Raw genomic sequence first — 144179 nt, 5'->3', positions numbered from 1 at the left:
ATGCCCTGTCCTATCAGAACCTGCCACCTCACGGACACACCCAGTGAAGTTTTCACTGGACTTAGCATCCGATGCACTTAGTGCCTGAGCATGCTCAGTAGCCTGAACAACCGACGTAGTCTCAGAAATAAGACTATCAGCCTGAGCATGCTCAGTAGGCACAACACAGGACTTGGAAACAGAACAAAGTCCAAACACATGGGAAAAGAGACTTTTTGCACTAAGTGTGGGAGCATGCTCAGTAGCCTGAACTAAGGAATGGCACTATCAGGCTGAGCATGCTCACTAGGCGAAATACTGTACATAGGCTCTGGCTGGGGAAAATTGACATGCGCATGCACCCTAGCATGCTCCTCAACATACTTAGACATGGAGGAAGAAGCAGCCAGCTGGACGACCCGAGGCATGGCCAAAAATGGCTGCCGGCGCCTGGGCATAGCAGGAACTGCAGCAGGCTGCTTGCAGCTAACCCAATGCCGATTTGTAACAGCTGGCATGTTTTATTCATTTGCTGAGAGATTTGATTTTGTTTTTTTTCCTGTTCTTTGGATACAGTGTGCCCGATGTTTGTAAATCTATTTTTTATTAAAAGAAAAACCCTCTGAAGCCTAATCCTTAGGATTAAGCTTCAGATGATTAGACGTGCATATTGTGTAAAATAATCCTGAGTAGAGATGAGCGGACCTGTTGAAATTCAGGTTCTCTGGGTTCATCCGGACTTTAGTTCAAAGTTTAGTTCGGGACTCGGACCTGACCTCAACTTGATCCTGGAGCCCAAACCCCATAAAAGTCAAGAACTAACGGGCTCAAGTCAAGGAATGAGTTTAATGGAAGTCAATGATTGAGCTGTTCGGCTCTCGGCCCACATACAGCTAGCCATAAATAGAGCATTTACAGTGGAGGAAGTGAGGGGTTTTGTTTGGTTTTTTTTTTGCATACAGCAGCCGAAAATGTTGTTTCTACCCCAGTGAGAGATATTCAGAGACTATAAGCGGATCTCAGTAGGCTGACCACCAAGCATACCTGAGCAACCTGATGCTTGATTAAGTGGTTAGCAAACGAACAACATCCAAAGCTTTTTAAATGTCCGTGTTTGAGTTTGAGACCCGGAGACCCTCTGTTTGGTATGAGTCCCTAATTTTACAGTTAGGGTTCCCTCATTTCTATACCTGATTATTAGAGACAAGAGGACTCATTAAAGTTCAGGATCGACAGGTTCAGCTGGACTTTAGGTAAAGCTCTGTTCAGAACCCAGACTTGACCTTAACCCCATTGGAAGTCACTGATTGGACAGTTTGGCTCTCCGCCCACATGCAGCCAGCCATAGATAGAAAATTTCCAAGGGAGGGGTCTTTGAATTTTTTTGTGCACAATACATTTGATATCGCTGATTTTGCCCCCAGGGTGAGCCATTCAGAGACTTCAAACAGCTCGCACTGGGCCAAGCATTGAATGTACCCAAGCACAGCAATGTTTGGTCAAGTGGATTGCATATATAAAGCGCTGGAACTCCAAACTCGAACACTTGTTTTTGTAAAGTCCATGTTCAGAATGAACATCAAACTTTACTGTTCGGGTTCACTAATTTTTTACTGAGGATTTGGCTTCTCATTTCATATACCGTGTACATTGTTTTACTGTCTCTACCCCAGAAGCAAAAACATAACTTAACGTTTCTTGTCAACCAATCATTCCCTTCTTTCCTATAATCAGCAAGGGTCCCAGATGGTCAGACCCCTCGATTGTAAACTGATGACATATCCCAGCAATATGCCATTCCTAAATGATATGAGCAAACCCCTTTACTATCCAAAAAGGTAGATTATGTTCCCATTTTGGCAAAAGATCCTCCTAATACTTGTGCAGAGATTCATCAATAGGTTTTAAATGATCTGAAGAATTCTAAAGGCCGCTTTACACGCTGTGATCTTGCTAGCGAGATCGCTAGCGTGCGTACCCGCCTCTATCGTTTGTGCGTCACGGGCATATCGGTGCCCGTAGCGCACAAAATCACGCGGACCCGTCACACTAATTACCTGCCTAGCAACGTCGCTGTGACCGGCGAACCGCCTCGGTTCGTTTGGCGTCACAGCGACGTCACTAAGCGGCCTCCCAATCAAAGCGGAGGGGCGGAGATGAGCGGGACGAACATCCCGCCCAACTCCTTCCTTTCTCATTGCTGGCGGGACGCAGGTAAGGTGTGGTTCCTCGTTCCTGCGGTGTCACGCGTAGCGATGTGTGCTGCCGCAGGAACAGCAAACAACATCGTAACTGCAGCAGCAACGATAATTGAGATAAGGGGGGGATGTCACCGATTAGCGATTTTGAACGTTTTTGCAACGATTCAAAATTGGTAATAGGTGTCACACGCAACGACATCGCTAACGCGGCCGGATGTCCGTCACAAAATCCGTGACCCCAATGACATTGCTTTAGCAATGTCGTAGCGTGTAAAGCGGCCTTAAGAGTGTATATATGGTACATGTTTGGGTTATGTTAGAGATGAGCTAATTGCTTTATAGGATCCGGATCCAATGGCAGCACTAGTGGTCCCTACTGTCAGACGGGAGTCCTAGACACCAAATCCTTCTGGATGGAATTCCAGAAGCCCAGCTTTATGTTATGTGTGGTTGATACCCAACAATGTCATCACCTCCCCAACAAATCAAAAACAGCATTTGGGAATCCAGCCGGTAGGAGGTGGTTTGCAAGGCTAAAGATGAGCACAATGATTTACACGACACTGGTTCAAAGACAACCTCAGCCACCTCAACGGCCAGGACCGCTGGTTCAGAGCTCTGCAAATAAATTCGTCCATTTCAAGGTGTTATACAGTATATGCATATTTGCAAAATGAAACCTTCACTCCAAAAACAAACCCATGTAGCACAATTTTTTAACTCACAAGAGTTGATTTTATTGCACTATTTTGCGTATTTGTTACATTAAAGATTTTGTCTTATCCATCTGATGTTCATTTTTATTTTCCTTCTGTTTTGACAATGTGATATAGATTTCTAACAAATCAATGTTAATTATTTATTAAAGCTAAAGCAGTGCTATAGAGTCATACAATATAGCAGGTCTCTGTACAAAGTGTAGGTGATAAACAACCCCTTTAAGTTAACTTTAGAATCCAAAATAAAGTAATTTATTCTCTCTTACTATGATACAAAGCCATTTTTGCCCTTTTTTTTTGAGAAAAAACTTTTTGCAAAAATGTAGCCACAAGGACTTCACCATTCCATGGTCATTTAGAGCGAATACGAAAGGTCAGAATCTCCGGGGCATAGAGATAAATGTTTATTTATAAAAAATCTATATCAAATTCTTCTTCAGCTACTCTGTGCCATAATGTGATTTATCAATACAATTTTAAGGGATTGAATTCATTCATGTACTGTGCCGCAAAGCTCAGCATGACTCTTCCAGAATGTAGAACACATTACAATATTTTTCACACTAATGATGGGACCAAACTGTTGCTGGTGTATAATGAGACATGCGTCTCGGAAAATGTTAATTCGTTGTATGCAACTAACAAATATACAAATATAAAAAGAAGGCAGCATCATTCAAGGCTACAGAACAAGATACAAAAATATATAAAATTCATTTAGCAGTTCCACAATTTGGTAGAGAAGCCTTTTGAGCCAAACTTGTGATGATCTTCTGTTAAAGAATCCCTACCGAGAGAGGAATTAATAAACCAGCAACTGAACATACCTGCATCTTTACACCAGGGTACGTACGTGTTGAAGTGGCTCATGAGCCTGCTCTACACTCAGCAGATGCTGGCTGTGTTACACAGCCAGTATGTTCCTCTAAGAGCAGCACCTGAATGCTGCTTTTTAACCATTTAATACACTTAGAAAAATGAAAGTTCGTAATGTAATTGGCCAATTCTTGTGTGCCCGTCAACCGCGGCAAGGTGACCTTTTTTGTTTGGACTCTTTGCTAGTGTCATGCCTCTCCTAAACTAAATCTCTACAAATATATGAGAAGATAGAATTTGTCACTAATTAAAACCATGAGTAAGTAGCCTATGAGTAAGGGGTTTTTTTCCACCGAAACGCTTAAGGCGTTGTAGAAAGGGGATTTTTTTTCCTCCATTACGTTTTTAATTGTGTGTTAGCACACAAAAAATTTTAACCCCAAATTTATAAAAATGACCTTTATTATATCAAAGCTAAAATTGACTCACAGACATAAATACATTCAATGTCTCAACTGGGTTCAATCAATTAGGGGATAAATATATAGCAATGCACAAAATTTGCTTTTCCTTTTGACAATCCAACAAATACAACAAAGATTTTTTTCCTCCTTCCTCCAATAATTATGAAGTAAGTGTCTCAAAAGGATAAAAAGGAAAAAAGAAAAGCAGATATTATATCCATTAAGGGGTTTATGTATAACTCATACTGATACTCATAGTATTAACCCTCCAAACCCCTACTACATTCACTGCCAATCTTTGGTAGAGGAGCCGACCATGGAAACAAAAAAATTATTTCGTCTTCATGTCCAGTTCCAAACCCCCACCCAGGTATTGACCAATAGTTATGACCCCTAATAGCCAGATATCACCCCCAATACCATGGAGTGTACGAAAGGGGTCACTCACTACAGAACAGTGATTTAGTATCAGCAAAAACACATTATCTGAACTGTTATTTTTAGAAAAATTTCCATAGCAAAACAATCCAACACATATATGTCATAAATAATGTAAATTATATAAGATAAGGAATCCAATAACTATAACTTATTAATTAATAGGAATTCTTGATAGATGAATTAGTTATCACATATCCACTGGAGATTATCCTGAAGGGAAGTGCTTTATAAATGTCCTTCTTCCCAGAGGCAGTTGCTTTCAAAAGTGTGATATGTCCAAGGTTCCTTTTGGTAATGGTTAGACACACTGTGCTTGATTGATAGCTTCACAATCCCAAGATACAGTTTACACCTTATACCTCAACGCGTTTCCCCCCTCGTATGATAAAACCAAGAGGTTCATCAGGAGGTTTTATTGATCCATGAGTTTAATATCAACATTCAATATGGATCTAGAAAAAAAATTGTGTGTTTTAACCCCTTCAGCCCCCAGCCTGTTTTCACCTTAAAGACCCGGCCATTTTTTGCAATTTTGACCAGTGTCACTTTGACAGGTTATAACTCTAGAACACTTCAACGGATCCTGGCGATTCTGAGATTGTTTTTTCGTGACATATTGTACTTCATGTCAGTGGTAAATTTAGGTCGATATGTTTTGCGTTTATTTGTGAAAATTTCGGAAATTTAGCGAAAATTTTGAAAATTTTGCAATTTTCAAAATTTGAAATTTTATGCCCATAAATCTGAGAGATATGTCACACAAAAAAGTTACTAAATAACATTTCCCACATGTCTACTTTACACCAGCGCAATTTTTGAAAAAAAAAAAATTCCGTTAGGAAGTTAGAAGGGTTCAAAGTTCATCACCAATTTCTCATTTTTCCAACAAAATTTACAAAAAAAAATTGTTTAGGTACCACATCACATTTGGAGTGATTTGAGAAACCTAGGCGACAGAAAATACCCAAAAGTGACCCAATTCTAAAATCTGCACCCCTCACTCTGCTCAAAACCACATCCAAGAAGTTTATTAACCCTTTAGGAGCTTCACAGCAACCAAAGCAATGTAGACGAAAAAATGAAAATTTTACTTTTTTAACACAAAAATGTTACTTTAGCCATAAAAATTAGTATTTTCACAAGGGTATCAGGAAAAATGCATCATAAAATGTATCGTGCATTTTCTCCTGAGTACGCAGATAGCCCATATGTGGTGGTAATCAAATGTTTGGGCACACAGCAGGACTCGGAAGGCAAGGAGCGCCATTTGAATTTTTGAGTGCAAAATTAGCTGCACTCATTAGCGGACGCCATGTCGGGTTTGAAGACCCCCTGAGGTGCCTAAACAATGGAGCTCCCCCACAAATGACCCCATTTTGGAAACTAGAGCCCTCAAATATTTTTTCTAGATGTTTGATGTGCACTTTGAACCCCTGGGGGCTTCACAGAAGTTTATAACGTTGAGCCGTGAAAAGAAAAAAAAATTTTTTTAACACAAAACTGTTGCTTCAACCAGGTAGCTTTTTTTATCACAAGGGTATCAGGAAAAAATGCACCATAAAATTTATGGTGCATTTTCTCCTGAGTACGCAGATACCCCATATGTGGTGGAAATCAAATGTTTGGGCGCACGGCAGGACTCGGAAGGCAAGGAGCGCCATTTCACAGCAAAATTGGTTGGAATTATTAGCGGACGCCATGTTTCATTTGAAGACCCCCCTGAAGTGCCTAAACAATGGAGCTCCCCCACAATTGACCCCATTTTGGAAACTAGACCCCTCATGGAATTTATCTAGCTGTTTAGTGAGCACTTTGAACCCCTGGAGGCTTCACAAACGTTTGTAATGTTCAGCCGTGAAAATATTTTATTCTTTTTTTTACCACAAAATTGTTTTTTTAAACAGGTAGCTTTTTTTTCCACAAGGGTATCAGGAAAAAATGCACCATAAAATGTATTGTGCAATTTCTCCTGAGTACGACGATACCTCATATGTGGTGGAAATCAATTGTTTGGGCGTACGGCGGGGCTCAGAAGAGAAGGAGCGCCATTTCACAGTAAAATTGATTGGAATTATTAGCAGACGCCATGTTTCATTTGGAGACCCCCCTGAGGTGCCTAAACAATGGAGCTCCCCCACATGTGATCCCATTTTGGAAACTAGACCCCCCCCAACATACAAAAAAAATTAGTTTGGCGAAATAAAAAATACAGACATCAGTAAAAAAAAAAAAAAAAAAGGGCGCCTGCCACTAAGACCAGTGCCAAACGTGAGAGCAATGCACGAGTCTCGCATCGCATCATCCACTGCAGTCTGGAAGCGAGCAACTGCGCTGGATAATGCGATGCGAGAGGGCGGGGTGGCAGATGAGAAAGGGCGCAGCGGATGGAAGATGGGAAAGGGCGCAGTGGGTGGAGGAGCGGCAGAGGATGGGAAAGGGCGCAGCGGATGGATGATGGGAAATGGCGCAGCGGATGGATGGGAAATGGCGCAGCGGATGGATGGGAAATGGCGCAGCGGATGGAGAAGCGGCAGAGGATGGGGGGGGGAAGGCAAGATGGGGATACCTACCTTACAGGATGGATCTAGGCAGCAGGATCACAGCAGACAGAAGAGGCAGCAGATGAAGGAGGCAACAGATCGAGGAGGGTGAGAGGGGGCAGTAGATGGAAAATGGGAGAGAGCAGGCAGCAGATCGGGGAGGGGGGCAGAGTCTGATGCGAGAGAGAGATGGCACATGTAGGGGAAGGGAGGGGGGCTTGCAGCACATGTAGGGGGAGGGAGGGGGGCTTGCAGCACATGTAGGGGGAGGGAGGGGGGCTTGCAGCACATGTAGGGGGAGGGAGGGGGGCTTGCAGCACATGTAGGGGGAGGGTGGCTGGCTTGCAGCACATGTAGGGGGAGGGTGGCTGGCTTGCAGCACATGTAGGGGGAGGGTGGCTTGCAGCACATGTGCTGCAAGCCAGGCACCCTCCCCCCACATGTGCTGCAAGCCAGCCACCCTCCCCCCACATGTGCTGCAAGCCAGCCACCCTCCCCCCACATGTGCTGCAAGCCAGCCACCCTCCCCCCACATGTGCTGCAAGCCAGCCACCCTCCCCCCACGTGGGGGGAGGGTGGCTTGCAGCACATGGAGGGATAGGTGGTGTGGCGATGGAGAAGGGGCAGCCGATGACGGCGGCGGACGCCGCCGATCGGGGGCAGCAGCGGCTGAAAAAGGTGGGTGCGACGACGGCGGGGACAGTGGCGAGCATGGCGGCGGGGACGGCGGTGGATCGGGAGCGGCGGCGGGGACAGCGGTGGAGCGGGAGCATGGCGGCGGGGACGGCGGTGGATCGGGAGCGGCGGCGGGGACAGCGGTGGAGCGGGAGCATGGCGGCGGAGACAGCGGTGCAGCGGGAGCATGGCGGCGGGGACGGCGGTGGATCGGGAGCGGCGGCGGAGACAGCGGTGCAGCGGGAGCATGGCGGCGGGGACGGCGGTGGATCGGGAGCGGCGGCGGAGACAGCGGTGCAGCGGGAGCATGGCGGCGGGGACGGCGGTGGATCGGGAGCGCCGGCGGGGACAGCGGTGCAGCGGGAGCATGGCGGCGGAGACAGCGGTGCAGCGGGAGCATAGCGGCGGGGACGGCGGTGGATCGGGAGCGGCGGCGGGGACAGCGGTGGAGCGGGAGCATGGCGGCGGAGACAGCGGTGCAGCGGGAGCATGGCGGCGGGGACGGCGGTGGATCGGGAGCGGCGGGGACAGCGGTGCAGCGGGAGCATGGCGGCGGAGACAGCGGTGCAGCGGGAGCATGGCGGCGGGGACGGCGGTGGATCGGGAGCGGCGGCGGGGACAGCGGTGCAGCGGGAGCATGGCGGCGGAGACAGCGGGAGCATGGCGGCGGGGACGGCGGTGGATCGGGAGCGGCGACGGGGACAGCGGTGGAGCGGGAGCATGGCGGCGGAGACAGCGGTGCAGCGGGAGCATGGCGGCGGGGACGGCGGTCGATCGGGAGCGGCGGCGGGGACAGCGGTGCAGCGGGAGCATGGCGGCGGGGACAGCGGTGCATCGGGAGCATGGCGGCGGGGACAGCGGTGAAGCGGCAGCAGCGGCGGGGCGATCGGAGACAGCGGCGGTGAAGCGGGAGCAGCGGCGGGGACAGCGGTGAAGCGGGAGCAGCGGCGGGGCGATCGGGGACAGGGGCGAGCGGCGGGGCGATCGGGGACAGGGGCGGGCGGCGGGGACAACAACTTACCGCTCTCCTCGGCTTCTAGGGACGATCACAGGCCGCAGATCCACATTGATTGGAGAGAGCGGTCACAAGACCGGTCTCTCCAATCAGAGCTGGGGGCGGGTGAAGCATCGATCACCCAGCTCCAGCCAATGGCCAGTGCTACAGCAGCACTGATCAGGGCTGGATTTCAATGTTCCAGCCATTTTCAATGGCTGGAACATTACAGTGGCTGTAATTGGCTGAGCGGCGTTCGTCAGCCAATCACAGCCTCTGTAGGTTCGGGGAGGAGGCACCACCCCTCCTGACGTCAGGCAGAGGTCCCCTCCTTCCCGAATCCACCATTTAAGTAAATAAATTTCACTCCCCGGGGCTCCGGGACCGCGATTTCGCCAGGACGTACTGAGTACGTCATGGGTCGTTTAGCACCATGTCACCATGACGTACTCAGTACGTCCAAGGTCGTTAAGGGGTTAATTGTGTGTTAGCACAATAAAGCATTTTTCACTACTTGGGTGAGAGATTTTTTCCTTTTCCTATTGCATACCGGTGGAGGTCAGCCACCGCATCTCTCCCCTCCCTTTTCTTGGATCCTTGGATTACATTGGAGATAAGGTATTGGCTCTTTTGTTTTTTTACTAATTAAAACTACCTTGTAGTTGATGGGTGGAGAGCAGTCAGAATAGGAAGCTCAAATATATACTGCTAAAAAACAACAAAAAACTGCATCTCCAAATATAGCAAGTGTGAACAGGTGCTAGCTGCTGAAACTATACAACACACAAACACATCAGTCTTGGTGCTTGCTGAGTGCAGCTCTATCCTATTGTTTGTGATTTGTGTAGTTTCAGCAGATAGCACCTGTTCACACTTGCTATATTTGGAGCAGCACTTTTTTGCAGTAAATATTTGAGGTGTAGACAGTTTCTTATTCTGACTGTGCTCTCCGCCCATCAGCCACAGGGTGGTTTTATTTAGTGCCAAATACCATCTGCCCATATATTTGTAGACATTTAGTCCAGGAGAAACATGTCACTGGTATAGAGTCCCATCAAAAAAAGGTCACCCTGCCATGGTTGATAGGCTCACATGAATTGGCAAATTTTTGCGCTAAGAACCTGCATTTATCTAAGCATATTTTATGTAGCATTGATGGAGTTTGAATTTCATGTATTTTATATTTGCTTGTGTCTTGGTACTTATAGAGTGTTACTGTATCCTTCTGCTTGTTTCATGTAGTTTCAGCAGCTCACACCTGTTCACACCTGCTATACAGTGGGGAAAAAAAGTATTTAGTCAGCCACCAATTGTGCAAGTTCTCCCACTTACAAAGATGAGAAAGGCCTGTAATTGACATCACAGGTAGACCACAACTATGAGAGACCTAAAAACATGCAAGATTTCTGTCTTTCACAGACCTGTAACTTCTTCTCTAAGAGGCTCCTCTGTCCTTCACTTATTACCTGCAGTAATGGCACCTGTTTGAACTTATCAGTATAAAAGACACCTGTCCACAATCTCAAATAGTCACACGCCAAACTCTACTATGGTGAAGAACGATGAGCTGTCAAAGGACACCAGAAACAAAATTACAGCCCTGCACCAGGCTGGGAAGACTGAATTTGCAATAGGCAAGCAGCTTGGTGTGAGGAAATCAACTGTGGGAGCAATAATAATAAAATGGAAGACATTCAAAAACACTGATAATCTCCCTTGATCTGAGGCTCCACTCAAATCTCACCCAGTGGGGTCAAAATGATCACAAGAACGGTGAGCAAAAATCCCAGTACCTCATGGGGGAACCTAGTGAATGACCTGTGTAGAGCTGGGACCACTGTAACAAAGGCTACCATCAGTAACACACTACGCCGCCAGGGACTCAGAGTCTGCATTGCCAGCCGTGTTCCCCTGCTTAAGCCAGTACATGCCTGGGCCTGTCAGAAGTTTGCTAGCGAGCATTTGGATTATCCAGAAGAGTATTGAGAGAATGTCATATGGTTTGATGAAACCAAAGTAGAACTGTTTGGTAGAAAGACAACTCGTTGTGTTTGGAGGAGACAGAATTCTGAGTTGCATCCAAAGAACAGCATAACTACTGTGAAGCATGGGGACGACAACATCATGCTTTGGGGCTGTTTCTCTGCAAAGGGACCAGGACGACTGATCCATGTACATGAAAGAATGAATGGGGCCATGTATCGTGAGATTTTAAGTGCAAACCTCCTTCCATCAGCAAGGGCATTGAAGATGAAACGTGGCTGGATCTTTTAGCATGATAATGATCCCAAGCACACCGCCAGGGCAATGAAGAAGTGGCTTCGAAAGAAGCATATGAAGGTCCTGGAGTGGCCTACCAGTCTCCAGATCTCAACCCCATACAAGACCTTTGGAGGGAGTTGAAAGTCTGTGTTGCCCAGCAAAAGGCCCAAACCATCACTGCTCTAGAGGAGATCTGCATGGAGGAATAGGCCAACATACTAACAACAGTGTGTGCCAGTCTTGTGAAGACTTACAGAAAACATTTCACCTCTGTCATTGCCAACAAAGGATTAGAGTTGAGCGCGGTTCGTGGTTCTTGGTTCTCCAGTTCGCGGTTCGAGTGATATTGGGGGCTGTTCTAGATCGAACTAGAACTCGAGCTTTTTGCTAAAGCTCGATAGTTCTAGTTACTTTCGAGAATGGTTCTAGCAGCAAAAAGCCAAGCTAATTAAATACTAGCTGGCTTTCCGCTGTAATAGTGTAAGTCACTCTGTGACTCACACTATTATTAAATTTCGGCGTATAGTGTGCGGGAACAGCGCATTCAGATCACTGCTGCTGGGATAACGGCGATCGACATTTTTTTTTTCCTTGTCTTCCTTCTTTAAGCGCGCGCGTGTAGTGGGGTGGGCCAGCATGTCAGCCAATCCCAGACACACACACAGCTAAGTGGACTTTTAGCCATAGAAGCAACGGCATGTGTGATAGGATGTCCATGTCACATGTCCCTGCATTATAAAAACGGGTATCTGCTCATCAGGACGCCATTATCTGCCTTCTGCGTCTGGGTGTCAGTCACCGCTGGCGTAGCTCCTGTCTCCGATACTGCTGTGTACGCTCTACACACAGCACTATACAGAATAGGGATAGAAGTTTCTTTTAGCCCTTTTAAGGGCTAATAACAGCAGACTCAGAGCCAAAGGTGACAGTCAGGTCCGTGGAAACAGATTTTAACAGCTACAGATAAGAGCGTCTGTGTAGCTAAGGTCAGGGACTTCCTCGCTGCAATTCACCATTAGGAGGGATATAAAGTGAGGCTTCCTTTCCTCTACACAGACCCACAACCCTGCCACTGTACCCTCCTGCCCTTTGCAAACTCAAGCTCATTGTTACTAAGCCATTATACTAACAAACACTGAGGAAACTTAGCGGCATACTAAAAGTGGCTGTTGTACTCCATTTGTGCCCCACTGGTGCCAAGCTATTTGCAGCACCACTGCATTGCACACTCAAACTCATTTTTACTAAGCTATTATACTAGCAAACACTGAGGAAACTTAGTGGCATCCTAAAAGTGGCTGTTGGACTTCCATTAGTGTCCCACTAGTGCAAATCTATTTGCAGCACCTCTGCATTGCACACTCAAGCTCATTGTTACTAAGCCATTATACTAGCAAACACTGAGTAAACTTAGTGGCATCCTAAAAGTGGCTGTTGGACTTCATTATTGTCCCACTGGTGCAAAGATATTTGCGGCACCACTGCATTGCACGCTCAAACTCTTTTTTACTAAGCCATTATACTAGCAAACACTGAGGATACTTAGTGGCATCCTAAGAGTGGCTGTTGGACTTCATTATTGTCCCACTGGTGCAAATAATGCACTGCATTGCACACTGAAACTCATTGTTACTAAGCCATTCTAATAGCAAACTATGCTGCCAGTTTAAGGGCCGTAGTTGCATTGTCAGGGATAGTTATTGTTGTTTATTCTGCTGTTAATAAAGCTAGACCACCGCTGCAATCTACACCACCTCTCAATTTTTACTACCACATTTTAAGTGCACAATCTTCTTGCAATCAAAATGAGTGGCAAAATGACAGATGCTGGTGGAAAGGGGAAGAGGCGTGTTGGAAAAGGAAAAAAAGGGTTTGTCCGTGGGGAACGTGGCAAAGCTCCATTAACATCTGCTGAAGATAGACCATCTTCCAGCAAAAGTAAGATGTCTACTACTTACCGTGGACAATCCCATGTGCTCCCTTTTTTACGAACACGAACAACTGGAACAAAGGTAGATGATGGCCAAAAAAAGAAAATGCTTGAATGGATCTCAAGTGGTCCAACAAGTGCCCTCTCCGCCACCTCAACTACCGCATCCAAAAAACACCAGTCCTCTGAGTTGTCATCCCAATCACACTTGCTTTCTCCCAGCTCTGAAGTCTCCATCCGCCCTGCACAGTATGGTGGAACTGAGATGGCTGAGTCTGCACAGCTGTTCAGTCACACTATAGCCTTGGAATCAGAGGTCTGCTCCCAAGCTACAGTGAGTACAGACCAGGAAATGGTCTGCAGTGATGCCCAGAACCTTTGTGACTCTGATTCAGGCCTTGAGGACCAAGTTTCTGAGCATAATGTTGACCCTTATTCACAAACTGTAACACCTGTTGTTATAGACAATGAGGAACATACTGATGACGATGAGACACAGATACCAAATTGGGATGACAACTTAAATATTCTTTCAGGGCAGGAAGAGGCTCGGTCTGAGGGTGAGGGGAGTGCAAACACAACGCTTGATGAGGAAGTTCTAGATCCCACCTACTGTCAACCCACAGTCAGGCACTCGAGGAGGTCAACAGAGGCGGTGGAGGAGGATGCAACTGACAGCGAAGTTACCTTGCGCCTTCCTGGACAGAGTCGGAGTACTGGTAGCACGTCTACAACTGCATCCTCAGCCACCACTCTGCCTCTCAGCACTAGTCGGGGTGGATCAGCAGGTCGCATGCCCTCTAAGCCTTACCTAGCCTGGTCCCTTTTTGACATAGCAAAAGATCGCCCAAATCATGTGATATGTAAAATTTGTCGTGATTCTGTTAGTAGAGGGCAAAACCTCAGCAGTTTGACAACTTCTTCCATGAATCGTCACATGAATAAATATCATATGTCCCAGTGGGAAGTTCACCGTGCTGCAATGCGGCCTAGCGGAGCGAACCATCCACCGCCTGCCCCTTCCAGTGCATCCGCGCGCTCTTCATCTTCTAGGACTGTGGGGACAGCTGTCACACCTGTTTTTCCACGCACAACTTCCACCACTGTAACCGCAACAGGCAGTTTGCTTGGTAGGTCGTCAGTTGGTTTGGAAGGGGAAACAAGTGCGTGTGTACAGCTCTCTCAGACATTGATAGCACCAACGTTGGATGAAGGCAACATCATGTCTACGCCTGCACTTTCCTCACAAACCTGCATTTTTCCAGGGACACCCTTCTCACCACCGTCTACACACAGCAGCCAGATCTCTGTCCCTCACATGTGGAGAAATAAAAGGCCATTTCCTGCGACCCATGACAAAGCTAAGAGGTTGACTTTATCCCTCTGTAAGCTCTTGGCTACCGAAATGCTGCTTTTCCGCTTGGTGGACACACAGGATTTTAGAGACCTTATGTCTGTCGCTGTGCCCCAGTACCAGATGCCCAGTCGCCACTACTTCTCTAAGAAAGGTGTGCCTGCGCTACACCAGCATGTCGCACACAACATCACCGCTTCGTTGAGAAACTCTGTGTGTCAACGGGTGCATTTCACCACCGATACTTGGACCAGTAAGCATGGACAGGGATGTTACATGTCGCTGACTGGGCACTGGGTAACTAGGGTGATAGATGGTAAAGGGTCTGCTGCACAAGTCTTGCCGTCCCCACGACTTTTGTGTCAATCCTCTGTCTGTCCAAGTTCCGCCACTGCTTCTGCCTCCTGCACCTCATCTGGGTCCTCCACCTCCGCCCCAAGCCTGCCTGGTCAGGCCACCAGCGTTCTCACTGCGCAGAAGGAATCACGCACCCCTCATTACTATGCTGGAAGCAGAGTGCAACGGCATCAGGCGGTCTTTAGCTTGTAGAAGAAAGAAAAATCCAGCTTCCGGAGTAGTAGTAAAACTGATGCAAAATTTTATTAAAGGACGTAAAAATTAATATGATGACAAAAATAGGGATCCCATATGCGGCGTAAGGCTACGCGTTTCGAACGCTGCCTGCGTTCTTTGTCAAGCCTCTTTAGGTCTTTAGCTTGCCATGTCTTGGAAATAGGAGTCACAAAGCGGCTGAGTTGTGGGCAGCTCTGGAGACTGAGTTTAATAAATGGTTGTCTCCACTCAACCTGCAGCCTGGTAAGGCCGTGTGCGACAATGCTGCAAACCTGGGTGCGGCCCTTCACCTGGGCAAGGTGACACACGTGCCTTGTATGGCTCACGTGTTGAACCTTGTTGTCCAGCAATTTTAACACACTATCCCGGCCTAGATGGCCTTCTGAACAGGGCACGAAAAGTGTCTGCTCAATTCCGTCGTTCAACGACCGCTGCTGAGCGACTTGCATCGCTCCAGAAGTCTTTCAACCTGCCGGTTCATCACCTGAAATACGATGTGCTGACACGCTGGAATTCGACTCTCCACATGTTACAGCGACTGTGGCAGCACCGTCGAGCCCTGGTGCAATATGTCATGACGTATAGCCTGGGCCAATGAGATGCAGAGGTGGGGCAGATCACCCTGATGGAGTGGTCTCAGATTAAGGACCTATGCACCCTTCTGCACAGACATCACCAAGGTCCAGACGTTCATCATCACCAACGCGGCAGGCATGGGACCATGGGGGACAGGGATCAACAAGGGTGCATGGTAGCAGGCGAAATGTTGAGGAATGTGGAGGAGAACATGAAGAAATGGAGGACGAACTGTCCATGGACATGGAATACTCAGTGGATGAGGGAGACCTTGGTCAATTTTCAGTTGAAAGAGGTTGGGGGGAGATGTCAGAGGAAGAAAGAACGGTTAGCACCTCTATGCCACAAACACAGCGTGGACTTGGTCCGCATGGCTGCGCAAGACACATGAGCACCTTCTTGCTTTACTACCTCCAACATGACCCTCGTATTGTCAAAATTAGAAGTGATGATGACTACTGGCTTGCCACACTATTAGATCCCCGGTACAAGTCCAAATTTTGTGACATAATTCCAGCCATAGAAAGGGATGCACGTATGTAGGAGTATCAGCAAAAGCTGTTACTCGATCTTAGCTCGGCTTTTCCACCAAACAACCGTGGTGCAGGTAGTAAATCTCCCAGTTGTAACTTGACAAACATGGGACGGTCTCGTCATCTTCAACAGTCTACCCGTACCAGTAGCACCGTATCTGGTGCTGGTAACAGCAATTTTATTGAACCTTTTCATAATTTTTTTAGACCATCCTTTGCAAGGCCACCAGAGACAACAAGTCTGACATATAGTAAACGGCTGGAGAGGATGATACAGGAGTATCTCCAAATGAACATCGATGCCATGACTTTGCAAATGGAACCTTGCTCATTTTGGGCTTCAAATCTTGAAAAATGTCCAGAGCTCTCCACTTATGCCTTGGAGATTTTGTTGTGTCCAGCTGCCAGCGTTGTCTCTGAACGTGTCTTCAGTGCTGCTGGGTGTGTGCTGACAGATAAGCACACGCGTCTGTCCAGTGACAATGTGGACAGACTAACGTTCATCAAAATGAAAAAGTCATGGATCAACAAGGAATTTACTACCCCTGTGTCATCCTGGGGAGAGTAAATGCTTGTGGATTTTGAATGTGCTTGATGCAAATCTACCTGTGAAGTGTACAACTAGGGCAGAAGTGCTGCCACTGAAGGGGTGGGTGTGTGTGTGGCCCAATTTTTGGAAAAAAGGGAGACTCCGCTTGGAGTAATTCTTGCTTGCTGTGTTTTTTAAAAGGAGCCAAAATGAACAAGTCATGGTTCAGCAAAGACTTTGCTACCTACCCCGGTGTCATCCTGGGGACGGTTAAGTATGGCGTATTTTTGAATGTGCTTGATGCAAATCTACCTGTGAAGTGTACAATTGGGGCACAAGTGCTGCCACTGAAGGGGTGGGTGTCTGTGTGGCCCAATTTTTGGAAAAAAGGGAGACTCCGCTTGGAGTAACCTTGCGGTGTTTTACATGATTTTAGAAGGGCATGCCATGCCTATATCTGTGTCTCATCCTCTTTTCCTTGTAACGCTGTTTTGTTTTCGCATGAGAATTTGTTCTTGTCACTTTCCCATGTGTTTGTGTTGTGTTGTGAGTTGTTTGTCACCTTTTGAACACCTTTGAGGGTGTTTTCTAGGTGTTTTTATGTGTTTGTGATTGCCTCCCATTGTTTCCTATGCGGTTCGAGTGGTTCGCCGAACTGGTTTGCCGAACCGAACTCGAACGAGACATCCGTTCGGCGAACCGAACTCGAGCCGAACTACGGCCGGTTCGCTCATCTCTACAAAGGATATATAACAAAATATTGAGATGAACTTTTGTTATTGACCAAATACTTATTTTCCACCATATTTGCAAAAACAAATCTTGCCAAATCAGACGCGGTGATTTTCTGGATTTGTTTTCTCGTTTTGTCTCTCATAGTTGTGGTCACCTACGAGGTCAATTACAGGCCTCTGTCATCTTTTTAAGTGGGAGAAGTTGCATAATTGGTGGCTGACTAAATACTTTTTTTCCTCACTCTATTTGGAGGTGCAGTTTTTTGTAGTAAAAAATATTTCATAGTTTCAGTCTTTTTTAGGTTGAAGGTAGATATACAGTAAATCTATCAAGTTTAACCTATTGTCTAATAGGTTGATCCAGAGGAAGGCAAAAACACCATGGGGCAGATAGTCCCATATTAGGGGAGAAATTCTTTCCCAACTCCACATCCAGCAATCAAAATAGTTCCATGGATCAGAGTCACATCACAGAATGTAGTGCTCATAACATGTAATATTATATTTATCAATAAAGGCATCCAGATCCTGCTTGAACTTTTGTAGTGAATAAACCATTACAAGATCATGATCAGAGAGTTTAATAGTCTCACTTCTTGCATCAGAACATAATCCATAGATTCAATGCTCTCGCAGTAAAGAATCACTGTCTGAGCACTTTCTTCCACATTAGCAGTGTCCTCTTCTTGACATGGGAAAAATGTTCTCTGGTCAGATGAAAACAAAGTAGACCTTTTTACGTTAAATTCAAAATAAGTGTTGCAAACACTGCACATCTCCCTGAAAACACCATCCCCACCATCACACATGGTGGTGGCAGCATCATGCTGTGGAAAGACTTCTCTTCAGCAGAGGCAGGGAACCTGTCAAGACTGATGGGAAGATGGATGGAGTAAAATACAGGGCAATCCTAGAGGAAAGCCTATTAGAGGCTGCAAAAGACTTGAGACTAGCGCGTAGGTTCACCTTCCAGCAGGACAACAAACCTAAACATCTTGCCAGAGCTACAATGGAAGGTTTAGATAACAATATATCTGTGTGTGAATGGCCCAGTCACAGTCCAGACTGAAATCCCATTGAGCATCTCTGACAAGACTTGACAGTTAAGGCCCCGTTACACGCAACGACGTATCTAACGATATATCACCGGGGTCACGTATTCCGTGACGTGACGCACATCCGGCATCGTTAGCGACGTCATTGCGTGTGACACCAACGAACGGCCGTTAACAAAAAATACTCACCTTATCGTTGATCGTTGACACGTCGTTCATTTTCAAAAAATCGTTGATTGTTGCAGGACGGAGGTTGTTCGTCGTTATCGAGGCAGCACACATCGCTACGTGTGACACCTCGGGAATGACGAACTACAGCTTACCTTCGGCCGCCGGCAATGTGGAAGGAAGGAGGTGGGTGGGATTTTACGGCCGCTCATCTCCGCCCCTCAGCTTCTATTGGGAGGCTGCTTAGTGACGCCGCTGTGACGCCGCACGAACCGCCCCTTAGAAAGGAGGTGGTTCACCGGCAACAGCGATGTCACTAGGCAGGTAAGTATCTGTGACGGCTCCTAACGATATTGTGCACCACGGGCAGCGATTTGCCCGTGACGCACAACCGACGGGGCAGTTGCTTTCAGTTGCTGCGTGTAAAGCCCCCTTCAGATCGGGTGTGCAAAGAAGAATGGGCAAAAATTTCAGCCTCTAGATGTGCAAAAGACTTGCAGCTGTAATTGCAGCAAAAGGTGGTCCTACAAAGTATTGAGTGAAGGGGGCTGAATACAAATGCACTTCACAAATTTAAGATTTATATTTTTGAAGTATTTATTACACTTCACAAATATTAGATTCTTTGTGTTGGTATCACATAAAATCCCAAGAAAATACCTTTAACATTGTGGGTATAATGAGAGCAAAATGCGGAAAAGTGTGTGGGGGTATGAATACTTTTTCAATCTACTTTATAGATGATATATTTTATTGTTAATACTCTCCAGCATTACCATACCCTGTAATATAAATGTTCAATAAAGTTTTAAGAGATTTCTCTAATTCATTCATGTCCTGTACCGCAGAGCTCAGCGTGACACTTACAGAATATAGAACACATTACAATATTTTTTACAGTAATTAAGGGACCAAACTGTTGCTGGTGTATAAGAAGGAGGCATATGTCTGTGAAAATGTGAATTCATTATAAATGACATGAGAATGAAAAATTGTTGGAAATCATTAGAAAATGATTGTTCCTGCTTTTATCTATGACACCATTATAATATTTTGAAATGTCGCGATTGATATTATTGCTCTGGACACATGCAAAAAAAGACATTTTTTTTCAATAACAGAGCAGAGTAATACAATGTACATATTAAATGGTGGGAATTGCAAGTTATAAGGGAACTGTCAACTTGTAAATGTTGTGCGAACAATGGACGGCAGGATACACAGCAAGGGAAGCTGAGCAGATTGATTGTTTAAATTGACTTAGATTAATCTGTAATTAATTAGCTGAACTATTTGCTCATTCCTGGCTTTTGTGTCCGGTGGGCGGTTCTAATGAGTGACCAACAGCATTGCTTGTAAACGTGGACAGTTAGCGGTCTATCACTAAAGAGCAAAAACAGGAGGTCAAGGAGTATAGCATGCGAATATTATTAATAGGATAAAACATAATTTAATTTAATTCAAGTGAAAAAGACTATATCCGTAAATCAGACATAAATAGGACAAAAGGACAGTGAACATGTAGAATTCATATAATTCATGATGACTAGAGATGAGCCACCCCCTAGTGTTCGAGTTCGGTTCGGTTTGTCGAACGGCGGGTTTGTTCATCGAACGTTCGACGAACACCTTCGAACCCCATTGAAAACAATGGCAGGCAAACACAAACACATACAAACACATTATACATATACACATACAGTTAATAATAAACATTGCCATTATACTTACAGGTCCCGCGATGCGTCCTGCAAACTCTGTCTCCCACCCGTTCTCCTTCCGATCATCGCTGTGTCCTCCCGGTAACCAGCACTGATGATAGGACCTTTCCGTGATGTCATAGCATGTGACCAGTCACATGTGTATGATCTCATTGGCTACAGACTGGTCACATGGCTATGACGTCATGCTAGGTCCTATCAGTGCTTGTCGCCAGTATGCGGTGCTCGCCCGAGCATCTCCGTACGGGCTCTTGTCCACTTGCGATTTTCATGTGCGAGTGCGATCCGATAAAAAATCGGATCTCACTCGCACCAGTGTTAAGCTATGAGGCATTGTCCACTAGCTTAATTTTATACGATACGACTCGTGCTCTTGGTGAAATCGTAGCATGCTGCGATTTGCACCGAGTCTCAGCTCCCGCACCCCCATGTAAACCAATGGTAGCGGGAAAAAAATCAGAATACAGATGGCATACGCATGTCACACGGATCCTTGACACTTGCATACAGCGTCGGACTTGCTACCGGAAGAATCTTCCGTAATACCAGGCCTAGCCGCGGTTACATGCACTGAACTCCGTAGCTCTCACATGAGCTCCGGAGTGCAGCCTAGACTGAACAGCGAGCGCCGAGTGATTGATTCCCCGGCGATTGCAGTTCAGTTCATGACAACTGCAGACAGACCGGGCTGCACTCTGGAGCTCGGGTGACACCTCCGGAGTTCAGTGCAGGTAATCGTGGCCAGGACTGGTATTATTGGATATTCCTCCGGTAGCCAATCTGACGCTGCTTGCATAGCACTCACATATCACTCACATGACGCTCGCATGTCATACGGATGCTATGTGAGAAAAAAAAAAAACACCGTACAAAGACCATACGCAGATCATACACAGGATGCTCGACTCACTTTTCTGGCTGAGTATCGCAGGGATTTTTTACTCGCAAGTGGACAAGAGCCCTACTCAGTATACTCGGCGAGTACCGGCAAGTTGCTCGGGCACATGCTTGGCTCCCAGTTCCTGCATGTCGGCACTCTGTACAGAGTCAGCCCACATGCTGGGACTGGATGCCACAGCCGGTGAATAGCGGCGCTGGAAATCAGGTGATCAGAGATCACAGTTGCTATAGTAACCCACCTGTCAGGTTACTATTGCAACAGTGGCAGCGGTGACATCACCGCTTACCAACCCGCAGCCTCTGCTCACTCACTAAGTTATTAGACTGCACGGAGAGCAGCGTTCTTACTCCCATGCAGTGCTGTCTGATGTAGCAGAGCTGCATGGATTGAAGGAGAAAGAAGACAGAAGACCAGGATCGTGGAGGGGTGAGAAGGAGTAATAAACATGGAGTCTCTAAGTGTGTCTGTGTATTTATTTCTATTAAAGTATTTTTTCTCTGTGTGGTGTCTTTTTTTAACCCTTTATTGGAGATTCTTAATGGCCGGGTCAAACTTGCCTGACATTAAGACTCTTTGGCTTAATACTAGCTAGTAAAACAAAGCTAGTATTAACCCCTTATTACCCAGCAAGCCACCTGGCATCAGGGCCGCTGGAAGAGTTGGATACAGCGCCAGAAGATGGCGCTTCTATGATAGTGCCATTTTCTGGGGCGCTGCGGACTGCAATTCGCAGCGGAGAGGCCCAAAAAGCTTGGGCCAACCTGTGCTGTGATTCCAATTCCCAGCTGCCTAGTTGTACCTGGCTGGCACAAAAATGGGGCGAAGCCCATGTCATTTTTTTTTAATTATTTCCCTACATTTTTAGTTCCCAGCCGGGTACAAATAGGGAGCTGGGGGTTGGGGGCAGCCCGTACCTGCCTGCTGCACCTGGCTAGCATACAAAAATATGGTGAAGCCCACATCAATTTTTTTTTTTTTTTTTTGGCAAAAAAAAAAAAAATGCTTCCCAGGGATTTTCCATTGCCAATGAAGGTAACACCAAGCAGTGGGGGTTAGCAGCCAGTAGCTGCTTGGATTACCCTTAGCTACCAATACTAAAAATGCAGCGGGAGCCCGCGTATTTTTTTTAAATTCTTTATTTAAATAACTAAAAAAAAAAAAAACTGGGCTTCCCTGTATTTTGATTGCCTGACATCACAGTACTGTAAAAATAAATCATTATAAAAAATGACGTAGCGCTCCACGGTATTTTTGATTCTCAGCGCAGATAAAGCAGATAGCTACGGGTTGCCATCCCCATCTGCCTAGCGTTACTTTGGCTGGCAATCAAAATACATGGAAGCCCATTAATTTTTTTTTATTTAAAAAAAATAGTTACAAAAAAAAATGCGTGGGCTCCCGCCGTATTTTGATCGCCAGTTAGGTAGGCAGCTGGGGCTGGGGTTCTCGGCAGCCCTCAGCCACCCCTGGAAATGGCGCATTGTTTCTTAGCGCCATTTCCAGGAACTTTATCCGGCTCGACCAGCAACCGTGATGGTGGTGGCTCGCTGGGTAATAAAGGGGTTAGTACCAGCTTTGTATTCTCAGATGGTACTAAGCCCGATATTCATGGTGTCATGACAAAATAGACATGGCCACATGAATTTCTAGTAAAGATTGAAAAAAAACAACACACATTAAAATATTTTTATTAGAAACAAAATACAACACAATTAGTGACTCCATCTTTTTTTAACTAAAGAACACCCCCCAGACGGGGGGGGGGGTAATGTTACACCTCGTGGCTCTCCGGTTACAAGGAATGAGGTGGTTTCCTATTCCTTGTCTGCCATGAGTCCTTCTGTTCAGCAGCGCCAAAGGTCAAGGAGACTGCGCAGTCTGCAGGAGATGCCTGCTCACAGACACAGCAGAAGGGTGACACCTAGTGGTTTTCCCCTTGCAAGGAAGGAAGCGGTCTTCCATCCCTTGCCTGCCACATGTCATCCTGCTCAGCACTGCAGAGGGTCTGAGAGCTTGCACAGTGGGCAAGGGATGGATGCTCTGGTAAGCAGCGAGACTTCCCTTTTCTCTGCACATTGTGAACCCGAGAATCCTGCCTTTATGACCCAGAGGCAGGAAGATGAGTATGTGCTCACTCTCTCCTGACCATAGCAGCGGTCCCCTACACCGCACAGTGGACCTTGACCGGCGGAAGCTGTCCATTTACCATCTTGGCACGCTTCCCCAGGTCCCCCTCGTAACAGGCAAGTATGATATTTTTTTTTCTACTGTTCACTTTTGATTTCGCAGCTGTTTCCACCTTCTGCCTGGTCATGGCGCCGGATGGGAGGTGGAAGCGGTACTGGGAGAATCCACTCTTCTGTGTTTACCAACACAAGGAATCCTCTTCTTGTACACGTGATTGTACTATCCACCCCTTGCGTTTATAGCTGCGTTTATAGTCATAGAAACACTTAGGGTAAGTTCACACACTGCGTTTTTTTTGACGCTGCATTTTTGTGCGTTTTTTCCTACAAAAAATGCACAAAAATGCAGCATCTTAAAAAACCCATAAAAAAATGTGTTTTTCTGCGGTTTTGGCTGCATTTTGCTGCGTTTTCGCTCACTGTGTTTTCATGCATTTTTAAAGATTGTTGAGAAAAAAAAAGGTCTGATGTCATTTCCTTCTTCAATATGTTCTTCATTCTCCACTTGTGTATGCAGGAGAGCAGACAGCTGCAGAACTAAAAGGCTCAGCATGCTCCATCCAGGACTGTATGCTGGAGGGAGAGGAAGGGGGAGCAGAACTACAATGCTCAGCATACTTCATCCACTAGTGTATGGAGGAGAGCAGACAGCAGCTGCAGAACTACAAGGCTCAGCATTCTCCATCCAGGACTGTATGCTGGAGGGAGAGGCAAGGGAGCAGAACTGCAAGGCTCAGCATACTTCATCCACTAGTTTATGCAGGAGAGCAGACAGGAGCTGCAGAACTACAAAGCTCAGCATCGTCCATCCAGGACTGTATGCTGGAGGGATAGGCAGGGGGAGCAGAATTACAAGGCTCAGCATACTTCATCCACATAGCACTTTTTATATGATGCATGCCAATTTCAGATCTTGCTGGCTCCTTTTTCTCTGTTATGACTGTAGTTATGCTACAATTTCTGGTGACTGACCATCACCATACCCTTTCCACAGGCAATGCTAATTAAGCACCATACTTGGATCTGGTCTGCCTTTATCAATGGTTGCTGTCTGGCACTGGGAGGATCAGTTCTGATATAGTCCTAGTAGGTGTAGAGCTTGCTCCACATGCTGGGACCTGGGCTGGCCTCTATCCATAATTTCCTCTTTTGCAACATGGAAGCGGCTATATACAGGTTACAGGTATGTGTGTTCCATTATGGTTCTGCTTTTAACTTTATCTAGGAGGCCGCATGGCACATGAAATACATAATATAGGTTAGGACCCCCGTATTGAGATTTGCTTTGACGTTGGCAGGGGTGGCTCAAAGAATTGATCAATTATTTGCTAAAAATCTCATTTTTTTATTATAGTACAGTTGGAATAAATCTGTGAATTTGCACTTTTTATATGATGCATGCCAATTTCAGATCATGCTGGCTCCTTTTTATCCACTAGTTTATGCAGGAGAGCAGACAGCAGCTGCAGAACTACAAGGCTCAGCATACTCCATCCAAGACTATATGCAGGAGTTTTTTGCCCCCCCAAAAAATGACGTGGGCTTCGCCATATTTTTGTTTGTTAGCCAGGTACAGCAGGCAGCTACTGGCTGCCCCCAACCCCTAGCTGCCTATTTGTACCCGGCTGGGATCCAAAAATATAGGGATGCCCTTTTTTTAATTATTTCACGAATTTCATTAAATAATTTTAAAAAAAAAATGATGGGGACTTCGCCCAATTTTTGTGTCCAGCCAGGTACCACCAAGCTTTCTGGGCACCCCCGCTGCGAATTGCAGTCCGCAGCCACCTCAGAAAATGGCGCTTTCATAGAAGCGCCATCTTCTGGCGCTGTATCCAACTCTTCCAGCTGCCCTGGTGATGGGTGGCTCGCTGGGTATTAATGGGGTTAGGGCTAGCTGTATATTATCAACTGGCCCTAAGCCCGAAATTCATGGTGTCACGCAAATATTAGACATGGCCACCTAGAATTTCTAGCACACATAAAAAAAACACAACACAAAAAAATATTTTTATTAGAAATGAAACACAACACAATTAGTGATTCCATCTTTATTGAAATAAAGAACCCCCCTCCACAGTAATCCTGGGTCAAGGGTCCCGCGCCGTCCAATCCGGATCCAATATCATCTGATCGGTTTGCCGGAAGGCAGAATGATCAGATGATGTGTCAGGTTCAAGGATGTGAATCACATCACACATCAGCTGATTGTATAAACGGCTTTTACACAATCAGCTGATGCATCAGTGAAAAAAAAAACAACAAACTACACACTTCTGTGCAGACTCCCGTCTGATCATTGCAGAACCCGGCGGTAATCAGCTGATGAAGTCTCCTGACGGCATCAGCTGATAGTTTAGCCGGCCGGGCAGTAAAAAGCCGGCCTCACCGCTGCACTTATACTGTCAGCTGATGCGTCAGGTGACCGCATCAGCTGATCATCGCCAGGTCCTGCAGCTATCGCACGCGTCCAAGGAGTCTGCACACTGCCGGAGCAGGGGTGGCGGTACCGGGAAGAGGAGTTGGGAGCGGACGTGTACAGACAGGTGAATGTTTTTGTTTTTTTTTCTACTGTTCACTTTTGATTTCAAGAAATCATATAGAAAAAATTGCGCAATTCAACATTCGAAAAAATACAATTTTTATTGTCAAAGAATTAATAATACAAATATGGTGGCATGATAACAACAGGAAAATGGAGACAACGGGCAGCTACTACCTCAGGCATAAATTGTACCATACACAATCAATACATGAAAAAGGGGGCCATGCAGTGAATAAGTCACACAATACACAAAGGGTGCCGAATGTCAATGCATCTATCACATAGTGTATAAGTGGGGCTCCTCCTGAGCAAAAGCATCAAACATAGAGGATACAAAGCTTAACCCCTTTATGACAATCAAGTTAGACATAGGCAACCACTTAATAAATGAAACAATGGAAACATCATAGCATGACCGATAATTAACATCAATAGGTATAAAGTAACATTACCTGGGCAGGTGACCGCCCTGTCTGGAAACCTCCTACGCACGTTTCGACTGGTAGTCTTTTTCCAGGGAGAAAAGTACTCGACGCACCAACGATCCGACCAGCGATCTGACCTTGCAGGGATCGTTGGTGCGTCGCTACATGGTCGCTGGTGAGCTATGAATCAGGCAGATAACCATAGCAACCAGCGACCAGCCATCAGCGACCCGTGTAACGATGCTGTGCTTGGTAACCAGGGTACACATCGAGTTACTAAGCAAAGCGCTTTGCTGGATACCCGATATGTACCCTGGTTACCGCAGGCTGCCAGTGATGGCTCCCTGCACACGTAGCTGTAAAAGCTACAGCTACGGTTTTGGTGATCGAACCGTTATTGAACATAACCTCGAACTCTCGAACGTTAAGTAAATCATTCGAGTTCGTCGAACGACTCGAACATTGCCAAAAATAACTTGAATTCGAAATTGGCGCACAGTTCGATTCGAACAACGCTCATCTCTAATGATGATGGCATATCATAGGCAATATTGATGGTAAAAGGTGGGCAGAAATATCTGGTATATATCAGCAGTAAAGTGCATGTGCAAAATCCCCAAATAGAGCTTTGATGCCCCTGGACTAGTCAGGGTGTCACAGAGGACTGCACTCCTTTCTCTTATGGTGCAGAACTCACTCTCCATGGTTCTGGGATCCTAACGTTTGGTATTGCTCCATCAGTATTCAAATCCTAACCACACCTTACACCACACCCTTTCAGGCACACCAGTGGATGGTCTAGCTGGAAAAGAGCTACCCGCCTAGGAGTCAGATAGGCTGGTGGGAGGGACATAGTAAGTTGAGTGGTAGCCCTCAGAGAGTGAGGAGCTGAGGGAGCTGGAGCTCCCTGGGAGACTTTGGTTAGGTCACAGACGGTGGTCTGGGACCGGAGGAATTGGAGACCCGGTCACAGGGCATTGGAGAAGGGTGTCCAGATTTAGTTTTGGAGAATGGTTGGCACCGGAAAATCTAGTAACCGGACTCGTATCGAGCACGGCGGGGTACTGGACCCTAGATCAGGGAGTAGCTTCAAACAACCTAATAATTAACCTGTGGAGGATAGTCTCTTTATGAACTTTCACCAAGAGCTCAGAGATTGAAGGCACCAACACAACGAGGGGGATAGGGCTTTCCAGCTTATGCGGCCCACTGAGATCCCAAGTGTCAGCCATCGAGAGCACAGCTCCTCTAACTAATTGTAGGGAATGGGACCCCGAAAGCTTCAGGCTGAGGGGTCATTCAGAAACATCTAACTTTAGTGCATGGAGGCAGGTCCAGAACCAACAACAATATCAACAGGGACGGATTCCCGGACGAGCTCCCCCGAGTGGCAGCGGCACCCAGAGACTTGGTTTACTCCTGTGTCAGAGTCTGCTTAATGGCCACACCAACACTCACACGACCTGAGTGAGTACGCTGATTCCCATGAATCTTCCTGCCTGGCCTGCACCACGCTCCCCTACATCTCCACCATCCAGAGTCCCTGGGCCTACCCTACCTGTGGAGGGAACGTCATCTACCTGTCCCGCTCCATCTCCCCTGTGTACTGCCATCGGCAGCGGCGGTACTCCCCTTACCGCGAACCACAGGTGGCGTCACGAATACTAATCCCCCTGTAAATAGCCCTTTTTTATTTTCGAGTGTCCGTAAGCCCCGGGTACGGAGACCCTCGAGCCACAGTAACCACGGATCTGAGCAGTCCGACTGCTGCAGGGGCGGGACATGGCAGTAAAAGTAGTGTGGACTAAATCAGGGTAATATTAGTCCCATATTAGTCATTTGGTGTTAATACACAGACTACATAGGCCCAACTCCACATTGAGGGTAAAAAATCCAGGGCTGCACAATAAGTGGTAATGAAATGGACCTCCCCCCACAATGAATGACCCCAATGTACGTTTTGCTTTCTTACCAAATTGCCATGTGACATAGCCAGCTTCCTCAGGGGGATACCCATTTTGGTGTATTGATGTCTTTAGCCAAAACCAATTAAGAAAATACATAGGACCCATATTAAACCATACTGCCACTCAAAAATATATTTGAACCAAAAAAACCACTGAGTTTTCAATGCAGTTACAATTAGTGTGTACAATACATGCCTATACATGGGATCGGAAAAAATGACTAGTAAAAACGTCTTGTGAAATACAAAAAAACATTTTATTAAAGATACTCATAGAAAAATTTCAGAAAAATGTCCTGCAGAGAGCACACGTAGTAAAAGCGGAAAAGGGTAAAGGAGGGAGTGGAACAAATGAAGCTGCATAAAGATGGACAAGTGAAGTGGGTACGGGCAAAAAAAGTGGAGATTGAATATACCTTAGTGCACAAACATCCAGCATAAGCCTAGCGGTATAAAAAAAACGCTGCTAACCCCACTGCAAAATTGCAGTGCGTTGGTGCAGTATAGGTAAACTCAAAAAGCCAGGATACAGAGTGCACTAAAAATCTATCAATCAACACTTACCCATTGTACCACACCGGAGAAAACTGCACGTCCACCAAATAATGCAGGGCCACCCCAGTATTTCACAAGAAGGTTTTACTAGTCATTTTTTCTGATCTCGTGTGTATGCATACAGTATTGTACACACTAATTGAATTGTAACTGCATTGAAAAATCAGTGTTTTTATTTGGTTCAAGTGTATTGGTGTCTTGTTTTAACTTTTAAAATAAAATTCATAGTTTTAAGGGTAGTTTATGTATTACGTTTATATAACCTATTTTTTCATACCTTTTTTTCCAATATCCAAACAGCTTAGATGAACAAAGTTCATTATACATTACTTTTCAATTTATTGAATAATCCACTAAACCAAATTATTTGTAAAACCAGTAATAGATATTCCTTGCTAAATGAAGATTATGAATTAGAGAAAAAGCTAAACCTAAATAATTTGGAGAAACATTTGCACAAGAAATTCCTTATAAGTACATGGAAACAATCTTTAGAAACAACTTATGCAACTGCAACCTGTGCTTCTCTTCAGGAGACATATTATAAATAGGGATGATCGAATATCACAAATATTCAGCAATATTCGGCTTCGCGAATATTCGACGAATAGGTCGCCGCTATGCGAATATTTGATGTGCAATGTAAGTCTATGGGAAGCCCAAATAGTTGCTATTCGGCAACTATTTGGGTTTTCCATTGACTTACATTATGCATCGAATATTTGCAAGTAGTCGAATAGCGGCAACCTATTCATCGAATATGGGCGTAGCCGAATATTTGAGGTATTCGATCATCCCTAATTATAAATTGTATTCCAGATGGTACTATACCCCTCTAAAGTTGTGCAAATTTTCTGCTAAAAACTCACCACTATGTTGGAGAGGTTGCGGAAAAAATGGATCCTTTATCCACATTTTCTGGGGATGTCATTTACTTAAACCCTTGTGGAAGGAAGTCAGAGACCTCTTAAAGCAATTAACTACAAAAGATATAAATCTTACTCCAGAATTGGTCATTCTTTCTTTCCATAGGGTTAGAAGAATACGAGAAAAAAATAGATACATTGTCTGTCATATTTTCTTAGTTCTTAAGAATTTATTAGCAGCCAACTGGAGAGAAGAAAGAATACCATCTATTTCAGAAGTTAAGGACAGGGTTTCAGCTCATAATTGATAAGAGTATAATATTGCGTTAAAAGAAAAAAATTATCAAAGATATAAAATAAGATGGTCTCTTTGGTCCAAGAAGTATATGCTAAACCTTGTTTTGACTTAAGGCTGCTTTACACGCAGCGACATCGCTAGCGATGTCGCTCATGAAAGCACCCGCCCCCGTCGTTTGTGCGTCTCGGGCAAATCGCTGCCCATGGCGCACAATATTGCTAATCCCCGTCACACATACTTACCTTCCTAGCTACATCGCTGTGGGCGGCGAACATCCTCTTCGTTAAGGGGGAGGTTCGTTCGCCGTCACAGCGACATCACACAGCGGCTGACCAATAGAAGCAGAGGGGTGGAGACCGGCCGCATTTATGACACGCCCAACTCGTTGCCGGCAGGACGCAGGTAAGCTGTTGTTCGTCGTTCCCGGGGTGTCACACGTAGCGATGTGTGCTGCCTCAGGAACGACGAACAACCTACATCCACAATGACCAATGAGATTTTGAAAATGAAGGACGTGTCAACGATCATCGATTAGGTAAGTATTTTTGATCGTTAACACTCGCTCAGAGCTGTTACACGCAACGATGTCGCTAACGACGCCGGATGTGCATCACAAATTCTGTGACCCTGACGACATATCGTTAGATATGTCGTTGCGTGTAAAGCCCCCTTTAGTTCCTTGACATTCTCTAAATAACATAAATGTAATATGTTATTTCCAAATGTGTTTATATACTGTGCTAAATGAATATGAGTTTATTATCTTGCTTGACTTTGAAACATAATGAATTGCCTCAATGTCTTCCTCCTTCCTTTTCTCCTCCCCTTTTATATTCCCTAACCCCTTCCATTCCCACCTCCCCTCCAATACCCCTACCCCATCCACTTTTAGCCTAGCCTTTCTTCCCTTCTTCTTCCCCTTCTTTGTTTTTTCAACAACATTTTTGAGAATGTATTTTAAATACTTCAATTACCCCCTCCCCTGTTATTATAAACCCCTTAAAATTGAATAAAGTATACATTATACATTACTTTTAAAACATCTACACATTTTGTTTTGGGATTCCATCTTTATCAAGATCATCCAGGGCATTTGTAACATTATCTGGAATGTTCTGGTCATTCTGTAGCCTAAAGCTAAAAGTAAAATAATACCCTCCTCCACTTCTCCAAATATGAGCCTGGACTACGTAACTGTCAAAATGCTAAATCCTTCGCTGCTGTCTGAGTCAACCCTGCGCTAACAATGTTATAATATATCTTCTTAGTATTTTGCATTCTGCTCTTCTTCTGTTATTGCTCCTGTAAATTAATGAATGTAAAATATTCAGAACAGCAAAAATTTGGGCATTGTTAATTTCAATAGATATGCTAGACATGTGTTAGATGCAAAGCGCAAAAGATGCAAAGTAAGTGCACCATATGTATAGTTGCAACCAACCTATGTTTTACTATTCACATTTTTTCTGTCTGCAATTATTTAAATAAGAACAATTTAAATAGCTCAATATATAGCTAATATAAAGTGGTTGGACCAAATTTGACACACAATGTTAATTTTATTGTCACAGAACTAGTCACCCTTTTATGACAAACTTCTTCAGCAGTTGATAGAGCCTCCATTGGCTGCTATATATATATATATATATATATATATATATATATATATATATATATATATATATATATATATTGCATAAGCAGAGACCGACTTCTGGCAGCCTTCCTGAGGACCCTTCACCTATTCCTCACAGGCAATGGCCTCCAGTTTACCAAGATTCTTAAGCTTTTCAAATCCCACTAAATATTTAATATGAGGTTCATGTCAGGTAACTGTGACAGCAGCTCCATAATCTTACATGTTTTGGTCTACAACTAAGCTTTGATCAATTTTCTGGACTGAGATTTGCCTGGGATTATTGTCCTGTTGGAAGGTCCACTACTGCCCAAGCTTCAGCTTCTTCATGACATTTTGATCTAGAATTTATTGATTCTTCATTGAATCCATCTTGCCTCCATGAGGCAGGTTTCAGTTCCAGACAATCACCACGCCACGGCTATGCTTCATTTTATGCATCAGCAAGCCACTACTATGCCTAACTGTAAGCAGGGTGTTATTTTCAGTGTATATTTCATTATTCCTCCTCCAGGCATACACAGAACAGAATATCAAAACTCCTGTGACTTCTAATAAGGTTATATAAGTACATTAGAGCTGACTTTTCTTGTCCTTTTGCGTCAATAGAAGTTTACTGTCAGGCTTCTACTAGGTGGCGCTGACACTCAGGCAAGAAAAACTAACCTGAGTATGATACTAAAGAAGCCCAACAGTGGTCGCCAAACTAAACGTTAGAGTAGTCAAACAGAAATGGGTCAATGCCGGGAAGTCACGTCTAGGAACAGGGAGCAAACTAATCACAGTCAAGAACAGATACGAGGTTGAATCCTGGGAAACAAATTATACAGTAGATACCCCAGGGAGGACAGAAGACCGGGTAACAGGGGGAACACAGAGGTAAGACCGGGCAAGACAGATGGAAGACAGTGCAAGCAGGGAAAGGGGAGGTTAAGCAGGGCTAGAGGGACGGAGGTCAGGCAGGAGAGGCAGTCCGGAGGTCAGACAAGGTTGGAAAGATAGAGATCGGGCAGGTCAGGGGACAAAGATATTGGGTAGCAGAGAAATTGAGCAGAGCACTTCTCACAGGAGTAGCTCAATGTCAAGCCAGAAATATCACTGGCCGCAGAGCCTAGCTATAGTGGCGTCACCCTGGAAACAAGGCCACGCCGAACAGGCCCCTCCTTAGATACCCACATCATGGAACAGATACCTGGACCAGTTTTGCTGCGGCAGAGCCATGCAGGATTCATGACATGTACATTTAAGAGTATTATTTGCATGCAGCTGAAAAGTTGGCCCCTAGAGTAAAAGTTATTGTTGGGCTCTTGCCACCCGATTCCGACACTGATTACCCCTGCACAAAAAAGTGTACCTCAACATATATTTATTGCTATTAAAATAATTATTCTTAATCCCACATTACACTATTAAAACATGATCAATAATATGCAACTTTTGAGAAGCTATAAGTTGTTCCTTATACAATTAGTAGTAATGTATGGTTATATTGGATTTGTATAAACTTTTCTGCCCTGATAATGTGGACAGTACATCTGCACCATTTGTTTTTCTACAGAATATTAAGTGAGACACATTACAAGCTGTTACGGTCTTTAGCACAGCGGGTATTACCAGACATAGCTTACATTAACAATATGGTTCCTGGTGACAGCTGGAACTAAGACACATGAGATACTCGTGACTGACTGTAACCAGGCAGGTCGGACATATTTTCTCACCCAAGGCTCTGCCATCTGCATACTACAAGTTTCTGCTGTTATTCTTTATTACATAACATTTACTTATAAAATGTCAACAAGTAAAAGAATTTTTGCTTTTTCTTGTTTTATTTTGTTGTTTTATTGTTTTTTTGTTTTGTTTTAATAATGATTTCATCTTTGTCATGTTATATATCTGAAATAAAAGAAACATGAATATTTTTGGTTGATACATAGTTCACATTTTATTTAAAAAGTCTACGCACCCCTGTTAAAATGCCAGTTTTTTGTCATATACACTGGGTGCAGACTTATTAGGCAAGTTGTATTTTAGCGGATTTTTTTATTATTGATCAACAACTATGTTCTCAATCAACTCAAAAGCTTAACATTTTTGGAAGTTGGAGTGGGGTTTTTTAGATTTGGCTATCTCAGGCCTGTTTCACACGTCAGTGATTCTAGTACGTTTGTGCTTTTTTTAAAACATACCAGAATCACTGACATATGCAGACCCATTATAATCAATGGGTCTGCTCACACATCAGTGATTTTTCACTGAACGTGTCTCCGTGCAGCATGCACCCTTGGCCGTGATTCTGCACGGAGACATGTCAGTTTTTGTCTGGCATCACTGATGACCCACGGACCACACTATGGTGTAATCCATGTGTGATCAGTGAAACACGTACAAGAAAATCATGGACATATTAAATATTAAAAATTTTCAACTTACCTTGCCTGCGATTCGCTCTGCAGCCTCTGCTTTCGGCAGCTCCTGCCTTGCTCATGAATATTCATGAAAGCAGGAACTGCCGACCAGGAAGTAGCTACTGAGAGTGGTGGGCGGACCCTGCAGAGCTGGAGACTTCAGCACCATGGACAGCAGCAGTGAAGGCAGGTGAGTAATGTCCATATGCAATCACGGGATCATGGATCACGGATTGCACATGGACAACCCACGTGTGCCGTGAATCACGGAACATGGAGCGACATGTGCGTGTTTTATACGTCAGTGAAGAACGTCTGTGTTTTTCACTGACATGTGAAACGGGCCTTAGTAGGATATCTGTTTGTGCAGGTAACTATTACTGTGCAGAATTATTAGGCAACTTAATAAAAACCAAATATATTCTCATCTCACTTGTTTATTTTCATCAGGTAAACGAATATAACTGCACAAAATTTAGAAATAAATATTTCTGACATGCAAAAACAAAACCCCAAAAAAATTAGTGACCAATATAGCCACCTTTCTTTATGACACTCAACAGCCTACTATCCATAGATTTTGTCAGTTGCTTGATCTGTTTACGATCAACATTGCGTGCAGCAGCCACCACAGCCTCCAGACACTGTTCCGAGAGGTGTACTGTTTTCCCTCTCTGTAGATCTTATATTTTATGAGGGACCACAGGTTCACTATGGGGTTCAGATCAGGTGAACAAGGGGGTCATGTTATTATTTTTTCATCTTTTAGACCTTTACTGGCCAGCCACGCTGTGGAGTAGTTGGATACATGTGAGAATTATCCTGCATGAAAATCATGTTTTTCTTGAACGATACCGACTTCTTCCTGTACCACTGCTTGAAGAAGTTGTCTTCCAGAAACTGGCAGTAGGTCTGGGAGTTGAGCTTCACTCCATCCTCAACCCGAAAAGGTCCCACAAGTTCATCTTTGATGATACTAGCCCATACCAGTACCCCACCTCCACCTTGCTGGCGTCTGAGTTGGAGTGAAGCTCTCTGTCCTTTACTAATCCAGCCTCTGGCCCATCCATCTGGCCCATCAAGAGTCACTCTCATTTCATCAGTCCATAAAACCTTTGAAAAATCAGTCTTAAGATATTTCTTGCCCCAGTCTTGACGTTTTATCTTATATTTCTTGTTCAAAGGTGATTGTTTTTCAGCCTTCCTTACCTTGGCCATGTCCCTGAGTATGGCACACCTTGTGCTTTTTGATACTCCAGTAACGTTGCAGCTCTGAAATATGGCCAAACTGGTGGCAAATGGCATCTTGGCAGCTTCACGCTTGATTTTCCTCAATTCATGGGCAGTTATTTTGCACCTTTGTTGCCCAACACTCTACTTTTGACCCTGTTGGCTATCTGCCATGAAACACTTGCTTGTTCAGTGATCACGCTTCAAAAGTTTGGCAATTTCAAGACTGCTGCATCCCTCTGCAAGACATCTCACAATTTTGAACTTTTCAGAGCCCGTCAAATCTCTCTTCTAACCCATTTAGCCAAGGAAGTTGCCTAATAAGTATGCACCCCTTATATAGGGTGTTGATGTCATTACACCGCACCCCTCCTCATTACAGAGATGCACATCGCCTGATTTACTTAATTGGTAGTTGGCTCTCAAGACTATACAGCTTGGAGTAGGACAACATGTATAAAAATTATCATGTGATCAAAATACTCATTTGCCTAATAATTCTGCACACAGTGTAGTTTAATTCATGCCAAGAAGAACATTTCAAAATTCTTTCCACCTATAATGTCACCTATAATCTGTACAAATACAAACTGAAATCATTTTTTGGGGGGTGGGGGAATAAAACTAAAATAATGTGATTGTGTAAGTGTGAACATCCTCTTACAAACGGGAATGTGGTTGTGTTCAAAATTAGCCAATCATAATTAAACTCATGTACATAGTAGTCAGTATACAACCGCCATCATTTACAGTGATTCTGATTAACCCCATATAAAGTTTAGCAGTTCTAGTAAGATTTTCCTCTCATTTTCATAATTACATTTTAAAGCAACGTCCATGGTCCAAAAACAGCTTACAAAACAGCAAAGGAATCTCATTGTTGAAAAATATTAGTCAGGAGAAGGATACAAAAAATATTAATTCAAATGCATTTACTATGTGTGACATAAAAGATTTTATTTTATTTTTTAACTGAATTGTACAGATTATGGGAGATATTTAGAGATGAGCAGGCCACTTGATGTTCAGATTTGCTGGGTTTGGCTGAATTGTAGTTAAAGGTTTGGTTTAGCACCAGAACTTAACCCGAACTTGACCCTGGACACCTTAAAAGTCAATTCACTTTTGAGCTGTAAAATGTTCCTATTAAAAGCTAGAGTGCTGCAAAAAAAAACAAAAATTGTGATAAGACCAGGACAGTTGTTCTACAGACAAATGTGGATAAGGAAAATGCTTAAAATTGTTCTGTCTAGGGGTGAGCGAACCCAAACTGTAAAGTGATTGGTTGCAGTAAGTTTGCTGTATAGTACTGTAAAAATAAATAAATAAATAATTACAAAAAAATGACGTAAGCTCTGGCCATATTTTGATAGCCAGAGTCGGTAACCAACAGCAGCAGGCTGCAGTCCACATCTGTGAGTTTTACCATGGCTGGATGTCAAAAGAGAGGGGGAAAAGAAAACATAGGTGTGATATTGTGGGTTATGTACCATTTTGTGTGGGTTCATGTTTGGGCGTGGTGGTCTGTCTATTCGATATATTATTTGTCCTGTTAAGTCAGGTTATATCTCCTTAAAGTGCTTCTGTCCCTTGGTCTGGGGGAGGGGGCCTGGGATCTACCTAAACTATTTGTTTACCTTGGCGATTATTCATTGTGGGTGAGACTTACAAGAGAGAAGAAGCAAGATTGAACCTCTGAGGGAGACACTGAGGCTGCGGCCAGCAACGCAGAGAGACTGTGAGAAACCCCAATTTTCCTGGAGAAGGACTGCTGGAGGATTGTGACTGAACTCCGGGACATTTATGCCATTTCTGGACTATTTTTACCCTCCATGTGGTGGATTTTTTGATGGTCATTCTTTTTTACATGGAATGAATATGCTTTGGATTATTCATTTATCTCTTGCTCTGGTGATTGTGTGATATCGGAGAAGGACCCCATCACAATAGGCTCCCCAACATTTTTGATTTCCAGCTAGGGTAAAGCAGACAGATGGTGGCTGGTATTATCAGGATGGGAGGCGTCATGGAAATTGGCCTCCACCAGCCTAAAAATACCAGTTCGTAGCTGTTCAGAATTGTCGCATCCATTAGATGCAACAATGCCAGTGCATTACTAGGCTCATCCTGATTGCCCTGGTGCAGTGGCAAATGGGGTAATATAAGGTGTTAATTACAACTCACAGCAGCCCCTAAGCCACCAGGGCAATCGGGATAAGCCAGGTAAAGCCGTAATTATCGCATCTAATAGATGCAACAATTCTGGGCAGCTGAGAGCTGGTATTTCTACCCTAGGGGGGCAAATAACCAGGACAGCCTCCATCCCCCACCTGTGTGTTTTACTGTGGTTGGATATGAAAGATTGGGGGGACCCAATGTCTTTTTCCTCCTTTGATATCCAGCCACAGTAAAGCTCACATGTGGGGGCTGCTGCCTGCAGCTGTAGTTTTACTCTTGCTGGCTATCAAAATATGGCGGAAGCCTACGTAATTTTTTTTAAATTATTTATTTCAATTTACACTGCTAAAGCAAAATATTTGCAAGCAATCAAAAATGCAGACACAGGGTGGGGGCGTGGATAACAGTCTGCAACCAATCACAGACACTGGCACAGAGAATAGGTGGGGTAGGCAGTGAATATTCATGAACCTTCATTAGCGGGCCCAGAAGAGAATCTGACTTCAGTGTAATCCTCCAGGAAACACGTGGAAATATGGTATGTGTAACTCTCCTGCTCTTACTACCATTTAACCACGACAGCTCCCTAGTGCTTACTACGGCCATTTCAAAGCCATTTTACAGCCCCAAATGTCTCATTTTCATTGACTTGTATGGGTGACATCAAGTTTACTTGCCAATCCCTTTTTTCCTATGCTGGTTCGGAGAACCCGATTATCCACAGATTCGCTGATCACTAGTTCCATCATCATAGCAATCAAGTAAATGATTAAAATAAAAAATTTTCAGAGTGCCCTCAGAGAGACTATTGTCAGAGTTCCCCCACAGAGCCAACAATTTAAGAGTGCCCCTACAGACTCTGTTTTCAGAGTTCCTCACAGAGCCAACATTTGAAGAGCATAGCTACAGAGCCTGTTTTCAGAGTTACCGACAGAGCCAACATTTTAAGAGTGCAGCAACAGAGCCGGTTTTCAGAACTCTTCGCAAAGCCAACATATTAAGAGTTCCGCCACAGAGCTTGTTTTCAGAGTTCCCCACAGAGCCAACATTTTAAGATTTCAACCACTGAGCTTGTTTTCAAAGTTGATCAAAGGGACAACATTTTAAAAATGCAGCCACAGAGCCTGTGTTCAAAATTCCCCACAGAGCCAACATTTTAAAAGTGTTTCCTTCATGTAATCCAAAGTGTAATTGTATTAATGAATCAATCACAAAGAAAGTGCTCAAGTGCAAAAGCAGCATAGCTGAATGCAGCACAAAGTACAGGGCTACCAGTTACCACTCCTCATAAAGTGCAATTGCATAGTACAAAAACCCAAAAAGCGGCTCACTATGAAGAGGCACTTACCCATAGTACCTCCTAGTCAGTGAGGGAATGCACCTCTGGGACCCCAATGCGCATTTCACATGGCTTCTTCGGGGGCAGACTATGCTGCTTTTGCACTTGAGCACCTTCTTTGTGGGCCAGACACCTCTTATTATGTGAAAACACTGAAGCTGCTATTTTGCATAGGCACTTTAATACCCACCTCCCTAATATTATTTGGTCAGTGTCTGGGTGCTCGCCCTTCTAATGTCTCCTCACCAGCACCTTTGTTCTTACTGTATGTTCTATTGGTGTTTTTATGATTAATTCATTAATAAAATTACACTTTGGTTTGCCAGAGTGGCCAAAGCAGAGGGCACAGCTGGGACAGAAAGGCACAGTCTCTGGTGTAGTATGGACTATGGGGATAGCTGAGGCTGGAGGGATGATTGGGGCGGACAGGCATAGTCTCTGGTGTGGCGAGGGCCACGGAGTAGCTGAGGCTGGAAGTACGGCCGGGACAGACAGGCACAGTGTCTAGTGTGGTGAGGGCCACTGGGATAGCTGAGGCTGGAGGCATGGCTGGGGTTGACAGGATGGGAGCCAACAGGATGGGACAGACGCGGGGACCTGACAACTAGTTAGCTGGAGTACCGGACATTGACTAGCTAAACTGGAACATAAATGAGGCAACTCCCTTAGTGGGACCTTACCCTAAATACCCAGTGCCTCTCAGCAATAAGCTTTGAGGCACTTCTTGGGAGTGGTGTACTGGCCCTTTAAGAGGGGCAGCGGTGCGCAAACACTCCTAAGTAGCACTCCCAGAGATGCCATGACACGCGCACAGACTCCAGGAGGCGGGGGAGGAGAAACCATGTGGAGGAGAGGCCGAGATGCCGGGCAGCATACAGAGTGTCGGCCACAGTGGTGAGTCAGAGCATGTCCCTGCAGGAAGGCAAAGAGTGCTGGCACACAGCGTTACATTATTTTTAATTGAATTACTCCAGTGTAATATCTCAGCTAAAATGATCAACTATTTTGACAACAGTAGAGGTTAAACGTATTGGTCTAAAATTTCCAAGCTCAGTTTTTGCTCATCTTCGAATATTGGTACCACATTTGATATGCACCAGTACTTTGGTACAGGCCCTGTTATTATGGTGTCCTTGAATACACAAAATAATGGTTTGTCTATCACAGTAGTTAAAGGAGTTGTCCAGCCTTAGACTACAAACCTGAGGTCACCATATGACTGCAGACTTGAGAGTCATCACAGGACACGCTCGGGGAGGATTTGTCAGCATCGGGATTAGTGGGTGCATGACCACAAGTGTTTGATTTGCATACATGCAGTCACGTGAAGACTAGACGTGCAAGACAATGCTCAATACAAGTAAGCCAAACTAGATCAGATATGTCTAGTCGTAATATGGCCAGAAGTATGCAAAATGCATACTTGCGGTTACATGACTGCCCTTTCCAGGCACTGGCACCAGAGAATCCTTACAGCGGACAATGCATATGATCTGAGGATTCACAAGTCTGCAGTTACATAAAGAGTGACTACAAATGTCACGGGGTCCTTCTCCGATATCACACAATCAACAGAGCAAGAGATAGGTGAACAATCCAAAAAACATTTATTCCAAGCAAAACAGAATGTCCATCAAATAATCCACCACATGGAGGGTAAAATAGTCCAGAAATGGCATAAATGTCAGTCACAATCCTCCAGCAGTCCTTCTCCAGGGAAATCGGGGTTTCTCACAGTCTCTCTGGGGTGCTGGCCGCAGCCTCAGCGTCTCCCTCAGAGGTTCAATCTTGTTTCCACTCTCTTGTAAGTCTCACCCAGAATGAATAATCCCCCAGGTAATTAGAGAGTTTAGGTGGATCCCAGGCCCCCTTCCCCAGACCAAGGGACAGAAGCACTTCAAGGGGATATAACCTGACTTAACAGGACAAACAATATATCAAAAAGAAAAAACACCAAAAGAAACTGAGCTATAACAAATGTTCAATAAACATGCAACATTACAAGCATGTGAATGGTAGCCTCAAGACTTGAAAAAAAACAAGGAGAAAAATTGTATGAAAAATACCCTGACTATAAATAAATAAATTGCAGTTTTTTTCTAGTCTTGACTCAGGCTGCCATTCACATGCATGTAATGTTGCATGTTTATTGAACATTTGTTGCAGCTCAGTTTCTTTTGGTGGTGTTTTTCGTCTGTTTTCTTGCTTTAGTGCAAGTTGGGGGCGCAGCCCTCCTTATACTGAGACTGGGCAATTATTTTGCTTCCCACTGTTCTGTGTATTTATCTGGGACCCAGCTGACCACTTGTTACCATTCACATTGGAGTCTTGATATGACACAAGTCAGGTATAGAAAATGTTTTTAACTTTAGTTGGTTAGGGACTGTCCCAGATGGGTACACCGTGACGAGGTGAGACAGCTTCTTACCTTTTTTCAAAAATGTATATACTAAGTACCCTGTTATTAAGCACTTGCAATTTATTTATTTATAGTCAGGGTATTTTTCATACAATTTTTCTCCTTGTTTTTTTTCTAATATATCAAATAGACAGACCACCACGCCCAAAACATGAACCCACACAAAATGGTACATAACCCACAATATCACACCATCACAATAAACTTATACCCCAAAGTTGGACAACCTCTTTAAGGTAAATTGCAGTTTGTTTTCACAATCACTTAACAATTTTAACTGATATTGATGTTGAGACTAACCTTTTAAAGGAACTCATGGAAAGTAATGGAAATACATATCTGTATTTAAAACTGTGTGATGGAGATTATGGATACAGTCCTGTACACTAAACTTTTCCATGACAGATATTACTGTATTTTTCGCTTTGTAAGACGCCCTTTTTTCCCCCAAAAACTGGGGGTGCGTCTTGCAAAATGGATATGGCTTACCGGGGCGGCGGTGGTGGAGCAGAATCATAGGAGACAGGGTCACAGGACGCGCTCAGGGGTGTCATGGCGGGCGGCATTGATTGGCAAGTGGGCTGCGAGGGTGTCACAGGATATGGTGCTCGGCAGCGGGTGCATTGAGCTGACTGCCAGCTCTACTGAATCGCCCGCGGATGACGTGATGAACTTCAAGAAAATGGGCGCGGAAGTGGTGCGTTCGCAGATTGATGCAATGGACTTCAAGAAATTGGCCGAGGAGTCCTATCTGCACACGCACCGACTATGCAGCCATTTTCTTGAAGTCCATCTCGTCAACAGTGGCCACGTAAATGGATCTGGCAGTCAGCTCAATGCACCTTCCACCAAAACACTCCATCATGTGACACCTCTGCAGTCTGCCCGCAAATCAATGGCATCCGCCACGACTCCCCCCGAGCGTGTAGAAAAACACTGAGGGAAATTTTTGTGTCTAAATGGGGACTGGAACCACATCAATTCTCAATATATCAAAAACATGTCCACATATATTAAAAAACAATTTTTTATTAAGTAAAAAAGTTTAAAAATCCTTAAAAACATAACACACAAAAAAAGGCAGTCCAGACATCTCAAAGGTCTCCCTAATACAAAGCATAATATGCACACAGGGAACAATCTGTCAAAAATAGCCAGGGTACAAAGGGGGATACTCAGAGTGGCGTAGATCTTATAGCTGAATCAGCGTAAATTATCACAGATAACATATGTACAAGACACCTAGAGCATGCTCAAATAATATTCATTATTATCATTCTGACACGTTACGCCAACCAAAAGCTAGGCTTTCTCAGGGGTGCATTCCAGCGTGTCCTGTGACCCTGCCTCCTATGGCCCCGCTCCACCACCGTCGTAAGTCATATACAGGAGATTCAATGGTGCCCGCTGCTACAACCCAAAAACCGCAGTATTGCCGACCTTCCTGAGCCGCAACATGCCCTCCTCTGAGCCTGCAGCATCCCCTTCCATGCCTCCTGTGACCTTCCTTAGCCGCTCCACCACCGTCGCTCCCCCTGGTGAGAATTATGATTGAGACGCACTAAGATTATAAGACAGACTCTCATTTTAACATTAAAAATTATTTTTCCTAAATTTGGGGTGCGTCTTATAATCTGGCGCGTCTTATAAAACAAAAAATACGGTAATCACAGGGAAAATTAGTATAACAAAGCCTAATTCTATTTTTCAATTTTTTTCAAATTTCTTTGGAATATCTGGTATTTTGTACATGAATACAATTTACATTTTACATATTTTGTACATCATCGGCACACATCTCGTTGCTTTTCAGTGGCTGGTGGTGAGCGCCATCGTACACTTGCATATTTTACTTGCAAGGTCTTGATGAGGAATTGGCATATGAAATTAGTAACATAATAAATAAATAAAGAGATTCATCTAGATGTTATTCTAAATTCTTCTCTGGTACATCCGCACATTCATCTCGCAAAATGCTCAGCAATTGTGATAGGCAGATAGAAGGGACCCTCTCAAGCCCTCATCACTGTGATTGTTTTAATACCTGTTAAGCTGTTTATATGCCTCTGATTGCTAGCATAACGCTTTATTTATTCTTCAAGTCCATTTCCATAATAATAGCATCGCATTCTTCTTCTTGCAGAAGGTATGCTTGTCCTCTGTCCTTTCTCCAGTATAATGAAAGTCATTTTGACTTGTTAAATGTTGCCATTCTTGTGTCATTTTGTATATAAATATGTAAAATTGCTTTACAGCGAATGCAGCCTGTCTTACATTCTGTAGAGCCTTGAAAAATAATCAACAATGCAGATGAGTTTGGAACCCTCATCAAAGACATTGGACCTATATTTACCCAATTTAGCGATGGCCAACACATGGTCGGCCGGATAAGACAGGGTTTAAAAATAAAATTAGAAAATTAAATTAAAATCATGCATTATATACATTTCTAAACTGGTTCCAAAATGCCTTATTATTTTCACATACGGTAAAAGCAATCTTTAAAAATTGTAAATTAGTGTTTTTTAGAGAATTGTCTCAGGCGCCATTTTATAATTGAATTAAATCCCTCTTGTGAAAATTACAATTATGACTAAAGGAATCATATTTACATAGAAGGGGGTTGTCTGGTTTAGAAAACCCATTTTCAGATACAAGTAGAAATTCTCAGTTACAGGGAATCTGAAACCAGGTTTTTGCCACCTATCGTGTTTCTCCGAAAATAAGACCTAGTAACAGTTTTCTGCTAGGCCTAAATATAAGCCCTACCCCGAAAATAAGCCCTAGTCGCAGTTCAATAATAAAGTGTCCATGCAGCTAAAAAAGTTAAAGATAATGCAGGACACCTCATTATAGAAAGCGGACACCCCCAGAAGAGAGAAGAGAGAAGACCCTGCAATCATACTCACCAAACACTGACTGGGAGCAGTGGAACGCATCAAGGAACTGTGTCAGAAGGTAGACTCCCACACATCAGATCACACACACATCAGATCACACACACATCAGCTCACACACACACCAGATCACACACACACACATATAAGTTCGTACACACACACAGTCACAATCACACATCAGATTGCACACACACACTCACCACATCCAGCAATATTGATTGCTTCTCGGCGGCTAAAGCACCTGTGACACTGTACACTGTGCAGTGGAGCTTCCAGGATTTGCGGGCGGAACGTAAGGAGGATCCAGCGGTGGAGTGCATCATAGAGACAAGAGAGCAGAGAATCCCTGCCAGAAGCAAATAGTATCACTGGATGTGGTGAGTGTGTGCACACGCGATTATATGTGAAATAAGTAGTGTGTGTGAGTGTGTGTATATGTGATCTGTAAGTGGGAGTGTGTGTGTGTGATCTGATGTGTGTGTTGGCCAGAAGCAGGGGAGGACGGCATGCAGTACCCGCTGAGGATCGCAGAAGGACCTGAGAGCCACGCAAACACCCGGGATCTGGAAAATATGACAATATTGGGAAGGAGGATCTGCATTTTTTGGGGGTAAATGTACCCCAAACAATGTCACCACGAAAATAAGACCTAGTGCTTTTTTCGGCCCAAAAAAAAATATAAGACAGTGCCTTAATTTTGGGAAACAATGTAATATGAAAGCAGCATAGAGGCAGAAACCTTGATTCTGGTGATTTGTCAGTAATTGATCTTCGAAGTGTAGTTTTTGAAAAAGTCATTATTTTATCAGCAGGACATTATCAATGGAGGATTACTTAGACAGCTAACAGGTAGTGCAACTTCGCCCCACCTATGATTTCTGCCTATGCACAGGTGTGAGTGGGGTTACAGAGAACTTAGAATGCACACAAGTGGTAGAAATGCAGCAGACAAAAGTTTTTAATCAAAACTGTAGCACCCAGTAAAGTAACTGATACATCACTGGAATCAGGGTCTTTGTCCCTACATTATCCTGCTTTTAAATGGAGTAAGCAAAACCTACTGAAAAATCCCTTTAATAGACTGGACTCCCTTTTAGGCTCCTCATTTAGATCTAGGAAAGCAAAGTGCCTTCAAAGGGTATCTCTCTTCAGATTATCTGGCATACCTGTTGTATTATATCCCAATGGCCAGGAGGTGTGTAACACTTCATTTTACATGTGGTAGAGTTTTAGGAAAAATGAACACTTAATGTCAAGCTCCATAAATTATAGGCAAATTATACATGATTACTGGAAACAGATTTGAGCAAATTTCCTGAAACTCAATTTGGGCAAATTCTCTCAACTTGGATGGGGGCATCAATTAGCACAAACACATAAGCATGGGTTTCTGAGGGATCGGTCCTCTAAAAGTAATCTGATCAGCTTCTATGATGAGGTAAGTTCCAGACTGATCAGGTAAATGCAGTGGATGTTGTCTATGAGGGCTATTCAAAGGCCTTTCATTTGGTGCCACAGAAAAAGTTGCTATATAAAATGAGAACAATGGGAATATGGGAAAATATGTGTAACTGGGTTAAGAACTGGCTCAGTGATTTTGTGGAAACACAGAGTGATTATTACACTTGAACTCGGACTAGTTGAAAGTTAACAGTGAGGTACCAAAGGTGTCAGTATTGGGCCCTTTTCTTTTTAACATATTTTAATGACCTTGTAAAGGGAGCATACAGAGCAGTGTTTCAATATTTGCAAATGATATGAAACTCTGCAGAGTAATCAATATAGACGAACATAATTTAACATTACAGAAAAATTTAGTAAGATAGATGCTTGGTCTAAAGCCCGCTACACACGCTTCAATATATCTCACAATCCGTCGTTGGGGTCAAGTTGTAAGTGACGCACATCCGGCATCGTTTGTGAGGTATCTGCGTGTGACAGCTACATGCGATCAGGATTGAACGCAAAACCGTTGATCGCAAACACATCGTATCATTCTCTAGAATTGAGCGTTTTGTTGCACGAACCTAGTCAATTGTAACGTGTGACATCCCTCATACGATTTTGTTGTCTGATACTATGTGCGCAGGTGTGCGCTCTGCACCGCAGCTTAAAAAAGGTCTGCTTCAGAGCGCAGCTGAAAAGCTGCGTTCTGAAGCGCCTCACAATGTCTGTCATGAACTAATCTCTGTCAGTCCGTCACTATCTCTGTCCCTCACTCTCAGTCCATGTCAGTCTATCCCCCTCTCTCATATACTCACCGATCCCCGATCACCGGCGCTGCACGGCATTCACACTGCTCCGGCGGCTTTTACTGTTTTGAAAAAGCCGGCCGCCGATTAAACAATTTCGTATTCCCTGCTTTCCCCGCCCACCAGCGCCTATGATTGGTTACAGTGAGACACGCCCCCACTCTGAGTGACAGGTGTCACACTGCACCCAATCACAGCAGCCGGTGGGCGTGTCTATACTGTGTAGTGAAATAAATAATAAAATAATTAAAAAAAACGGCGTGCGGTTCCCCCCATTTTTAAAACCAGCCAGATAAAGCCATACGGCTGAAGGCTGGTATTCTCAGGATGGGGAGCTCCACGTTATGGGGAACCCCCACCCTAACAATATCAGCCAACAGCCGCCCAGAATTGCCGCATACATTAGATGCGACAGTTCTGGGGCTGTACCCGGCTCTTCCCGATTTACCCTGGTGCGTTGGCAAATCGGCGTAATAAGGAGTTATTGGCAGCCCATAGCTGCCAATAAGTCCTAGATTAATCATGTCAGGCGTCTATGAGACACCCTCCATGATTAATCTGTAAGTTACAGTAAATAAACACACACCCGAAAAAATCCTTTATTAGAAATAAAAACACACACATATACCCTGGTTCACCACTTTAATCAGCCCCAAAAAGCCCTCCTTGTCCGGCGTACTCCAGGATGATCCAGCGTCGCTTCCACCGTAGCTGCATGGAGGTGACCGGAGCCGCAGCAGACACAGCCGCTCCGGTCACCTCCACACAGCAAATGAAGACAGCCGCACAATCAGCTGCTGTCACTGAGGTTACCCGCGGCCACCGGTGGATGCAGCGGTGGCCGCGGGTAACCTCAGTGACAGCAGCTGATCGCGCGGCTGTGTTCATTAGCTGTGTGGAGGTGACCGGAGCGGCTGTGTGTGCTGCAGCTCCGGTCACCTCCATGCAGCAGCGCTGGATGCGACGCTGGATCATCCTGGATTACGCCGGACAAGGAGGGCTTTTTGGGGCTGATTAAAGTGGTGAACCAGGGTATATGTGTGTGTTTTTATTTCTAATAAAGGATTTTTTCGGGTGTGTGTTTATTTACTGTAACTTACAGATTAATCATGGAGGGTGTCTCATAGACGCCTGACATGATTAATCTAGGACTTATTGGCAGCTATGGGCTGCCAATAACTCCTTATTACCCCGATTTGCCAACGCACCAGGGCAAATCGGGAAGAGCCGGGTACAGTCCCAGAACTGTCGCATCTAATGTATGCGGCAATTCTGGGCGGCTGTTGGCTGATATTGTTAGGGTGGGGGGCTCCCCATACCGTGGAGCTCCCCATCCTGAGAATACCAGCCTTCAGCCGTATGGCTTTATCTGGCTGGTTTTAAAAATGGGGGGAACCACACGCCGTTTTTTTTAATTATTTAATTATTTATTTCACTACACAGTATAGACACGCCCACCGGCTGCTGTGATTGGGTGCAGTGTGACACCTGTCACTCAGAGTGGGGGCATGTCTCACTGTAACCAATCATAGGCGCTGGTGGGCGGGGAAAGCAGGGAATACGAAATTGTTTAATGGGCGGCCGGCTTTTTCAAAACAGTAAAAGCCGCCGGAGCAGTGTGAATGCCGTGCAGCGCCGGGGATCGGGGATTGGTGAGTATATGAGAGAGGACTGCTAACTTCAGTTACTCAGGAGATTAGCGGTCACCGGTGAGTCCTTCACTGGTGACCGCTAATCAGGACGCGACACAGACACAGCCGCAGCATGACAATGAAGTCGGGTGAAGTTCACCCGAGTTCATTCTGACAGTGCGGCTCTGTCTGTGTCTGCTGTCATCTGCCATTCAGCTCTGCTACATGGCTGTCTGTGTCTGCTGTTAGCGGCCATGTAGCAGAGCTGAATGGCAGATGACATAGTAAAAATGCATCCCTACACATTACACACGCTTGGCAAGTCAATAAATAAAAAAAAAAAAAAGGTGCTCAATGCATACGTCACAGAACACATGATCTAAAGGATCGCACACAAAATTGATCAATTTAACATAGACTACTAACGCTCGTGTGACAGCAAATGAACGACCAACGTGAAATCTCATAGATCCCGTATGCAACCTGGGCGTGTCACATCGCAAATGCGATTGTACAACTAATTGCAACGTGTAAAGTGGGCTTAAGAAATGTCAATTGAAGTTTAATGCGGAAAAATGTAAGGTCATGCATTTGGATTGAGAAAATAAAAATTATAATTATGTACTTGTAAAACACTGAGTAACTGTCACTGAAAAGACAAAAAAAGGCATAGATGCTCATGAGAAGAACATAGATTTGCCTCTATACAATTTACTAGTGCAATCACACTTAGAATACTGTGTACAAATTTGGTCTCTGGTACATAAGAAGGACAAAGCTGAACTAGAGCGGGTGCAGAGAAGACTTACCAAGGTTATTTAAGCATACAAGATAGGACAGAGAAGGGGTTAATGCTGCGCATCAGCCAAATGAAGACGTATAATGTTGATGAAGATGAGTATTCTTTTATTTGATAGGTCTATGCGTTTCGAGGTGAAACCTCTTCCTCAGGACCAGTGCATCAACAAGTCAAGACTTGTTGTTGATGCACTGGTCCTGAGGAAGAGGTTTCACTTCGAAACGCGTAGACTTCTGAAATAAAAGAATACTCATCTTCATCAACATTATACGTCTTCATTTGGCTGATGCGCAGCATTAACCCCTTCTCTGTTCTATCTTGTATGCTCATTCACGTGGGGCTGCAGCAGACGCCATTATCTCATGCGCACTAGTGGTTGTGACTGTCACAACTGATCCAGGTCAGTGTATATTTTCCAGGTATACCCCACTGATCATTTTGGTGTTACACTATCAGCGCTCCTTATTTTCAGATCTATATCAAGGTTATTTAAGGAATGGGTGGGGTGCATTATCAAGACAAATTATTAAACCTAAGCTTATTCAGTTTGTAAAAACTAAGGTTTAGGGAGTGATCTTATTACAATTTACAAATATAAGAGGGGACAGTACAGAGATCTCTCTAATGATATTGTAACACCTAGGCCTGTGACCTACGTCAAGAGAAAAGAAGCACAGACAGAGATTCTTTACTGTAAGAGCAGTGAAACTATGTAACTCTTTGCCACATGATGTTTTAATGATTAATTCACTATTGATACAAGTAAAATATATCTTTGTACCGTGTTAGCCAGTAGAGATAAAAAAATTGTTTAAAAGAACAGAGAGTCCTCAGTGGTTGATACCTTTTAATGGCTAACTGAAAAGATGGTAATAATTGCAAGCTTTCGAGACTACTCAGGTCTCTTCATCAGGCATGGTATAACACAAAATCTGAAGAGTCACGTTGTGTATAAATACGTGACTCTTCAGATTTTGTGTTATACCATGCCTGATGAAGAGACCTGAGTAGTCTCGAAAGCTTGCAATTATTACCATCTTTTCAGTTAGCCATTAAAAGGTATCAACCACTGAGGACTCTCTGTTCTTTTAAACAATTTTTTTAATTCACTATTAAAATTCAAGAAGGACATGGATGCCTTTTTTGAAAAATAGGAAATTATCGGCATATGTGCACTAGATTCTGTTATTGGGCATGATTCAGAAAACTAATCTGATTGCCATATGTGGAATCAGCAAGGAATATTTCCCCTAATAGCTGTGAATAGCTGTACTTTACTGCTATTCACAGTCACCGGAGTTAGAGTCCTGGATCATGCATTATGTCAGAGGTTCTGGGAACTGTTTTAATAAATTGGTGAAGAAGGGAATCTTTGGGAGAGTCTATTTAAATTAACTATATTTTTCGTGTGTGTGTGTGTGTTTGTGTTTGTTTGTGCTTTTTAACTTTACACTTACTGGGTTAGTAATGGTGTGTCTGATAGACTCCTGTCCATTACTAACCCCTGGGCTTGAAGCCAGTTTACAAATCACAGCTGACTTCACTCTCATTAGCCATTACCTTATTTATTAGGTTAAACACTGTTTATCATGGTTTAACTTAAGAAATAAATTTAAAAAATGGTGTGGGTTCCTACGAATTTTGATAACCAGCCAAGATAAAGCAGACAGCTGAGGGCTTATATTATCAGGCAGGGATATTCCATGCTTATTTGGCCCTTTCCAGCCTAAAAATAGCAGTCCGAAGCCACCCCAAAATTGGAGCATCACACTAGATGCACTATTTCTGGTGCTTCGCCCCGACTCTTCCCGTTGACCCTCCTGCAGTGGCAATTCCCAGTCTGATAATATCAGCCCAAAGCTGTCTGTTTTAGTTTGTCTGATTATCTAAAATAGTGGGACCTCAAGCCGATTTTTTTTTAAATAATTGATTTGTTTATTTATTAAATTAATCCAGCCTAAAAACACCCTTTAGAGCCACATGAAAGGCATTAAAGGTGCAAGTGTACACCTCTGCTCTAATGTAAGCTGTGTCTCTTACATCAACTCTATGTCACAATCTGTCTGCTTAATATCGAGGGACAGGGGGCTCCTATGCTGTCCTTCATGCTAGGGGAAAACCAAAACTCAGACACACTGCAAACTCACAGGAACAAACAGTAAGAGACTAAGGAAAAAAGCAAGAGCAGGAGGGTAGCAACAATGAGACAACAAGGAACAGTAACAAAGAAGAATAACCTTGACACTTCTTATATTCACTTCCATCCCAAAAGAGTCAGCCTGTAAAAATATGAAAAAAGAATTAAAAAAATAAAATAACATATATATATACAGAACAGACCAAAAGTTTTGACACACCTTCTCATTCAAAGAGTTTTCTTGATTTTCATGACTCTGAAAATTGTAGATTCACATTGAAGGCATCAAAACTATGAATTAACACATGTGGAATCAAATACTTAACAAAAATTGTGAAACAACTGAAAATATGCCATATATTCTAGGTTCTTCAAAGTAGCCACCTTTTGCTTTGATTACTGCTTTGCAAACTGTTGGCATTCTCTTAATGAGCTTCAAGAGGTAGTCACCGGAAATGGTTTTCACTTCACAGGTGTGCCCTGTCAGGTTTAATAAGTGGGATTTTTTGCCTTATAAATAGGGTTGGGACCATCAGTTGTGTTGTGCAGAAGTCTGTTGGATACACAGCTGAAAGTCCTACTGAATAGACTGTTAGAATTTGTATTATGGCAAGAAAAAAGCAGTTAAGTAAAGAAAAATGAGTGGCCATCATTACTTTAAGAAATTAAGGTCAGTCAGTCCGAAAAATTGAGAAAACTTTGAAAGTGTCCCCAAGTGCAGTGGCAAAAACCATCAAACACTACAAAGAAACTTGGTCACATAAGGACCGCCCCAGGAAAAGAAGACCAAGAGTCACCTCTGCTGCGGAGGATAAGTTTATCCGAGTCACCAGCCTCAGAAATCGCAGGTTAACAGCAGCTCAGATTAGAGACCAGGTCAATGCCACGCAGAGTTCTACCAGCAGGCACATCTCTAGAACAACTGTTAATAGGAGACTTTGTGCAGTAGGCCTTCATGGTAAAATAGTTGCTAGGAAACCACTGCTAAGGATAGGCAACAAGCAGAAGAGACATTAGACCAGTGGAAATCTGTGCTTCGGTCTGATGAGTCCAAATTTGAGATCTTTGGATCCAACCACCGTGTCTTTGTGCGACGCAGAAAAGGTGAATGGATGGACTCTACATGCCTGGTTCCCACCGTGAAAGCATGGAGGAGGAGGTGTGATGGTGTGGGGGTGCTTTGCTGGTGCCACTGTTGGGTATTTATTCAAAATTGAAGGCATACTGAACCAGCATGGCAACCACAGTATCTTGCAGCGGCATGCTATTCCATCCGGTTTGCGTTTAGTTGGACCCTCATTTATTTTTCAACAGGACAATAACCCCAAACACACCTCCAGGCTGTGTAAGGGCTATTTGACTAAGAAGGAGAGTGATGGGGTGCTACGCCAGATGACCTGGCCTCCACAGTCACCAGACCTGAACCCAATCGAGATGGTTTGGGGTGAGCTGCACCGCAGAGTGAAGGCAAAAGCACCAAGTGCTAAGCATCTCTGGGAACTACTTCAAGACTGTTGGAATACAAATTCTAACAGTCTATTCAGTAGGACTTTCAGCTGTGTATCCAACAGACTTCTGCACAACACAACTGATGGTCCCAACCCTATTTATAAGGCAAAAAATCCCACTTATTAAACCTGACAGGGCACACCTGTGAAGTGAAAACCATTTCCGGTGACTACCTCTTGAAGCTCATTAAGAGAATGCCAACAGTTTGCAAAGCAGTAATCAAAGCAAAAGGTGGCTACTTTGAAGAACCTAGAATATATGGCATATTTTCAGTTGTTTCACAATTTTTGTTAAGTATTTGATTCCACATGTGTTAATTCATAGTTTTGATGCCTTCAATGTGAATCTACAATTTTCAGAGTCATGAAAATAAAGAAAACTCTTTGAATGAGAAGGTGTGTCCAAACTTTTGGTCTGTACGGTATATATATATACATACATATATAATATATATTTTTTTTTTCTTTTTTCATTTTTAATTATTTTTCAATTATTATTTTTTAATGTGTTTATATTTTCATTGACATAATTTGTATTAAAAGTATAAAATGGCTATATGTTTATATGTTTTCATTATATATTTTCTATGATACATTTTTATGATAGTATTCTATGGTATGTGTTTTTTAGCATATCGTTTTACAATTTATATTTTGAGAGAAAAGCATCCTGATTTTAGTTGTTTTTTCAAGAAAAACTGTCATCAATATAATTATAGATTCTTTTGTAGGGAAAAGACAGCCTCACTGAACTCCCACCGTAGGGTGTGGTATCATTTGTGGTTGTCTCCACCTTTTCCTTTAGAGCCAGTAGTGACTAATGTTAGTCTCAATACAAGCAAGGCATTGTGAAGGTTGCCATTGTATATTTTATGTGTAATTTACACCTAATGAAGGGTATATACTGTAGTAGCCGAAATGTGTTGTGTTTTATCAATAAATATACATCTATGTTCCTTCGCTGACGTGGAAATCCATGTGGGAGCGCAACATTGGGGTTTTGAGGGTTTTACCATAAAACTCTTCTTGTGACACTCTCTCTGAGCTGCAGCTGAGCATCAAGCCCCCAGGTCTCATATAAGACCCGATGTTACAATGCGGCCAGACATCACAATAATACCAGTAGGCAAAATGGCTAAAATACATTACTATGATTGACAGGCAATCCCTGCATGTTTATTGGCTGACAACCAGCCAAAAATCATGAGGGGCGGATACCCGAGTATAGCGCTCAATCACCCCCGATACTCAGCTGAATATCGAGATTCGAGAGTGCCGAGCATCTGGATGCTGGATTGAGTAACGAGCACTGCCAAGCACACTCACCTATCATTACTTCTGAGCTCTTCAAAAACCTCTGTCTGAACATAGTCTACAATATGAAGAGTTAATACATATACTACCACTCGTTTATATTTAGTGGTCTGTGTGTTGTTAAGATGCCAAAAATGAAGGAATATATCTACTGACTTTTGCATGAAAATTAAGGCCACGTTCATATGCGAGTATTTGTAAGGCAAAACCGGGAACAGGTCCAAAATACAGAAAAAGCGCATATTTTTTTCATTACGCTTTTTTTCTTTGTCATTTCTATTCCTGGATTTGGCTTAGAAATACTGAAACTAAATAATGACTAAAATATTGACTCATGAATGTGGCATTATTTGGCATTATATAAGTATATTAAATTCCCATCCCTTTTTGAATTCTAATCCAATTGTATAGTAACCAATCACTTATTTAATCAAATCTGTTAACTACAGATTAAAAAAATCTTATGAATTATGAATTTGGTAGACTCGCTCAGATTTGGCAGGAAATTTCAATTGCATCAAATATATTTAATGTGAATCAAATAAGCCAAGATTGCCATTTAAAAGTTATTGCTACCCTGAGGTCTCCCAAATCCAAATCAATATAAATGTAAAGGCCATTAAGGGGTTGAAAAAAACCCATTAAATTCATATTTACATTATTTCGAACCTGTCCCTGTCACATGTCCGCTTATTGGTCCTCCACTGGCTTCCTAAGGCACCCGCTCTGCTCTGGCATCGGTCCCCTCTAAACTTTTCATGGCATGGGGTGATACATACTATGATGTTATGATATCAGAACATGCATTAAGACCTCAGCTGGTGAAGAGTAGAGATGAGTGAACCTGAGGTTCGGGTTCGTAAACTGACTTCCAAAAAAACCCCAGGTTCGGGTTCGAAGTTCGAGTGTGTTACGAGTGCAAGCCACTCAAGAGAGCAGTGCTGTGCTTGGATATAAGTGAGGCTCAGCCATGTGTGAGCCACGTGAAGTGTTTGAACGGCTCACATTTGGGGTACAATCAGCGTAAACAGATACAGTGTGCACACACAAAAAAAAATTTTGAAAAACCCCACCCAATCTTCCCCGGAAGTGTTTTGCTTATGGATGGCTGCATGCGGGTGAAGACACAAACTGTCCAATTACTTCCATTGAGGTTTCGTTCAAGTCAGGGTCATAAACTGAACCTCATCTAAGGTTCGAATGTACCTGGTGAACCGAATCTTCAAAGGTTCACTCATCTCTTGTGAAGAGAAGACCAGTAATGGAAGTAAATGAAGGATAGGTGACAAGATACAGAGACAGGGACATTTTGTCTGGATTACTCCAGATCTTAAGTGCTGAATATTCAGATTCATAAGAATCCACAAATCTAAGGATATTCTAAACTAATTTGATTAGTTTAGAACAGAGTCCCTCATCTCAAATGTTAAGTAAGACTAATTTAATAAAACACATCAAAAGTTGAACATTTTTCCATTTCATTTGAAAAAATGTATTAATTTCAAAATTGATGGTAGCAACACATCTCAAAAACGTTGGGACAGGTATATGTCTACTATTGTGTTGCACCCCCATCTTCTTTTTAGAAACAGATTCTAAAGCGGGCTTTACACGCTACGACATCGCTATCATTTGCTGGCGATGTCGAGCGCGATAGCACCCGCCCCCGTCGTACGGCCTATATGTGGTGATCGCTGCTGTAGCGAACATTATCGCTTTGGCAGCATCACACGCACATACCTGCTCTGTGACGTCACACTGAAAAATAAGGAGCGCTGATAGTGTAATACCAACAGATCAGTGAGGTAGATCAGGAAAAATACACTCACCTGAAAAGGTTGTGATAGTCACAACCACTGATAAAGCATAGGATGATGGCGTCTGCTGCAGCCCCACGTGGATGTGCATACAAATCAGAGTGAAGAGGGGGTTAATGCCGCGCATCAGCCAAAATGAAGATGTAGCACGTTGATGTTATAAACGTATTCTTTTATTCCATCGGTCTACGCGTTTCAAGGATATACCTCTCCTCCTGCAGAGCCGCACCCTAGATATATGGCTCATATATCTAGTGTGCGGCTCTGCAGGAGGAGAGGTATATCCTCGAAACGCGTAGACCGATGGAATAAAAGAATACGTTTATAACATCAACGTGCTACATCTTCATTTTGGCTGATGCGCGGCATTAACCCCCTCTTCACTCTGATCTGTGACGTCACACGGCAGCCGTCCAATAGAAGTGGAGGGGCGGAGATAAGCGGGATGTAACATCCCGCCCACCTCCTTCCTTCCGCATTGCCAATGGAGGCAGGTAAGGAGATGTTCGTCGCTCCTGCAGTGTCACACACAGCGATGTGTGCTGCCGCAGGAACGACGAACAACATTGCTAATAAATAGAAAACGATTTTTTGTTTCAGGACGAGCTCTCCGCGGCAAACGATTTTGCCCTCTTATGCGATCGTTTAAGATCGCTCTTAAGTGTTACACACTGCGATCTCGTTAATGACGCCGGATGTGCGTCACAAGCAACGTAACCCCGACGATAATTCATTAACGATATTGTAGCGTGTAAAGCCCCCTTAAATGTCTGGGAAGTGAGAAGACCAATTGCTTCAGTTTTTGGAGAAAAATATTGGCCCATTCTCATCGGATGTAGGATTAAATTTTTCTTAAAAGGATTTTTCATTTCATAATGCTCCACATTTTTTCTATTGTTAAAACAACTGGAATGCAGGCAGCCGATCATCATCCAAACTCTTCCTGTCATGCGTTGGTGATGGATGCAATGGGGGGTTTAGCATTGTCTTGCTCAAATATGCAAGGTCTTTCCTGAAATAGTCATTGTCTGGATGGGAACAGAGTTTGTTCTAAAACCTCTATATAAAGCTTTGTTAGTATCTTTTAGGATGTGCAAACTGTCCATGCCATAGGTACGAATGTAACCCCATACCATGAAAGAATCAAAACTGTGCACTGATAACAAGCAGGATGGTCCCTCTACTCTTAACCCTCCGTCACATACAATAGGCCTGACAGGCACATCTCTTTTACTTTCATTTCTCCTTCCTCACCAGATTGTGAGGAAATCCCCTCCCTCCAGGTAGTCTCCTGTCTCTAGCAGCTCTGTGAAACCTCATACCACACAGTTGGATTGCAGAGCTTCAGGAGAACAGATATAACTGCGCTAATCTCTCAGGCTCATTGTATGTGAACACGTCACACTCAATAAGGTTGGTATTTTATGTTTTTATTCATCACATGCTCTGCAAGTGTAATTTTTCTGGGGAAACCTCAGGATCTAATTCTGATTGAATATGTGTTTAATAGTACTTAAGTTACCTTAAAATTAAGTTTGTTTCCATAACTTTTCTTTGTAGAGTTTTTTGACAGAGTCGAACTGGGGACTATTTGGTGGGAGTTTTGAAATGTTGGTATTTCAGAGTTATTAGTTTTATGTTAAGTAAATGGGTTTTTTTTGCACCTGATTATGTGTAGTCTCTTTTATTACATCCCTATGAAGGTCACTGATCACTTTTAGAGCACTGAAATTGCAAACATTAGATATTATAGGTATTTTTCTAGCCTGCGCCTGACAGTCACATTGTATGTGAACTCGTTAGAACCGATATTGTATGTGACGGAGGGTTAAGTCCACTTGATGTGGAGTCCATGGCTTCCATAAAAAATTTCAATTTTTTTTTTTTCATTTGACCACAGTTTGTTTTCCATTTTTCTTCAATCAGTTTAAAATGAGCTTGGGCCCATAGGAGATGGCAGCATTTCTGAATTCCTAATATATGGCTTCTTCTTTTCATAATAGAACTTTAATTTGCATTTGGGGATTGCACAACAAACTATTCACAGACAATGATATCTGAAAGTATTCCTGAGCCCATGCCGTGATTTGCCTGACCAAATTATGTCTGTTTTTAACGCAGAGCTTCATGAGGGCCTGTAGAACATGAGCATCCAATATTAAAGGTCGACCTTGTCCCTTGTGCACATGGATTTCTACAGAATCTCTAAATGTTTTCAACATATTATGTACTGTAGGTGGTTAGCTAGTCAAAGTTTTTCCAACTTTATTTTGAGAAAAAATTTCAGAACAATTTTCACACTTTTTAGATGTAATTGTTATCTGATCAATGAACCTGTGACAATCTTTTCTTCCAGGAGATTCTGCCTCTCCAACATGCTCTTTTTGTACAGCCATGTGGCTAAGTTGAAAGTTGACTCTCCAGCTGTTTTTCATAACTATGGTACCACTTACTTTTTAGTCTTTTTGTTAACTATGTCCCATCTTTTTTTAGATGTGTTGCTGTCATCGATTTCTATTAGATCAATCAGTAGCTGGAGGGGAAATGGAATCATAGTCGCGCTACCACCAATGCAGCATAATGTTAATTAATTTTTGTATTTTATTTTAACAAGTCGACACATTTCTGGGAACAAGTCCCCTTCCTCAGGACCACATAAATAAACAATAGACCATGACAATTGACTATTTTTGATTTATGTGGTCCTGAGGAAGGGAACTTGTTCCCAGAAACGCGTTGACCTGTTAAAATAAAATACAAAAATTAATCAACCTTATTCTGCATTGGTGGTAGCGTGGATATAATTCCATTTCCCCTCCAGCTACTGATTGATCTAGTCTGTGGAGCAGCAGCAACCACCCTTTTTTATTATTGCAAGGTATTAATAGGAGATGTGCCTTACACAACCCGACCAGGTAATTTTAATTTATATCCTACTCACCGTCTATCTGGTAAAACCCTATTTTACCCTATTTGTTTCTTTTTAGATTGACTTCTATTAGTACATGGTACATAGTTACATAGGTTGAAAAAATACCTCGGTCCATATAGTTCAACCTTCCTCCACCAATTATATATTTTGTCATTAAGTCATTTATAACTAACAATGTTGTGTACTGAGGAAATCATCCAGCCGTTTTTTAAAAGCTGTTATAGTATCTGACATTACTACTCTTGTGGTAGGGCATTCCACAGTCTGACTGCTCTAACTGTAAAGAACCAAGAACCCTTTCCTATTTAGCTGCCGGAATTGCTTTTCTTCCACTCGCAGTGAGTGCCCCCTGGTCCTTGATTACCGTATTTTTCGCTTTATAAGACGCACCGGATTATAAGACGCACCCGATTATAAGACGCACCCCCAAATTTGGTGAAGGAATAGAGAATTTTTTTTATAAATGGGGTCCGTCTTATAATGCCAGTGTCCGTCTAACAAATCATATAGAGTTTATGTCTCTCATAGCCCCACCATCCTAAAATTAGCCCCCTTAATCTGGATACGGCCACCTTATATTGAATATAGCCCCCTTGTGCTGGCACACGTCCCCCAGTGATGCAACATGTCCCCTATTGCTGGCACATGTCCCTTATGGCTGGCACAGGTCCTCTATGGCTGGCACACGGCCCCCTGTGGCTGGCACACGGCCCCTATGGCTGGCACACGGCCCCTATGGATGGCACACTGCCACCTGTGGCTGGCACTCACTGCCCCCTGTGGCTAGCACACACTGCCCCCTGTGGCTGGCACACACTGCCCCCTATGGCTGGCACACACGGCCCCCTGTGGCTGGAACACGCTGCCACCTGTGGCTGGCACACGCTGCCCCCTGTGGCTGGCACACACGGCCCCCTGTAGCTGGCACACATGGCCCCCTGTGGCTGGCACATGCTGCCCCCTGTGGCTGGCACACACTGCCCCCTGTGGCTGGCACACACGGCCCCCTGTGGCTGGCACACACGGCCCCCTGTGGCTGGCACACATCACCCTGTGTTAGATATCGCCCCCATGCTGCTGCTTTTAGTAAAATAAACTCTTTCCTCACCTTCTCCAGCACTGTGATCCTTCGTGTCCCCCTCCTTGGGGTTGAGCTCCGGCCTCCTGCCTGCATTTCCTGGTTCACAGTCCCGGTCATGTGATTGGCACAGCAGAGTGACATCTCTGCGTGCATGATGACAGCACCAGGAGGGAGACCGGGGAGACATGCTGGAGGGGGTAAGTAAAGAGTTTTTTTTATTTTACTATGGGCAGCAGCATGGGGGCCATAGCTAACACAGGGGGGATCATGTGCGATCAAAGGAGGGCGCAGGCAGATATAATATGCGCCGCTCCCCCAGCCCATCGCAGCGGTGCAGTTTCAGCACCATAGTGATGGACAGCGGCTGTGCATATTATATGAGCGGGAGCAGGAGATCAAAGGCTCCCTCCCGCAGATTCACCAGCCTCCACCAGCCCCCCCAGCAGCCCCCAGCACCGTTCCAGAGCGGCCCCCACCTCCCCTGGACCCTGCAGTATATAATCCATATATTCAGTTTATAAGACGCACCCCCTACTTTCCCCCAAAATTTGGGGGAACAAAAAAGTGTCTTATAAAGCGAAAAATACGGTAATTAATTTTTTTCAAATTTAATGGAATTTCTGTTGGAAATAAAATATGGCTATAAGAGATTTCCGAATTGTTGAATTATTACATTCTTTACAATTTATAAGGCATACCAACATTTTTGAATTATGACCTTAGAATATTTTTATTTGATAATAAGTGGGTGACAATGTTTTTTTTCTGATATGTAAAAATACACTTTGTGAACTGCATTAAATAAATATATATATATATATATATATATATCTATATATATATATATATATATCTATATATATAGATACATATATATATATATATATATATATACATACATATGCTATAACTGTAATCACTATGATTTTACTTTTTTTTACCAGTGTATATAAAGATAAGGACAGGATTGGGACATGGTAAAGTCCATTCACCTTCCCGCTTCCTTTCTAAAAAAGAAGACTCTAAATTGCCAGAGATCAGAATGTATAAATGTTTATATTTGCTTTCCCCTGGAATCATCTAAGATTTTTGGATTCAATTTGGCTAACAATAGTAAGTCATAAAATCTACGTTTTCTCCTTGGGGAATTTAAGTATTTATCAATGAAAAAAATGTACCTCCTCAGTTGGTTAATAAAACTGTCTTGTTTCTTGGGTGGTATTTAAATACTTAATAAAATAACTGAAAAGTAAAATCATAGATTCATAGAACATTAGAGTTGGAATGGACCTCCTGGGTCATCTGGTCCAAGCCCCTGCTCAAGCAGAATTCACTAAATCATCCCAGACAGATGTCCGTCCAACCTCTTTTTAAAGACTTCCATTGAAGGAGAACTCACAACCTCTCGTGTCAGCCTGTTCCACTCATTGATCACTCTCACTGTCAAAAAGTTTTTTCTAATATCTAATCTGTGTCTCCTCCTCATAAATTTCATCCCATTGCTTCTAGTCTTACCTTGTGAAAATGAGAATAAAACTGATCCCTCTATAGTGTGACAGCCAATGTGAGGAGCATGAGTCCGAAGCCATGGGAGACCCAGAAGGACGTCGTCTATACCCTCAGGCAAAACAAGAAAAGAAATCTCCTCTATGTGACCCTGAGACAGGGAAAGGCGCAAGGGAACTGTCCTCAATGTAATGGAGTCAGACAACATAGTTCCATTAACAGCACAGACAGGAATAGGCGCCTCTAACATAATAGAGGGAATATTGTGTCCCTTTACAAATCCTGAGGACACAAAAGTCCCGTCAGCTCCGGAATCCACAAAAGCCATAATAGGCCATGTATTCTCAGATAACAAGAGCTGACCTGGGATACTACACTTAGAGGGTGCAGAAGACGTCTCCTGATGAACCCTGCTATATTGGGGAGAAACGCGTCGGGAGCAATGGGAGTAATAACAGTCCTGGCAAGATAAGTACTAGGACAGTTGGGCCTTTCATACCTTCTGTCAAGACCTTTTTTCATCTCCCCAGAAATTCCTTTGATATCTCCCTCAACAATATGATGTACTAGCTGAATTAATGATTGAGGGCGGATAATGTTTGAAACTATATAACTGGAATACTGGTGATGTACAATATCTGTGTTTGATTTATATAAGGTCTTGACATAGGAGTTTTGACACATGACCACTTAATCACCCCAACACAATGCACTGGTGGTGGTTATAGGCCAGGAATAGTGACAGGGGCATTTAGGGCTAGCCACCGAGGAACGGGGGCACCCAAAAACTTTAAGGTGTATTCACCTCCGTTGCCAGGTAGGGATAAACATTAGGGAATACTAGGTCCCTCCATCCCATATTGCGATACCCCCTAAAAATCACGAACGGGGGGCGCACGCCCTTGGCCTACTGCCCTATTTTTAGGACCTTATACACTATTCACAATCACGACTTTTTGTCTAGTGTTGAACTACTGGGTATGACCCCATAGTTTTTAGATTGGGAGTATTTTAATGAATATTTAATAAAATTGTTTTTTAGAGGTTTTTCATGGTTATATGGTAGTTTATCCTCTTTTCTAGATACAAATTATATGATTTTGACTGACAACATGTACACTGTATGATGTAGGTAGTTGGGTTTCAATTTCTGGAATGTGGATCTTTCTTTTGTTTGTTATTAGGACTGTTAGAGACTATGCTAGCTTTCATGTGATAGTTCACCTTTGCCACTTGTGCACATATTTTATGTTGCCTCACCTTGGGTCCCAGACTATCTCACATGCTTTTCTTATCTAGGTTTATTGTGTGTAGTATCCTTTCCCCTGTGTTTCCTCAGCAGTAGAGATGGAAGAACCTGTAGATGTCTAGGTTTAATGGGTCCCGCTGAACTTTAAAAAAAAAAATCTGGTTTGGTTCCGGACTTGAACCTGAACATCTACTTGGATGCATAAGTCTATTGGGACCTGAACATTGTGCTAGTAACCCCCCTCTAATGGTTACTAGGCCTGGGAGTTTCCCTGATGGCTAGGACACTTGTTGGCATAGTGCCCAGCCTGACGACATACGTAACATATAGGAGGACCAGACTTGCGTAGTCTGGAGGACGTATGACCTAACTCCATAGTAGTGGGAGATGTTTCAGATGCTGAGGAAGATGGTAGTGGACCCTCAACAACTGGAATAGCCCGATGCTTAGGGCGTGAGGAAGAGACCTCGAGTCTACGTTCCCTATGGCGTACGTCGATCCTCGTTGCTACTGTGATCAAGTCTTCCAGAGAAGCAGGGACCTCACGAGTAGCAAGAGCATTCTTAACTTAGCCTGCCAACCCTCTCCAGAAGATAGGAATCAACACCTTCTCTGGCCAATCTAGTTCTGCCACCAGAGTTCTAAAAGCAATGGCATAAGAACTAGTGGATAACGAACCCTGAGATAGATCTAACAGTCTCAGGGCCGCATCATGGGTAACCTGCGGACCCATGAATACCGCCTTAAGAGCATCAAGAAAGTCTTGATGTCTCAGAGTAACCACATCAGAGCGCTCCCATAGGGAAGTCGCCCATTCTAAGGCTTTGTCCTGAAGTAAGGAGATGATAAAGCCTACTCTGGACCTCTCCGTAGAGAAGCGAGAAGAGTTGACCTCTAGGTGTATCTGACACTGACTAATGAAACTACGACATGATCTGGCATCGCCAGAATATCTGATTGGCAGAGCAAGTCGAGGATCATGTGCAGATGTCACCATGGTCTGAGGTTTATCCTCTATACTCTTGAGCCGTGACTCAAGTACTTATATGTAACGGTGTAACTGCTGATATTCTGCCATAACTGCCAGACCCTTGGCTCAGTCCTAATGTTTCGGGGGGCTGTCTGATAATAAAACCTAAAGGAGTAACAGACAGTCAGGGTCCACCATGCAAAGACTCTGCTGCAGACTATGGCAGAGTGCAATACCTCTGTTAAACTCACAGAGGAATATAATTAGTAAATAAGGCAATTCCTCCCTTACTTGGAGGGTGTGTGGAATGGTCTCTGTTAATAATCACAGAGACAAAGGCAGTGAGTGTGAAATGGCACCTACCTAGGTCCGTTACTCTAGTGGTGCCAGGAAACGGACAGCAGCGTAAGCCGCACAAAGCTCCTACCTGCGTTCGCTCCACTAGTGTGCGAGGACATGAACCACTAGATATGGCACCTGCCTAGGTCCGCTCTTCTAGTGGTGCAAAAGAGACAAACAGCAGCGTAAGCCGCACAAAGCTCCTACCTGCGTTCGCTCCACTAGTGTGCGAGGACACGAACCACTAGATATGGCACCTTCCTAGGTCCGCTCTTCTAGTGGTGCAAAAGAGACGGACAGCAGCATAAGCCGCACAAAGCACCTACCTCTGTTCGCTCCCCTAGTGTGCGAGGATACGAACAAGTGCCAGACGCAGTATAAGGAACGTTACCCTAGCGGCAATGTCCACCTACGAGTAGAATCACAAGGCACAGCCAGACCATGTGCCTCAGGCACCTGCCTATGTCCGCTCCCCTAAGAGGTAAGGATACGGACTGCAGCCGAAGCTGTAAGGTATAAGAACGCTACCCTGCCGGTAGCGCTCACCTAGCATAGACAGAGAGATCCCTAGAGGAACATGCACAGAGCGTCTACTCTCATGCATGAACCAAGAGGACTGAGTGGCGTGCGGCGTGCGTCAGGGTCTTATATAGACTCTGTGCCTCATCCAAGATGGAGGACACCAGAGCCAATCCACTGCCAGAACGACAGGAATGACGTCACGCTGGCCTATCACCGAGCAAAGCGTCACAAGCACATGACCAGCGACCAATCGGCATAGAAGGTGTCAGAGACATGTGACCACGTGTCACAAGCACATGACCAGCGACCAATCGGCATAGAAGGTGTCAGAAACATGTGACCTCATGTCAGCGATGATGTCACCCGCACATTTGCAATGGCTCCAAGATAGGACTAAAGCCCACTACACACGCTTCATTATATCTCACAATCTGTCGTTGGGGTCAAGTTGTAAGTGACGCACATCCGGCATCGTTAGTGAGGTATCTGCATGTGACAGCTACGTGCGATCAGGATTGAACGCAAAACCGTTGATCGCAAACACATCGTATCTTTCTCTAGAATTGAGCGTTTTGTTGCACGAACCTAGTGAATTGTAACGTGTGACATCCCTCATACGATTTTGGTGTCTGATGCTATGTGCGCAGGTGTGCGCTCTGCACCGCAGCTTAAAAAAGGTCCGCTTCAGAGCGCAGCTGAAAAGCTGCGTTCTGAAGCGCCTCACAATGTCTGTCATTCACTAATCTCTGTCAGTCGGTCACTATCTCTGTCCCTCACTCTCTGTCCATGTCAGTCTATCCCCCTCTCTCATACTCACCGATCCCCGATCCCCGGCGCTGCACGGCGTTCACACTGCTCCGGCGGCTTTTACTGTTTTGAAAAAGCCGGCCGCCCATTAAACAATCTCGTATTCCCTGCTTTCCCCGCCCACCGGCGCCCATGATTGGTTACAGTGAGACACGCCCCCACGCTGAGTGACAGGTGTCAGACTGCACCCAATCACAGCAGCCGGTGGGCGTGTCTATACTGTGTAGTGAAATAAATAATTAAATAATTAAAAAAAACGGTGTGCGGTCCCCCCAATTTTAATACCAGCCAGATAAAGCCATACGGCTGAAGGCTGGTATTCTTAGGATGGGGAGCTCCACGTTATGAGGAGCCCCCCAGCCTAACAATATCAGCCAATAGCCGCCCAGAATTGCCGCATACATTAGATGCGACAGTTCTGGGACTGTACCCGGCTCTTCCCGATTTGCCCTGGTGCGTTGGCAAATCGGGGTAATAAGGAGTTATTGGCAGCCCATAGCTGCCAATAAATCCTAGATTAATCATGTCAGGCGTCTATAAGACACCTTCCATGATTAATCTGTAAATTACAGTAAATAAACACACACCTGAAAAAATCCTTTATTAGAAATAAAAAACACACACATATACCCTGGTTAACCACTTTAATCAGCCCCAAAAAGCCCTCCATGTCCGGCGTAATCCAGGACAGTAAAACAGTAAAAGCCGCCGGAGCAGTGTGAATGCCGTGCAGTGCCGGGGATCGGGGATCGGGGATTGGTGAGTATATGAGAGAGGGCTGCTAACTTCAGTCACTTAGGAGATTAGCGGTCACCGGTGAGTCCTTCACAGGTGACCGCTAATCAGGACGCGACACAGACAGAGCCGCAGCATGACAATGAAGTCGGGTGAAGTTCACCCGAGTTCATTCTGATCGTGCGGCTCTTTCTGTGTCTGCTGTCATCTGCCATTCAGCTCTGCTGCATGGCTGTCTGTGTCTGCTGTCATCTGCCATTCAGCTCTGCTACATGGCTGTCTGTGTCTGCTGTTAGTGGCCATGTAGCAGAGCTGAATGGCAGATGACATAGTAAAAACGCATCCCTACACATTACACACGCTTGGCAAGTCAATTAAAAAAAAAAAAAAGGTTCCCAATGCATACGTCACAGAACACATGATCTAAAGGATCGCACACAAAATTGATCAATTTAACATAGACTACTAACGCACGTGTGACAGCAAATGAACCACCTACGTGCAATCTCATTCAATCGCATATGCAACCTGGGCGTGTCACATCGCAAATTGCAACGTGTAAAGTGGGCTTTAGTCTCCAGCGCTTGCACATGTGCAGTAGCAAGAAATCTGGACATAGTCTCCAGTGCTTGCACATGTGCAGTAGCAAGAAATCTGGACATAGACTCCAGTGCCACAGCAACCGTAACAACCTGTCTCTTCACCTTCAGAGAAACTTGAAGATACACTTGATTCAGAAGGATCATAACATGAAGAACGGGATTCTGGTGATGACTATCGTGGTTGTTCCAATGAGCTACAACTTTTTTCACAATTTGAATTAAATGATTAAGGACTTAGACCTTCCCAAACATTCTGCAGAACTTTTGATCTCTAGACTAAAGGAAAAGTACCTGCTAGCTCCTTGTCCTGTTTTTCATGGAACAGAAGAAAAGATAAGGAATCCCTTCCATTATTTTCTTAAGACGGTGCTCTAGTGTATTGCAGTGATGTTCCTGGGCTGATGGAAAATGTAACATTTTTTCATAAGTTCAGTAACATCATTGGACTATATTGTGAGTGAGTGGAGACCCTTTATTGATTTATCCAAAAAAGTCTGAAAGTGGCTACTGCACAATGGAAGTAAGTATGCTTCAATGCCTGTAGGGTATTCTGTGTACTTTAAGGAAAGGTATGAGAATTTTAATTTTAATATAAAAAAATGTAATTAAGATTATCAAAAATGGGCAAAATGTGGTGATCTGAAAGTTCTCTCTTTGCTCCTTAGGTAGAAAGGAGGATACCTGAAATACAAATGCTTTTTCAGTGAATGGGACAGCCGGTATTGGACTCATCACTGGAGTCAAAAACGTTGGCCATGCGACTATCTTTGTAACTAGGATTCAAAAACATGGTTGTGGAAATTTTACTTGATCCCTACTAAAGTTCTCCTTCCACCACTCCACATTAAGCTTGGACTGAAGAAGTAGTTTGTGAAAGCTCTACCGAAAAAAGGAGAGACTTTTAAGATTCTGTGTACCAAGTTTCGGGACAGTCCAAAGAAAAATGTAATGAAGGATTTTTGTGGATCGGGATATTAGAAACCTCAAGAAGGATGATGAGCTTGAAAAAAAAATGAAAGCTGTAAAGAAAGGAGGTTGGGATTCTTTTAAAGAATTCGTGAAGACATTTCTAGGTAACAAAAAAAATTCAAAATTTAAGTCCATCGTGGAGAACATGCTGAAATGTTTCAAAGCCTTTGGTTATCTGATAAATTTGAAGTTACATTTTTCCCATTCTCATTTGGCAACTTTCCTGAAAACGTTGGTGCTGTTACCAAAGAGCAAGGAGAAAGACTATCTCAGGATAGAATGACGATACCAAGGGAGATGAAACACGTGAATATGATGGTGGAAGACTGCTGGATGCTGCACAGAGTAGATTCATAAATTTGCAAAAAAGTTGCAGAATTAATGTTCAATAAACGTATGTGTATACATATATATTTACATATATATATATATATATATATATATAGAGACACTTGAGATCAAAATTGGAGAACAACATACAATTTCCTAAATGTTGCGCTCATTCTGTCGTCCTTTGTGATTATATCTTAACATGAGTAAACTCGCAGTGTTTTAAGCTTATGTCAGACATTTAATTTATTCCAAACCATATAATAAAAAAGTAAATGAGACAAATGTAAAAGAACACTGATCAAAATGAATTAACACTTTCAGATACCTGCAAGTTATTGGTATTAATCTGGCACCTGGTGATAATTTCCTAACTTATCTGACAAACCCTATGCAACTGGCAGGCTAAAGGTACCGTCACACATAACGAGATCGCTAGTGAGATCGCAGCTGAGTCACGGTTTCTGTGACGCAGTAGCGATCCCGTTAGCGATCTCGTTATGTGTGACATCTACCAGCGATCAGGCCCCTGCTGTGAGATCTCTAGTCGTTGCAGAATGGTCCTGGCCATTTTCTTCAAAGGCGATGTCCTGCTGAGCAGGACACATCGCTGTGTGTGACACTGTGTGATAGGGTCACAGTGACTGCTGAGATCGTTATACAGGTCGCTACTGCGACCTGTATTGTTTCTGCATCGCTGGTAAGATCTGACTGTGTGACATCTTACCAGCGACATCCTAGCGACTTACCAGCGACCCCTATCAGGTCGCATCGTTTTCGGGATCGCTGGTAAGTCGTGGTGTGTGACTGGGTCTTAACTTTCTAGTTTGCACTGACTTTGCAAAAATGTTGTGCTGTTCCAAAGTGTCTGAAACCCTCCGACAGCAGGTTGTCCACATGAAGGCCAAAGTGGTGACCCTATTAGCCAAAACAAGAGAAGTTGGTCATTCCAAGTCTGTGATTTTGAGAATATTGCATCTTAACAACATCACAAACTCTTTCCAGTCCCCCAAGAAGGCTGCGCACCCTCAAAAGACAAATGCAAGAGAGGACGGGATAATATGGAGAATCTCCATTGGTAATTGTTTCAACACTGTAGCTAAAATTTCTCACCAGTTCAGCACTGAACAAGGTAAGGATCTGTCTCTTCATACAGGGTCACAATGTTTAAGAGCATTTGGACTGAAAGCCCACTCGGCAGTGACCAAATCGTTCATTAGCAGAAAGAATCAAAAGGCTAGACTCACCTTGGTGAGGAGCATGTTGTGTGGACAGAGAAGTGATCCACAGTTCACTTTAGTGATGAAAACAAGTTTAATTTATTTGGGTCTGATGGGAAATATTATGCTAGTTAACAAACTGAGGAACGACTGAACTCAAAGTGTGTTAACAAAACAGTTAAAGGTGGTGGAGGAAGTGTCATGGTTTGGGGAATGTTTTCTGAAGCAGGAGTTGGACCTCTCATGCAGCTACATGGCAGAGTGAATGCAAGTGTGGATCAGAACCTTCTTCATCAACACATGGTTTCTTACTTGTGTTCATCGCTCAATCAGCCAGCAATATTCATGCAGGACAATGCCCCCTGTCACACAGAAAAATGGGTAAAGCAGTTCCTTACTTGTGTTCATCACTCAATCAGTCAGCAATTTTCATGCACGACAATGCCCCCTGTCACACTGCAAAGCGGGTAAAGCAGTTACTGTTGTTACCTTCAGAAAATATAGTTAAAGTCTGTCTCTGTGCTACAGTCATTGCTGTTCTCTAAGTATAATCATCATGTTTTGAGCAAAATAGAGGTTTTATTGTAATAAAACCCTATTCTAGTGGCATGGGCACCTCTTACAAAAAAAACCTTCAAATGTTCATCAATGTAGATTACATTATTTCTGAAAAAAGCAAGTTATCATACATTGTTCTCTAATTTTGATCTGCAAAAAGTACCAATACCTGGTTTAATAACAACAGTATCACTGGTTTTGCTTGGCCAGCAAACTCACCTGACCTAAACCCCATAGAGAATCTATGGGGTATTGTCAAGAGGAAGATGAGAGACACCAGACCCAACAATGCAGATGAGCTTAAGGTTGCTATGAAAGCAACCTGGGCTTCCATAACACCTCAGCAGTGCCACAGGCTGATCGCCTCCATGCCACACCACATTGATGCAGTAATTCATGAAAAATGAGCCCCGACCAAGTATTGAGCGCATTTACTGTACAGACTTTTCAGTAGGCGCCAACATTTCTTAGTTTAACCCCTTCACCCCAGCCAATTTTCTGTTTTTCATTGGGGTTTTTTTGCTCCCCTTCTTCCAAGAGCTGTAACTTTTTTATTTTTTCATCAATCTTGCCATATGAGGGCTTTTTTTTGCAGGACGAGTTGTACTTTTAAAGGAAACCATACATTTTAACAGCAAAAATAAATTCCAAGTGTGGAAAAATTGCAAAAAAAGTGCTATTGCAGGATTGTTTTTAAGATATTTTATTCACCGTGTTCACTATATGGTAAAACTGAGATATTGATGTGATGCTTTGTAGACACCAAACATATATGGGTTTACTTTTATATAAGGGGTTTAACCTACAATTTGACCACCACACAAAGAAAGCCAGTTCAAATATAAATATAGTCGGGCAGTAATACAGTGGTAAACATTAAACCTACAAACACTACCCTAAGAAAACTCAAAAAGGTTGATTGCAAAAATTATCTTTATTATTAAAAAAAATTGATTTTTTTTAAAAAACAGTAGTATGATCCTCTATTTTTGATACATTAATCTTGTGACCCCTCTGTCTGATACTTGATATTCTGTCATAATTCATGTATTTGATATTACGATTTACAGTTTGTTACTATGACTACCAATGTTTGTTACTTGATACCCTAAACTGACGGATTGATGATTATTTGTATCATGGGGCATATTTAATGGGTATATCTTTCAGATTTTTTTCTGCTGTACTACTGTTTTTTAAAAAATCAATTTTTTTAATAATAAAGATAATTTTTGCAATCAACCTTTTTGAGTCTTCTTAGGGTAGTATTTGTAGGTTTAAAACTTTATATAAGGGGTTAAAAAAGAATCAGAAGTTTGCAAAAAAATGCGCACATTTTGCGCCATTTTCCGCAAGCCGTAGCGTTCCCATTTTTTCAGGATCTATGGCTAAATGACGACTTATTGTTTGCACCTGGAGCTGCCAATTTTAATAGTACCACTTTTGCGCAAATGCTACGTTTTGATTGCCTGTTGTTGCATGTGGCGCCCTGGACAAGCCAGGGGCCACAGAGAACAACACCAACACACCCCACACTCCCGGTCAGGCACACCAAAGTCAGACACAAACCCTTATTGCCTCCCTCCAGGGGCTGATGTCCACAGCAGAGGGTGGGCCAGGCAGTAGGCCCCGCCCACTGAGGAGTTCACAGTCCTGGAGGCGGGAGAAAGAGTGAGTTGAGAGTTTGGAGTTAAGTGAGGGAAGTGAAAGTGAGAGGAAGGAAAGTGGCAGTTGAGCAGACTGAAGTTGGTCCGGGTGTGTGGCCCGGATGGATCAGCAAGGTTGGCAGACGGTGGTGACCGTCTGCAGGAGTGGCCTATCGGAGTTTACCGTAAGGACCGTGGATGGGCGGTGGCCCGGCGGTACCGGACCGGTACGCAAAGAGAAGCCAGCACCATCTGGCAGGGGCTTACGGACCCCGGCAAGGCTAGGAGCCGCCGTGAATTTGCCAAATCCATTAGCGAAGGGAACCTCCTGGGTTTCCCAGCAGCCAAGTCCCGACAGAAGGCAACAGTCCAACCGAGAGAGGGAAACACAGTCACCGCCAAGGCTAAAGTTCCCAGGGCCAGAGCCTGCGGGCAAAAGGGGCTCCTCCAGCCCATATCCAAGCTGGGGAGCAGGTTACCGGTGGGAACCCATTGGAACCGTTTACAGTACACAGGTGCAGGGAAAGGCAGTCACCATCAACCTGCCGGGAGAAACAACACCGCAGCCGTCTGTGGGGCCTGTCCATCCAGCCGTGTGTTTTACCGAGAACTGTGTCCTCATCATTGGCTGAGTGATTACCACCGTGGCGAGCGGCACAGCGCTGCCCCCGCGACCCTGCACCTCACCAGGCCCTGTAACCCGCCTGTTATCCATCCCTACCCCATCACCGGGCCCCAGGACAACCAACCCCATACCCACGGAGGGGAGAACTAACATCCAGGCTGCTCCCTGTCATCGCTCCCGGGATCCCCGTCCAGAGCAGCGGTGGTGTCACCAATATCACCACAACCGTGGGTGGCGTCACGGACAATAACCAAATCCCCATAATCAAATCCCCTTTTCACTCACGGGCGAGGAACGCCGCTCGAGTCCCCGGGATCCGGCCCACCGCTCGAGCCACCACCGAGCAGCAGCGGCAGCAGCAGCCGGACCCGAGCAGTGGGAGAGCGCAGCGTCCCCTCCTCCGCCCGCGACATGCATTTTGCGCAAAATTTGCGGCGACCAAAAACGGAAATTTGTCATTTGAAATTTTTTTGCCACTACGCTCTATAGTGATCAGGTTAATTGATTTTATATTTTGATAGATCGAGCATTTCTGAATGCGGCGATACCAAATGTGTGTACAGTGGAACCTTGCTTAACGAGAACAATCCGTTCTGGGACTGTGCTTGTTAACCAAGCTACTCAGGCAAAGCAAGATTTCCCATAGGAAATCATTACAATGCAGACGATTCGTTCCACAACGTGTTAAATTTCCCATCCTGGTCCCCTATTCTGTCATTCCACACATGCACAAACACACACAAACATGTACAAACACACATGCCCGCACACGCACATATTAAATTATATGCTCACCTTACCTTCCATTCCATCGCCGGTCTCCTGGGACTTGCTGTTCTCTGGTACGGGGCCGGGCTATGTATCGCGTCACCATAACGACGAGGGAGGAATTTCCTGGCCAGAACGCTGATGTCAAAGGCAGAGCCGCTTGCCTCTGATTGGCCAGCGCGCTGCCTTTCAGTAGCGGCGACAGGAAGTTCCTCCCTCGTTGCTATGGATGCCGATACACAGCGTGGACTGGAGCGCAGCGGCGAACTACAGGACCCATAAGGCCGGCGATGAAACGAAAGGCACACATATTATGTTATATTATATGCTAACCTTACCTTCCGTTCCATCGCCGGCCTCCTGGGTCTTGTAGTTCGCCACGAGGACATCTCGATGTACCCGGGAACTACAAGAAGCATGAGCCCAGCGGCGGAACGGAAGGTAAGGTGAGCATAATACTGTATGTGTGTGCGTGCGTGTGTGTTTGTGTGTGTTTGTGCGTGCATGTGTGTGTTTGTGTGGACTGCAAGTGCGGGTCAGAGCGCGGTGAATGTATGGAACCGGAAGTGTGTGCGGTGAGTATTTCGCTCGTACAGCAAAGCTTTCTCGTAACGTGGGTTACAAATTTACAGACAGCTTTGCTTGTTAAGCAAAATTCTCGTTAAGTGGGTTACTCATTAAGCGAGGTACCACTGTATATTTTTTCATTTTTTTAAGCCTTTAATATTCAATGGGATGAAAGGGGGGGTGATTTGAACTGTAAAGTTTTTTTATTTTTCTTTAATTGTTTTAAAACTTTTTTTTTTTTTGCTTTACTGGGTCCCCTAAGGAGCTATAAGGATCAGCTGTTTGATCACTTATTCTTTTCTCCCAATCAAAACAGCACTGCTCAGATCGGGTCAAATTCTCATCTCCTGTAACCTGCAGTACTCGGCTGCTTGTTACAGGACCTAAGTCATGTGAGCTACAGGAGTCATCACATGACCCTGTGCTACCATGACCACCATCGGATCAATGTGACCACGTCATGTGATTTCCGGTTGATTCCGGTGAGTACAGAGCTACCGCGATCACCATTAAAATCGTGCACATTGTCACATTTTGACAGCGCCATTTAATGGGTTAACAGGTATGGGTGGATAGCAATTCCACTCGTGCCTGCAAGGCACGTATATTATCTGTACAAATCAGCTGACATGTGCGCGGATTCCCCCAGCTGCCTACAGCAACCGGTGGGGATTAACACTATGACCGCAGGTACGTAATATTACTGCCCATTGTCATTAAGGGGTTAAAATAATTGTTTTAGCTGGTCTTATATAATATTTTTATTTTATAATTTTCTGAGATAATGACTTTTGGGTTTTCAATGAATGCAAGCCATAATCATCAACATTAACAGAAATAAAACACGTGAAATAGATCCCTCTGTGTGTAATGACTCTATATAATATATAGGAATAGATCCCTCTGTGTGTAAGGACTCTATATAATATACTAGCTGTACTACCCGGCTTCGCCCGGGTTAATAACTGCTGTTAACAAAATAGAATATATTAACAAAAATGTATTCTGCACACAAACCACAAAACAAATAGATAGGAATGTAATTATTAAATTGTTGCCTATATTAACCAATCAGAGCTCAGATTAATTAACTGTAGCAAAATAGAAGCTAAGCTGTGATTGGTTGCTATTGGCAGCCTGATAAATCTCCAGGCAACAGAAAGCCCTCCCCCTGACAGTATATATTAGCTCACACATACACATATAGACAGGTCATGTGACTGACAGCTGCCGTGTTTCCTATATGGTACATTTGTTGTTCTTGTAGTTTGGCTGCTTATTAATCAGATTTTTATTTTTGAAGGATAATACCAGACTTGTGTGTGTTTTAGGGCGATTATGTGGCGAGGTTGGTGTATGTGTGGTGAGATCTATGCTGAGGGCGGTATATGTGTTCAAGCACGTGGTAGTGTGTGGCGCATTTTGTGTGTGTGTTCATATCCCCGAGTGTGGTGAGTATCCCATGTCGGGGCCCCACCTTAGCAACTGTACAGTATATACTCTTTGGCACCATCGCTCTCATTCTTTAAGTCCCCCTTGTTCACATCTGGCAGCTGTCAATTTGCCCCCAACACTTATCATTTCACTTTTTCCCCATTATGTAGATAGGGGCAAAATTGATTGGTAAATTGGAACACGCGGGGTTAAAATTTTGCCTCACAACATAGCACCCGGCGCTGCCCGGGATAGTAACTGTCTCTCTGTTTCTCTCCCATTCTCTGTCTGTCTCCCCCTCTGTATATATCTCTCTGTCTCTCTCTATTTCTTTGTCTGTCTGTCTCTTTCCTTGTCTATCTTTTTCTCCGTCTGTCTCAATCTCTTTCCCTGTCTGTCACTTTCCCTGTCTGTCACTTTCCCTGTCTGTCACTTTCTTTCTCTTTCCCTGTCTGTCTCTTTCCCTCTCTTTCCCTGTCTGTCTCTTTCCTTGTCAGTCTGTCTCTTTGTCTGTGTCTGTCTCTTTATGTCTGTCTCTTACCCTGTCTATGTCTGCTTCTTACTCTGTCTGTATCTGCCTCTTTCCCTGTCTGTGTCTCTCTTTCCCTGGCTGCATTGTGACACGCCAACATTCCATATAAGGGCGTGGTTGTGCATTCTTCTGAAGTTCTGGCTGCACTGTGGCTCCCAGCTCCATTCGCTTTAATGGAGGCAGGTTTTTTGGCGAATAACTGTAAAGCGCGGGGTTAAAATTTTCCCTCGAAACATAGCCTATGACGCTCTCGGGGTCCATACGTGTGAGTGTGCAAAATTTTGTGGCTGTAGCTGCGATGGTGCGGATGCCAATCCCGGACATACACACATACACATACACACACACACATACACATACACACACACACTCATTCAGCTTTATATATTAGATAGGAGAAGATCACTCTGTGTGTAATGACTCTATATAAGGCTTGAAACACACATCCGTGAAACACGTGCGTGTTTGGTCCGTTTCCGTGTATACTGGAGACACGGCCAAACGTGCACCAATGTTACTATATCTCTGCGGTTACAATTGCGTTTTTGGTTATGTCCGTGAGTCCGTCTCCGTGATGCGTTTTTTGGTCCGTGTCTCACGCCAGCATGTCCGTTTTATTCACGCAACACGCAGCACGGACCCAATGAAAGTCAATGGGTCTGTGCGCACGTCCGAGTGACACGGACGCATCTCTGTTTGTTCCCTGTATGTTTTGTGCTTTTTTCATGTGATGTCAGTCTTTTTTCTTTTTATGTTTCGTTCTCTCCCTCAGTCCGTCGGTCGGTCTCTATGTCTGTCTGTCCCTCTAGCTGTCTGTCGGTCAGTTCCCCCCTCTCTCATACTTACCATTCCCCGATCTCCGGCGCGGCGCTGCACGGCTGTTATAAAAACTCCGGCGGCTTTTCCTCTTTTGAAAAAGCCGGCCGCCCATTAATCAATCTCGTATTCCCTGCTTTACCCGCCCACTGGCGGCTGTGATTGGTTGCAGTGAGACACGCCGACCACGCTGAGTGACAGGTGTCACACTGCACCCAATCACAGCAGCCGGTGGGCGTGTCTATACTGTGCAGTAAAATAAATAAATAAATAATTAAAAAAACCGGCGTGCGGTCCCCCCCATTTTAATACCAGCCAGATAAAGCCATACGGCTGAAGGCTGGTATTCTCAGGATGGGGAGCTCCACGTTATGGGGGGCCCCCCACCCTAACAATATCAGTCAGCAGCCGCCCAGAATTGCCGCATACATTATATGCGACAGTTCTGGGGCTGTACCCGGCTCTTCCCGATTTACCCTGGTGCGTTGGCAAATTGGGGTAATAAGGATTTATTGGCAGCCCATAGCTGCCAATAAGTCCTAGATTAATCATGTCAGGCATCTAGGAGACACCTTCCATGATTAATCTGTAAGTTACAGTAAAAAAACACACACACGCCCGAAAAATCCTTTATTAGAAATAAAAAACACAAACAAATTCCCTCATTACCAATTTATTAACCCCGACAAACCCTCCATGTCCGGCGTACTCCACGGACCTCCAGCGTCGCGTCCCGCTCTGCTGCATGGAGGTGACAGGAGCAGCAGAAGACACCGCCGCTCCAGTCACCTCCACGCAGCTAATGAGATGAGTAGCGTGTCTCACTGCAACCAATCACAGCCGCCGGTGGGCGGGTAAAGCAGGGAATACGAGATTGATTAATGGGCGGCCGGCTTTTTCAAATTAGAAAAAGCCGTCGGAACAGTGTGAACGCCGTGCAGCGCCGGTGATCGGGGAACGGTGAGTATGAGAGAGGGGGGGAAACTTCAGTCACTCGGGGGATTAGTGGTCACCGGTGAATCCTTCACAGGTGACCGCTAATCAGTACACGGCACAAAGACAGAGCCGCGGCATGACAATGAAGTCGGGTGAAGTTCACCCGAGTTCATTCTCATCCCGCTACTCTGTCTTCCGACATGTAGTAACGACATTTTGCATCACACACGTACATTTCACACGGACAACACATACACATGTCAGTTATTTCACTCACGCACACACGGACATTCCACACGCACATACGGCTAGCATACGGGATACACACGCAGGCCACACATACCATAAAAACGGACCTAAAAAATGGAAAACGGACCTGAAAAACGGCCCGTTTTACACGGACGTGGTTTTCACGGATGTGTGGCGAAGCCCTAATATATAGGAATAGATCACTCTGTGTGTAATGACTCTATATAATACATAGGAATAGATCACTCTGTGTGTAATGGCTCTATATAATATATAGAAATAGATCCCTCTGTGTGTAATGTCTATATAATATATAGCAGTCATGGCGAACCTTTTACAGGCAGAGTGCCCAAACTGTAGCCCTAAACCCAATTTATTTTCCGAAGTGCCAACCAATCCTATTACATATTAAATAATTGATTTTAACCTTCTCTTCAGTAGGGGGCATCACGCTCGTGCATGCTTACCACACATTGAGCCACTGCTCTTTCCAGACACAGCAGTTGGATTGATCTTTCTGTAAAAAATTACAGCATATTAGACAGACAGATTTTAGCATGGAATGCAATCAGATTTCACCCTGTAATCCACATCTACATATCACAGTCTGAACATCTTGAAATCCCATAAAGACGTACGAGTGGCTCCCCTCCCCATCATTGTGTAGTTATGTCCCCCTTCCTGGGCCACTTCCTGGTAAACATGTCCCACATCCTGATATATATTAAATTAGAACAGTTTTTTTTTTGTTTTTTTTTTTTTATTAAATCAGGCTATAAAAAAGCATAAGAATCAGTCACAGGATTTGAAAAAAATAAACCCAAATGTTGCATAAATGTGTTTTTTATGCCATTATAATCCTTCAAAAAATATCCAGAGGGAAAACACTTTTAAAATCAGGTTAAATACAGAATTATTCTCTTTAAAGTGTTATTTCTAACTGATAAAGTGATGGCATATTGCCCAGGTTTTTTTTTATCCCTCCTCTGTTTAATGTAGTCAGCAGTATTGAGCAGAATTGCAAACTTTCAGAAATGCGAACAGACTCTTAAGGCTATGTGTCCACAGTAAAAGGTCCCTGCGGATTTTTTTGCCTGAAAATCCGCAACTTTCGCGGCAAATCCGCACCCGCGGATTTGCCGCGGATTTACCGCGGATTTACCGCGGATTTGCCGCGGATTTTGATGCGGATTTTATTTTTTTTTTTTTCCCCATTCAAAACAGAAAATCCGCACCAAATCCGCACCAAACAATTGACATGCTGCAGTTTGTTCCGCATCAAAATCCGCGGCAAAATCCGCAGCGGAAAAATCCGCAGCATGGGCACAGCATTTCCAAAATGCCATTGAAATGGCTGGGGAGTAGCTGTGCTGCAGATTTTCGGCAAATCCGCGCTAAATCCGCGTCAAAATCCGCGTCAAATCCGCGATAAATCCTGTAGCGTGGGCACATAGCCTTAGGGGGCTTTACACGCTACAATATCGTTAATGTTTTATCGTCGGTGTCACGCCGTTAGTGACGCACATCCGGCGTCATTAACGATATCGCAGCGTGTGACACTTTTGTGCGACCTAAAACGATCGCAAAAGTGGCACAAATCATTTGCCGTGGTCGTCCTAAAACCAAAAATCGGTCAACTCTCATTAGCGATGTTGTTCTTCGTTCCTGCGGCAGCACACATCGCTGTGTGTGACACCACAGGAGCGAGGAACATCTCCTTACCTGCCTCCACCGCCAATGCGGAAGGAAGGAGGTGGGCGGGATGTTTACGTCCCGCTCATCTCCGCCCCTCCGCTTCTATTGGACGCCTGCCGTGTGACGTCGCTGTGACACTGCACGACGCGCCCGCTTAGAAAGGAGGCGGATCACTGGCCATAGCGACGTCGCAGGGCAGGTAAGCCGTGTGACGGGGGAGCGCGATTTTGTGCACGACGGGCAGCGATATGCCCGTGTCGCACAAACGAGGGGACGGGTACGCACGATAGCGATATCGTTACTGATATCGCTACCGTGTAAAGCCCCCTTTATTAAACCTTTCCTGAACAATCATATTTTCTTCCTTGCCCTCTTGTGCTTTTCTCCACTTTTTTCCAAAAGCCATAACTTTTTACTTTGAGTCTACATAGACTGATGAAAGCTTATTTTTTTACAAACATAGTAGTTTTGAATGACACCATTTGTTTCACCAAATAATGTACTGAAAAAAAAAAAAAGATATATATATATTTTTTTGGTAGTAATGACCTTGCAACATCAGGTCATGGTGACCACAGCAATACCAAGCTTGAATAGATTTTTTTTTACAGTAGTTTAGTGAGTTAAAAAAGTTCTGAATTTTATAAATATAACAGATTGGTCCGTCGGCCTTTTCCAGAACCTTTTAGCTTCTATTTTTCCGGCAATAGAGCTTGAAAGTTTTATTTTTGCCAGGTGAACATTTATTGTTAATGGTAAATTTTGGTATATATATATATATATATATATATATATATATATATAGTTCAATAGATTGTTATAGTATATGGTTCAGTGACACAAAAAAAAAATCACAGTTGTAGATTTTCATTTTATTCAATTTATATTGTCTTTTTTATATCTTTAAAAAAATATTGCTTTTTACTCACAGTATTTTTAAGTCACCCGAAATTATTGCAATACATGATAGAGTTTGAGTTTTAGATCAGTAGAAAAATATCAAGGGAAATAATGGGAGTCACCTCAATTTTTATACCAGCAGTGATTGAAGCTAGCTCAGGTTGCTGCTGTTAGTGGCAGGTGTTGACTGTATAACACACCTGGCATCAGCCATACTAATGGCTTTTAAGTGGTTAAACATCAGTGATCGAAGTGTAGCTCAGGTTGCTCCTGTTAGCCGTTGCTGCTTGCTGTATAAAATTGCTGGGACCAGCCTTACCACTAGCATTTAAGTGGTTAAACAGCAGTCATTGACATGTAGCTCAGGTTGCTGCTGTTAGTGGCAGGTGCTGGCTGCATGACACAGGCTTCATTTCACGATGTACCTTTAAGATAGAAAAGGAACAGGTGGCTCCTATACTGGTCTTCACGCTAGGGGACCCTAGGTTATCCCTAACTTCTGGATTACCCCGATAGTGGGGATGTGCCTTATGTTCTCCTGACCAGAACTAAACTGATTTCCCTCCCAGGGAAAGGAGGGGCAGGAGTGTGATGACAACACAGATAAATAATGATAGGTAAAAAACAAAACTCAGACAAACTGCATACTCACAGGCCCAAAGTAAGAAATGTAGAATAAAAGCAAGAGCAGTAGGGCAGCAGCAAAAATGCATCAAGGGTTAATACCACAACCACTTGCAGCAATGAACTACTACAACCATCAGTAAGTCTGGATCACAACACTTCACCAGACCAGTTAAGGAAAGTTTTTATCTGGCATTAAAGGAAGTGTCCAGCCAGCATACAGTCATATGAAAAAGTTTGGGCACCCCTATTAATGTTAACCTTTTTTCTTCATAACAATTTGGGTTTTTGCAACAGCTATTTCAGTTTCATATATCTAATAACTGATGGACTGAGTAATATTTCTGGATTGAAATGAGGTTTATTCTACTAACAGAAAATGTGCAATCCGCATTTAAACAAAATTTGACCGGTACAAAAGTACGGGCACCCTTATCAATTTCTTGATTTGAACACTCCTAACTACTTTTTACTGACTTACTAAAGCACTGAATTGGTTTTGTAACCTCATTGAGCTTTGAACTTCATAGGCAGGTATATCCAATCATGAGAAAAGGTATTTAAGGTGGCCACTTGCAAGTTGTTCTCCTATTTGAATCTCCTATGAAGTGTGGCATCATGAGCTCCTCAAAACAACTCTAAAATGATCTGAAAACAAAGATTATTCAACATAGTTGTTCAGGGGAAGGATACAAAAAGTTGTCTCAGAGATTTAAACTGTCAGTTTCCACTGTGAGGAACATAGTAAGGAAATGGAAGAACACAGGTACAGTTCTTGTTAAGCCCAGAAGTGGCAGGCCAAAAAAATGTCAGAAAGGCAGAGAAGGCGAATGGGGAGAACAGTCAAGGACAATCCACAGACCACCTCCAAAGACCTGCAGCATCATCTTGCTGCAGATGGTGTCAATGTGCATCGGTCAACAAAACAGCGCACTTTGCACAAGAGAAGCTGTATGGGAGAGTGATGCGAAAGAAGCCGTTTCTGCAAGCACGCCACAAACAGAGTCACCTGAGGTATGCAAAAGCACATTTGGACAAGCCAGTTACATTTTAGAAGAAGGTCCTGTGGACTGATGAAACAAAGATTGAGTTGTTTGGTCATACAAAAAGGCATTATGCATGGAGGCAAAAAAACACGGCATTCCAAGAAAAGCACTTGCTACCCACAGTAAAATTTGGTGGAGGTTCCATCATGCTTTGGGGCTGTGTGGCCAATGCCGGCACCGGGAATCTTGTTAATGTTGAGGGTCGCATGGATTCAACTCAGTATCAGCAGGTTCTTGACAATAATGTGCAAGAATCAGTGATGAAGTTGAAGTTACGCAGGGGATGGATATTTCAGCAAGACAATGATCCAAAACACCGCTCCAAATCTACTCAGGCATTCATGCAGAGGAACAATTACAATGTTCTGGAATGGCCATCCCAGTCCCCAGACCTGAATATCATTGAACATCTTTGGGATGATTTGAAGCGTGCTGTCCATGCTCGGCGACCATCAAACTTAACTGAACTGGAATTGTTTTGTAAACAGGAATGGTCAAATATACCTTCATCCAGGATCCAGGAACTCATTAAAAGCTACAGGAAGCGACTAGAGGCTGTAATTTTTGCAAAAGGAGGAGGATCTACAAAATATTAATATCACTTTTATGTTGAGGTGCCCATGCACCAGTCAAATTTTGTTTAAATGCAGATTGCACATTCTCTGTTAGTACAATAAACTTCATTTCAATCCAGAAATATTACTGAGTCCATCAGTTATTAGATATATGAAACTGAAATAGCTGTTGCAAAAACCCAAATTGTTATAAAGAAAAAAGGTTAACATTAATAGGGGTGCCCAAACTTTTTCATATGACTGTATATAGGAGGGGAGTGAATGTGACTGGCTCTCCCACAACATGTGATCAAAGGAGACAAATAAGCAGCCCAGCAGAGATTAAGATTTGCTAGCCTGCCTGTGAACTACAAGTCTGTGGGTCGATACCCGAGTCTGCTTGCGCTGATCACAGGCATCAGAAAAGTTAGTAGGCAGACTGCCAGATCATGTAGTCTCTATAGATCCTGATGCCACCATGACTGTTTGCAAAAACCTCCTTGTGACACTGCACCAGACTTGCTGCAGGCATTTAAATGGATTAACATAAACAGTAATTGAAGCTAGCTCAGATTGCTGCTGTCTGTATGTCACGGTCAGCACATACCTTGCTCCTGGCATTCAAGTTGATAAACAGCAATAATCAACACTAGCTCATATTGCTGCTGCTAGCAGAAGGTGCTGGCTGTATGTCACGGTCTGCACCAGACTTGCTGCTGGCATTTAAGTTGATAAACAGCAATAATCAACGCAAGCTCAGATTGCTGCTGTTAGCAGAAGGTGCTAGCTGTATGTCACGGTCGGCACCAGACTTGCTGCTGGCATTTAAGTTGAAAAACAGCAATAATCAACGCTAGCTCAAATTCCTGCTGTTAGCAGAAGGTGCTCGCTGTATATCATGGTTGCCACCAGACTTGCTGCTGGCATTTAAGCAGTAATTGATGCTAGCTCAGATTGCTGCTGTTAGGCCGGGGCCACATGGAGACTACTGCGATCCTCCCATGACATTCGGCTCACGCTGGCAGCACAGTGGGAGCCAAGTGTCATACGAGTGTCATTGTGACTGAGTTCCGATAGGAACATAGCTGCGGGGGGTGGGTCGGCACTGAGGAGGGGTGGGCCAGTGCTGAGGAGGGGAGGGAGGGATTTATCTCCCTCTCTCCTCTGTTGCCGGCTATTGCTATTCTCGATCTGCACTCGCATTACACCGGTCAAATGCGAGTGCAGTGCGATTTTTCTCTCGCCTCATAGACTTGAGTAGGTGCGAGAGAAAGAGGATCGTATTGCACCCACAGCATGCTGCAACTGTTTTCTCAGTCCGATTAAGGCTGAGAAAATAATCGCTCATGGGTGCTGGCACATAGAGTAATATTGGTCCAAGTGGAATGCGATGTTATATCGCATTCCACTCGCTCCAATTTTCATGCCGTGTGTCTTAGGCCTTAGCAGAAGGTGCTGGCTGTATGTCACGGTCAGCACCAGACTTGCAGCTGGCATTTAAGTTGATAAACAACAATAATCAACACTAGCTCAGATTGCTGCTGTTAGCAGACGGTGCTGGATGTATAACACGACTGAATTAGTCGACTGAACTAGTACGTCCAATATTCAGAAGGGTGTAATAGATGATACACATGCAGTAAGCTAGGTCCTAGGTTCCTTGAGTTTGGATCATAATAGACAGAATTGTACTGTGTGAAGAAGATTTTAAAATCCTGTATTCAAAAAAAAAAAATCTCTAAAATGATATTGAGAAACTTAGTACAGAACTTTGGACGTATTAAAAATAAGCTAAAACTGTTGGCATTCAGTATATAAAATGAATTGTCCCTTGGAGATTACTTTACATTAGCTAATAATTATGTATAACACATCCACAGAAATCTGCTGAATGTGTAATATTAAAATGTTACGAAATATATCTACAACGTAGACACAGATATTTGTGTCCCATTGACCGCCAGCGATCTCCCCTCTATGGGATTTATTTTTGAACCTCCAATCATTTTTCTTTCCATCTAGCGCTATATTTATAGACAACCTCTCCATTGGGTCTTGTTTATTTGTACATTATCTTCATGGTCTTTGTCATCTTTTATTTATTCCGCGCTGTCATGGAGACACATCAGGTTGACTTGAAGTTTGAATTTTTATGTTTTGTACAGATTTGTGCATAAATTATAAATGAGGATTCCTTCAGCAAGTTCACATAAAGGACACAATGAACTTTTGAACTCAATGGAAGGAAAGAAAAGGCTTTTTACTTCCTCTGTCAACTTGTAGTCACCTTCCAGTTACTTTTTTTTTAAATGCATTACACTCCAAATGTTACATCAGATGGGTATTAACATTTAATCGGCTTGTGTGCTTTTGCGAGAAAATGGCTCTCGAATGTGTCTTGCTCAATAAGGCGAAGAAATCTAACTGCTAGGAGGCACTGGGCATTCACAAATGTTCAGTGTGTAAAACCTGCCTGGAGATCAAGGAACCAATGTGACATTTATTAAAACTGCTCTACAGGTACATGTGGAGAAAATGATTTGTGACCCTTAGCAACTGTTCAAAATGTCTTAATATTGTACCGAAGTATCCATTCTTAACTTCCAGCAAATTTCGTAAAGAACTCTAATTTTCTCATGATACAAATTTAATACATTATAGTGACAAGCAAAGAAAATTCTTTACGGGCTGCAACTCACACCACTTACCACTGGGTCGCTACATGGCATAAATATCTTCTAAAAAATATTGTAAAATCTTTTTTATTTTCAGAGTAGATTTTGAGTTATCATGTGCCGAGAAGTAAAGGGTGCTTTACACGCTGCGACATCGCTAACGATATATCGTCGGGGTCACGGTGTTTGTGATGCACATATGGCGTCATTTGCGACATCGCAGCGTGTGACACCTCTGAGCAACCTAAAACGATCGCAAAAGAGGTTTTAAATTGTTGGTATTGGAGAGGTCGCTCCAACACCAAAAATCGTTGACAGGTGAGTAGCGAGGTTGTTTGTCGTTCCTGCGGCAGCACACATCGCTATGTGTGACACCGCAGGAACGAGGAAACTCACCGTACCTGCGTCCTGCCGGCAACGAGGAAGGAAGGAGGTGGGCGGGATGTTTGGCCCGCTCATCTCCGCCCCTCCTCTGCTATTGGGCGGCCACTTAGTGATGTCGCTATGATGCCAAACGAACCGCCTCCTTAGAAAGGAGGCGGTTCGCCAGTCACAGTGACGTCGCTAGGCAGGTAAGTCCGTGTGATGGGTGTAAGCGATGTTGTGCGAAACGGGCAGCGATTTGCCTGTGTGACACAACCGATGGGGGTGGGTTAGCTCGCTAGTGATATCGGTACCGATATTGCAGCGTGTAAAGTACCCTTATGGTAAAAAAGGAAACATCTGGAAATTCACATGCACTGAATATTAAAAACAATACCTAATGACTTTTAAGTAGAGATAGGAGAATTGATTCACAGGATTCTGGTACATTGGCCAAGTCAATAATTTGTGACCGCTCCAGTGACTCAAGAGATGAAAAACAACTCTGTCATACAAACTGTGCTCCTCTGGGAGCCAGTAATCTGTGACAACCATTAATCCTCCACAAATTGATCTGCTCACCAATCATAAATAGGAAACACTAATAGGATTGAAGGGACATTCTTCCATCAAAGCTCGGTACTGACCACCACTAATCCACCACGAATAGATCTCATCACTAATGCTGACCAATCATAAACAGGAAACACTCATAGGATAGAAGAACATTCTTCCACCAAAGCTTAGAGCAGGTTTCTCAGCATGAAATGTATGATAGACAGCTGTTCTCTTGGTTTCACCTCCTGCATGATTAGAAAGCACAGATTACGAACAACTTTCTTATAAGTTTCCTAAGGAGCATCATACCTGAGTTTACCTTTGTTATAGTACAATCCTTTCTATCAGCTCTTCTTTCACAGAAGGTACTGATCCTTACCCGGGTAACTTGTAACCACTCTGCAGTGAGAACAGAGCATGCGGTCATTATATTTCACTAAGTAATGAGGTATGTGTGATGTATTCTATATGTTATCACAGCCGGATATGCTCGCACTGCAGAGTGAATATTAGTTGCTTGAGCACAGCAGACATAAGTGTGATTCCATCTCACACACTAAGAAATCTGCTATGGTGGGGGCGGGTTATTTCTCTTTAGTTTGCTGCCTGCTTCTAATTAGTTACCTTCATAACATCATACAGGGAGAAAAACACAAACCACAGTGACAGTGAAAGCTTTCTGATGACACCAAATTGGGGTTAACAAAACTCACATCACTTACCACAGGGTTGCTATATAGTATAAACATCTGTAAAAGTAGTGTAAAATCTTTTTTTTTCAGAGTATCTTTTGAGTTATGATGATGTGCCTAGAAGTAAGGTAAAAAGGAAAAATCTGGAAATTCACATGCAGTAAAGTGTATCCAGTTCAACATGAAAATGACGGAGGGTTGTTGAGCCAGATACTAATCAGAGTGGCAGCATGTTTTTATTTACTAAATTTTCTAAACCTGACATCTCCCTCTCTTTGTGTGGCACCACGATAACGCCTAAGCCACAGGCTTGCTGTCTGGGTGTTATACTTGACACCGTTTTTCTTTCCTTCACCTCCTATATACAATCTCTTGACCGCTCCTATCATATGCACCTGAAGGACATCTCTAGAATCTGCCCTTTTTTTCCCATGGAAACAATAAATACCATCACTGTAGCCCTGATCCATTCCCGCCTTGATTACTGTAATTTTCTATTAATTGTCTTTGCCCTTACTAGACTTTCTCCTCTACAGTCCATCCAGCAGCCAGAGTCACCTATCTAGCTAACCGTTACTCAGATTCTTCCGCTCTATGGCAGTCACTGCACTGGCTCCCTATACATTATATGATCCAACTTACATTGCTTGCTCTCACCCGCAAAGCTGTCCACAGTGCAGCGCCCCCCTACATCTCCACTCTCTTCTCTGTCTATCACCCTACTCGTTCTCTACTCTCCACAAACAACTTTCGACTAACATCCACACTAATCCAAACCTCCCACTCCTGACTTCAAGACTTCTCTATCTCCCATTTAATCGAGATGGCTGGACCGTCGTTGAAAATAAGCATTTGTACCTTGTGTCACCCCCACCTCACCCCATTGTAGATTGTAAGCCCTTACGAGCAGGGTTGTCTTTATTTTTGCTTTAATTATTGTATCTTCTATAACTGTTACTTATGAATGTTTGCTTGTTTATGAACCTTGAATTGTAAAGCGCTGCGGAATATGTTGGCACTATAGAAATAAAGATTATTATTATTTACTGCCATGATGGTTTTGTTTATAATGGTCTGAGTATAGCTTGAAGATTTTATTTTTGGTTGCACAAATCCATCCTTTTACCACTTTCTATGGATTTTTACCATTTGTCAGCAGTTGTGGACTAATACACGTATAACATGGCAGCAATGAATTATCTACACGGTTAGGCTTTTCCTTTTTGCCGTTTTTTTCTTGAAAAATGTCCAGTTTCTATGTATCACATGTTCAGAAGTAGCAGCAGCATGCAGTTATATAGAAGTACTGAGTAGTGTAGCTGTGAATCTATTCTGGCATGAGAAAATCACATATTAGAAATCAGCAGCACTTATGCTGTATGTATGTGTCTATGCCTATTTGCTGACAAGAAAAAAAGGAGAAAAATAGTTTGGAATGGGCACTGCTGATCAAATGAACTAGGAGAAATAAAAAAAAATTAAGGGGACCTGATGAAGTGGACAGTTCATCCTGGAAATGGTTAGTGCTTAGGCTGTTATGCTTGATTTAATTAATAAATCCCCTTCATTTTTATTGATTCCTCCAAGTCCATTCCAAACAGCTATTTTGTTCTTTCTCTTCCTGTCACTACCATTTTTGTGCATTTTTTTTAACAAGAGATGCAGATTTGGTGCTGACATTTCTACAGTATATCCCTTCACCCAATCTACACCTCCGCATCAAAACTGCATCATAATGCATGGTGTAGAAATTTCAGCACCAAATTTGCATCTCTTGGCAAAAAAACACCATATTTATCCATCAAATCTACACCTTCTGGCAAAAAAATCATATCACTATCACAGCAAAACCACATGGTGTTTTGATGCATTTCTTGCCAGGAGGTGTAGATTGGGTGCAGGAATATGATGTAAAAATTTTATCACCATCTGCCAGGAGATGCAGGACTGTGAACTCAGTGACTTCACCTGAAGGGAGGTCACTGAGTTCATTGAGGTCCCCTGAGGTCAGGTTACCTGCGGTCACAGGTGCAGAGCCTTGGGAACCTCCAGCTGTGACAGCAAATAATCTGAGTGACATCACCACTAATTGCTGAGGCTCAATCTCTGCCTGACGTTACAGCATGCTGTCAGTTCAGATGTATCAAATCTGGAATCATCGTGGGACCTCATGTGGATTATGTCAGACTTCAGTCTTTTGGAGGTTAAAAAAGTGGTGAAATAGTATGTTTTTTTTAATTTATTTTATTTCAAGTAAAGAATTTTTTCGATGTTTACTTCTTTTCACTTACAGATTAGTAATGGGGGGGTCCTATTACTAATCTAAGGCTTAGTGGAAGCTGTAAGCTGTCATTAACTACTTAATACCCTGATTGCTACCGCACCACGGCAATCTGTTGGAGCTGGGTGAAGTTTTGGTATTGTCACATTTAATAGAGGTGATAATCCTGGGCACCTGCAGGCAGGTATTTTTAGGCTGGGGGGGCAAATAAACATGGGTCTCCCCACCCTGAATATACCAGTCCCCAACTGTTGGGCTTTATTTTGGCTGGGTATCAAAATTGGGGGGGACTGCACGCCATTTTTATGAAAAAAAAAATGTTTTCAAATAATATTTTAAAACCGCCGCATGCGGTTCCTCTTATTTTGATACAAAGTCAAGATAATTCACATGGCTGGGGGCTGCAACCTGACTCAGTAAGTATGTCCTGCTTTAACGCTTTTGTTTCCTTTTTACAGTGATTTGCCTGGCCAATCACAGTCATGCCAATACTTGATATGGCTGTGATGGAACCTGGAGAGGATGGTTTTTGCAAATCGAACATTTGCTGAACATATCTGAACATTGCTGACTTTTGGCTCAATTGTCCGGTTTTCTGATCCTGAACCGAACTGACCCAGGATCATATAATTTTTAAGTTGGCGACCCTTTACTGACAAAGATTGCTCATCTGTAGTGAAAGCTTCACGTAACTAGTTTCCCAGTAATTTTTATAGACTCACACAGGAGTCCTTGTTCGGTTTTATTTTTCTAACAAGATACATTAAATTGTTATATTCTCCTGTATTTTTGTTCATGCAAAGTTTGTTGAAACAAAAGAAACCATTTTGTTTTGTGACCTTTGTGTCTTGTCAGAAGTAGAAAGTACAATATAAAATGTTTATACAACTTTTCGGTGGTTAATTGTATTGTTTTAAAATAGAACATTTTCTGGGTTTGTCTTTTTTGGCTTTCTTTCCACAGGCTTCTCTATACAACTTAAAAATGCTAAAATTATCCCTGTTATGAATGCAGCAAAATAAAAAAAAATGCTGGCAATAAATGAGTACTTCAAAAAACTAAGCTTAGCAAAGTGACACGTGCCTCCCTTACTTGGGCAACATATAATTTAATTGCATGGTTACTAACTGATTGTAGTGCAATATTCGTGGGTGCCAGGTTGTTGGCTTTTTTACATTTTAATTGTACTTTTGTGAGGCAGTGACAGGGGTAATATTTGAAGACCGCTATGTGTCCTCCAGAATGTGTCTGGAAACCCTCTGAGTTTGCTATAGCTATTACTGGGAATTTAAGACAAGAATTCAGAGTTTTTAAAGTGCAAATGTACATATTTTATTTCACAATTGGTGACAATTTCAATAAAAACTTTTTTCTAAAAGTCAAAAACGCCAGGACTGAACCAGAAAGATTATTGTTAGTATATGTGTAATACAAAGTCTCCCGAGGTTCACAAGGCACATATATATAAAAATAGATGGTACATAATCACAACATAAGGGAGCGGACCACCAGGACAGACCTACAGGTTAATATAATTAATTTTGTGCAAAAACCATATAAGCACAAATGCATTAAAGGACAGTCAATAACATGATTTGGCATAGGTGTGCAAAAAATTATTAGTCCAGAATGCAGGAGAGTCCCGAAGAATCCACTACATAAAGTGGTTTTTACTCCACAAGATAGTGCTTGTGGCGTGCCTAGTAACAAGCCCCATAGAGACCCATAGGGTAGAAAATGCAATGGACAATCCAGGCGTTTGGGAAGGCCCCCATTACGCCCTACGTACGTTTCAATTCTTTAGATTGTAGAGAATTTTCCTCAGGGGTCAAGGTGCCGTGGTAAGGGGTCCTCAATCAGCCGGGTTTAAATAACGCTGCTCCATAATGGTAATCCCGGAAATCACGTAATCGGCGCATGCGCGGATCACTCCAGGTGATCCCGCGCGATTCACCGCCGTCAGGCCATCCCGCGCATGCGCGGGAGCAGGCACGCGTCACCATAGCTCCCGCGCACGTGCGCTGATCCCGGCTGGTCGGCGCGATGGTAGCCGCCGTCTGAATCGCCGCGCGCATGCGCGGGAGCTATGGTGATGCGTCCCTGCTCCCGCGCATGCGCGGGATGGCCTGACGGCGGTGAATCGCGCGAGATCACCCGGAGTGATCCGCGCATGCGCCGATTACGTGATTTCCGGGATTACCATTATGGAGCAGCGTTATTTAAACCCGGCTGATTGAGGACCCCTTACCACGGCACCTTGACCCCTGAGGAAAATTCTCTACAATCTAAAGAATTGAAACGTACGTCGGGCGTAATGGGGGCCTTCCCAAACGCCTGGATTGTCCATTGCATTTTCTACCCTATGGGTCTCTATGGGGCTTGTTACTAGGCACGCCACAAGCACTATCTTGTGGAGTAAAAACCACTTTATGTAGTGGATTCTTCGGGACTCTCCTGCATTCTGGACTAATAATTTTTGCACACCTATGCCAAATCATGTTATTGACTGTCCTTTAATGCATTTGTGCTTATATGGTTTTTGCACAAAATTAATTATATTAACCTGTAGGTCTGTCCTGGTGGTCCGCTCCCTTATGTTGTGGTTATGTACCATCTATTTTTATATATATGTGCCTTGTGAACCTCGGGAGACTTTGTATTACACATATACTAACAATAATCTTTCTGGTTCAGTCCTGGCGTTTTTGACTTTTAGAAAAAAGTTTTTATTGAAATTGTCACCAATTGTGAAATAAAATATGTACACTTGCACTTTAAAAACTCTGAATTCTTGTCTTAAATTGTTATGCTTATGAGTTTGTGCCACCCGAGGGATTTCTGTAGGTGCAGAACCCAGGGGAATTGTATTAGTATGGTCTTATGGAATCTCCTTCTAATACTAGCTATTACTGGGAGTATAGCACAAAGGGTAACAGGGAGACAGATCCCTCCTCCCAGTCCAGGTTTTGTAGCAATCCTCATGTCCGGCATTTTTGTTTAAATCATGCAGAGCACAGCAGGGTGTGTCTCAGTTGAGAGCCAGGCTTGGTGAAGCTAACACATGCGGTGTGAGCTGGGCTGGCTCTGTGTGGAGTGAACACAGACCAAGAGTGTCAGCCTAGGAGAACCTTACACAGATCCCTGCGGTTAACGGGGTCCCAATGTAACAAGACTTTTTGATGCAAAGAATTTGTCTATATGCACCGGCTGTGATCCGGAAGAGACTTTGACTGTGGGAAATTGGATCTATTTATGCTGCAACAATAAATAGACTGTTGGTGTGAACACGCTGCTGCCTCACTGCCTCACGTTTTTGCCCAAACAACGCTGCTACCTCACAATATATATATATATATACAGTTAGGTCCAGAAATATTTGGACAGTGACACAAGTTTTGTTATTTTAGCTGTTTACAAAAACATGATCAGAAATACAATTATATATATATAATATGGGCTGAAAGTGCACACTCCCAGCTGCAATATGAGAGTTTTCACATCCAAATCGGAGAAAGGGTTTAGGAATCATAGCTCTGTAATGCATAGCCTCCTCTTTTTCAAGGGACCAAAAGTAATTGGACAAGGGACTCAAAGGGCTGCAATTAACTCTGAAGGCGTCTCCCTCGTTAACCTGTAATCAATGAAGTAGTTAAAAGGTCTGGGGATGATTACAGGTGTGTGGTTTTGCATTTGGAAGCTGTTGCTGTGACCAGACAACATGCGGTCTAAGGAACTCTCAATTGAGGTGAAGCAGAACATCCTGAGGCTGAAAAAAAGAAAAAATCCATCAGAGAGATAGCAGACATGCTTGGAGTAGCAAAATCAACAGTCGGGTACATTCTGAGAAAAAAGGAATTGACTGGTGAGCTTGGGAACTCAAAAAGGCCTGGGCATCCACGGATGACAACAGTGGTGGATGATCGCCGCATACTTTCTTTGGTGAAGAAGAACCCGTTCACAACATCAACTGAAGTCCAGAACACTCTCAGTGAAGTAGGTGTATCTGTCTCTAAGTCAACAGTAAAGAGAAGACTCCATGAAAGTAAATACAAAGGGTTCACATCTAGATGCAAACCATTCATCAATTCCAAAAATAGACAGGCCAGAGTTAAATTTGCTGAAAAACACCTCATGAAGCCAGCTCAGTTCTGGAAAAGTATTCTATGGACAGATGAGACAAAGATCAACCTGTACCAGAATGATGGGAAGAAAAAAGTTTGGAGAAGAAAGGGAACGGCACATGATCCAAGGCACACCACATCCTCTGTAAAACATGGTGGAGGCAACGTGATGGTATAGGCATGCATGGCTTTCAATGGCACTGGGTCACTTGTGTTTATTGATGACATAACAGCAGACAAGAGTAGCCGGATGAATTCTGAAGTGTACCGGGATATACTTTCAGCCCAGATTCAGCCAAATGCCGCAAAGTTGATCGGACGGCGCTTCATAGTACAGATGGACAATGACCCCAAGCATACAGCCAAAGCTACCCAGGAGTAGAGTTGAGCGCGGTTCGTGGTTCGTGGTTCTCCAGTTCTAGGTTCGAGTGATTTTTGGGCTGTTCGAGATCGAACTAGAACTCGAGCTTTTTGCTAAAAGCTCGATAGTTCTAGATATGTTCGAGAACGGTTCTAGCAGCAAAAAGCAGGGCTTTTTACAGCTACAGTGTGCAGGAGCCATCGCTGGCAGCCTGCCACAAGCTGGTAACCAAGATAAACATCGGGTATCCAAGCAAAGCGCTTTGGTTAGTAACCCGATGTTTATCTTAGTTACGTGCAGGAAGCCCACACTTTCCCGCTCAGCTCAAGCTCACTCCGCCCCCTCCTGCCTGCGGCATGTACACATACATACACACACACACACACACACACACACACATCCCCCCCCCCCCGTCCCGCCATCCCGACCTCAGCGCTGTCACTGTCCTCCATGGCCGCCGCTTGTCACATCACCTCTCGCTTCCGACCCGAGACTGACTAGCGGTGACGTCACGGACCTCTCGCGATACTTGCTGTGCAGGCGCCGGTCATTGACCTCAGTGACAGGGGCTGTCAGTGTGCTGGAGATCAGCGCAGGTAATGTACCTCGCTGACAGCAGCACTTGTCATGCCCTACAGTGACCTGGGCTGACCCATTGATGTTAGCTCAGGTCACTGCACTGCTCTCCCAGCCAATGGGGAACATCCTGCTCTTCATTGACTGGGACAGTGTGGATCGTCATGGCAACCCCTTGGATTACACCAGACCTGGATTTGTTTTTCAATCTAATAAATTGGTTAAAGAGGGAATGTTTTGGGGAGTGTTTTTTCAAATAAAAATGTGTTTGTCGTCTATTTTTTTTTATTACTGACTGGGTTGGTGATGTCGGGTATCTGATAGACGCCTGACCTCACCAACCCCAGGGCTTGATGCCAGGTGACATTACACACCTGGTATTAACCCCATATATTACCCCGTTTGCCAACGCACCAGGGCGCGGGATGAGCTGGGGCGAAGCACCAAGATTGGCGCATCTAATGGATGCGCCACTTCTGGGGCGGCTGCGGCCTGCTATTTTTAGGCTGGGGAGATTCCAATAACCATGGACCTCCCTAGTCTGAGAATATCAGGCCCCAGCTGTCTGCTTTACCTTGGCTGGTGATCCAATTTTGGGGGACCCCTACGTGTTTTTTTTTTTTAATTATTTATTTAATTTAAAATAACAGCGTGGGGTGCCCTCAGTTTTGGATTACCAGCCAAGGTGAGGTTGCCAGCTGTGGTCTGCAGGCTGCAGCCGTCTGCTTTACCCTAGCTGGCTACAAAACTAGGGGGAACCCTACGTCATTTTTTTTTCATTTTTTTGGCTAAATACAAAGCTAAGCACCCCTTAGTGCCACATGAAAGGTACCAAAGGGTGTTCCACTTTTTCTCCATTTTTTTCTCCACTTTTTCTCCACTTTTTCTCCACTTTTTCTCCTCTTCTTCTCCACTTTTTCTCCACTTTTTCTCCTCTTATTCTCCACTTTTTCTCCACTTTTTCTCCACTTTTTCTCCTCTTATGCTCCACATTTTCTCAACTTTTTCTCCACTTTTTTCTCCACTTTTTCTCCTCTTATGCTCCACTTTTTCTCCACTTTTTCTCCACTTTTTCTCCTCTTATGCTCCACTTTTTCTCCACTTTTTCTCCTCTTATTCTCCACTTTTTCTCCTCTTAATCTCCACTTTTTCTCCACTTTTTCTCCACTTTTTCTCCTCTTATGCTCCACTTTTTCTCCACTTTTTTCTCCACTTTTTCTCCTCTTATGCTCCACTTTTTCTCCACTTTTTTCTCCACTTTTTCTCCTCTTATGCTCCACTTTTTCTCCACTTTTTCTCCACTTTTTCTCCACTTTTTCTCCTCTTATGCTCCACTTTTTCTCCACTTTTTTCTCCACTTTTTCTCCTCTTATGCTCCACTTTTTCTCCACTTTTTTCTCCACTTTTTCTCCTCTTATGCTTCACTTTTTCTCCACTTTTTCTCCACTTTTTCTCCACTTTTTCTCCACTTTTTCTCCTCTTATGCTCCACCTTTTCTCCACTTTTTCTCCTCTTATGCTCCACTTTTTCTCCACTTTTTCTCCACTTTTTTCTCCACTTTTTTCTCCACTTTTTCTCCACTTTTTCTCCTCTTATGCTCCACTTTTTCTCCACTTTTTCTCCACTTTTTCTCCAGTTTTTCTCCACTTTTTTCTCCACTTTTTCTCCTCTTATGCTCCACTTTTTCTCCTCTTATGCTCCACTTTTTCTCTACTTTTTCTCCTCTTAATCTCCACTTTTTCTCCTCTTATGCTCCACTTTTTCTCCACTTTTTCTCCACTTTTTCTCCACTTTTTCTCCTCTTATGCTCCACTTTTTCTCCACTTTTTTCTCCACTTTTTCTCCACTTTTTCTCCTCTTATGCTCCACTTTTTCTCCTCTTATGCTCCACATTTTCTCCACTTTTTCTCCTCTTAATCTCCACTTTTTCTCCTCTTATGCTCCACTTTTTCTCCACTTTTTCTCCACTTTTTCTCCACTTTTTCTCCACTTTTTTCTCCACTTTTTCTCCTCTTATGCTCCACTTTTTCTCCACTTTTTCTCCACTTTTTCTCCACTTTTTTCTCCACTTTTTTCTCCACTTTTTCTCCACTTTTTCTCCTCTTATGCTCCACTTTTTCTCCACTTTTTCTCCACTTTTTCTCCACTTTTGTCTCCACTTTTTCTCCAGTTTTTCTCCACTTTTTTCTCCACTTTTTCTCCTCTTATGCTCCACTTTTTCTCCTCTTATGCTCCACTTTTTCTCTACTTTTTCTCCTCTTAATCTCCACTTTTTCTCCTCTTATGCTCCACTTTTTCTCCACTTTTTCTCCTCTTATGCTCCACTTTTTCTCCACTTTTTTCTCCACTTTTTCTCCACTTTTTCTCCTCTTATGCTCCACTTTTTCTCCTCTTATGCTCCACTTTTTCTCCACTTTTTCTCCTCTTAATCTCCACTTTTTCTCCTCTTATGCTCCACTTTTTCTCCACTTTTTCTCCACTTTTTCTCCACTTTTTCTCCACTTTTTTCTCCACTTTTTCTCCTCTTATGCTCCACTTTTTCTCCACTTTTTCTCCACTTTTTCTCCACTTTTTTCTCCACTTTTTTCTCCACTTTTTCTCCAGTTTTTCTCCACTTTTTTCTCCACTTTTTCTCCTCTTATGCTCCACTTTTTCTCCTCTTATGCTCCACTTTTTCTCTACTTTTTCTCCTCTTAATCTCCACTTTTTCTCCTCTTATGCTCCACTTTTTCTCCACTTTTTCTCCACTTTTTCTCCACTTTTTCTCCTCTTATGCTCCACTTTTTCTCCACTTTTTTCTCCACTTTTTCTCCACTTTTTCTCCACTTTTTCTCCTCTTATGCTCCACTTTTTCTCCACTTTTTCTCCACTTTTTCTCCACTTTTTTCTCCACTTTTTCTCCTCTTATGCTCCACTTTTTCTCCACTTTTTTCTCCACTTTTTTCTCCACTTTTTCTCCACTTTTTCTCCTCTTATGCTCCACTTTTTCTCCACTTTTTCTCCACTTTTTTCTCCACTTTTTCTCCACTTTTTCTCCACTTTTTTCTCCGCTTTTTCTCCTCTTATGCTCCTCTTATGCTCCACTTTTTCTCCACTTTTTTCTCCACTTTTTCTCCACTTTTTCTCCTCTTATGCTCCACTTTTTCTCCACTTTTTCTCCACTTTTTCTCCACTTTTTTCTCCACTTTTTCTCCTCTTATGCTCCACTTTTTCTCCACTTTTTCTCCACTTTTTCTCCACTTTTTCTCCACTTTTTTCTCCACTTTTTCTCCACTTTTTCTCCTCTTATGCTCCACTTTTTCTCCACTTTTTCTCCACTTTTTCTACACTTTTTCTCCACTTTTTTCTCCACTTTTTTCTCCACTTTTTGTCCACTTTTTCTCCTCTTATGCTCCACTTTTTCTCCACTTTTTCTCCACTTTTTCTCCGTTCTTTTTCTATGGTCAGTCTACCCATTAGCTCTGCCATGCATACTGTAGCTCTACACCTACTGCACATGTTACTTTATGATTGACATCTCTTTCGTACCAGAGCTGTCTAAGCCTACTCTGACCCCATATTTGTCATTACTATATTGTCCTTGTACTGTATTATGACATTTGTATCATGTGTTTCATTTCTTGCTGTGTTGCAATTTTTTTGCTGCATCCCAATTGTACCTCTACATTGTTCGAGTTTATGTTATTGTTCTCTCACTCTTATGTGATACTGATTATTGTCATTTTTCATGATTACATGCAGATAAGTCCAATCTGACGAAGGCTCAGGCCGAAACGTCATTTGTAACTTGTTTTGGACAAAAACATATATGCTTATGAAAAAAAAAAATTCTTAATACGGACCAATAAAGAGTGATTTTGCATTACTATCCATTGTGACTTACTGACTTAGTCTGGGAGATATAGAGTGCCGAGGTTACTCACTAATTTTATCTATTATTACCTCTGAGCACCTATATATCAGTGAGCAGAGCTTCCTCTACAGTAGTTCTCCTGATTAGGCATGCCCTTACCTCATGAGCAGGGCATTGCAGCTTTGGTAGCAACCATTACGACATGGACTCTGCTGCTGTGGACCCGGGGAGAGTGAGTGCAGATTCATTGCACCCACACTCCTCACATGAAGGGTCCGCACTCCTAGAAAATGGGGGATATGTTCCCTGAGTGTCTCCCCCCCATATTCTAGACGGTCCAGAGTCGTCGTGGGACCCCTTTATTTTTTTTCTTACAATAAATTGGTGAAAGAGGAAATGTTTTGGGGACAGTTTTTTCAAATAAATTTCTTTTGTCAATTTTTTGTTTTTGTTAGTACTGACAGTTTATGATGTTGGGTATCTAATAGACGCCATGACATCACAAACTGCTGGGCTTGATCTCAGGTGACTTTACAGCTAGTATCAACCCGATTTATTACCCCGTTTGCCACTGCACCAGGGCACGGGATGAGCTGGGGTGAAGCGCCAGGATTGGCGCATCTAGTGGATGCGCCACGTCTGGGGTGCCTGCGGCCTGCTATTTTTAGGCTGTGAAGGCCCAATAACTATGGACCTTCCCACCCTGAGAATACCAGACCACAGCTGTCCGCTTTACCTTGGCTGGTGATCCCATTTGGGGGGGACCCTACTTTTATTGTGTAATTATTAATATTTATAAAATAATTATAAAAAAGAGCCTGAGGGGACCTCCACATTGGATCCCCAACCACGGTAAAGCTGCCAGCTGTGGTTTTCAGGCTACAGCCGTCTGCTTTACCCTAGCTGGCTATCAAAAATGGGGGGACCCAACGTAATTTTTTTTTTTTAACTATTTTTTAAATAGAAAAAATTAATGGGCTTCCCTGTATTTTGATTGCCAACCAAGGTAACGGCAGGCAGATGGGGGTGGCAACCCATAGCTGTCTGCTTTATCTGCGCTGAGAATCAAAAATACCGCGGAGCGCTACGTCATTTTTTTAAAGATTTATTTTTACAGCACTGTGATGTCTAGCAATCAAAATACAGGGAAGCCCATTTTATTTTTAGTTATTTAAATAAATAATTAAAAAAAATATATATGGGCTCCCGCTGCATTTTTTGTATTGCTAGCTAAGGGTAATCCAAGCAGCTACTGGCTCCTAACCCCCACTGCTTGGTGTTACCTTCACTGGCAATGGAAAATCCAGGGAAGCATTTTTTATTTTTTTTGCCAAAAAACTACAAAAAAAGGACGTGAGCTTCGCCATATTTTTGTATGCTAGCCAGGTATAGCAGGCAGGTGCTGGAAGAGTTGGATACAGCGCCAGAAGATGGTGCTTCTATGAAAATGCCATTTTCTGAGGCGGCTGCAGACTGCAATTCGCAGCAGTGGGGCGCAGAAAGCTCAGGCCAACCGGTGGTGCGGATTCCAATCCCCAGCTGCCTAGTTGTACCTGGCTGGACACAAAAATGGGGCAAAGCCTACGTCATTTGTTTTCTAATTATTTCATGAAATTCATGAAATAATATAAAAAGGGCTTCCCTTTATTTTTGGTTCCCAGCCGGGTACAAATAGGCAACTGGGGGTTGGGGGCAGCCGTACCTGCCTGCTGTACCTGGCTAGCATACAAAAATATGGCGAAGCCCACATAATTTTTTCAGGGGGCAAAAAACGTCTGCATACAGTCCTGGATGGAGTATGCTGAGCCTTGTAGTTCTGCAGCTGCTGTCTGTCTGTATGGAGAAGAGCAGACAGCAGCTGCAGAACTACAAGGCTCAGCATACTCCATCCAGGACTGTATGCAGAAGTTTTTTGCCCACCAAAAAAATGACGTGGGCTTCGCCATATTTTTGTATGCTAGCCAGGTACAGCAGGCAGCCACGGGCTGCCTCCAACCCCCAGTTGCCTATTTGTACCCGGCTGGGAACCAAAAATATAGGGAAGCCCGTTTTTTTTAATTATTTCACTTATTTCATGAAATAATTAAAAAACAAATGATGTGGGCTTCGCCCTATTTTTGTGTCCAGCCGGGTACAACTAGGCAGCTGGGGACTGGAATCCGCAGCACAGGTTAGCCCGAGGTTTGTGGGCGCCTCTGCTGCGGATTTCAGTCCGCAGCCGTCCCAGAAAATGGCGCTCTCATAGAAGCGCCATCATCTGGCGCTGTATCCAACTCTTCCAACAGCCCTGGAGCCGGGTGGCTTGTTGGGTAATCATGAGTTAATACTGGCTTTGTTTTACCAGCCAGTATTAAGCCAGAGATTCTTAATGTCAGGCACGTTTGACCCGGCCATTAAGAATCTCCAATAAAGGGTTAAAAAAAAGACACCACACAGAGAAAAAATACTTTAATAGAAATAAATACACAGACACATTAGAGACTCCATCTTTATTACCCCTGTCAGCCCTCCACGACCCTGCTCTTCTGTCTGCTTTCTTTCTAGTGTAGTAGTAGTGACGATTGTAGTGAGGGGCATCACTTGGGGCTGGGGAACCTCCATCCTCACTACAATGCTCACTACAATCGTGCAGCCTTCACTCTGTGAGTGATCAGTGCTGGCTGCTAGCGGTAACGCTGACAGACGCGTTACCATAGCAACGGTGCTCTCGGAGCCGCGGTTAGCGGTGACGTCACCGCTAACTGCGTTGCTATGGCAACGGTGATCTCCGTTAATAACCGGCTGTGTCAGCCGGTCCCTAACGGAACGGGGAGTCGACCGTGTGCTAGAGCATGTCGCCGGTACACGGCGATACACATATGTGCACCGTGTACCGGAGAGATGCACTCGCAGGTCCTACATGACGTGTCATAGTCATGTGACCAGTCTGTAGCCAATGAGATAATAGCCACGTGACTGGTCACATGGCTATTTTGACGTCACGATAGGTCCTGCTTCTCTGCTGGCAGTGCAGGTCACCGGGAGGATTCAGCGATCATCGGATGGAATAGCGGCAGGAGACAGAGTGCAGAAGGGATCGCGAGGACCGGTAAGTGTTATGGCAATGTTTATTAACTGTTTGTGTACATTTATCATGCATTTTTATGTGTTTGTGATTGCCTCCCATTATAGCCTATACGTTCGAGTTCGGTTCGTCGAACGTTCGACGAACCGAACTCGAACGGGACCCCCGTTCGGCGAACCGACCTCGAGCCGAACCGCGACCGGTTCGCTCATCTCTACCCAGGAGTTCATGAGTGCAAAAAAGTGGAACATTCTGCAATGGCCAAGTCAATCACCAGATCTTTAAGAAAGGGGGGGGGGGGAGAGTGCACCACAGCAGCATATGTATATATATATATATATACCAAAGGGGTGCTGGAGTTGCAATGGAGATTTTAATTCTAGATACAAGAAGAGGGAGACATTGCATTTAACCGCACAACCCAATTATAATGTACAAAAACCTTTATTCAATACACTTATACATGATAAAAACAATTAAAATGTAAAAAAGCCAACAACCTGGCACCCACGAATATTGCACTACAATCAGTTAGTAACCATGCAATTAAATTATATGTTGCCCAAGTAAGGGAGGCACGTGTCACTTTGCTAAGCAGCTCCGAATACAACCTCCAGCAAGTAGTATAATAACCCTGTATATACACTGCTCTGGGACAGAGGATATGTCCAAAAATAAACATCTAAACCACCAAGGAAACAAGAAATACATATACAAGGTACATATCGATATATGAAATGTTACCCAAAGGGTCCAAGGGAGACATATAATCAGAAGGATTTTTTAGGAGTAAAATAAAGACCAGGCCACTGCAGCCTGGTTAGACCCCTGCGATATTACGATGTTAGCAGCTCAAACCCAAGAGCCCAGGAGGTAGTCACTGTCTCACCAGTTGATCCAACCTGAGGGTAAGGTTGGAACCCGTGGAGCAAAGGGTAGATAGATGGACACAGACCATAAAGCGCAACTGTGGGTGCACAGGAATCCCACGCGTATCGCCGCCGCTGCGGCTTCGTCAGGGAAAGAAAAGGTAGTGAAAGTGCATTGAATCTAGGAGGTATTTAAAGGTAAAGACAGTCACCTGTATCATGACGCTAGCGCGGTCCGGACCATGTGTGTCATTATAGGTCAGGGCGCATGCGCATAAGGAGTTGGATGGCAAGTCAGGAGTTCATATGTTAGGCAGCGCACTGCACTTACAGGCGCATGCGTGCGTGTCTATGCAAGCGAGATACATTATAGCATAATAACATCGCTGAGCAGCGTACCTAGTAGCGCTATTGCCCGCATATATATTGTAGTGAGTACCATGTCTGATAATATGGGCAATATGCGCATTGTATATACGTACACTAAGGGGCACTTTGCACACTGCGACATCGCAGGTGCGATGTCGGTGGGGTCAAATTGAAAATGACGCACTTCCGGCATCGCATGCGACATCGCAGTGTGTAAAGGCTGGATGATACGATTAACGAGCGCAAAAGCGTCGTAATCGTATCATCGGTGCAGCGTCGGCGTAATCCATGATTACGCTGACGCGACGGTCCGATGTTGTTCCTCGCTCCTGCGGCAGCACACATCGCTGTGTGTGAAGTCGCAGGAGCGAGGAACGTCTCCTACCGGCCTCACTGCGGCTTCCGTAGGATATGCGGAAGGAAGGAGGTGGGCAGGATGTTGACATCCTGCTCATCTCCGCCCCTCCGCTCTGATTGGCCGCCTGCCGTGTGACGTCGCAGTGACACCGCACGACCCGCCCCCTTAACAAGGAGGCGGGTCGCCGGCCACAGGGACGTCGCACGGCAGGTGAGTGTGTGTGTGAAGCTGGCGTAGCGATAAATTTCGCTACGCCAGCTATCACCACATATCGCTGCTGCGACGGGGGCGGGCACTATCGCACTCGGCATCGCAGCATCGGCCTGCGATGTCTTAGTGTGCAAAGTGCCCCTAAGCGCTATCCTGCAACCGCATGCATGGAATCCAGGAGTTTTTTTATCATTATATATATATACATATCTTGCTATATATTATGTTATATCATAGTGCCATACCAATTTCGTATTATGGTGGCATACTAAATATATAATATAACACAATATAGGGTCAAATACCCACACTGAATGTATATCCAGCAAGAAACAATGCCCAGATGAACACTTATTAAACCCACTGTATAATGGTGGAGGGATGTGTGGGGGGGGGGGGGGGAGGGGAAAGAGAGGGAAGGGGAAGAGGGGGGAGGGAAGGAAAGGGGGGGGGGAAAGGGGGAATTGTGGGAAGAGGTAGGAACTGGGGGAATAGAGAATCCCATTCCTGGTACAGGCGATTTAAACAGGGAAACCTGTAAGGCTTAATACAATCGCCTTCCAACTGCCCATGCTGTACATGCTAACACAAGGCCATTTATGGCCAATGTCCCACCAGAAACCAACCAACCCATCCGGCCATGTCATACCATATTACATGTTGTTCAAGAGACATAGGTGTAACCCTAAACCTGACCCCAAACAACCCCTCCCAATACAGGAAGCCCATAAATCCAGTGTTATCTACAACCATGTATGCGAACGCATCCATAGGGACGCATCCTGTGCAACCCTATATACATACCCCCAAGAGTTTACATGGCATAAAAGCCACCCCCAAGGGGAGCATACCACATCTATACAGCATGTCAACAAACACTAAGGTAAGTAAGGGATGATATGGGCACATCCAATGTCCTTTAATGCAAGTATAATATGTCCTGGGGGGCCCGCTCTGTAAGAGCATCTGGAATAAGACCCAGAGACTTATCATGACCAGTCCCAGGTTCCTAAGGAGAGTAGCATCCGTTGAAAAAGTCTCCAAGTGGATCCATCTTGTCGAGGGAAATACCTCCAAGAAACTCCAAAAGTACGGCCTTCGACATCAGAATTTCGGATTATAGGGGGCACTCCATGGGGCTAAACCCTAATCATAGAATCCGGACCATATGCCCAGTAGGGCATGTAAGAAGGGTGGCAACCAAATGCCTTGTAGGTGGAAAAATAGAGCGATAACGACAACCATCCAGGAAATCCTAAGGCCAACAATCCTGTGACAGCGATATTCTTGATGGCTCCAAGAAATCCATGTTATCAGACAGAGATCCAAGCGTAGTATTATAGGTGGCAGGTTCGTACAATCGGGACATCCAAGATAACACGAAGGACATCATTCAATATATCAACCAAGGAATCCTGAAAACAGCAACTCCTCATTCAGGCCTGCTGGGGAAACAGAATGTAAATTAAAAATCCATTTGGATTCCTGTTGAAGCAACCATTTATGACATGAGCCGCCCCTACCGTTTCCAAAGTATTTCTGCAGCCCAAGGATACGTGTGCCCGATGTATTACTCCGATGGTACATCATGAAGTGAGAGGCCACTGGGGTGATAGATTTGCCCTTCTTTATGTCTGATGGAGCAAGATTAATTGTTGAGAAATGCTTTTGGATTCTCTTGCGGAGCTCCTGCGTGGTCTGTCCCACATATACCAGATTACATGGGCATATCAAACAATAAATTACATTCCGTGTTTTGCAATTTATATACCCAGTGAGGGCATAGCTCTTGTTGTCATAAGGGTTGTTGAAAGTATTGGACGTGGGCAACATATAGCTGCAGATATTACATTCCCCACATGGAAATGACCCTCTCAAAACTACACCACGATTGAGCCGGGTCAAGGGTCTCACCAAATGGCTCCTTGTGATGAGGTCCCTCAGATTGGGGGCCCGTCGGGCTGTGATCTGGGGATACTGGTGCACCATATCTGATCACCAGATCTTAACCCAATTGAGCATGCATTTCACTTGCTCAAATCCAGACTTAAGACGGAAAGACCCACAAACAAGCAAGATCTGAAGGCTGCAGCTGTAAAGGCCTGGAAAAGCATTAAGAAGGAGGAAACCCAGCGTTTGGTGATGTCCATGGGTTCCAGACTTAAGGCAGTGATTGCCTCCAAAGGATTCGCAACAAAATATTGAAAATAAAAATATTTTGTTTGGGTTTGGTTTATTTGTCCAATTACTTTTGACCTCCTAAAATGTGGAGTGTTTGTAAAGAAATGTGTACAATTCCTACAATTTCTATCAGATATTTTTGTTCAAACCTTCAAATTAAACGTTACAATCTGCACTTGAATTCTGTTGTAGAGGTTTCATTTCAAATCTAATGTGGTGGCATGCAGAGCCCAACTCGCGAAAATTGTGTCACTGTCCAAATATTTCTGAACCTAACTGTATATATATATATATATATATATATATATATATATGTCTTATTGATACAGGTCAAAAATAAAAATCACCCATACAAGTCTAAGAGCTCTTTCACACATCAGTTTTTTCCCAACCTTCCGAACATTCCATGACAATCAGAATCTGAATGGTATCGGATTTATTCATGGACCCATGGCCTTGCATTGATGATTTTGATTTAGCAATCTGATAAAATTTGGCTTAGTTTCTGTGATTTTGCATTGACTACTTGGTCCATGAAAACTCATGGACATGGGAAAAGCCCCATTCACTATTATAAGTATGAGTGCTATGTAACAAAACATAAACAGCAGCACTCAAAAAAATTAAGTCTGAATGAGCCATAGGGGTCCACAAAGTAGACTGACAGCACATTGGTAACATTCGGGTGCAATCCATGTGCTGCTCATTTTTAAATTGCAATTGCTGTGCAATTTTTCTCTTTTACACATTGGAAAATCACTGGTAAAACACTGACGGTAAACACTGACACACTGATGAAAATTCAACTCAGCACACTGATAACATTTTATCTGTTTTTTTTTTAAAAAAAAAATTAAAGAGGTTGTCCACTACTTTAATGATTGCCTAACCATAGGATAGCCATAGGATAGATCATCAATGTCTATCCGGTAGAGGCTGACACCTGACACCCCCACCAATCAGGTGTTCTCATGCCCATGGTGGCAGCAGGCAGCTGGAAATGCGCAGTTCCGGAGCTGCCCTGTCAACAGATAAAAACACTTTTTCACTTTTTTGTTTTTATGTAGTTTTTTTGTATTCAGTACAAATGGGGTGTGGCCCTCCCTCTTGGTGAGCTGGACATTTCATTCTGTGAATCCCTCTGACTGTGTGTGTCCTGTTGGGACCCGGTCGCTCTCAGCCCTTAGCCACATTGAGGCCTATTTTAGACCCATGGTAAGGTTTTAATATTAGAGAGTGTAGGTACTATTCCAACTGGGTACACCTTGGCGTTGGTGGGATAGCTTTATGCTTTTTTTGATCAAAAACAGTGTTTACTAAGTACCCTATGTTTATATGCACTATGCTTTTATTTAGTTACAGCAGGGTATGTTTTCACAATTTTTCCCTTGGTTTCTCCCTGTCAACAGATAGTAGCGGCAGCCAGAGAGTGCACATCCGTCTCCTACTGATTTAAGTGGGAGGTAGATGTGCAGTATCCAGCTGCGGCCACTATCGGAAGATAGAGCAGCTCCAGAACTGAGCATTTCTGACTGCCTGCTGCTGGCAGTGAGAACAGCTGATTGGCGGGGGTGCGGGGTATCGGACCCCGGCAGATCAGATATTGATAATCTATCCTAAAGATACGCCATCAATGTAAATGCGGTAGATTACCTCGTTAATGTTTGAATGAGTCTCAACAGTGTAAGAGACTATGCACAGAAATCACTAAAGAAGCAAATTTTATTTCCTCTTATCTTCAAGCTTATATGAACATTAAGTGCTCACTCAGATGTCAGTCATTTTTCTCTTGCACAAAAAATGGACTCAGTTTCATCAGAGTTTTTAATCAGATTTTCATCAGCGTTCGGTCACAGTGTCAATTTTTACCATCCGAGTTTAATCAATTTTTCTCGTAAGAAAAAAAAATATGGAGGTTTTTTAAGCTTCTCCTATCAAACAGTCTGTGAAAAATGAACTGCAGTCAGATGGTATCCGAGTCCTGTCTAATTTTTCATGTACTCATAGACTTGCTTTGGTGATTTTGATCAAAATCAGTCATTTGTACATGTTTTTGTGCAGACCACTCAGTCCAGTAAAACACATGAACTGATGTTTAACCTCTCCCCGACCAAGTACGTACCGGTAGATCCTTGGTTGTGTCTGTCCCATTACATGTCTGCTCCTGCACATGTCTGCTGATCTGATCAGCAGACATGTGAGGATAACAGGTGCAGATGGATCCTTAGATCACGTTGTCAAACTCTGACAGCGTGATCTAAAGCGCTTCGGCGGGGATCACATCATACCCCGCCAACATTGGTAGCCCCATGACACGATCACGGTGCGACAATGGGTTGACATAGCCGCATGGGGTCAGATGATGACCCCTGTCACTGCCATGACATGTTTCCTGTGAATGATGGCACTTACTGGAGAGTAGCATTTCTCCTGATCAGAGGAATGCTGAAGCATCGCTTTGATCAGAAGAAGGAACTGGACTGTGTAGGCATACAGTTGTCGCGGGCGACGGAGGGGACGCTGCGCTCACCCACTGCTCGGGTCCGGCTACTGCTGCTGCTGCTGCTTGGTGGTGGCTCCAGCGGTGGGCCGAATCCCGGGGACTCGAGCGGCGTTCCTCACCCGTGAGTGAAAAGGGGTGGTTTGGTTTAGGGATATTGTCCGTGACGCCACCCACGGTTGTGGTGAGGTTGTGACACCACCGCTGCTCTGGACGGGGATCCCGGGAGCGATGACAGGAAGCACCTTGGATGTTGGTTCTCCCCTCTGTGGGTAGGGGGTTTGGTTGTCCCGGGGCCCGGAGAGGGGTAGGGATGGACGGCAGGCGGGCTACGGGGCCTGGTAAGGTGCAGGGTCGCGGGGGCAGCGCTGTGCCGCACGGCACGGTGGTACTCACTCAGCCAATGACAAATACAAAGTCTCCGGTAAAACAAATGGCTGGATGGACGGGTCCCACAGATGGCTGCGGTGTTTCTCCTCCCGGCAGGTTGATGGTGACTGCCTTTCCGTGCACCTGTGTAGTGTGTACGGTTCCAATGGGTTCCCACCGGTAACCCGCTCCCCAGCTTGAATGGGTGCTGAAGGAGCCCCTTTTGCCTGCAGGCTCTGGCCCTGGGAACTGTAGCCTTGGCGGTGACTGTGTTTCCCTCTATCGTTTGGACTGTTGCCTTCAATCGGGACTTGGCTGCTGGGAAACTCGGAGGTTCCCTTCGCTAACAGATTTGACAATTTCAACGGCGACTCCTAGCCTTGTCGGGGTCCGTAAGCCCTGCCGGATGGTGCTGGCTTCTCTTTGCGCACCGGTCCGGTACCGCCGGGCCACCGCCCGTCCACGGTCCTTACGGCTGGCTCCAATAGGCCTCTCCTGCAGACGGTCACCACCGTCTGCCAACCTTGCTGTACGGTCCGGGCCACACACCCAGACGTTGTCAGATTGCTCTATTACCACTTCACTTCTCTGCTTCCAAACTCTATCTGACTCCTTTTCCCGCCTCCAGGACTGTGAACTCCTCGGTGGGCGGGACCAACTGCTTGGCCCATCCCCTGGTGTGGACATCAGCCCCTGGAGGGAGGCAACAAGGATTTGTGTTTGACTTCGGTGTGCCTGACCGGGGTGTGGGGTGTGTTGGTGTAGTACCTGTGACGTCCTGACTTGTCCAGGGAGCCACACAGTCACCTAGGAATTGTAATAAAATAAAGAAAAAATATACTAAAAAAGTTTTTAAAAAAAAGTAAAAAAAAAATATCAGAGTTCAAATCACCCGCTTTTTACACCATTGAAAATAAAACAATAATAATAAAATAAAAACTACACATATTTGGTATCGCCGCATTCAGAAATGATCAATCTATCAAACTATAAAATCAATTAATCTTATTGGTACATTGTGTAGTAAGAAAAAAATTCCAGTTGCCAAAATTACGTTTTGTTTTTTTTTGGTTGCCGAAACATTGCATTTAAATACAATAACAGGCAATTAAAACATCACATCTATGCAAACAGGGTATAATTAAAAACGACAGCTCAAGATGTAAAAAATAATCAGTCACGGAGCCCCAGATCCCAAAAATTGAGGGTCTCACAAAATGGTGACAAAAGCACTATTCTTTTTTTTTTTTACAAATTTCTAAATGTTTTTTTTACCACTTAGATAAAAGTAAAACTATTTATGTTTGGTATCTACGAACTCATCCTGATCTGGGAAATCATAATACAAGGTCAGTTTTTTCGAAATTGTGAACATGATAAATAGAAAAAAAAATTTGTGCATTTGCACTTATTTTGCAGTTTCACCGCGCTTGTTTTTTTTTCCAATTTTCCAGTATAATACAGGAAAGAATTAATGGTGGTGTTCAAAAACACAAGTTTTCCCACAAAAAAAACTCTTCATATGGCTATATTGACGGAAAAAAATAAAATTATGGCTCTTGGAAGAAGGGGAGGATAAAAGGTAAACAAAAAATGTAAAATCGTCCGGGGATGAAGGGGTTAAACTATATATCTATATATATAATTGCCTTATTCTGTCTGTCTGTCTGTCTGTCTGTCTGTCTTGCTCCAAAATTGTGTCCTTACGGTGACAAACAGCGGATTGGCCGCTCGCCTCGGCTCCGCCCCCCCGCACGGATTGGCCGCTTGCCTCGCCTTGGCTCCGCCCCCCGCATGGATTGGCCGCTCGCCCCGGCCCTCCGCATGCATCGCCAGACATAACCTTGCGCTGCTGGGATCGTGACGGAGCCGGTGTACGCTGGTAACCATTATACACATCGGGTAACTAAGGTCCCTTAGTTACCCGATGTGTATCATAGTTACCAGCATACACCGGCTCCGTCACGATCCCAGCAGCGCCAGACATAACCTTGCGCTGCTGGGATCATGACGGAGCCGGTGAACGCTGGTAACCATTATACACATCGGGTAACTAAGGTCCCTTAGTTACCCGATGTGTATCATAGTTACCAGCGTTCACCGGCTCCGTCACGATCCCAGCAGCGCCAGACATAACCTTGCGCTGCTGGGATCATGACGGAGCCGGTGAACGCTGGTAACCATTATACACATCGGGTAACTAAGGTCTCTTAGTTACCCGATGTGTATCATAGTTACCAGCGTACACCGGCTCCTGGTACACATGTGCAGGGAGCCGGAATTATACTCCTCTCCCCCCAGGACTACTCCTCTTATTATAGTCCTCCTATTATACTCCTCTCTGAGTATAATAGGAGAACTATTATAGCATGGGGGATGGAGCACATGGGGGTGCGCAGCATGGGGGATGTAGCACGATGGGGAGTGCGCAGCATGGGGGATGTAGCACGATGGGGAGTGCGCAGCATGGGGGATGGAGCACGATGGGGGGTGCGCAGCATGGGGGATGTAGCACGATGGGGGGTGCGCAGCATGGGGGATGGAGCACGATGGGGGGTGGGCAGCATGGGGGATGGAGCACGATGGAGGGTGCGCAGCATGGGGTATGGAGCACGATGGGGGGTGCACAGCATGGAAGATGGAGCACGATGGGGGATGGAGCACGATGGGGGTGCGCAGCATGGGGGATTGAGCACGATGGGGAGTGCTCAGCATGGGGGATGGAGCACGATGGGGAGTGCGCAGCATGGGGGATGGAGCACGATTGGGGTGCGCAGCATGGGGGATGGAGCACGATGGGGGTGCGCAGCATGGGGGATGGAGCACGATGGGGAGTGCGCAGCATGGGGGATGGAGCACGATGTGGGGTGCGCAGCATGGGGGATGCAGCACGATGGGAGGTGCGCAGCATGGGGGATGGAGCACGATGTGGGGTGCGCAGCATGGGGTATGGAGCACGATGGGAGGTGCACAATTCCCCCCAAAACACACACATACCGCCACACACGCACTGCACAACACACCACACACACACTGGGAACCACAAACACCACCCTACACAGACACCCACACACACAGACAACGCCGCACACACACAACACCCAACACACAAACACCGCGGCACATACAAATATACGCACATGCCGCACAACACACACATTGCACAAAACATACCTCCCACCAACACACACACACACACCCCACAGCCACACAAACCGTGCAACACACACACACAACGCTACAGACACACAGCGCTCCACAAACAACGCAACACACACAACGCAACACACAAACAACACCGCTCTCACCCCCCGCCACACCCAGAACATGTACAGCGCGCTACACAAACACTTGGTAACTACACACAACAACATCTATATATATATATATATATAACAAAAATCATACATTAACTACACAATATGTAAATTCTAGAATACCCGATGCGTAGAATCGGGCCACCTTCTAGTATATATATAATTGCCTTATTCTGTTTGTCTGACTGTCTTGCTCCAAAATTGTGTCGTTACAGTGACAGAGTCGTTACAGTGACAACCGTCGGATTGGCCACTGGGCTCGGCCTGGCCCTGCTCCCCCACACAGATTGGCCGCTCGCCTCGGCCTCCCCCCGCCCCCCCCGCATGGATTGGCCGCTCGCCCTGGCCCTCCGCACGCATCGCCCACTCGGCCACGCCCCTTCCCCCGCATTCAAATGAAGCCCTGACTCCCAGGTGACTGCTGCAGTGCACTCCCAGGCAACCCAGCCCAGACATAACCTTGCGATGCTGGGATCGTGACGGAGCAGGTGTTCGTTGGTAACCATGATACACATCAGGTAACGATAGGAAGCGCTTCCCTTAGTTACCCGATGTGTATCATGGTTACCAGCGTACACCGGCTCCCGGTACACAAGTGCAGGGAGCCAGCATACTCTGACGCCTCGCCCACTCGGGCCCACCCCCGACACACGTTTGCCCGCTCGGCCCCACCCCGGCACACGTTGGCACGCTCAGCCCCGCCCCCGGTGGCCCACTCGGCCCCGCCCCCAAAACACATTGGCCCGCTCGGCTCCGCCCCCAGCACACGGTGGCTCGCTCAGCCCCGCCCCCAGCGGCCTGCTTGGCCCCACCCCCAGTGGCCCGCTCGGCCTTGCCCCTGGCACACGTTGGCCCGCTTGGCCCCGCCCCGGCACATGTTAGCCCGCTCGGCCCCGCCCCTGGAAACGTTGGGCACCTATACACCTCCCCCCCAGGACTACTCCTCCCATTATACTCCTCTTTCCCCAGGACTACTCCTCCCATGATACTCCTCTCTCCCCAGGACTACTCCTCCCATTATACTCCTCTTTCCACAGGACTACTCCTCTCATTATACTCCTCTTTCCCCAGGATTACTACTCCCATTATACTCCTCTTTCCCCAGGAGTTCTCCTCCCATTATACTCCTCTTTTCCCAGGACTACTCCTCCCATTATACTCCTCTTTCCCCAGGACTACTCCTCCCATTATACTCCTCTTTCCCCAGGATTACTACTCCCATTATACTCCTCTTTCCCCAGGACTACTACTCCCATTATGCTCCTCTTTCCCCAGGACTACTCCTCCCATTATACTCCTCTTTCCCCAGGACTACTCCTCCTATTATACTCCTCTTTCCCCAGGACTACTCCTCCTACTATACTCCTCTCCCCCCAGGACTACTCCTCCCATTATACTCCTCTTTCCCCAGGACTACTCCTCCTATTATACTCCTCTTTCCCCAGGACTACTCCTCCTATTATACTCCTCCCTGAATATTATAGGAGGTCTATTATAGCATGGGGGATGGAGCACGATGGGGGTTCCGCAGCAGGGGGGATGGAGCACGATGGGTGGTGCGCAGCATGGGGGAAGGACCACGATGGGGGGTGCGCAGCATTGGGGATGGAGCACGATGGGGGGGTGCGCAGCATGGGGGATGGAGCACGATGGGGGGTGCGCAGCATGGGGGATGGAGCACGATGGGGGTGCACACCTCCCCCCAAAACACACACACCGCCACATGCGCACCGCACAACACACCACACACACAGTGGGAATCACAAACACTGCCCTACACAGACACCCACACACACAGACAACACCGCGCACACACAACACCCAACACACAAACACTGCGGCATACACAAATATACGCACATACCGCGCAACGCACACACATTGCACAAAACATACCTCCCCCAAAACACACACACGCACCCCACACCCACACAAACCGCGCAACACACACACAGACAACACTGCAGACACACAGCGCTCCACAAACAGCGCAACACACACAATGCAACACACAAACAACACCGCTCTCACACCCCCACACCCAGACAACACCCAGAACATTTACAGCGCCCTACACAAACACTTGGCAACTGCACACAACAACATCTATATATATAACAAAAATCATACATTAACTACACAATAAATTCTAGAATACCCAATGCGTTAGAATCGGGCCACCTTCTAGTCTATATATATAATTGCCTTATTCTGTCTGTCTGTCTGTCTGTCTTGCGCCAAAATTGTGTCCTTACGGTGACAACCGTCTGATTGGCCGCTGGCTCGGCCTGGCCCCACCCCCCCACGGATTGGTCGCTCGCCTCGGCCTGGCCCCTCCCCCCCGCACAGATTGACCGCTCGCCCCGGCCCTCCGCATGCATCGCCAGACATAACCTTGCGCTGCTGGGATCATGACGGAGCCGGTGAACGCTGGAAACCATTATACACATCGGGTAACTAAAGGACCCTTAGTTACCCGATGTGTATCATAGTTACCAGCATACACTGGCTCCGTCACGATCCCAGCAGCGCCAGACATAACCTTGCGCTGCTGGGATCATGACGGAGCCGGTGAACGCTGGTAACCATTATACACATCGGGTAACTAAGGTCCCTTAGTTACCCGATGTGTATCATAGTTACCAGTGTACACCGGCTCCGTCACGATCCCAGCAGCGCCACACATACCCTTGCGATGCTGGGATCGTGACGGAGCCGGTGAACGCTGGTAACCATTATACACATCGGGTAACTTAGGTCCCTTAGTTACCCAATGTGTATCATAGTTACCAGTGTACACCGGTTCCCCAGCGGCCTTGCCCCGCCCCCCCCCACGGATTGGTCGCTCGCCTCGGCCTGGCCCCGCCCTCCGCATGGATTGACCGCTCGCCCCGGCCCTCCGCACGCATCGCCAGACATAACCTTGCGCTGCTGGGATCGTGACGGAGCCGGTGAACGCTGGTAACCATTATACACATCGGGTAACTAAGGTCCCTTAGTTACCCGATGTGTATCATAGTTACCAGCATACACCGGCTCCGTCACGATCCCAGCAGCGCCAGACATAACCTTGCGCTGCTGTGATCGTGACGGAGCCGGTGAACGCTGGTAACCATTATACACATCAGGTAACTAAGGACCCTTAGTTACCCGATGTGTATCATAGTTACCAGTGTACACCGGCTCCGTCACGATCCCAGCAGCGCCACACATACCCTTGCGATGCTGGGATCGTGACAGAGCCGGTGAACTCTGGTAACCATTATACACATCGGGTAACTAAGGTCCCTTAGTTACCCGATGTGTATCATAGTTACCAGCGTTCACTGGCTCCCGGTACACATGTGCAGGGAGCCGGCATTATACTCCTCTCCCCCCAAGACTACTCCTCCTATTATAGTCCTCCTATTATACTCCTCTCTGAGTATAATAGGAGAACTATTATAGCATGGGGATGGAGCACAATGAGGAGTGCGCAGCATGGGGGATGCAGCACGATGGGGGGTGTGCAGCATGGGGGATGGAGCACGATGGGGAGTGTGCAGCATGGGGGATGGAGCACGATGGGGGGTGCACAGCATAGGGGATGGAGCACGATGGGGGTGCGCAGCATGGGGGATGGAGCACGATGGGGAGTGTGCAGCATGGGGGATGGAGCACGATGGGGGGTGCGCAGCATGGGGGATGGAGCACGATGGGGGTGCGCAGCATGGGGGATGGAGCACGATGGGGGGTGGGCAGCATGGGGGATGGAGCACGATGGGGGGTGCGCAGCATGGGGGATGGAGCACGATGGGGGGTGAGCAGCATAGGGGATGGAGCACGATGGGGGGTGCGCAGCATGGGGGATGGAGTATGATGGGGAGTGCGCAGCATGGGGGATGGAGCACGATGGGGAGTGCGCAGAATGGGGATGGAGCACGATTGGGGTGCGCAGCATGGGGGATGGAGCACGATGGGGGGTGCGCAACATGGGGGATGGAGCATGATGGGGATTGCGCAGCATTGGGGATGGAGCACGATGGGGAGTGCGCAGCATGGGGGATGGAGCACGATGGGGAGTGTGCAGCATGGGGGATGGAGCACGATGGGGGGTGCACAGCATGAGGGATGGAGCACGATGGGGGGTGCGCAGCATGGGGGATGGAGCACGATGGGGGGTGCGCAGCATGGGGGATGGAGCACGATGGGGGGTGCACACCTCCTCCCAAAACACACACACACCGCCACACACGCACTGCACAACACACCACACACACACTGGGAACCACAAACACCGCCCTACACAGACACCCAACACACAAACAGCGCGGCACACACAAATATACGCACATGCCGCACAACACACACATTGCACAAAACATACCTCCCACCAAAACACACACACACACCCCACACCCACACAAACCGCGCAACACACACACACAGCGCTCCACAAACAACGCAACACATACAACGCAACACACAAACAACACCGCTCTCACCCCCCGCCACACCCAGACAACACCCAGAACATGTACAGCGCCCTACACAAACACTTGGCAACTACATACAGCAACATCTATATATATAACAAAAATCATACATTAACTACACAATACGTAAATTCTAGAATACCCGATGCGTAGAATCGGGCCACCTTCTAGTAGATTATAATGGGCATGAGTTCTATCTGTAAAAAAACAGGAATGGAACCAATAAGTTAAAAATCTAAATGAGCGGAAACTGTAAATTCGATAAAAAACTGGGCTAATTTGACAAAATTTAAATAAATTATACTGAAAATGTGATTTGATTTATTCCCTAAAATAGAGTTAAAATGAATTTTAGATCTCACTGCAGGCCCGTATTATGGATTCTTGCTGGTACAGTTCCATAATATGACCCCAATTAAATTTTATCAGCTTATATTATACTTCTACGTGCTTTTAATTTTAAACCTAAACTACACAAATGATTTTTTTTCACAGATTCAGTGAAGATCATTAAAAGAAAAATTGGATTTTTTTACACAGGCAAGATTAGAAGTTGCACATTTTTTAAGCTTTGGTGAAATGAGAAGTCTACCTCTGTGGGACGCAATAAATTCAATTATGTAATGCACATAACCAGTGAACAAGATTTTGCCTCTGTACCTATTACCAAGGGCGCCAGGTAATTTTTAAGTGTACTTATTGTTTATTTTTTTGTACCAAAAACTTCACTAGATAGTAACGGAGCTAATTTTGAACTTAATGACCAAGACAAGTTTTTGAAACCTGACCAGTGTCCCTTAATGTGGTAATAACTGTGAAATGCTTCAAAGAATCCACTCAGAATCCACAAGAGTCCCCTCACCACTGACAGCCAGACTGGTTTGTCAGGTCTCCGTAAGGAGAATAGTCTTCCAGTCCCCTCACCACTGACAGCCAGACTGGTTTGTCAGGTCTCCGTAAGGAGAATAGTCTTCCAGTCCCCTCACCACTGACAGCCAGACTGGTTTGTCAGGTCTCCGTAAGGAGAATAGTCTTCCCCCGTGATCCCCACAAAGCTTCTCATAAGCCAGATCATTTACCCACACTTTGCACTGACGAGGGGCAATCACTCCGAAACACCGTGTCTGCAAATTGGGATTCTGATCTGGAATATATATTAGGTCATGTGAAAAGGCTTGTTAGAAGGCCACTTGTGACTTTTAGGATTGCTACTTCCAATAGGTGGCGCTAGAGTTTGTCTCCTTTCCTGGAGAGGCAATTCAAAGAATCCAAACTTTTCTCCTTGCGGACACTGACAAACCAGACTGACTACGAGTGAGGAGTCTTACAGCTGCAATGCTCCTCTGGGAAATACTCAAATTGTTTCTTCTGGGAGGAAGGAGACAAACTCTAGCGCCACCTATTGGAAGAAGCAATCCTAAAAGTCAAAAGTGGTCCTTTAACGAGCCTTTTCATATGACTTAGGATTTATGCCAGATCAGAACCTCAATTTGCAGTCACGGTCTTCCGAAGAGATTGCCCCTTGTCAGTGTAAAGTATGAGGTCTGATCTGGCTGGATGAGAAGCTATAGTGGGGTCTAAGGGGGAAACTTTTCTCCTTGCAGAGACAGACAAACCAATATGGCTGTCAGTGAGGAGTCTAATAGCTCCAATGCTCCTCTGGGAGATATACAAATTGTCTCTTCAGGGAGGAAGGAGACTAAATCTACAACTAACAGAAGTACAATGTGCCATGAAAAAAACAATATAAGAATGACTTGGATTCTTTGAGTTGTCTCTTCAGGGAGGAAAGAGAAAAATTATATTGCCACCTATTGGAAGTATCAATCGTAAAAGTCAAAAGTGGCCCTTTAACGAGCCTTTTTGTATGACTTAGGAAGTATGCCTGATCAGAAACTCTCTTTGCAGACATGGTGTTTCAGGGTGATTGCACCTCATCAGTGTGAAGTATGATATCTGATCTGGCTGATCAGATCTCATACTTTGCACTGATGAGGGGCAATCACCCTGAAACACCATGTCTGCAAAGAGAGGTTCTGATCTGGCAACACTTCTAAGTCATATGAAGAGGCTCGTTAAAGGGTCACTTTTGACTTTTGGGATCGCTACTTCCAATAGGTGGCAATAGAATTTTTCTCCTTCCTCCCTGAAGAGACAATTCAAAGAATCCAAGTGATTTGTAGATTGTTTTTCATGGTATAAAAATATAGTTTATAGTCATAAACAGCATTGAACTGTCTCCCGGAGGAAACTTCAGTAATGCCAGGCCTGGATTCAGGTACCTGCATTGAACTCCGGAGCTCTCACCTGAGCTCCGGCGTGCAGCCTAGACTGTACCATGAGCGCCGAGTGATTGATTCCCCGCTGCTTGCGGTTCAGTTCATGTCAGCTGCAGATATGTCGGGCTGAACTCCGGAGTTCAGGTGAGAGCTCCGGAGTGCAATGCAGGTACCTGAATCCAGGCCTGGCATTACTGGAGTTTCCTCTGGTAGCCAATCCGACGCTGGTCATAAACGTAAACCCAAAGTGGTTCTGTTTGTCCCTAATAAATTGTAGAATATTGCTTTAAGTATATAGCACCAAAGAAAGTGGCATAAACAGAGGCCACTAGTTTAATAAAAAATACTATTTGATTTCAATCGTGTTAAAAAATTGTTTAGACTATCACAAATATTGGTCGAATAAGTAAGAAATATAAAAATAAGCAAGAAGGAAAAATCCCTGAGCAATGAGTGGCAACAATAGAGCAAAGACTCAAGCACTACGATGCTAAAAATGCATCAGCAAAAAAATATTTTGCTGACGCAGTGATACTGACTATGTTTGTTTTTTTGCATCTATTTACTTTTTGTTTGTAAAGGGAGAAGAGAGGGTCATTCATACTTTTATGTTTTTATATTTTCTATTTTACAAAGGTTTTCTAGAAACTAGGAAGAGAGGTCTTACCAGATTAAAGGTAGTGGTGTGCAAAGGGTAACACTCACCTGGCAAGGGTGTGAAAAGTCACAACCCCTATAAAGGTATCAGAGATGATGGTGGCTGACGCAGACCTACATAGGTAAATATTCGGTGATGGAGAGAAGAAGCGGAGTTAATGCCGCGCTACCGCCAATAAGGAGAATTGTTGATTAATGATAAATTCTTTATTCCACATAGTTTGATGCGTTTCTGGGATCCAGTCTTCTTCTTCAGGACCAAGAAAAGCAACAATATCAATATTGGTCCTGAAGAAGGGGACTGGATCCCAGAAACGCGTCGACCTATATGGAATAAAGAATTTATCATTAATCAACAATTCTCCTTTTTGGCGGTAGCGCGGCATTAACTCCGCTTCTTCTCTCCAGCACCGAAACAAGTTTTCTAATACGATAATGTTTAGCTTTTCTAGTGAAATTGACTCTGCAGTTGTTTGATTGTATTGTATATTGCACTTGAGTATTGCAGTATATAATATAATTATCTATAAAGCTCAGCTAGTTGGCTCCACAGGAAAACCAAAATGGCAGCAAATAGGATCTCCATTGGCTGTGGCAACCCTGCTACATCCCAAAAATAAATGGCCTTTGGTGGGCCATTTGCACAGGAATTTCCAGGACTTTGACATTGGTGACTTAACCTTTAGCGAGGGCATGCCGTACATTTCACAGCCACTACTCAGTATGCAGGTCTGTACAAATTCTAGTTCTTCATGTCTATTTCACCCATTCAATTAGCTGATCAGTTGGAGTGCACGATCAGATATTGATAACTTATTGAATCCTTTAAAAGCATATCTGTCACCAGATTTCCCTATATAGTGTCATGGTTAACCTCCCCGTCCACATGGCTAGGGAGCGGAGCCTTCTCTCGGGCCTCATTTCCGGAGCCTGGATGCCTTAAAAGCTGACATTTCTAGTGAACCAGCGCCGGCTATAAGCTTAGCACTGCTTTGCCTGTGATTGCTGGTCCTGTGAGTGATATCCTGATCCATCTGTTCCTGTGCCCCTGTGCCCTTGTCTGTGTTCCGTCCCCTGGTCGTCCCTCCAGTCCTCTGTACCCTCTCCTACCTCCCCACTCGGTTGCTTCCTCTGGTACTGACCTTGGCCTGACTTTGACTCCACTTCTGCTCATTCCTCCGGTCCTGCTTCTGCCCGTACTGTGTTTGACCTAGCCTGCCTGACTATTCCTTGCACGCCCCGCAGCTCTGCTCCCAAGCTGTGCTGTGAGGCAGTGTACGGGTACACACTGTGTATTTATTTCCTGGTTCTCGTTTCTCTGTGTAGTGTCTTCTGCTGCAGAGCTCCGGCTCCCCTTGGTGGCAGCTTGACATATAGACTGCAGAAAAATCTTAAAGGGAATCTGTGGCATGATTTTGCTACCTAATCTGAGAGCATTACTTACAGCAAAGATGGAGCTGCAGCTGTACATTACCTAGGCCGAAAACTACTACTCCAGCAGTATACAGCTAAGCCCCCACTAGGTGGAGGCATCACAGGTGCAGGAGGAGCAAATCACACACACACTTCCAAACATGGAGGGGGCAATTGCTGGATGGTAAAACTGCGCACTGATGGCTTGCATAGAGCGCTGTTCACACTTGTAGATGCACAGTCACAAGCCCGCAGCCTATTAGTCAATGCCCATACTATTAGATCAGGCGGGCTGCCAGACGGTACTGCATCTGTGCACCATACAGGGACAGAACTCTAATATGCAAGGCCTAACAGAAAGGGGCCTGGCTGTGTCCTGTACAAAAAAAATGAGGTTTTTATATGGCCATAACACCAACTAAAAACCTCACATTTTTTTGTACAGGAAACAGCCAGGCCCCTTTTTGTTAGGCCTTGCTATTAGAGTTCCTGTCCCTATGTAGTGAGCAGTTGGGGAGTACGGCTTGGCAGCCCGCCTGATCTAATAGTGTGGGCGTCACCTAACAGGCTGCGGATTCATGACTGTGCATCTGCATGTGTGAACAGCGCTCTATGTAAGCCATCAGTGTGCAGTTTTACCATCCAGCAATTGCCTCCTCCATGTTTTGGAAGCATGTGTGTGATTTGCTCCTCCTGCACCTGTGATGCCTCCACCTAGGGGGGGTTAGCTGTATCCTGCAGGAGTAGTAGTTTTTGGCCTATGTAATGTACAGCTGCAGCTCCATCTTTGCTGTAAGTAATGATAATTATTCGGGGTTTTTTTTTTCTTTTTTATACTAATCTGAGAGCAGAATAATATCAAGACAGGGACCCTGATTCCAGCGATGTATCACTTACTTGGCTGCTTGCTGTGGTGTTGATAAAATCCATGTTTTACCAACAGGAAAATATAATAGAGTACTAGTACAGCTGCTACCATGTAGTCCTCCATAGTAATGAGCTTTATATAACTCTGCTGCCACCACTAATTGAAAGCTTTCTGCCTATGCACAGTATACACATAACTCATTATTAAGAGAACTGGTAGATCTGCAGCAGATAAAATTATGATTTTCTAGAAACTGCAGATAGCTGTTGGCTGAATGATCATTTTGGTGACATCTATCTCCTGACTCCTTCTAAAGTGGGCTTTACACGCTACAATATATCTTACGATGTGTAGGCGGGGTCACGTCATAAGTGACGCACATCCGGCATCATAAGTTATATTGTAGCGTATGACAGCTACGTGCGATTTCGATTGAACGTTAAAACGTTCATCGCATGCACGTCGTTCAATTGCTAAAAATTGAACTTGAGGTTGTTCAATTTTCCCGAGGTAGCACACATCGCAGTGTGTGACACCCCGGGAACGATGAACAGATCTTACCTGCGTCTCCGCCCCTCCGCTTCTATTGGCCGGCCGCTGTGTGACGTCGATGTGACGCCAAACGTCCCTCCCACTCCAGGAAGTGGATGTTCGCCGCCCACATCGAGGTCGTATGGAAGGTAAGTACGTGTGACATCAAATAATCGTTTGTGCAACATGTTCAACAAATTGAACGTGCCGCACATACGATGGGGGTGATTACGATCGCATACGATATCATCTGCTTAATTGTAACGAGTAAATCAGGCTTTACACAGGAATACTCACTTTGGCAAGCGTGACTGTGTTATCTATGAAGGAGTTGCCAACAGTCCCCTCTAGACGCAGCTTATTTCCTGGAGAACTCTGTGATAGCTTTCCAATGTGAGTGGGTCAGGGACCTTTAGTTTGAAAATACACATTAGAATAGTTGTTTAATGCTAAATCTAAACCCCATGTAGCCTGATTAACAACTGTTTAGTAGCACTTCTACTGAATCTCTTCCTCCCTAGCCTAATTGGCAGTCCCACAGTGTCTCTTTCATGTTACTGCTGAGATCTTACACTGCTCAGTACAAGCTGCAGCTGTCACTTAGGCTGTGTGAGCAGAGACAAAACTTAATACACTTGGACTCCTGAGATCTATTGATGGAGTCATAAAAAGCTTATTTTAGTATCAGGATTACACATCAATTCTGACATTTATTTTCAAGTCTTATCAGTTCTAAGAGATGCAATTAATAATGTATGCTGTTTGTAAAATAACATTCTGGTAGCCTGCAAGCACAACTAGGGGTCAACAAATGAATAAATATCATATTGAACTTCATAATAGATCAATAGATTCTTTGGAAACACATGAAGTTAACCTAGAGCGCAGAGAATTTGGTGCTTTGCAATAATTAATCATGAGGTATAATAACAAATTATATTTTTGTACCGTATTAGGCAGAATAATCTATGTACTATATTTTCTGGTTTGTAAGACACACAATTTTTCCACCAAAACTGGGGGAAAATGGGGGTGCGTCTTACAAACCGCATATGGCTTACCAAGGCGGCAGTGGTGGTGCAGGGTCGGCGATATTGTAAGTTTGTGGGGTGTCATGGTGGAGAACATCATTGATCTCCCGGCAGACTGGGGGCTGCTTGAATCTTTTGCAGTTGACGAGATCGACTTCAAGGAAATGGCCGTGGAGGCGGCGTGTGTGCAGATAGGCCTCCGAGGCCATTTTCATGAAGTCCAACACGTCGATCTGCGCACGCACCGCCTCTGCAGCCATTTTCTTGAAGTTGAACGTTGTCAACTGTGGGAGATTCAAAGCAGCCCGCAGTCCGCCGGCAGATCAATGGTCATCACCGCCATGACATTCCATGAGCTCGCAGTATCGCTGACCCTCCACTTCCTCACACTCAGCCACGACACCCTCTTTTCCGAACCCACCAGCAAATCAACATCGCCCACCGCCGTAACACCCCACTAACCCGCAGCAGTATCACCGTCCCTCCGCACACTGACCCTCTTGAGCCACGACACTCCTTCCTCCGAGCCTGCAGCATCGCCTCCCCTGCCTCTTGTGACTTTTCTGAGCCGCTCCACCACCGCCGTTCCCCCCTGGTGAGTCAATATAAGAGGCACTAGGATTATAAGACGGACCCTCATTTTAACATTAAAAAAAATCATTTTATTCCTATTTTCCGCCTTCAGATTTGGGGTGCGTCTTATAATTTGGTGCATCTTATAAAATGAAAAATACGGTAAATACTTTTATGCTGAAAAAATGTATTCTAGGTGTGTGCTTTTGTAGCGTCCCTGAGACTGGGTGCTACAGGGTATTGTATGTTTACGTATTTTTATGTATTTTATAATATCCATCCACCTTGGGCAGGCATAGGTTAAAATCTTAGTAAGTTTAATTTCCTGTTTCACAGAGCCTCACACACAGGCAGAGGGGACATTCATTAGGTGGGGGCACGTGCAGAAGGGAGTTACAAGAGACAGTTTACTTTCAGTTTGGTTTCAGAACGCCTTCGAAAAGCAGTGAACTTGGACAGTGACAAGCTTCGTGGGGAGTGCTGTCTCTCCCTCTCAGGGAGGCAAAGCAGAGGAACTACCAGTTCCAGACCGGTTCATACACCCTTTCCTTACCTGGGATCGGGCAAGTGGATGGCTGAGGACCCCTAAGCTGAGGAAGGTGACAGTTAGGAGGCTCCAGGTCCATTAGCAGGCAGAGACTTAGTATGGGAGAGGTGGCCAGCCGGAAAGGAGTTGAGAGCCTGGGAACGGTAGTCCTGTGGCATGGAGGAGAAGAGGGTTACAGAGGGGTAGATGTTGTTACCTCCTTGGAACCAGTGCAGCTTTGAGTGGCAGAGTAGTGAGTCCCAATAGCTCCAGAGACAAGGAGGGGACCACCACAGGAGCGCATAAGGAGAAAGCCCACAGGCTGCTCTACCAGACTTTGACCTCTGTCCTGCCTGGGAATGACTGGAGTCATTGCAGTAAAGAAAGAACTGTGAGTAAACAAGATCTGAAACCCGCAACCCAGTGACTCTGACTCTGTTTGTCGTTGCCTTGTGATCTGGCGATTCCTAGTTCCCCGATTTCCCTCCCAGTGGGGGGTGCTCTACCTATGGGGAGCATTATCATCCAGGCTGCACCCCAACATCTCTCCCAGCGAGGTACCCTTCAGCGGCGGCCTTATCCCTGGCCGCACACCACAGGTGGCGTAGTCGACATCATACGTACCACTCCTGGAGGAGGAAAGGTCGGAGGAAGGGTCCCCAGCGGAGGAGGCCGGGACCCCAGTCACCACCGTAACCAGTGACTACCTCTCCAGGAACAATCTTTTCTAGCCTCCCTTTATTGTGCACCACGGGGCCACGGAAGCGGGTCAGGCCACGACTTCTACAAACCACTGGCCCGGCAACAGTTATCCAAGGTACGGACTGAAGCTCCTATCTTCTGCTTCGTGGGGTGCCACACTTTGAAAGCTTGCAAGTATAAGTTTTCTGGTTAGCCAATAACGATATCACTTATAGAAAACTTTTATCTTTTTCGGGGCAGAACAGTATTTACAATAATTAATCAGACAGAACTTTTCAGCCTATTTCGCCATAACTATAGGGAAAAATGTTATAGGACGTGAGTAGTGGAAGACAGCACATGGTACAGTTTTGATGGGTGACTCTTACAGAGCAGTCCTGATTTATTAAAGGTTGATATTTTAACCGAACAGTATTTCATGGGTGGGTTATGGTCCTGATGAGAACAAGGTGTGGCGTTGGCCTGGGTTGGGAAGTAGGTCTGATCATCAGTGAATACATTAGCTTCTTTTAAAATGGTAGATGGTGCCAGAGCCACTATTTGGTACAACCTCATTCTCTTCTAAAGGCCCAGTCACACTAAACAACTTACCAGCGATCCCAACAACGATACAACCTGATAGGGATCGCTGGTAAGTTGCTAGGAGGTCGCTAAAGAGATGTCACACTAAGCGACGCTCCAGCGATCCCACCAGCAACCGGACCTGGCAGGGATCGCTGGAGCGTCGCTACACGTGGAAGCATGCTGCGCTTGGTAACTAAGGTAAATATCGGGTAACCAACCCGATATTTACCTCGGTTACCAGCGCACAGGGGTTAGCGCTGGCTCCCTGCACACCTAGCCACAGTACACATCGGGTTAATTACCCGATGTGTACTGCAGCTACATGTGCACAGAGCAGGAGCCGGCACTGGCAGCTGAGAGCGGCGGAGGCTGGTAATGAAGGTAAATATCGGGTAACCAAGGGAAGGGCTTCTTGGTTACCCAATATTTACATTGGTTACCAGCATCCGCAGATGCCGGCTCCTGCTGCCTGCACATTTAGTTGTTGCTGTCTCGCTGTCACACACAGCGATCTGTGCTTCGCAGCAGGAGAGCAACAACTAAAAAATGGCCCAGGACTTTCAGCAACAACCAACGACCTCACAGCAGGGGCCAGGTTGTTGCTGGATGTCACACTAAGCAACATCGCTAGCAAGTTGTGCCTCAGCAGCGATGTTGCTAGCGATGTTGCTTAGTGTGATGGTACCTTTAGGAAGAATCATACATCAAAGATCAAAGGATCAATATTTTTATCCCAGCAGAAGGGAGGTATCACATACACTGAAATAATGTTATTCTTATTAAGGAGGAAAGCCACATAGCTAGTGATGAGCGAGTACTAAAAAGCTCGGGTGCTCGAAGCTCGGGCCGAGCCTCCCAAGATACTCGTGTACTCGGCCCGAGCAACGAGCCCAATGTTATCCTATGGGAGACCCGAGTATTTTTGTGAAATGACCACCGGCAGCATGTAGAAACCCTAAAAATGGCACAAAAGTCTCCGAAGAGTGCTCAAATGACATGGCAACAGCATGGAGAAGACCCCTTGAAGCATTTATCACTCAAAAGTCACAGCTGTGAACAATTTAGTCCGCGTTTTACGCCATTTTTACGGACTCACCAGAAAACCTTCCAAAATGACACCAAAATGAATTTTCATATTTTCATGGCGGAAATGTTAAGGGCACATACCCAATAGTGAGATAGAGCTAATGTATGTTACTTTTTGAGATTACTACATGAAAGATTTTACGTAAAACATTGTGTGGCACTCCGATGTCCCTGAGAAGAGACGTACATAAAGGCCTCTGAGTCTAATGTGCCCATTTTGAGGAAGTGAGTCTTTGTAGTATTTTCCTTTGCCAGGGCAGTCCAAAATTGTGAGGTTCACCAATGCCCCTGCATACAGACGTGCATGATGGCCTGTAAACCTGAAGTGCCCATTGGAAGGAAGTGGGTCTATTGTAGTATAGCCCTTAGGCAGGGCAGCCAAAAATTGGGAGGCTCCACGTTGTCCCTGGATAGAGACGTGCATGAGGGCCTGTAAACCTGAAGTGCCCATTGGAAGGAAGTGGGTCTATTGTAGTATAGCCCTTAGGCAGGGCAGCCAAAAATTGGGAGGCTCCACGTTGTCCCTGGATAGAGACGTGCATGAGGGCCTGTAAACCTGAAGTGCCCATTGGAAGGAAGTGGGTCTATTGTAGTATAGCCCTTAGGCAGGGCAGCCAAAAATTGGGAGGCTCCACGTTGTCCCTGGATAGAGACGTGCATGAGGGCCTGTAAACCTGAAGTGCCCATTGGAAGGAAGTGGGTCTATTGTAGTATAGCCCTTAGGCAGGGCAGCCAAAAATTGGGAGGCTCCACTTTGTCCCTGGATAGAGACGTGCATGAGGGCCTGTAAACCTGAAGTGCCCATTGGAAGGAAGTGGGTCTATTGTAGTATAGCCCTTAGGCAGGGCAGCCAAAAATTGGGAGGCTCCACGTTGTCCCTGGATAGAGACGTGCATGAGGGCCTGTAAACCTGAAGTGCCCATTGGAAGGAAGTGGGTCTATTGTAGTATAGCCCTTAGGCAGGGCAGCCAAAAATTGGGAGGCTCCACGTTGTCCCTGGATAGAGACGTGCATGAGGGCCTGTAAACCTGAAGTGCCCATTGGAAGGAAGTGGGTCTATTGTAGTATAGCCCTTAGGCAGGGCAGCCAAAAATTGGGAGGCTCCACGTTGTCCCTGGATAGAGACGTGCATGAGGGCCTGTAAACCTGAAGTGCCCATTGGAAGGAAGTGGGTCTATTGTAGTATAGCCCTTAGGCAGGGCAGCCAAAAATTGGGAGGCTCCACGTTGTCCCTGGATAGAGACGTGCATGAGGGCCTGTAAACCTGAAGTGCCCATTGGAAGGAAGTGGGTCTATTGTAGTATAGCCCTTAGGCAGGGCAGCCAAAAATTGGGAGGCTCCACGTTGTCCCTGGATAGAGACGTGCATGAGGGCCTGTAAACCTGAAGTGCCCATTGGAAGGAAGTGGGTCTATTGTAGTATAGCCCTTAGGCAGGGCAGCCAAAAATTGGGAGGCTCCACGTTGTCCCTGGATAGAGACGTGCATGGAGGCCTGTAAACCTGAAGTGCCCATTGGAAGGAAGTGGGTCTATTGTAGTATAGCCCTTAGGCAGGGCAGCCAAAAATTGGGAGGCTCCACGTTGTCCCTGGATAGAGACGTGCATGAGGGCCTCAAAACATTAAGTGTCCCTTGTCAGGAAGTGGGTCTTTTGTAGTATAGCCCTTTGGTAGGGCAGCCAAAAATTGGGAGGCTCCACGTTGTCCCTGGATAGAGACGTGCATGAGGGCCTCAAAACATTAAGTGTCCATTGTCAGGAAGTGGGTCTTTTGTAGTATAGCCCTTTGGCAGGGCAGCCAAAAATTGGGAGGCTCCACGTTGTCCCTGGATAGAGACGTGCATGAGGGCCTCAAAACATTGTTCCCATTGCAAAGGAGCGGGTCTCCTGTCGTTGTAATGTCCATTCTGCAAAGAATGGGCGAAAAAATTTACCACTGGGGGTATACCTGAAACAAAGGCCTAACTCTTGTAACGGTCATCATGGTGGCGCATGAGGAGAAGGAGGAGCAGTCCAGCGATTATCCAAAGTCCAGAAGTGTGTACCCATGGGTGACTGGAGGTACATGGCAAATTCCCGTTACAAACTTTAAATTCCGCTCTCATTTGCTGGTGGTGTGGTGAAGTCTGGCCCAATCCAACCCTTGTTCATCTTGATCAGAGTCAGCCTGTCAGCATTTTCAGTTGACAGGCGGGTGCGTTTATCTGTAATGATTCCACCTGCGGCACTAAAAACACGCTCTGACAAAACGCTAGCGGCAGGGCAGGCCAGGACTTCCAAGGCGTAGAGAGCCAATTCATGCCACGTGTCCACCTTGGATACCCAATAATTGTAAGGCACAGAGGAATGTCGGAGTACAGTTGTTCGATCTGCAAGGTACTCCTTGAGCATCTGGGCAAACTTAGGATTTCTTGTGGCACTACCCCGCACCTCAGGGGCTGTGGTACGTGAGGGGCTGAGAAAACTGTCCCACATCTTAAAGACTGTTCCCCTACCTCTGGCGGATTGGACTTGTGCCTCTCTCGGCTGTACGCCTTGGTTGTCCACTGATTCCTGACCTATGCCGCTAGCGTTTTGTGAGGGGAATGCTTTGCCTACTTCCGTGACTATGGCCTTCCGGAACTGCTGCATTTTGGTTGACCTCTCCGCCTCGGGAATAAGAGACATAAAGTTCTCCTTGTAGCGTGGGTCTAACAGTGTTACCAACCAGTAATGATTGTCGGCCAAGATGTTCTTAACGCGAGGGTCACGAGACAGGCAGCTTACCATAAAGTCAGCCATGTGCGCCAGACTCTTAACAGCCAGGACTTCAGTAGCCTGACCAACACGTTGACTGAACATGCTGTCCTCCTCCTCCTCCTCCTCCTCCTCCTCCTCATCTACCCTGTCCTCTGGCCAGCCACGCTGAACCGAGGATATGACTGGTGTGCATGTCATATCCTCAATTTGGCCGGAGAGTTGCTCCATGTCTTCATCCTCCTCCTCGTCATAGTCCTCCACTGCACGTTGTGATGAGACGAGGCTGGGCTGTGTGTTATCACCCACACCCACTACTGTTTCTTGCTGCAACTCATCGCGCTCCGCCTGCAATGCATCATGTTTGGTTTTGAGCAGAGACTGTTTTAGAAGGCAGAGTAGCGGTATGGTGACGCTAATAATGGCGTCATCACCACTCACCATCTTGGTGGAGTCCTCAAAGTTTTGGAGGATGGTACATAGGTCGGACATCCATCTCCACTCCTCAGGTGTTATGTGTGGAGTTTGACCCATTTCCCGACGGTTTAGGTGATGCAGGTACTCAACAACTGCCCTCTTCTGCTCACATATCCTGACCAACATGTGCAGAGTTGAATTCCAACGCGTGGGGACATCACACACCAGTCTGTGAGCCGGAAGATGCAAACTGCGCTGAAAGCCGGCAAGGCCGGCTGAAGCAGTAGGTGACTTTCGAAAATGTGCAGACAGGCGGCGAACTTTTACCAGCAGATCAGACAGCTCTGGGTATGACTTTAGAAACCGCTGAACCACGAGGTTGAGCACATGGGCCACGCATGGAACATGTGTCAGCTGGCCTCGCCTCAAAGCCGCCACCAGGTTTGTCACCTATGCAGATTAGCTTCAGCACAGCCTGTTGCCGCTTCGCCGAGGCAGTGCTGCAGTGCTTCCAGCTTGGGACTGGTGTGGAGGGTACAGTGGATGAGGATGCGCAGGAGGAGGAGGAGGCTGAAGAGCATGACATTCCGGAGCTGTAGAGTGTGGGTGAAACACTGACTGAGGTAGGGCCTGCAAACCTTGGTGTGGGAAGGACGTGTTCCGTCCCTCGCTCAGACTGGGTCCCAGCTTCCACAATATTAACCCAGTGTGCCGTCAACGAGATGTAGCGGCCTTGCCCACAAGCACTTGTCCACGTGTCTGTGGTTAGGTGGACTTTGGGTGAAACAGCGTTGTTCAGGGCACGTGTGATGTTTTGTGACACGTGGTTATGCAACGCGGGGATGGCACACCGGGAGAAATAGTGGCGGCTGGGGACCGAGTAACGTGGGACAGCTGCCGCCATCAGGTCGCGGAATGCTTCTGTCTCCACCAGCCTAAAGGGCAACATTTCCAGCGCAAGCAGTCGCGAAATGTTAGCATTTAGAACTGTGGCATGTGGGGTGTTGGCAGTGTATTTGCGCCTGCGTTCAAAGGTTTGCTGAATGGATAACTGAACGCTGCGCTGGGACAAGGACGTGCTTGATGATGGTGTTATTTATGCGTAGGCAACTGCAGGTGCAGGACCGGAGGAGGCTTGTTCGCAGGCAGCATGGACAGGGGATTGGCTCGCATGCACAACCAGCAAAGACGTAGCAGTGACATTAGCAAGCACTGCTCCTCGACTCTGTTGTACTTCCCACAAAGTCGGGTGCTTGGCTGACATGTGCCTGATCATGCTGGTGGTGGTCAGGCTGCTAGTTTTGGTACCCCTGCTGATGCTGGCACGGCAGGTGTTGCAAATGGCCTTTTTAGAATCATCTGGATCCAACTTAAAAAACTGCCAGACTCGGGAAGACCTAACATTTGTACAGGCACCTTGTGTCATGTTGTTGTTCCGGGGAACGGTTGCCTGACTTCTGCCTGGAGCCACCACCCTGCTTCTTACTGCCTGTTGGGATGCTACGCCTCCCTCCCCCTGTGCACTGCTGTCCTCGCTCTGCATATCCTCCTGCCAGGTTGGGTCAGTTACTGGATCATCCACCACGTCGTCTTCCTCTTCCGCACCCTGCTCCTCCTCCTGACTTCCTGACAATTGTGTCTCATCATCGTCCACCCCTTGTTGAGACACGTTGCCAACTTCGTGAGAACGTGGCTGCTCAAATATTTGGCCATCTGTACATACGATCTCCTCATGACCCACTTCAACATGAGCTGGCGAGAGGCCAGAATGTGCGAATGGAAACGTGAACAGCTCTTCCGAGTGTCCAAGTGTGGGATCATTAATGTCCGAGGACGTGTACTCAGCCTTGTGGTAGGAAGGAGGATCAGGTTCTGAAATGTGCGGTGCAGTATCACGGCTACTGACACTTGACCGTGTGGAAGACAGAGTGTTTGTGGTGGTGCCAATCTGACTGGAAGCATTATCCGCTATCCAACTAACAACCTGTTGACACTGGTCTTGGTTCAAGAGCGGTGTACTGCTGCGGTCCCCAAGAATTTGGGACAGGACGTGCGAGCGACTAGATGTGGCCCTTTGTTGTGGCAAAATTAGAGCTTGCCCACGACCTCGGCCTCTGCCTGCACCACCATCACGTCCACTTCCTTGTTCCTTGCCAACGCCCTTGCGCATTTTGCAATGCTGTGCTGACGTGTATTCACTAGACTTGGGCGTTATATCAAAGTTTGTGCAAATCGTGCACCTGTACGCTGCCACCGACAGGCACACACGTGCAGTTTTTAAATGCAAGCACGGACGCACTAAGAACCTAACACAGGTTTTAGGAGAAAAAATTAATGACGAGAACTCTGACACTATCAGCCACTGCTGACTGACGTGTATTATACACTACACTTGTGCGTTATATAATAGTTTGGTAAAAACGCACACAAGTGCACCTGTACGCTGCCACCGACAGGCACACACGTGCGGTTTTTAAATGCAAGCACGGACGCACTAAGAACCTAACACAGGTTTTAGGAGAAAAAATTAATGACGAGAACTCTGACACTATCAGCCACTGCTGACTGACGTGTATTATACACTACACTTGTGCGTTATATAATAGTTTGGTAAAAACGCACACAAGTGCACCTGTACGCTGCCACCGACAGGCACACACGTGCGGTTTTTAAATGCAAGCACGGACGCACTAAGAACCTAACACAGGTTTTAGGAGAAAAAATTAATGACGAGAACTCTGACACTATCAGCCACTGCTGACTGACGTGTATTATACACTACACTTGTGCGTTATATAATAGTTTGGTAAAAACGCACACAAGTGCACCTGTACGCTGCCACCGACAGGCACACACGTGCGGTTTTTAAATGCAAGCACGGACGCACTAAGAACCTAACACAGGTTTTAGGAGAAAAAATTAATGACGAGAACTCTGACACTATCAGCCACTGCTGACTGACGTGTATTATACACTACACTTGTGCGTTATATAATAGTTTGGTAAAAACGCACACAAGTGCACCTGTACGCTGCCACCGACAGGCACACACGTGCGGTTTTTAAATGCAAGCACGGACGCACTAAGAACCTAACAGGTTTTTAGGAGCGACAATTGCTGAGAAGTCTGACACTATCAGGACTGTTTTAGACTGTGTACACCAGCCCCAGATATGATGAAGGCTGGTATACGGTCACCACTAGGAATGGCTATATACCCTGCCTACCTGCCTGCCTGCCTGCCTGTATACTGCTACAATAGTCCTGACAAGGACTCTTTTGGTCACTAGCCTGTATTCCAACCTGGCTATACCCTGCCTGTATACAGCAACAATAGTCCTGAGAAGGACTCTGCTACTGTACTCCGACCTGGCTATACCCTGCCTGCCTGTATACAACTAGAATAGTCCTGAGAAGGACTTTTGGTCACACTGTTTGCAGCCCTGCTACGGAAATAGCTATAAAGGGCCGCAAACCTTTCCCTGAAGCAGCGACACTCTCCCTGCACTGACTGTCTGGATAGCTGTGAGCAGAGCACAGCGCGCCCGCCGGTATAAAGGCTCGGTCACGCTGTGCGGGCCGGCCAATCACTGCAATTCCACAACTAACAGGGCTGTGGCATTGCAGTGGTCTGCCAGCCAATCCCTGCATGAGGGCTGGCTCTCAAAAGAGCGCCAACATGCAGAAATGAAGACCACGAGTACAGCACGAGTATCGCGAGATTACTCGGTCCACGCCGAGTAGACCGAGTACAGTGATACTCGTGCGAGTACCGAGTAGTAACAAGCATGCTCGCTCATCACTACACATAGCTCAAAGATCATTGCAGATTAAGCAATTTTTCTTCTCCAACTGGAAAAAAAAACAGTATTTAAATAGTATATTTATTAACGTTTGTGTCTGTTAAGTCATCAAAAATTTTTATGTACGCTACGCCCTCCTGTAGAAAGATACTTGAGAAGCAAGTTAGGGTCTCCATAAACATTAGATAAAATTTAGTTAAAGCCTCTGATGTCAAATGATTTCTTAAAAGATCTAATGTGTTTGGAGGCCTCGTGTCTGTCCTACAACAAATTATGTTGGGCATAAGGATCCAATAGCTGGAATTGAATCCTTTTGCTCAATTGGGAACTACAGTAAGTCACTGTCAGATGTTTCTGGGAGCAGCTATCTCATAGTGAATGCAGGAACAATTGTTCAAACCTGATTTGTTTGAATGTGGAGAGTCAAAGAAATAGCTGTCAGTCTTATGATAAACTATACATATTCATTAAATAGTGGTTATGTCACACTAGGTATGGGAAAGTACCAGGTATACTGAGACAGGGAAGGGAAGGGAGACCCTGTGTATGGGGAAGGGGGAACATGGTGGCCCCTGACCAAACCTTCCGCTACCCCCTGGCTCCCCTGGTGACCAAGCAGGATACCTGGCCCTGGATGATCTGGAACTGGGCCCTAGGGAAGGAATAGATGGGATGAGCATTTAGTCAACTCCACTAAGCTTTAAAGAATAAACAGGGGAGTGAATGAATAACTTATCTCCAAGAAGACTCAGGGAGAGAAACAGCAACAAAAATCAATTTTACTTCAGATGATTGCAGGTCGACTGCTTGCATCTAAGGCCTGTATAGGAATATAACTCTATCATGAGCAAGCACCTAGGTAAAATGTGAGTATTTACCGACACAAGGGGAAGTGATGATGATGGTTGTGAATGAAAAACATATGCACCAAAGAAAGGTGACTTGCCAGTAGACTCAAGGTCTTAGGAGACAAAACATCTAAAGGTAAGTTTCCAAATTTTCATTTATGCACTCGGTCTGCCCAGTTGACTGAGTATGAAAGGCAAAACAAAAATACATCTGCACCCCCAGTCTAGCACAAAAGGCTATCCCGAATTTGGAATCAAACTGGGTTCCCTGATCTAAGACCACATTGGAAGGAATCCTTGAAGCTTTGCAATCTCATTGATGAACACCTAAACTAGAGTCTTGGCATTCAGAAGTGCCGGTAACGTGTTGAAGTGTACCATCATACTGAACCTATCCACAACCACCAAAACCGCAGTCTGTCCTGCAGACAAAGGTAGATCAGTAATGAAATCCATGGATAAATGAGTCCATGTTCTACTAGGGATAGCCAAGGGCAGAAGAGATCCAGATGGACGAGTGTGCATTACCTTGGAACGTGCACAAATAGTGCAAGCAGACACATAGTGAATCACATCCTGATGCAACCCGGGCCACCAAAAATGACAAGAAAGGAAGTCTGAGGTTGCTTTACTACCTAGATGACCTGTAAGTACAATGATGTAATGTTCTGCAATTATTTTACAGTGCCAAATAGGTAGCACAAACAGCCTCTCCCTGAAGTGCAAGAGGCTGGGATTTCCCCTTGAGCCTCCCACATCTCCCTATCCCAATCTGGGAACAAGGCCGAGATGACCACCCCCTTCTGCATAATAGGGACAGGGTTTACATGCTCACTACTAGAGATGAGCGAACCGGCCGTGGTTCGGCTCGAGTTCGGTTCGTCGAACGGAGGTCTCGTTCAAGTTCAGTTCGGCGAACGTTCGACGAACCGAACTCGAACCAATAGGAAATAATGGGAGGCAATCACAAACACATAAAAACGCATTATAAATGTACACATACAGTTAATAAACATTGCCATAACACTTACGGGTCCCCGCGATCCCTCCTGCACTCTGTCTCCTGCCGCTATTCCATCCGATGATCGCTGAATCCTCCCGGTGAACAGCACTGCCAGCAGTGATGCAGGACCTATCGTGATGTCAAAATAGCCATGTGACCAGTCACGTGGCTATTATCTGATTGGCTACAAACTGGTCACATGGCTTTGACGTCATGTCCTGTCCTAGATCCTGTCATTGCACTCTCCGGTACACGGTGCACATTTGTGTATCGCCGTGTACCGGCGACATGCTCTAGCACATGGTCGACTCCCCGTTCCGTTAGGGACCGGCTGACACAGCCGGTCATTACCGGAGATCACCGTTGCCATAGCAACGCAGTTAGCTGCTGTGCGCGCGGCCATCTTGGATTTCTGGGAGGGCATTAGGGGGGGCACTTTGGCGACACCGGGGGACCGGAGGGGACCGGGGAGGAGATTTATCATGTTTGTTCATGCCAGAAGGGAGATAAATAATTTTTTACTGGCGCTGTCATTTACTGTAACGTGATCATCGGTGTACGGTGTATACCTGTGATCACGTGAGCGGGGACCGGAAAAACCGTCCTGAATCATGATCTCCAGGGTCTCAGCTAGCCCTGAAACCCCGGAGATTTTCTGACACTGGGGGGCGTTATTCACTTATTTCTGCCTGCTGTTTATAAACGGCAGATCAGAATAAGGCTACATTAACACGACCGATCCATTTTTGCGGTCTGCAAAAAACAGTCCGTTTTTTTTCACGAGTGCATCCGTGTGGCATCCGTTTCCGTTCCGTAGACTGTCCGTATGTCATCTGTTTGTTATCCGTGTGCCTTCCGTTTTTTTGTGTACTGCAAAAAAACTGAAGAAAATACATAAATTTATCCAGGATCCATAGCTTCATCCTACATGAGGCGGTCACATGTTCACTCCAGTGCCATTTTCTACTGCTTTTCACAGCGTAGAGCGCTCTGGTGATTTTCTTGTGCTTGTGCACGTCATATCAGTCTTTTCTGTCATTATAATGGCAGAAAGACACATAATGTCCCACTCTCCTGCATTTTGTAATTTTGCACCCTTTGGTGCCTTTCATGTGGCACTAAGGGGTGCTTAGCTTTGTATTTAGCCAAAAAAATGAAAAAAAAAATGACGTAGGGTTCCCCCTATTTTTGTAGCCAGCTAGGGTAAAGCAGACGGCTGCAGCCTGCAGACCACGGCTGGCAACCTCACCTTGGCTGGTAATCCAAAACTGAGGGCACCCCACGCTGTTATTTTAAATTAAATACATAATTAAAAAAAAAAAACACGTAGGGGTCCCCCCAAAATTGGATCACCAGCCAAGGTAAAGCAGACAGCTGGGGTCTGATATTCTCAGACTAGGGAGGTCCATGGTTATTGGACTCTCCCCACCCTAAAAATAGCAGGCCGCAGCCGCCCCAGAAGTGGCGCATCTATTAGATGTGCCAATCCTGGTGCTTCGCCCCAGCTCATCCCGTGCCCTGGTGCGGTGGCAAACGGGGTAATATATGGGGTTAATACCAGATGTGTAATGTCACCTGGCATCAAACCCTGGGGTTGGTGAGGTCAGGCGTCTATCAGATACCCGACATCACCAACCCAGTCAGTAATAAAAAAAAATAGACGACAAACACATTTTTATTTGGAAAAACACTCCCCAATACATTCCCTCCTCAACCAATTTATTAGAAAGAAAAACATATCCAGGTCTGGTGTAATCCAAGGGGTTGCCATGACGATCCTCACTGTCCCAGTCAATGAAGAGCAGGATGTTCCCCATTGGCTGGGAGAGCAGTGCAGTGACCTGAGCTAACATCAATGGGTCAGCCCAGGTCACTGCAGGGGATGACAAGTGCTGCTGTCAGCGAGGTACATTACCTGCGCTGATCTCCTGCACTGCTGACAGCACCTGTCACTGAATTCAATGACCGCCGCCTTCACAGCCAAGTATCGCGAGCGGCCCGTGACGTCACCGCTAGTCAGTCTTGGGTGGGAAGCGAGAGAAGGTGATGTGACAAGCGGCGGCCATGGAGGACAGTGATAGCGCTGAGGTTGGGACTTCATCACCGCAGGTAAGCTGAGCGGGACCATGTGTGCAGAGTGCAGGTGGGCGGAGCCATGTGTGCTGGCGGCGGAGTGCGAAGTGGGTGGCGCTGAGGACGTCAGTGTCGTGGACTGCTTGGCTGGGGACAGGTGAGTGTGTGTGTGTGTGTGTGTGTGTGTGTACATGCCGCGTGCAGGAGGGAGCACGGGGAAGTGTGGGCTTCCTGCACGTAACTAGGATAAACATCGGGTTACTAACCAAAGCGCTTTGCTTGGATACCCGATGTTTATCTTGGTTAACAGCTTCTAGCAGGCTGCCAGCGATGGCTCCTGCACACTGTAGCTGTAAAAAGCCCTGCTTTTTGCTGCTAGAACCGTTCTCGAACGTATCTAGAACTATCGAGCTTTAGCAAAAAGCTCGAGTTCTAGTTCGATCTAGAACAGCCCCCAAAATCACTCAAGCCGCGAACTGGAGAACCTCGAACCGCGCTCTACTCTACTCACTACCACCAGGAAAGCTCCAGGATAGCACATTTGCCTTGACATTTTTAACCAATGGAAGGTTAGTGACAGTAAAATTAAACCTGGTAAGAAACAAAGACCATCTAGCCTGTCTAGGATAGAGACGTGTGGCAGACTTGAAATATGACAGGTTTTTATGGTCTATGATTACAGTAATGGGATGGAGTGCCCCTTACAAATAATGATGCCATTCTTTGAAAGCTAACTTAATCGCCAAGATTTCTCTCATAGTTTCTCTTGGCTGAAGACAATTTCTGGAAAAGAAAGTGCATGGATGCCATTTACCAGGAGACAAACCCTGTGACAACACAGCCTCAACCCCCACCTAAGATGCATCAACCTCTACAATAAGGAAATGAAGCATCTGGTTGAATGATTAATAGGTGCTGTGGTAAAACATCTCTTTAAAGAAAAGAAGCCTACTGGGCGGAATCATTTAGACACATGTGACCCTTTTTTTTTTTTTGACAGTGAGAGGTTTCACAATTACTCAGCCCTGGCTGAGCTGTATGGAGGTGGGAGAATTTTCTCTGCACTCCCTGACGGCGTGTTACATTAAGGGAGAGGTTGAGGGCATAGCAGGAGGTCCTAAAGGAGGTGGCGGAAGTGGAAGGGGAGGAGGTAGATCCTGAAGTTGGTGCCGAAAACCATGGGGACTTGGAAAGCAGCTCCAGTCCTTACCGGCCTGCCCCCGCAGCCACAAGAGAAACCAAGTGCCCAGTCAGCAAGATGTAACGCCCGTGGCCATGCTTGAACGTTATGGTGTCAGTGGTGAAATGCACCCTGGGAGACAGTTTTTTAAAGAAAAGGTCATCTTGGCTGCAACATGATGGTGTACCGCAGGTACAGCTTTATTATAGAAGTAATGGCAACTGGGCAACTAGTACTGAGGGACTGTGACAGTCAACATGTTTCGGAAACCTTCTTTATCCACCAGGCGATAAGGAAGTGTTTCGATGCCAACAGTTTCAATATCGTGAAGTTCAAGCACTTTGCTTTGCCATATGTGTGAGGAAATGTTTTTTGCATAACCAAAACTGCGAGACCGAGGGCAGGCTGCTGTGCTGAGAGAGGGTGGAGTAAGGTGTACCCGACCCAGTGGTGGACTGGGAGGGAGCTGTAATGGGAGAGGTAATGCTGGATTGAGAAACATGTAGTGTGCTTGGTGTCTCACATGGATCAAAAACATCATGCACAATCACTTCCATAACACCTGGTGGGCTCTCACTCTCCCCTACTGTAGAGGGTACACAAGAGGAGGGTCTATGGTCAGAGACCTGTGTTAGAATAGTTTCACCAGTGACTAGAGATGAGCCACCCCCCTAGAGAGGGCAGGCAAACACAATGGCAGGCAAACACAAGCACATAAAAACACATTATACATGTACACATACAGTTAATAAACATTGCCATTACACTTACAGGTCCCCGCGATGTGTCCTGCACTCTTTCCTTCCGATAATCACTGCATCCTTCCGGTAACCAGCACTGATGATAGGACCTTCCGTGACGTCAAAATAGCATGTGACCAGTCACGTGTCTATTATCTCATTGGCTACAGACTGGTCACATGGCTAGACGTCATGCTAGGTCTTGTCAGTGCATCTCTCCGGTACGCGGTTCTCGTTTGTGCATCCCCGTGTACCGGCGAGATGCTCTGGCACATGGTCGGCTTCCCTGTTCCTGCATGTGGGTGCTCTATACAGAGTCAGCCCACATGCAAGGACTGGATTGCGGCACCGGGAATCACGTGATTGGAGCACCGGTGCTATAGTAACCGCCTGTCAGATTACTTTAGCAACGGTGGCAGCGGTGATGTCACCGCTTACAGCCCGCAGCCTCTGCTCACTCTCACTGAGTGATTAGACTGCACGGGGAGCAGGAGCGTCTTCCTCCCATGCAGTGCTGTCTGATGTAGCAGAGCTGCATGGGTTGAAGGAGAAAGAAGACAGAAGACCAGGATCGTGGAGGGATGAGAGGGAGTAATAAACATGGAGTCTCTAAGTGTGTCTGTGTATTTATTTCTATTAAAGTATTTTTTCTCTGTGTGGTGTCCTTTTTGAACCCTTTATTGGAGATTCTTAATGGCCGGGTCAAACTTGTCTGACATTAAGAATCTCTGGCTTAATATTAGCTAGTAAAACAAAGCTAGTATTAACTCATTATTACCCAGCAAGCCACCCGGCTTCAGTGCTGCTGGAAGAGTTGGATACAGCGCCAGATGATGACGCTTCTATGAAAGCGCCATTTTTTGGGGCAGCTGCGGACTGCAATTTGGAGCAGAGGGGCCCAGAAAGCTCGGGTCAACCTGTGCTGCGGATTCCAATCCCCAGCTGCCTAGTTGTACTTGGCTGGACACAAAAATGGGGCGAAGCCCATGTCGATTTTTTTTTAATTATTTCATGAAATTCATGAAATAATTAAAAAAGGGCTTCCCTATGTTTTTAGTTCCCAGCCGGGTACAAATAGGCTGCTGGGGGTTGGGGGCAGCCGTACCTGCCTGCTGTACCTGGCAAGCATACAAAAATATGGTGAAGCCCACGTCATTTTTTTGGGGGGCAAAAAACTCCTGCATACAGTCCTGGATGGAGTATGGTGAGCCTTCTAGTTCTGCAGCTGCTGTCTGCTCTCCTGCATACACTAGTAAATGGAACATGCTAAGCCTTGTAGTTCTGCAGCTGCTGTCTGCTCTCCTGCATACACTAGTGAATGGAGCATGCTGAGCCTTGTAGTTCTGCAGCTGCTGTCTGCTCTCCTGCATACACTAGTGAATTGAGCATTCTGACCCTTGTAGTTCTGCAGCTGCTGTCTGCTCTCCTCCATACAGACACACAGCAGACAGCAGCTGCAGAACTACAAGGCTCAGCATACTCCATCCTCGACTGTATGCAGGAGTTGTTTGCCCCCCAAAAAATTACATGGGCTTCACCATGTTTTTGTATGCTAGCCAGGTACAGCAGGCAGCTACGGGCTGCCCCCAACCCCCAGCTGCCTATTTGTTCCCAGCTGGGAACCAAAAATATAGGGCAGCCCTTTTTTTAATTATTTCATGAATTTCATGAATTAATTAAAAAAAAAAATGACGTGGGCTTCGCCCAATTTTTGTGTCCAGCCAGGTACAACTAGGTAGCTAGGGATTGGAATCCGCAGCGCAGGGTGCCCAAGCTTTCTGGGCACCCCTGCTGCTAATTGCAGTCCGCAGCCACCCCAGAAAATGGCGCTTTCATAGAAACGCCATCTTCTGGTGCTGTATCCAACACTTCCAGCTGCCCTGGTGACGGGTGGCTCGCTGGGTAATAATGGGGTTAGCTCTAGCTCTATATTATCAACTGGCCCTGAGCCCGAAATTCATGGTGTCACACCAATATTAGACATGGCCACCATGAATTTCTAGTACAGATAAAAAAAAAACACAACACACAGAAAAATATTTTTATTAGAAATAAAACACTACACAATTAGTGACTCCATCTTTATTGAAATAAAGAACCCCCCCTCTGCAGTAATCCTGGGTCAAGGGTCCCGCGCCGTCCAATCTGGATCCAATATCATCTGATCGGTTTGCTGGAAGGCAAAGCGATCAGATGATGTGTCAGGTTCAAGGGCCTGAATCACATGACACAGCAGCTGATTGTATAAACGGCTTTTATACAAGGTCCGAGAGAGCGAAAAGAGAGAGAAAAGAGAGAGAAAAGAGAAGAGAGAGGGAGAGAGAGAGACAGAAGAGAGAGATAGAGAGAGAGAAGAGAGGAGAGCGAGAAGAGGAGAGAAGAGAGAGAGAAAAGGAGAGAACAGCAGAGAAGAGAGAGAGAAGAGAGAAGAGAGAGAGAAGAGGAGGGAGGAGAGAGAGGAGAGAAGAGAGAGAGGAGAGAAGAGGAGAGAGAGAAGAGAGGAGAGAGAGAGAAAGAGAGAGAAAGAGAGAGAGAGAACGAGAGAGAAGATAGAGAGAAGCGAGAGAGGAGAGAGCAGTGCAGCCTCATTCCATGAACTGCTCCGATTTTAGAGGTGTGGCCCGCGGCTCACAGCTGATATCCGGCTCCTCCCCTCAGTGCATAATTAAATTAAATTAAATTATAATTATAAATAAATAATAATTATGATTTAAAATAAAAAATAAATTAAATTCTTTACCGGGGTGGCCGGGACTTGAACTTGTGAACTAATGCTTCTTAGGCAGCAGTAGCTCTAACCATTGAGCCACTGCCTCTAATAAGAAACACAGGAAGATTTGGTTATTTTGATCTCTGCATTGCAGAGTGAAATCCCCAGTGACAGCTCACTTCAGGTGCTGCGTGGAGAGGACACAGTATCGCTCCCCGTCATCTTCATGTAGGAGAGCTGACAGTGTCGTGTGGATTACTTCAGACCTGGATTGTTATTTGGGGATTAATAAAGAGGTAAATGAGGTGTTTTTTTGTCTTTTATTCCAAAAAAAGGATTTTTCGCTGTGTGTGTTTCTTTACTTTCACTTACAGGTTAATCATGGAAGGTGTCACGGGGAGACGCTTGTCATGATTAACCCCATTATTACCTTGATTGCCACCGCACCAGGGCAATTCGGGATGAGCTGGGTAGAGTTTGGGACTGTCGCATCTAATGGATGCGGCAATTCCGGGTGGCTGCTGGGTGATATTGTTAGGGTGTTGGGCTCCCCATAATTTGGCGCTCCCCATCCTGACAATACCAACCTCCAGCCGTGTGGCTTTATCCTGGCTGGTATCAAAATTGGGGGGAACCGCATTTTTTTTTTAAATTATTTATTTATTTTACTGCACAATACAGATCTGCCCACCAGCGGCTGTGATTGGTTGCAGTGAGACAGCTGTCACTCATCGTGGGGGCGTGTCTGACTGCAACCAATCATGGGCGCCGGTGGGCGGGGAAGGCACAGAATACCTGATTGAATAATGAAGCGGCAGCCATTTTCAAAAGAGGAAAAGCCGCTGGAGATTTGTGACAGCTGTGCAGCGAAACGCCCATGATCGGTGAGTAGGAAAGAGAGAGGGATTGTGCTGGGGACGCAGGAGGCATGCAGATACGCAACGTGCGCACATACTAACTGTGAAAAGCCACGCTCTTGGTGATCGAATCGTTCTCGAATGTAACTCGAACTGCCGAACTTTAAGCAAATCAATCGAGTTCGCCAAACGACTCGAACACCTCCCAAAATCACTCGAACATGAAATTGGTGAACTGTTCGACTCGAACATCGCTCAACTCTACCAGTGATGCAGGTGGAGGAATAAGAAGCAAATGATGTTGATTTGGTGGATGGTGTATGGGTAGGCCTATTAGTCCGCATTTTAGCGCAGTGAGATCTCCACAGTAATGCATGTTGGTTGCGCATGTGCCTGTTCATGCAGGAAGTATTCAAATTATTTGAATTTTTGCCTCTACTGATTTGTTGGTTACAAAACTGGCAGATAATGGAAGTGGGGTCATCTTTTGCGGTCTCAAAAAAGGCCCTTCCTGGGAACTGCAGACCCACAACTGCTGCTAGCCACAGCCAAAGTTGTCGGTGAGGAGGATGCAGTGCTTCTCATGGTTGCATCACTACATGTTTGTGCTGGAATTGCTTCTGTAACATCCTTGGCTTCCTCCTCCTTGTCATCTGCTGAGCTACTCAGCTGCATGCCTCTGGGTTCACACAAAGTGGGATGTACAACTACTTCATCATGCTATATGTGGTTCCCCCCTCCTGTTCCTTACCTAACATCACACAGTATGTGTGCACCTCAGGATTTTTAGTCTCATCATCCTCACCTCCACCCCCGAGGGTTAACATCAGTTGATGAGGGTCGGGATCTTGCTGTGATCCAACTTAGTCCGACTCAGAATCCAACCCACATAGATTATGGGCATTGGTGCAGGTGCTTTCCTCCTCAAGAGTCTAGGAATCTTTGCAGCAGACCTGTGATGCCTATGGGATAGAATGTGTGACCAGATCTTGAGACTTGCCCATGTGTGGTTCCCCATAGTCAGTTTGCAGTTTGGAAATTTGTGACGTGGGTGCAAACAAGTGTAATTGGGGTGGCACTTCTGGGGAATGAACTGTGTATGATGTTGAGGTGGAGGAATAGGAGGAGAGGCCACTTGATGCAGCGCCTGCTATCCACTCTATCACCTACTGTTTATTTTCATGACTTTGAAGATGAAGCATTGTGCGGTTGGCAAAGAAATCTAGTGGATAGTAGGCTGTTCAGTAACGGAATTGTTTTAATTTCTCTTGGGATAAAATGAGCTGGCATTTGCTCACTAAACCTTTGACTAACAGACCTTCTCACACATACACCTCCAATACCCTGCCTATTTCCTCTTCCATGATAACCTCATCATGATTTACTACTCATGGTTAATGTTCCCTTCCACTTTGAAAGCGATGTTTGGCAACCTTACGCCCACACCTGGCACACACCTGACACAATAAACTAGATAAACTATTTCCTGCCTGAGTTGGCAATATTGTGACGGTACTTAAAAGTATCACAACCTACAAATTTTGTTCCCTGCGTAATTTGGAGGAGGCACCAAAAAGACCCTTTTAGCTTGTTCAAAAGCTAATTTTCTGCAGGCACCACTAACAATACCTATACATGTATATCACTGCGTAATTTTGAGCTGGCAATTTAGGTTGCAAAGAAAAGCTTTTTAGACATTTCCTTACCATTTTTGTTTAGACCAGGCATTAACAAGAAACAATATCTATAACTGTGTTAGCAGAAATTTGACCAGGCAATTAACATTGGAAAGAGCCACTATTTATATACCGTATTTTTCGGACCATAAGATGCACTTTTTTTCTTCCAAAAGTTGGGGGGTGCGTCTTATGGTCTGAATATAGGGCTGCGGCCAGGAATGAGGGTGCTGTGGTGGAGCGGGTCATCGGCGTCACGAGCAGGCTGTAGCAGCGCCTGCCATGACCACGTGGGCCCACTCATTACATATGCACGCCCATCATCCCGCCCATCATCTCTAAGCACTGAAGGCAGCGCTGACAGGTTGGCGGGATGATGGGCGGGGGGGTGCACGCATAGTAAACAGCCGGCCATGATCACCCTTGGCAATTACAGCCTGGAGTGATCATGTGCAGCAGTATTCACTGCTCCACGCGCATCATCATCAACGCCGGGGGCAGTGAATTAGTACGGTACCCTTACCGGCCACTTCCATGCAGCTTCGCGATGTCCTCCCGTCTGTCAGTCAGCTGATCTGTGTAGAGAGCGGTGAGCACAGTGATGACGTCATCACTGTGCGCATCGCTAGTCACGCAGGTCAGCTGACCGGCAGACAGGAGGACGAGCAGTGCTGCAGGGAAGTGACCGTGACTGCTCCACACAGAACAGCAGTGGGAGGAGCAATGCTGCATGGAGCAAGGAAAGGTGAGCATAAACGTTTATTGTTTTTTGAGTGATACAGGATACAGGCCATATAGCAGGATGGGGGCATATACAAGGATGGCAGTATATATCAGGATGGCAGTATATATCAGAATGGCAGTATATATCAGGATGGCAGTGTTTATCAGGATGGCAGTATATATCAGGATGGGGGCATATAGCAGGATGAG

Source organism: Anomaloglossus baeobatrachus, chromosome 3 (assembly GCF_048569485.1).
Source record: "Anomaloglossus baeobatrachus isolate aAnoBae1 chromosome 3, aAnoBae1.hap1, whole genome shotgun sequence".
Lineage (NCBI taxonomy): Eukaryota > Metazoa > Chordata > Amphibia > Anura > Aromobatidae > Anomaloglossus > Anomaloglossus baeobatrachus.
Note: the sequence above shows the minus strand (reverse complement) of the source record.